Source organism: Semicossyphus pulcher, unplaced genomic scaffold (genome assembly GCF_022749685.1).
Source record: "Semicossyphus pulcher isolate SPU_LCO1_2020_fin unplaced genomic scaffold, fSemPul1.0.p SCAF_3, whole genome shotgun sequence".
Taxonomy (NCBI): Eukaryota; Metazoa; Chordata; class Actinopteri; order Labriformes; family Labridae; genus Semicossyphus; species Semicossyphus pulcher.
In genome coordinates this window covers 1,821,082-1,965,260 of record NW_027211704.1, presented here as the reverse complement: position 1 = coordinate 1,965,260, position 144,179 = coordinate 1,821,082, and the positions used below count along the sequence as shown (strand labels likewise).

The following is a 144,179-nucleotide window of genomic DNA, read 5'->3' as shown; positions in this document are numbered from 1 at the left end:
TGAGAAACACTGAGCGAGCGAACAAGCCGAGCCAGGAATGGTGCAGGCAGACGGCGATACCTGCCAATAAGTGCTAACATATTAAACTTTTCACACTTGATCACAGAAAACAACTGAAGCAATTCTTGGACGGCCTGTTACATTTAACCGCAGCGAAGCAGTATGTCTTATATTTGCACAATAAAACATCCAAAAAGGCTCCAACACCACAAACAAGCAGAGTTTAAGTTCAGTGACTTCATGAACTGCGGTGACATGCAGCAGACAGCTAACAGCACATATCCGTCAGCATGACCATGATGATCAACTTCTCACCTTTATGTCATTTGAACGGCTGAGTTATATCAAATTTAGACCCCCGTACATTTGTTATGTTAAGAGAAGCTATAGAGACAGACCCAGACGTAAACATGTGGCCGATTTAATACTCAGCCTAAAAGGGATTGACCTGCTTTTGTTGTCTCCACTGGCCACTCGAGTCAGTAAAGTTTTTAGCACTTTGCGTTCATTTTTCAGCCCTGGATGTTGCTGCTCGGCGCTATTCCTCCGAGTCTCTTCTCCCATTCTTTGACCTTTGACTGTAATTTAGTCTTTCTGCTTTGTGCTCGTCCTTCGGGACTCTATAAGAGTCTTTTACCATTATTTTACTTTCTCAAAGTATTTAATGGTTCACAACAAACACAGAAAACAGTCACTTCTGCATCTTGTGGGTTCCCACTTCACATCCATTATCCCATTAAGCCGTGGGCCCACAGGTTACGCTGAAAGTGGAGGCTCTAAAAGCCAGAGATGGCATGCACGACAAAACCCAGCACACAGTGGAAAACTTCATCACTCCTCCTCTCTCCCACTCCACCTTCTTTCATCCTCTCTCTCTCTCTCTCTCTCTCTCTCAGCAGCCCAGCCATCTTTGCTGAGAATTATGCCAAAACCACTGAGCCCCAGCCTGTAATTCCATATGATTTCCCAGAATGCATAATCCTCTTCTTCATAGACGACATTCCCAAGCGCCATCCCAAGATTTTCTTTACGGAAATGAGACCATAATCCATCACAGGTCATGAAATCCTCTGATCTCACACTTCATAATCACAAAGGGCTCTCGTTATCGTTGCAAAAAGGTGCCACTACAGCAGCCTATCCCCTGCTAACTTTCCTCCCTGATGCCAAGGCGCCCTTATCTGAGCTCACTCACTCCTCAATGCTGGATGAGCTAAGGGTGCTAACCCTCAGATGCACTGAAAAGTGCAAAGGTCAAAGGATCCCACTGGCCAAGTTCCTCATATCATACTCTGCCAAGAGAGGGACCAACACTCTGAGGAGCAAGATGTAAAGCAGACTGGCACACGGGGGAGTTGGTCTGTAAGAGTCCGTACAAAATGTAGAGGTTTCCTTTTATGTATTATAGAGTGAGAAAGGCTTGAATGGCTTTCTGTGAGATGTGAGAGTAAGTTTAGTGGTTAAAGCTCAAGTGATTTTCATGTTTTGCTCTATCACATAAAATCGTCCTCCCTCAGGAGCTCTGAAGCTTCTACCTGTCCTTTAAAAAGTGGGTTGCAAACAAGTGGCTAAATAAGGATGGAAGTTTAGTGGTGGAGCGAGGTCAGGTGGCTGCGATGGAGCTGTTAGCTTTTTACTTCTGCATTCATAAATCTTGTGTTACGTGTACGTGTTATAAACTCTTGTTTAACAGAGCTTTGTTTCTGCAGTAGTCCAAAATCGAATGGACTAATCCCATCGGCTTTTTGTCAAGGGAACAAGGGTGATCTATCTCCTGTGTTGGCCTACAAAACGTTCGACTCTGCAGCACCTTGTTATCCCAACAAGATAAGGTGACACATTACTTTAAAACAAGGTGTCAAAATCAAAACAGCGACTCTGGCTGTGTTTAAAATGCTTTGATTTGCATACACTCAAAAACAATGGGCTGCTCCCTGCTTCACAGCCGGATGAATACTGTAATTTTGTGTTTCTTTGTTTGCTTTTTGCCAAAGTAAAAGTTCAAAACCTAGGACAAGAGTAAATACAGCAGCAGGACAGTCATGAAAGCCTTTTTCATAATCCTCTCTGCTCACACTGGGGACTCTGTTGGAGCAGTGTCTTGCAACATCTGGCTACAGCTTAACCTTCCCCTTCAGCACCCATGAGCCCAGGGGCACACAAACACACACACACACACACACACACGTGTACACACATGCCTCTAGGGTGTGATGCACTCTGACTACAAAGTGATTTTACACTGTGACTGTGCGCCGTGCCATAAAGTGTGTGTGCCTGTGAGTCTGCTGATGGTACTCGGTCTGTGTAGTGATGCCAGTAGTCACACAACCAGGCCGTCAGAGGCAGTGCTGTGTGCCGCCTGATAGTCCAGCAGCCCCACACCCCACAACCGTGCTCCTGTTCACTCCAGTCCAGGAAGCAGAACATAGCGGCTGCTGCACCGGTGCCCACTGGCAACGACTCCTGAGGGATCACATAGCCAGGAGTTCAAGGGTGAAAAAATGGCTGCTGGCAAAGGTCCACCTAGCAGTTGTCTTAACAGGTAGCCTCAGTATTAATTTCATATTTCCTGTGGCTGCACGGCTTCTTCAGGTTGTCATTGCATATAGACCGGGACAGGAGTTATATATATTTTTACCTGCCTGTTTGTTTGTTGTGTCTCAACATTTTAAGCTTTACCTTTTCATCCAGGTTGTGGCATCACCATCAAATAGGCTTTCCGGCACCTGAGCGTTCTCAGTGACAGCTGTGTGGGAGACGTCTTGCGCTGAAAATGGAAAAGGTCTCTCTCTCATAAAAAAGGCCTTGGGGGAGAGAGAAAATAATCCTCCCATCCCCTCTGTTTATTGACCTTCTATTTATTTTCAGAAGCAGTAAAAATTGTGGACAATAACTAAAAAAAGAAGGGCTGCTTTGGCACAAAATATACCAGAATCCACATTCGTGTTCCACCCCGGCCCTTGATGCTTTCTGTGTAATGTTTTAAATAGCCATAATTCCAGTCCGCAGTCCAGAGCAGCAGGCGAGGGTGAAGAATGATATAATTGGTTGTTTTATTCAGCTCGCCCTCTGCGCCTTCTCACTGCTGGCAACGTCTATTTCATTCAGTGGTGCTTTTAAATAATCAATACACCCCCACGGTCTGGTGCGCTTTATGCACATTGAAGAGTGAATGACACATACGGTTTGTTTTGGGAGTTTTGGCATATAGGGGAACCGAGGAGGATGCATTAGTTTGCCTTGAGATGCGTCAGACGGGAGAGTGACGCGAAGTAAGATAAGATTACGTTTAGAAACTGATGTGCACTAAAGAGCTGAGCGAAAACTCTGCGATGCCTTTAAAAAGCACATTAGGATCATAATCAGAAATGTGGAGCATGGCTCCGGCAGCTCTGCACGGAGGAGAGGTGTGTTATTTTCAGAGTCATTGGGATTCAGAATGCACATTGAAGCTGTAACCAGGTGGGCCTCCGCCTAAGGCTGCTGCTTACATATCTTGTGAAGTAATCATCAGGTCTCAGCAGGATATTTTGCTCCCCTTGACCCCTCGCATGCGCACACAAAGCTGGCAGCTGATTTATGTTGAGTGCGGGAGAAATGGCACAACTGCTTAAGAAAGGCTTCAAGTATTTTTTTGCACTGAGGGCTTCAGTGACTTTACATATTCGGGCTGTAGAATTTAAATTACACCAACGGAGAAAAAACGGAGCTCTGACTCGCTGCGAGTGTGAGATGATAAGGAATACATTTTTGTCACTTTCAAATCTGCCTTATCTCCATCAAAGGCCACAAAACCTTTCTCTCAAACAACTTTTGTAATTTAAGAGGGACTGTGTAAAAAAATGAGTTCTTTTTATCCTTTTCAGTGAGAATACTGTGAATTTATACGTCCTTGATGTAGAGCAAAGATGTCGCGTTTTATGAATTTCTCTAGTTGATCTTGGCACCTTCAACTTTAAAATATCTCAGTTATAAAAAAAGGGAGAAAGCCTGTGTTATATCATTAATGGCGTATTTGCAATTTCCTCTAAAAGTCAGAGCCTGAAGAGTTTTACCCAAGAGGCGATTGTTTCAATACTTCATACTGACTGGTGGGGGTAGAATAATGTGTCCTACACTGAGTAATGTCGAACCAAAACTACGAGCAAACACTTCTGCACCAACTCATTTTTCACTGTGTGGCTGAAAAAGGTTTGCTCTGCTTCTGGACAGCCTGGTGTCGGCTGGAGTGTAATCGTCCCAAAGCGGGCACAGCAGGACAGAACCAACAGAGACAAATGTCTCAGTTTAGTATGATCACTGGCAGATCTGGTGCCTCTTCTATTTGTATGAGCTGTATGGAACCTTGTGTGCCTCCCCCATCCCTCTCTCTCTCTTGCTTCCCCTGCTTTACACTGCATTATTTAGTGTATCAACTGAAGATTTATACGTAGTAAACAGCGGATATTAGCCCTTGGCTTGAGAAGATGACTGATCAATATCTCTCTCTCATTGATGGTGAGTGAAGGAGGGATCTATTATTTAAAATGAGCCAGCAATTTAGTAAAATATGAGGCACACTCAGACACACATCCTTCTTAAAGGGATAGTAAGGATTTGTTTTGGTTGGGTTGTATTGATAATCATATATAGTGAGTTTATTACCTTCAGTCTTTGGCGGGCAGCACGGCCAGTGTTTGGGGAAGCCTGCCGGGGTACCGACGCAGTTCTTGTCTGTCTTGCCAGACAGCCATTTCCTTAAACACAAAAGACAACAAATACAAGAAAATAAAAATGAGTGGTTATGATGAAAAGAGGACACTTTTATGAACCAGAGTATTCAGAGGAATAGCTTTAGCAGATAAAGAAGCTGACAGAGAGAGACGGAAAAACTATTTAATGCTATCTGTCCTGACGGTCAGGTTCAGCAGGGCTGTTCAGCAGGGGTCTATCTGGCAGCTATTTACATAAACTTTATTAGAGTTTCATTGTTGTCTGGGGCCAATATCACGCAGCACAACGCAGCCCATCAAAACACATGCACGCAATGTCTTTGAAATCTTTCGAAAAGTCAAGTTTGATTTCACAACAGCTCCAAACAGCTGATGTAAAATCCAGTGTTTAACCTTGTACACATCTCCATGTGGTGTTCTTCATGTGCTACAGGACATATCAGGGACAACATCAGCATCATCTCCATGGCTGGGCCTGTCTGCTTTAAACTGCAGCGTACCAAGGACAGGCTGAACAACACGTGTTCTGATTGGCAGGTTTGAGACGTCACAAACCTAAGGCGCCAATCCCGTTAATGGACGGGGTGACGCTATGTATATCATTATGTGTAACCTATGGCAACCACTTCGGCGATGCGCGAGCCAGCTGTAACCGTCATCGTAATGTTAGCAAACTCACTGCTGACTGCTAACGTTAACGTTACTGCTGCTGATTACTACATTTCAAGCCTCAGATTCGGGGGTCGGCTGAAAGCCATCTACCGTAGGTTGTAAAGTCATTTCTGCAGTACCTCATACAACCCCATTTTAAAAATCCAAACATTTCCTTTAACAATCTTACTGTCTTCTTTTCAACCTGACTCTACCTCACATAAAGCTTTCAGCTTGGATGACAAACATGATACAAGGTTTCTGTCTGTTTTTCTCCCATTAGCTGCCTTTGTCCGTCTCCGTTTCTCGCCCCCGTGCCTTTCGGCTACGAATCCGCTCATCTGCTGCAGATAAACTTTGTCCCTCAATCAGACTGACCCGTGTAACAACCCTCCAACATACCGAACTTTGTAATTCAATCATACAAAAAAGCAAACCGAGCCTGACAAAATGCCGAACAACAGCCTGCCGACTGGCCCTGGGAGGGTGGATGGATTGGTTGTGGTGGTGGAGAAAGCAGGGCGGGGGGGTATTTTGGGGATTCCCCTGCCTCTGTCAGAGTGCCGCAAAGCCATCCATCAAGTCTATTTTTATGGGACTAAAGAGCTAAACCACAAGCCTGGGGGGAGCATATTAAGGGCCTGACAATGGGAGCCGAGGCGATTGATCTATTTAAAACAGCCGGCGCGGTGGTGTGGTGAAAGATTTGTAGCGTTTTCATTTACTTCTGCGTTTTTCACCTCTTGATTAGATCTGGATGGCCTGTGGGTAAACATTGTCAGTAGATGGTATTTGCTCCCTCGAAGGACCCAAATGTGAGCAAGTACAAGGATGTCTGTGTCTAATGGCTGCCCAAACTCGCAACCTTGTTTGTCTGTCTCTTTCTGCTTTTTCAGCCCTTATTAGGGCAAGGTTTCTCTGCACAGGGATGTGCATGCTGAAACCCAATGGCACCGCATTAATTCACTGGTTACTTTAACTGTTATAACTGTGGTTCTATAAGTAGGGAAACATTTCAGTTTTCATGGTTTTAAATACTGTCTTATTTTATCTTATCTATAATTCCTAAATAATGTATTCATGTTTGTTTACGTCTCTTTTGTTAATGAGCCCCTTGAATAGAGGGTAGTTAGTCTCAAGGGCTTTATCCTTGAAATTGTGCAAATAGAAATGCTAATGTTGATGCCGATACGTTTATGATAACCGGGCATTTTTGCTCTTTTTCCATTTAAATACACAGAACGTCGACACAGCAAGCAGCACAAGGCGACTACACGTAAAAGAAGTCTTGCAAAAGCTTACATGGAATAAAAAATGACACTGGAGCAGAAGGCCAACGCTGTGTCATAAAGAAGGCTATAAAGAGACACCTGTGCTCTCCCTGACACAGAACACAGTCCTGAATAGTCTGCTGAGTACATTCATTCAGTTCAAGAATTCAGAACTTTGTCAATAAAAAGTGTGAGGACTCAGAGGAGGCAGGGCCGACCTCTCAGTGACCTCTCAGCTGAGAGAAAAGAACCAGGTGGGTGTAACGTAAGAAAAAAGAATAATAACGATGACGGTGCACCGGCGATTTCCATGAAAGTCAAAACAAGCCATGTTAATATCTCTAAGCACGAGGGTTGTCATGGCACTGAACTTTTCTAACTGTGGTGAAACACTAACGCCCCCTTGCTGTTTGGCGGTTAACTGCCGCCTCGGCCCGCTGCCGGAGTGTGTTGTGTTTATTTAACTACAGCGTGTCCCTCAGGCAGTAATAAATCATCGATACATTATGATAGATATATTAACCACTAATTTCTTTAATGAAATCTGTGATGACCGGCTAGTTGTTGTTGTAGCAGCTAAACTAGCATGACGCGAGACGGCTCACGGACTTGAAACAGCGGTGCTCTGACAGGTTTCCTTTGCTGATTTTCAAACGAGTGTGTTGTTCATGATGTATCGTTCTGTATGGGAAAGATGAGGTGCTTCCCTGGGATGCATGGATAGTGAGTTCACTGTGCCCCTTTCAGTTTTAATGGGCAAGTACCCAGCAACATCACTGGGTCCATCCCACGGTTAGCGTCACGTAACCGCAGCATTGCGGCCATGCAGTTACAGTGAGAGCCCTTCTAAGCACATCCTTTATCGTGCTGTTTTGGGTTCTTCTACATACAGCACACATTTGGGACATATACATATAAGATAAGATAATCCTTTATTCGTCCCAAAACAGGGACATTTAGTGTTACAGCAGCAAAGTGGAACATTACAATAAAGGGCAGATAAAAATAAGTAAACAAGCATATCCTAAAAAATATGTGCAGAGCTAATAAGATAATAGGGAACAGACAAAACAACAAACTAAGCAAGTGTACAGCGTGAATGATGAACAAATGGACCACCTGATGTAAGAATATAAGAGAAGCATTGCACATGTTGAGAAGTGAGACAGTGATAGCTTCTGGCTAAGTGAAAGACAAAAGACAAAGTCATGGGTCAGGGTCAGTGTATAGTAATTATGCTCTCAGGGTCTGCTTTGTCCTTATTAATTTATTTGTTTATGAATAAAGGACAAATATAGTTTTCCATCTTTAAAAATGGTTTCCTTCTCACATTGAGGATTGTCATCGCTCATGTCATTGAAATGAGTAATGATAACTTCACAGTTGGTCCATAGAACGGCAAATGAAATATGGCCCAGATTTGTAATAAACTGTTGCACTGAAGACGCAGCTTGAATGCAAATGACACACATTATGAAGTAAGAAACAAACATAATGCATATTATTTTCTATAGTGTTTGCCAAGAGGGAAACTTTCCATGCTGCTGTGTGAGAGGAAGAGCGGCATTAAATAAATATCTATAAAAGTTGATGGCAGTCTTTCTCTCTGTTGCTTCTGCTAGATCCAGCATGCTGTTACCAGGAGAATTACACAAGGAGGAACCCTCTGGTACTGTATATCAGTAACAAGGGTATTGGGTAGTTAGGCACCATGGGTAACAGCATGTGATCAGCTACTTCATTGACAAGTCTCCGCTACAAACCTTTAAATACTGAAGGGAGAGGTCAGTCACAACATCGGGCAAGAAACGTTGAATAATCCAGTATTTCTGCTAAGTTACATAAGACACATGAGATGATGAGAGTGGCTGTTGTTACGGAAACAAGGTACATCATTGGATTTTTTTCGGTTCTTCTCACAAAAAGCCCTCCAGGCAGAGCTTCATCCACAGAAAATCCTTTGAGTGAACATCAGAGGGGAGAATTTTCCTCGACAATCAGACACGACCTGCTGCACATGAACAATTTGTTTCTGAATACAAGTTGATTTAATTTTTGTCTTCTTTTTTTTCATCTTCCTCTCTCTCCTCTCTTCCTCTGTGTTTCAGTTTCAGATATGAAAGGATTTCGTGGGTAGAAATTATGCTGCCCAATTCTGTTATGTTCCAGTCGCTGTAACTCAACAGGAAGACAGAATCAGTCATGACCTTGCAGCAGGAGCAGAGGAGCTGTTACAGAGAGGAACTATATCTGTGGGACTCTCCTCCAGAGAACGGCACAGAGCGTGTATTACACTTTCTCTCTGTGTTAGCGAAGAGTCATGAATCCCACACTGCAGTATATCTTTACTCTCAGGGGGGCTCATTTATACACACATTGACACTTTCAGGTGGTCATAAATTAAAGTCGCCATTTTTGTTGTGACAAAATTGTAACCAGACTGAGGTGTAGTGCAAACACAATGTCAATATAGGACAGATTGTTTTCTTCCCTTTATTATGACGACTTTTGCAGGACAGTAAATTAAGCCAAATTAAAATCAAAGTTGCGATACTTGTGAGTTGACTTTTAGTTACACCGTTGGCGTCTTAATAATGAAAGTCTCGTCCTAAATGTGCCATTTTAAACAAAGGTCTGAGTGTAGTTATCTATGTGCATCTGGTGTTAATAAAAAGCTGCAGCTATACTTGAACTTGTGCAAATGTTTCCTCTTCAGAACGCATGAGACTGGCTGCTCTTCCAGATTACGAGCCTGAGAGCGATGTGTGTGTTGTTCTTCTCAAAGTGAAGGCATTGTAAATCCCAGAGCAGGAATCGCAGACACTTACAAACAAAAGCACAAAATAGGAAAGTAAGTAAAAAGTGGATAAATTAAACGACCATATAAAGCATCAAACATTAAATTAAGTATGATGAAAAGCTTAATAAAGATAACAATGATAATAATGACGAAAAGCTTAATAAAGATAAGAGCCACATTAAAACAATCACAAAGTCAGCCTACTATCACCTCAAGAATATATCCAGGATAAATGGACTTATGTCTCAGCAGGATACGGAAAAACTGGTCCATGCATTTATCTTCCTTCGACTCTGTAACAGTGTCTTTACAGGTCTTCTTAAAAAATCAGACAATTGCAGCTGATTCAGAACGCTGCTGCTGGACTCCTCACGAAGGCCAGGAGAGTATCACTCCAGTCCTGAGGTCTTTACACTGGCTCCCTGTCTGTCAGAGAACAGACTTCAAAATACTACGGCTGGTTTACAAAGCGCTGAACGGTCAAGAGCCAAAATACATTTGTGATCGACTGACACAGTACGAACCATCCCGACCCCTCAGGTCATCATGGACAGGTCTGCTTTCTGTCCCCACAGTCAGAACCAAACATGAGGAGCAGCGTTCACTTTTTATGCTCCGTACATCTGGAACAAACAGGTCTGCTGAAGTACACTTCTTTTAAATCAAGCCTGAAGACTCACCTGTTCACAGCTGCTCTTTATTAAACTATTTTAATACTTTTATTTCAATAACTTTTCTAATCATTTATATCTGCACTGTAGCTTTTACTCTTATTGTTTGGCTTCTGTTTTCGCTGTTTTTATTTCATCTTCACTTTGCTTTTTAATGTTTGTTTCATGATGTGTTTCTTTGCTTTTGTTGTTCTGTGTAAACAACTTTGAATTGTCCTGTTGCTGAAATGTGCTGTATAAATAAACTTGCCTGGCCTTGCCTGATTCACTTGGGAGCTACCACAGACTGTACAAAAAAGATGGACGACATGACAGCTCCTTAAAAGTGAAGCCAAACCCTCTCTATCGCCCCCTGCTGCCTGGCTGCAGTATTGCTCATAAAGCCCGCCTCCTCCATGTTAACAGATGGGACATGAGTCAAACTATAAAATCAAAATACACGTCAAAGACATTTTTCTTAAACATGGTTTCTGTCATTAGAGCTTCTCATTATCGTGCTGATTTACGTCCAAGCGTTTTGAGAAGTTCAGTTTTAATTAGTTATTTGATGCTATGAAAAGGGTCATGATTGACAGCTCTGTTGACAAATCCGGCTCCTGCTCTGGATTAGCAGAGAAGAGGAGGAGCTGTGCGAGGAGACGTCGCTCACACCAACACTACAGTCATTGAACTTTCTATCACTGTGAATATCTGCTTCAGACCAACACAAGAAGCTGCTGACTGAGCCCACCTGAGGAATCTGCCATGTGTGTTTTGGGTGGCAGAGGGAGCAGGATGTAAATACAGCGGCTCCAAAAGTAGATCCCGACTGAGCAGACTTTGGCTCCAAATGCTGAAGATGGCAGCACTCGCTGCGTGGGGCATTTTGGCTTCATTTTCGTTCAACGAGGAGGTGGAGAGACGGCGTCCATCTTTATATACAGTCATTGGTGGCTACAGCTGCCAGTGAAATCAACAGTCTATAAAAGTCAGAGAACTGCTTTTGCCTTTGCTTGAAACGAAGGACCAATTGTTCCAAAAACTACTCGGCATCAACTCCCAAATATGTTACTGTCTTGTTGCATCGTGTGTCTTACATAAGAGAAGCTCAACAGGCCTTACAACAGTAACTAAGGGGGGATGGGACTTAGTGACACATCCATTTGAGAGTACTCTGATAGCTGTGTTGCAAAGTTTCAGTCTTGTAACAGAAGCGAGGTCTGGTGGAAGAGCTGTTGCCAAATGGTAATCTAGCTTTCAGATAATATTGGTTTGAGCTGGTGAACAGTTTATATTACAAGCCTGATCTCACCGTCCCAATCTGCACGGATGCCTGAGGCCAACACTTCCCCACTGATGGCACAAACATGCAAATCTGTTTGGAAGAGTGCAGCAGCAAATGATTCCTGGCATGCTCCTGTGGACTCCATGTTCCTCCTCACCAGCAATGTGCCTCAGAGTGATAACTTTCAAATCAAATCAGTTTCTTTTAACATTTGAGCAGCTCTCTGGAAGGAGATACACTCTAAATCTACACTGCTCGGAGTCATCGCTGCTGTGTTGTGTACTTGGTCATCAAAGGTGAAACTGAGAGGCCAAATCCAAACGCAGAGTTCAGACCCATCTTTGCTTCTGGACAAGAGAACAGCTTCAAAGAAGTCCTGAGTGTCACTTCAAAGATCTCTCCGTCTCCTTGAGGTTTCCTCTCTTCCTCTCCTGTCTCGCTGTTCGCCGTTAAAAGTTTGTTTTAATCTGCAGCCCTGTAATCTTCCATCCAGCGCTCCGTCTCCCCTCCTCACCCCTGGCTCGCTCCGGTTAATGAAGGACTTTTTTGTTGTTGACTCGGAAGATGACACAAAATCAAAGATTCATCAAAGCTGTGTTTCTAAAGTTTAAATTTTTGCTCAGAGGAGACGAAACTCAATTTGCTGGAGTTACAGGTGGGACTAATGAGGATGTTCACCACTGCAATGTTAACATATGATTAAATTGTTATATAAAACCATTTCTGGGAGAGAGATGGTATTTAAATAATGAGCAACAAATCTCTCACCATGCCTGAATATCTTCTGTCTTCATCAGATAATTTTTGCTTCCTCGTCTAAAGTCATTTCACATTTTTAAGTCCAACCTTGATGAGTGCAATTAGTAAGACCATTAAGATGTTTTATTTGAAATGAGCTCAGAGAGAACTCGGCTTCATCACATTTCTTATTCATAAAGAAAGTGTTGAAAGACTCAAATATTTGGCCCTGAGCTGACACTGACATTCTCAGACACAAATGTGGCCAGATGCAGGAGAAGAAGACGTGTTACTATGCCACACTTCACCTCACCGCGCCTGTAGTGCTGCTTCTAGCCCATAGCAGCACTGATTTACCAAGCAAGGAGGAACTGTAGTCTGAAAGTTCCTCTTCATTTATTTGAAAGTTAAACACACTGTCGCCTATACAGTGAAATGTCAAATATTTTTAAGTCCCAGTTTATATGAGATTACTATTATAAGAAGAATCAAGCCTTACTTTGTACAGAGTGCAGGAGGATGTTTGGGTTGCTCGGCAACAAAAGTTGTGGATCTAGTTGACTGTGAGGAGCAAAAAACTATCTGCTGTTGATTGTTACTTTTCACTACTACTCGCAGCTTGTTTAACTGTTGTTTAAAAGCAATATGCTACGTTGGAGTCACAGCCGTGATGATACTCGGTACAACATCACTCCTCTTATGTGCTTAATTAGACTAAACTACAAATACTGGGATATTTATGAGACAGGAAACAGGACAACAACCACATCCTCCAACTCTAGAGTACGTTGTTGCTTTGTTGTCTTATCAAGTTATACTTTAACATTAAATGTAAATAGTAAATGGACTGCACTTAGACAGCACTTTTTTAGTCTTCTGAAGATCCAAAGCACTTTTACACTGCATGTCACATTCACCCATTCATACATTGATGGCTGAGGCTAATAAGCAAAGCACCAATCACCAATCAGGATTTGACTTGGAGAGGCGGGCCTATGACTTGGAGAGGCGGCCTTCTGTCAGTTTACAATATAACGGTGAGGTTAATGACAGCTAATGATTCGATGGTTGCCTTAACAACAGTAGAAGAAAAAAAAAGGCGCTGTTTTATTTTCTAAATTGACACAAGTATGGATTCTTCCAGTTGTTAGTGTGCTCTCTTCTCTAAGCCCTTTAGCTATCAGCTTTTACATTTAGTTGGAGGTTCTTTGAAGAATGCGTTACTAACAAAAAATAGGAGTTCTAGATTCAAAAATATGTCTTTTATCAAAAGATGAATTAAAACATTTTGTCCTTTTAAAACCAGGACAGACAAAGTGCTGATATAAAAAATAAACCAATTCAAGTACACAAGTCCAACGTGCCTGCTCTTCAAATGCTCGTGCATTACTGACGTGATCCCGTGATACCCAAGGTCTGCTTTACAAATCGACAGGTGATCCTTCTCTTTGCAGCTTTGAAGGTGAACTGCTGGCAGACTTTATCGGCCATCGGCCGCGGGCATTTTGCAATGTTTAGCAGAGATAGTAAGGATGCGAGACGGCTCACACCTCAGCGAACTCAGCTCCGGAAAACGATGTTATATCCCCACACAGCGTGGACAACACGCGCACTGACGTATCTAACTAATTAGCAACAATTACATTTGTTGGCAACTAATTTTGTCATCGATTTTTGTCGACAATGACGACTAATCATTGCACCAGTCACGAGTAACACTCAGTGAAACTCAACAATCATATCAACTCTAAAAAGTGTTAAAATTTTCAGAGTTAAGTCCTGAAAAAAAAAACGTAGAAGTAATATTCATGTTTGTTTGGATGTACTGTTAAGTGAGTGTGGCACTGAGCAACACTGCAGGTAACACCTGGTATTCAGTCTTTGTGACAGATTTATGACACATGTAACTGAAACGATTTCCCTCACTCACAGTGAGACAACAGCTGGCTCATAGCCTTTTTTCCACTCATAACTGCGGTGCTGCATCTCTGGGGGGACTTTAATTTTCACTCACCGGCATCACAACTGTTCAATGAAAAGCACTCGCTGAAGTGAGTCAGTCATTCCACTCGGTGACAAGCCCGGTAATCTAACTGAGCGTTATGGCTTTGTTAAAGCCAATAAATGTACTTGTGAGATTATGAAGCTGCCACTGTAAAGGCGTAAAAAACGAGCATCTTCTCCCACAGAGGCCGTGTAAACCCTCCACAGCCTGAATTAGCATTGTTTCTATCTTCAGACCAGGAGTTATACTTGAGGAGGTGCCTCTTTTATTGCAGTCCTGTGGCTTTTATGTTACGACAGCGCAGGTCTATCCTGGTCATTGGCAATTGCAGAAATGATTGGAAACTGCTGCCAGATAGGGATCCACCCCGGTCTGCCTCTCACTGTTCCCCAGGCTGTCATTGAGAAGTGTAAAATTCTTCATCATTTACATTTTAACACTTGCTGAAAGACACAGGGCCATTAAAAGGCCCTCAGGAGGAGTTGCCTGTGGTTTATACTTTTATGAATCTTCCAGAAGGGTTTTTACAGGCTCTGGCTGGCTGCATGTGCCTGATAGCCCCCGCGGCTACAGTGCAGCATAAAAAGGAATGGTAATTAACGGAATAAACAACATTTAACTAAGGGATGCACTGATAATAGCATTATCTCCGGGGGAGCAGACGGTATTTCAGGAATTATTATGGAGGGGCAGGCCGGCGAGTTTAGGGTCAGAAACAGTTTTTATGCATTAAATTTATGTTTTCATGTTTGTAGCCACTTTATTTGCCACATGGTCATTTACTGAAAATCACAGCATGGGTTATTCATCATGTCTACAGTATGTTATATTAATGCATTCAAATAGCATCAATTATTCCGTCAATAAAAAGTCTAAGTTATTGATGAATCATTGAATCATTTAGCAAACTAAAACAGAAATCGCTCTGAGTAAACAGACACACACACACATCGTGATTAATTAAAGGTGAGGCGAGTCCTGTGACTCACGCAGAGGTCACGCTACACTTTGTTTTTGACTGTTAATATTCCAGAACTCCGGACACATAGAACAACTATCAAACACATGCTTTGAGCCATATAGTATGGCTAATAAAAAATTGGGCTGCATCCATTTGTGCGACCAATATACCAGTGTAAAATGCAGAGAGAGGTATGTTATTGTGTTCACCCAGACGATGGCGCTATCCGGTTGCTAAGTGGCTACTCCACATCTCCACATTAAACTGTTTCCAGGTCCAAACCGCTACAACGTCTCATATTTACAAAATGCCGCAGTGCTGTTTTACTCCCCGTTTTAAGCGAGGAAAGCTAACTTGAGTGTTGCTAACGCTTCGTCACGGACATGTACCATCATGATCGCCACTGCAGCCGCCACCCTCACAACAAACAACATGACCGTAGGCTGCCAGCTACGGCTACCTACAGCACCAGCTATGATTGCAAACTCGACACGGCGAAAACACGTGGTAGGCTCTAATTATGAGTTTTGAATGTGCTTTAAATTAAATAAATTGAAATAGTGTTGAAATAACTTTAATAATTTATCCCTCTGCGATACCCCAAAAACAGACTGCGACTTATATTCCGGACTTTACGGTAAAACATTTTTTGGCATGAATAAATTAATTAGACATCATATTAAATGTGTTTTTGCATTCCATTAATGTTAAAGAAAATAACTTTAGAATAAGCTACATGATGAAGCCAATATAGGTCAAAACAAAAAATTACAAAACATTTGCACTTTGGTCCAAATTCACGTTTATCAAATTGCTGTTCTGGTCAGTTTGCTGCGGGCCGTAACTGATCAGAAGTGCCCTGCTGCTTGCAAGTCTTATTAACCTCGTCACTTTTTCGACGGCTTCTCAGGGTCGTTTTTTATCTTTGCCAGCTTTGCCTCGTCAGTATAGATCCCCCCCCAAATCCCCGATAACAGTTTCACAGGCTGTGCGGAGTGTCGACCCGCCGTAGCCGTGCAGCGCTGTCATCGTCTGCATCTGGCTGAGTACCGAGATGAAATGATGGGTTGCACTGTGCCGCCCGTGTGCTTCTCCACCCGTCCATCTCTTGATGCTTTAACAGGGGAGGCAGAACCAGGCTGTTGTATAATAAACGTTTATATTAAGTTCTCTTGGCAACACACCTCTTAGGTAACACAATAGCCCATTTAATACGGCATTATTTATTTATTCTGCATATTTTCCCACAGGACATTTTGGCTGTTGATATCTTTATCTGCCGGACAACTGCACGTGATGCCGTCAAACGTGAACGCTGCTCACACGCTGCTGACCTCACACGCTGCTCACCTCACACGCTGCTGACCTCCCACACGGCAGATACACATTACAAGCCGAGCCTAAAGTGCATAACCACTTTCAACACATTCCTGTGAATCCCACATCTCTGATACATCAAGTGTCACGGAGCTCTAAGTGATGTCTTCTGTGTTTGTGAACTCACTGACAGGAAATGTCAACACTTACTCTGCACTCTGACTCCATTTCTCACCTCATTATTCAGTGCTACACTCCGTGCTGAGTCCAAAGTCATTACAGCTCAGATCATGCAGGAGGATGAGGTGCAGACAACCCTCGCAACACAAGCCTGTGCTGTTAGACATCCCTCCACTCCTTCCTTCGAGCCGCACGCTTCTGATCAAGCGGCACCTCTCAAACACGCTTTTCTCTTCCCCGTGTCTTGTTCTGTGAGGATTTTCAAAGAATGGAGCAGTCTTTTACTCTGCATACCTCTAAGGGGGTTTAAAGAGAGAAGTCTGTCTTACAAGTAGCCGGTTGAAAAGTGACACCTGGGAATGGGCTTTTAAAAAAAATTACTCATGAGATGAATATAGAAACCTACAAAGTGCTACGATTCTGCTCGTCCCTTTGGAGGATGGCTGCTATGCTTTGTTCTTCTCAAAGGATAAACTGCTTCACACTGTGTTCTCCTTTCCTGAAACAAGACTGGCTGTTTGTGAGCTCCTTGTTCCCTCATTGTGAGGCAGCGACAAGTAGAGGTAGGATTACAGTGCAGCCTGCGAAAACAGAACATTTCTTAAACTCTGCCAACATCTGTCCTGTGTTCCTAAAGGTCTGGTGTTAATGCTGCGTTTGAGTTATCCTAATTAGAATTGTCCGACTTAAAACATCAGGTAAGGAACAACTGGGAAAATCAGATTTTTCTGAAACCTCCAGTAAAGCTCGGCACCTCATACAGAAGTCTGCAGATGACTCCCATTTTCTTTTCACACATCCCATCTGACATTTGGCAAAAGTTCAGTGATGAGAAAAACTTTACAGGCGGCTTTGAGAATACAAACTTTGTGTCCCCGCACAGCTTGCTTGCTGCTTGCTGCTTTACACACTCAAAAGTTGCAACAAAAAGGGCAATAAGTGTGGATATGATTTGCATACAGAAGCTGTACAGGAAGTTGGAAGCAGACTTGCAGATATAAATCTCTGAAACTTTAAAATGTATTTTATCACCTTAAAAAAGTTAAGTGCTTGTGTAGAACCACTAAATCAGAAAGCTCCATGTGACCATGATGCCTGTTTGTGTCCTAAATGATTTGATGAAGGGATGCACGATGTTGGATTTTTGACGATATTTTCCAACCCTTTTTGCTGATTGCCGATTTTGATACCGATATATTAGGCACGTTTTTTTCCACCTAATTGCAGAGAACATCAAGTCTCCCCTGTAGTGGAGTTGATATCGTGCTTACTCTTATTGTAGTGGCCCACTGACAGATGCAGAAATAACTTTAATACTTTATGTACATGTTTACTGGGCAATATAAGAAAAGTACTTAAACTTAGGTTATGTATAAAACGAGGTGATAATACCGTGCATCCCTACATTGATATGGTATGACGTTTCAAATATGATCCACAGGAGGGTTGCCTCAATGACTTCCTCTAAACGTGGCTGGCAAGAAATCCTCATATCTACATGCTGGTACACAAACATGGTTAACAACGTGACACGGTCGTAGTTTGGTTAGCTTGGTTAGCCTGGTTAGCTCTAAACTAACCAAAAAGACTTGGTTAGGTTAAGAAAAAGTTTGGTTGAAGTTAAAACATGTAATAAATTACATTACCAACCCATTTACTTAAGTATGATGCTGCATGTGTTCGGTATGTTAGTCACTTAAGAATTCAACATGTTTTTCTCCTTCAACCCAAACCCTGGTCTCCTGACAGAACCCCGGACAGACTCTCTCGCTCTATACATGACATGTCATATGACTTCTTCAATTGCTCTAAAGATAATTATCACAGCTATGAGAGGTTAGAGCCTAACTATAAATGCAAGTATAGGTCATAATAAGCTGTTGAACAGACGTTCTGTTCGATCATGTTATTGGTGCAGACAGTCCCTCCATCTCATCAGGTCTGTGTCTGTTGATTCTTTCAGGGCAGAACTAAATAAAACATCCCCCCCTCATGACCCCCACACAACTGTCCTGAACAAGGCATCTGTTTATGCAAACACAATGTCAGTCTGAATGAATGCAGCGAAACAAAGCAGCACTTCAGTCTGATTATCTGGCCAGCCAATGTGCTTTTGAAATGATGCATCGCAAAAGAACGGCCAAACTCTGAAACACCTTGGACTTTTCAGCAGAGCTGACAGTCGCTCAATCATGTGTCCCTAATTTCCCTGGAAGACTTCATCAACAAAGACTTCCTGGAGGCTCCTCAGAAGACTTGTAACTTTTAATTTGCTGGGACACTGGAGAGATACATATGTTGGCACTGCACAGGTGGCACATGGTCCACATTAACCAGATGCTGGGATGCCAGATCCAATCACTTTGACCAGTGGCAGGAATGCTCGCAGAGATCAGGTTGCTCCTGCTATCGCACCACACAGACAGACACTTACACAGTGAGCACATTATATGACTGTAAAGGCATATGTAAGAAGTTGTTTGTTTGACAACTATAGCAAGATGGATGATTAATGAGATCACTTGTTAGAAACTAGCAGCAACCTCAAGGGCTTGAAAATGAAGCCAATGGAGAAGTGCCAGAAACTGCAGTTCCTGAAGTGGCCACTTGAGGCCGGCTCCAAAAGCGAGTTCACTCCCATTTGGCCTGATCTTAAAATGCACAACTTTACAGCAGTAATAAAAACGTGTGCAAACGAGTACTCAGGTAAACAAGTACTCACTAAATTACTCAAAAGAATCTAATCAATAATCGTTTTGTAGTCCTACATTTTTTCTACATTTTATCCCAGTATATTCCCTGTGTCATGTAGGCCTATAATTCTTATTTGTAAAGCTATAATGCTTGTTGCTTTCTGTGTTTTAAAAATAATCCCCATGGCAACGTTGCAAATTCAGTGATGATGTCATAGGAACTGCAAGCCGCCGACAGTCGCTAAAGAATCCAAACACTAAAGCTGCTGGTGAAACCACGGCTGATGGCGGCAAAAGAAGCTTCACATGGCAGTACTGGGAGTCGTCAGCTGCTTGGCCCACACGCTCCAGCTGGCCATCAATGATGGTTTCAAGTCTGTCCCTAACCTAGGGCGCAGCGTGGGAGCGGCTAGTAGCCTTGTGGCACATGTTCACCACAGCGGCCTATCGATGCAGGCTCTCCACCCGAGGCAGGATCAGATGGCCCTCCCAAAGCGCAGCCTTATGCAGTGTTGTAAAACGTGCTGGAAGTCCGTTAATGAAACGTTTGTACACCTTGTTGAACAGAGGTGGGCAATCGCTGCTGTCCTCTCTGACCGCTCTTTCACCAGCCAGAGCAACGCGCCACACTGGAGCTCCGGGATGAATACTGGAGGGACATGCAGGAAATCACCCTCAGTGCTGAAGTCCCTGCAGGTGGCAACAACTGCCATATGTGGCGAGCAGACAGTCTCCCTTTTCATTGCTGATTAAGCCACACACCACCAGGTAGGCAATGGAAAGAAAAACTGTCTCCTCATTGATTCCGTTGTGCAACTTCTGTAGACTGGAATCAAAACAAAACTACAAAGCGATTACCCGAGTAATCGTTTAAGCAATGGGACGAGTAATCGGTTAGGAGGAGGGGGCCGCTTGGAGGTACAGGTTAGTGCTGCTAGCTCTACTCGTGAGTCCTATCTCAAACTAACTCCCTGTGACTCTGACGCTTTAACAAATGCAGTGTGCACACTCTGAAAAACGTTGCCGGAACATAATCAGGGAAAGGATTACAGTTGTCATCACAATGTAATTGAGAAACCAGTTTAGAAATATATAAAGTCTTTCAGACTGGAAAAAGCCAGCAGGGAAAAGCAAACACACAGACACCAACTCCGTCTAATAGAAATTAAAATATCTGCAACAAATTTGCAATGACAAATATATTCAGGAGGAAACTTAATGTCGCCTGGATAAAGTATTTGAACATAAAAAGGCCTCACTAGTAACTCTATGAAGCAGGATTTCAGACAGTAAGTTTGTTGTCAGGTGTTTCTAAGAGAGCCTCTTTCTCGCTTTATGTTCGAGTAAAGACGAGTTCATGAACACGTCTGAATTGTCTTTAACATGTGACATTGTGAGAATCATTTTCCGATGATGGCGAGTGAATAACAACACCAGCCCTGTGAGCTACAGACACTCAGAGTTTAGCCTTCTGCTGAATGTCAAGACTGATTCAAAGCGAGAAAGGAAAGTGGGCTTGGAGGACAGAGAGCTTTTCTTTGTTGCAGAGGAACTTTAATTGCTTGCAGAGTTTCTGCTTTCTTAGTGTTGCTCACAAAGACTTAATATTCTTGGTCCGAGCGGCTTCACGAGCGCAAAAATGATATTAAATGAACCATAAAGTCTAATTCAGTTATAGCACTGTGTTTCTCAGCTGAGCACTTAGGGAAGTCTCTGACAGAGAGCTCTAAATAGTTTACTCCATTATCAGGAAAATGCCAAATGATGAAAATACACTAGGTGTAAAGCAACACTCAGCGTAATGGGTCAGTGCTGATGCTCTAATTGTGGAGGCAATATCTTAAAAGCTGCAGAAGTCTCTTATTAAAAATCAATATATATCACTTCCATCAAATGTCTTGCATAAATTGTGTAGAGCGTTTTGAGTATAGTGGCGGGAGATATTGTGTACATGAAGCTGGTGGGAGTCGCTTCCTCTTTAAGGTTAATTCATATGTTATATTCTGCTTTGTTGTATTTCTGACCTCACTTGCTTATAGGCTTTTTTTTAACTACAACTGTGTTAATCATAAAATACAACACAATTCAGTCACTGACCGACTGACTCACTCACTTATTCGCCCAAGGCTGAAACATACTTGACGATAAATGAAAGAGTCGTTGCTTTGTGAGGCATAGCCGAGGTTTCTTGGTAACTGCAGCCATCAGAGGCTCACATGAAGAGACGAGCAGACCTAAAATAAAGTCATCACAGTCTTTAGCATCAAACTAACAACAGTTTTATCCACTGTCCCCAAATGGATTTGTCTTTATTCTTAGTTAGTCATGTAAACGTCAAAAAAGCGTCTTTTCCCAACAAGAGGGTCAATATAAATGTATTCAATCAACGTGATTTAATGAAGGGGCGATAAAATAGAATAACTCAGGTCTTAATCAGATAGCACAGCATGAGACTGCTCATGCATCTCTCCTTAAAGCTACACATGTATCTGCATTGGCTCACGCACCAACATTTTTCTTTTCAAAGATATTTTGACAGATATTTTAAAAAGAATTTCTGCAGCACGATGTCCAAACCCTGTCCTGTCCATGAAACATCCTCAAGAGTGGGAGTCATGAAAAGAGAAAAAAATAAATCGTCTGACGCCGAAAACCCTGAGAGTCTTTCGTAAAATGCAAGAACATCAATAGGACAGCAACAAAATAAAGGAAGAAAAGGTAGGAACCTCTCTCCCTCTCTCCCTCTCTCCAGTGGACAGAGTTAGCAGAGTAGTATGGATGGCCGTGTCAATACAAGTGGCTCTGTGTTTTATGGCCATAACAGCTCACCATCCATCCTCGGTTTACAGGTTATTGATCACAGCCGACTCAACATCATGTGAATTCTATTTGCGCCCCTGGCCATGATGCGCAGTAAAAACATAACTGCCCATAAAATCTTTCTCTAAAGCTCAGGAGAATCCTGGTTGGCCTTTAAAGATGCATATCCTCCAACCATTAACATTTCTTATCCACCTTTATTCTGCTGTGGAACTTGTTTGTGGTTTTCAGACATAAGTGAACATGGAACAGTTAACAAGCAGTTATTAATGTGTTATACATGTGCGTTGGTGTATTAAGAGGCTTTCTGACGAAAGGGCAATATCATAAAATTCTGAATGGGTGATGAAAAATCCACAAATAGTGTGGTCTTATAGAAATGCATGAAATAATCGACCATGAATTCAAACGTTGGTGGGCCAGAAGGTGTTCAAATTACATTTCAGCACCACGGAAACAACGCAAAGTCAAAACAGACCCTTTTTTTGGTGGACCAATCCTCTGAGAAAAGCTACGTGAAATAAAATATGATGAGGTCATTCAGGGGTGGCAGTCAGAAAAACACGTTAGTCCAAAGTTCGAGTCCCATGTGAGATCACGTCTACGCGTCGCTTTTACTCTGTGTTTTGTCCTTTCGTCCACACAAACACCGTTACATGTCATTGACTATAATTTATATTAAAACTCGGCCAGGGTGAAGCCTTTTAGAAACTCTGTTTCCATGGAGACGTGTCGATGGGGTAAACGGTGTTTTTGGCTGGTGACGTCAGGCTCCATTATCTCCTCACACATGAGGCGACATAAAAACAGTGACGCTTCTCACCTTCTACCAGGACTTTTTACATGTTTACATGTGCACACTTGTCCACTATGTTGAGGATCAAAGGCGTCTGGATGCACTACGCCATTTTTTTTCAGACTTTTGATTGGCCATGATTCTTCTTCTTCTTCTTTGTATGACCGGGTTATATCACCGCCTGTTGGTGTGGCATCTCATGACAGCGCTTATGTTGTGTTTTTGCGTTTTCGTGTGGACAGGTTTTTTTGGAAACGAAGGAGGCAAAAACTCTTTTCAATAATACCTGTGTACATGTAGACATGGCCTGAGAATGGAACGACTGTTAACATTGACTTATTCACTTTTAAGGTGACTGCATGCTGCCCAAACAACGCCCAACTCACCTCATCTTTCTAAAGCAGTTGCTGGTTGCAGTCTTTAAACCAGCTGCCAGCTCCACACTGCCCAGACATTAGCTGACGGGACAGACTTCTGTTACCTGCTTCAAAAAACCCAAACTAAAGTGAGTGATTAACGGACAGATAGTTAACCGACGTTAGAAAAAGAAGGTCGTGCGTACTGATGTTCCGCATGCAAGTATAGGCTAGTTGTCAAGGGAACGCACTCTCAGCATGTTGAGGTTTGTTGGGAAAAGGCACACATTGGTCCGACTTCCCACGACTCCACCAAACCCGACCGCACATTGGTTGGTCGGCGTTTGTCTGGGCCGTGTGCAGCCACCTTTAGTCACACACATAATATTATGTTACTTTTGTGAAGTAGTTTTTTAAACCAAACCACAACATTTAAGGGAAGTCATTACAGTACCTTTACATAACAAAGGAGTTATATGTAACTCTAACCTCACGGATGTAAGTCCTTATTTTATCCCAGAATATCTCTTCTTCTAAAGCTAACTGTGCAATCTTGCTCCTAATTATGTCCAAGTTTTCTTGGTGGCTATAAACCATAATCACATGTTACAATGGCTTTCTTCTTCTCTCATTGCATTGGCACTGTTTCCATGATGCAGACATGTCATTTCAATGCATTACCTGCCACCACCGTATAATTCTCTGTAAGAGGTCATTTCACATGTTTCTGTGAGATCAGATTCTCTCTCTGTCGTCGCTCATAGATGTAGTATTTGTTAAAGCATGTTCTAGTTGTGTCCATAGCGGTATTAAGTCCTCCATTCTGTTGCTGCAGACTAATGTTACTAATGTGTTTCCTCTTGAAGCTAGTGATGTATTATTATTAAACACAGTGAAAGCTACAATATGAGGCTGAAATGTTTCAGAGTAAAACAATCAATTGATTAAAAGAACAAACTAATTTAAAAATCTATTCATGATAATAAAGACAACATGTCAGCTCCTTCTGTACACCACATATTTATCTAATCATATCTGTTATTATGAGAATGTGAAGCATGTTAGCCAAGCAACTTAGACAATTAATCTTCAAGTCAACTCAAGTTAACACAGTCGGATTCACCACTGTGTTATGCTGAACGTGTGCTTTATCAGAGCACACTCGCCTGCTTACAAACAAAGCTCCAATTAATCACATTACCACAACTTAGTGCGACACAGTGAGCGCGGGACCCTGCGGCTCTGAGGCCCAGGTGCAGCTGCCTACTTTGCTGAATTAATCCAACCTGGGTCCCAACTCGAACACCTCTTCTAACGATGCAGGGACTGCCTTTAACTAGTCTTATTTACATCACTTTGTGTCTCCGCTGCCATCGGGCACATCTGTGTAATCGTCTAAACATACTGTGTTCAGTCTTTAATATCGTTCATCTCTTATGTAAAGCACTTTGAATCGGAAAAACCTCCTGTACCGTGCCATCTGTAGGACTTGTAAAGTAAGCAAGGCAACCAGCTGTGCTGCAAATGATCATATTAGATGTTCACAGAACATTCTCACACTGTATAGAGTGTAAAAAATATGCTAGAGGGTATTAAAAGGGGCCATGAGGACTACACAGCCTGTGAGAACAGCTGTATAATGCCTTCTGTGGCTTTCCAGGAGCTTTTGTCAAGACAAAATAGCCCTGATGATGTCATCAGGATTATGTTAGCCCGGGCTTGAGCCGCACAGAGAGACTGCATTACAAACAGGGGGTATTGAGACAGACATGGGTGTTGTTCAGCAGGCGTGGAGGGTCCGCACAAAGTGTTTTTGTTGTTGAAATGAAAGCAGCCGTCGTGTTTTTGGAGCTTAACCCAATTTTGAGACTAAAAGTAAAGAAATCGCAGCTTCTTTTGCATCGCTTTCATTATTTTTCTTTAAGTCCGTCCTTCAGTAAGCCTCTCTGAAATCATGGATGTGTAGAACTAAATAGCTGGAGTACCCATTTATTATTAACACCAATAACACCTGTACTGTGTAAGTGGTGCAGTGCTGTAAATAAAGGCCTTATGAGTACTAATAACAAGGTAAAGAAGCAAAAGCCCTTGCCTCTGCTATGTTGTGAAAAGCTGTAAACTTCATGTTGTGTTCAATAAAATATTTCGCACACATACTTAAGTTTAATTAAATAAAAAAAAAACCAGCATATTGTTTTCTCGCACCAGGAGGAACGCTTCAGACCAAGGTCAGGGTCAGACAACAATGTCTGCATACTCCCTCTCCTACGCTCTGCCTCAACAGACACATAAATCTCTGCATCATTTTTGAAGGTGAGGAAACACTCTCATTCTCTGATTTCCTATTCCTCTCCCTCCTCTCCTCCGTCCCTGTTGCTAACAGAGAACAACATGTTGTTATGAAGATCAGTTGCTGGCACTGTAGCACAGTTGCAGATTCAGCAACAACACACAGCCGTTCACCAATAAATCATAAGACACACACATCACGGCGTCGGCTGGGGCCTTCACCTGATGAAAAATACACCTCTGGATATAAGGATACATTACATATACTGTTCTGTATGTGCATACATGCATAGTATTAACATCTGCCGGCGTGCCATCCTTTACAAACCAAACAACCTGCATTGGAGGCAAACAGATTTCCCTTACATCTGCAGGCATCATCGTAATGCCACGCAATGCCGGGCAGCCAGATGGCAGCGGCACAGAACAGATCAGGTTCTGAACTGCGGCTCCTTCCTGTCTTGCTCTGAATGGCAACATAGAGGCTCATGGGAGATGGCGCAGGCAGCAGGGGCCAGGCGGGCCCCTCTTGAGGTGAGGAGGAGGAGACCACCTGTGTCAGCGGGGTGAACGGAGGCAGAGGGAGAGTGTGTGTGGGTGTGTGCATGTGGGTGGGCGCCTCTGTGTGTGTGTTCATTATGTAAGAGGAGGTGATGAATGAGGAGATCTTACAGTATGCAGGAATACAGCCAACAAAATAGGAAATGACATTTTTCCTCTTATTATGCAGAGGACAGCAACAAAGTAATGGGGGATTTAAATGAATTTTTACACTTTGGATGTGCAGCATGTTTTTGGGCATACTTTATCTCATGAGGTAAACACACAAGGGGCATCTGCTGCATTAGGAAGTTCTGAATAAATTCCTTGAACAGGAAACTATTTGATGTTGAGTCCAAGGGGGCCTCACGGTTCAGAGACCGTGGAGGTTTATAATGTTGTCAGCTGTGCACGAGGAGGTGCACTTCTCTGCATTTTTTGAGCATACGTGGAAGTACAAAATTGTAGATGCCACACGCACACATAGGTACACACACACACTCACACACACGCACGCAGTGAATGCTTCATTAAACTGCATCTATCCTCCCAAATGGGCCTCCCTAAACCCAGAAGGGAGGAATACAGACGGAGATGAAGACCAATGCGTTTCTGTGGCAGTTCAGCTTATCGCAGAGATAAGATGGGGGCCCTTCAGGGAGATGAGAACAGAGAATGAAAGATGGAGGGAGATGGATGGAGAGAAGAGAGGCAGTTCAACAGAAAGTGACAGGACGGATGTAGATGGAGGTAAAGGAGAGGGATAAATACAGACAGTGAAAGGATAAGAGGAAAAGAGGAAGACAGTCAGGGATATAAACAACATCGGGCCTTATTGGCTGCAGGTCAGTCCTATCTGTATCTCTGTTCCTTTATTTGGTGGTTATAAATGGGCAGATTAGGACTGTGCTCCACAAATGTAAATCAGCTGGTGGGGAGATCAAACCGTTTTAGCTGATACTGCCCTTCGGTCTGCATACTTTCTTCCTATCAGAATAGAAATAGTTACAATTCTCCCTCGGTAAACCCCGGGAGAATAAAAAGTAGAGTTCTCCCCGAGCACCAGGAGCTCGTACAGCATCTGCTTAACTCTCTCCCTCTCATCCAGAGCTAAGCTGTGACCTCAGATTTGAAAGAATATAGCTGGAATTCACATACTAAAGGACATTATGCAGTACTTGTCGACACTGAATATCTTATTTTCACTTAAAAACATTTCTTTCCAGCACAGTGCAGATAGAGGGGTTTGGAAGTGAATATCTAGCAGGACGAGGCAGCTGTACGAGGGGCTTTACTTAAAGGCACCTTAAGGAGATTCGTGTGTGACTTTCCATACAAAAAGGCACATTTTATATAATGCTCAAGTGCGTACACATTCATGCATAACCTCTTGAAATAAACAAGTAAGAGGAGAGTTGGTGGGGTGGCCTTGGATGGGATTTAACTCGAATACGTGTATAATATACACCAATCAGCCACAACATTATGACCACCTGCCTGATGTTATGTAGCCCCCCTTCTGCCGCCAAAACAGCCCTGACCCGTCTAGGCATGGACTCCTCTAGAGCTCTGAAGGTGTGCTGAGGTATCTGGCACCGAGAAGTGAGCCGCAGAACCTTTAAGTCCTGTAAGCTGCGAGGTGGGGCCTCCGTTGATCGGACTTGTTTGTCCAGCACATCCCACAGATTCTCGATTGGATTGAGATCTGGGGAATCTGGAGGCCAAGTCAACACCTTGAACTCGTCGTGTTCCTCAAACCATTCCTGAACCATGTCTGCAGCGTGGCAGGGAACATTATCCTGCTGAAAGAGGCTGCTGCCATTAGGGAATACCTTTTGCATGATACCTGGTCTGCAACAATGTGTAGCTAGGTGTTAAAGAAACATCCTCATGAATGGCAGGACCCGAGGTTTCCCAGCAGAACATCACACTGCCGGCGCCGGCTTGCCTTCCTCCCATAGTGCATCCACATTGGATAAATTGTTCACTTGCTGCCTAACGAAACCCAGCCACTGACAGGTGCCATTGTAACGAGATAATCAATGTTATTCACTTCACCTGTCAGTGGTCATAATTTAATGGCTGGTCGGTGTATATCGAATATATTAGGGTTCCTTTATTCAAACATCTGAGACAGACTGTAACAGAAAAAGTCACTTCAATTGTCAAAGAGGCATTCGGGTTAATTATCTGGACAATGTGAATATGTACATCTGTGCTGAAATTCATCCCATAGTTGTACTCTAGACCGAAGTGGCTGACTGACATGTCATCCGCCCCAGCTGTCAGCATTTATAGAAAGAATCGGCTCATTGATACTCTGACTGATGAAGACTGTACAGACTGCTTGCTTTCCCAACAAAGTTGAAATATTTGCAGATCCACTAAACAATAATTTCTTATTCATTAACACAATTTGACGAGTGAACTTTTTTTACATTGAAGGCTGGAATGATGGAATCCTGCAGGATGAGTGTGGATAGATGTTGTTGGGCCGTCCAGCAGCTAACGCTAAGTATATAAAGCATGCTAGTACCACTGGCAGGGCTCGCGGAGTCCTAATGGGAGCCATTCATATTAAAAAATGTTTGTTATGGGGCTTTTATGAATTACAGGATCCATTACATAGCAGATGTTATGTTACGTCTCGTTCACATCTTCATGCTCTGTTGGTTCGACAGAGACCTGACGCCGTTCATTTCAGCACAAGCTATTTTGCTCAACACTAAAGGCTTAATGCCCCAAATGGACAACCGGTCAATGATTTACTGGGGAAACTGTTCATCAACTGATATGGAGGCGACTGATCTTTCTGCAGTGTCTGTGTCCGAGTGTGGAAACAGCTGGAGGTGTGAAAAGGAGGCCTTTAGGAAGACTTTAAAGACTACTGCAAAATATGTGAACGTTTTCCAATCCAGCCTACGTATCTGATGTCAAGAAGAAAAAGCTGTGTTAAAAAACGTGCATTTAGTGTATACTGTATGTAAACTGATGATTCCTATGAACCGCTGGCCTCGGCTGTTTTGTTATTTGAATTTAAACAGCAAGTAAAAGCAGAGTTCGTCTAAAGGTCAGCTCACAAACAAGCGAGAGGAAAACTCTAGTTTTTCAAATTGCGCCAAATAGTCAAACCACTAATGGCACTGAGGGCGTTTCATTATTATTATTATAATTTTTTTATTATTATTATTTAAAAACAGGTTTTTTAAAAAGCACTGTATCGACTTTGAGTGTTTGTGTGTGCTGCAGTGTTTCTGAGTGACTGGGTTCAGATTTACTGTGTAATGCTCCAGAGTGCAACCATCTGAGACCCAACATCCCGAGACACTGCAGCCACAACATTTAAAGGAGAAACACCTTAAAGGGAGCAGACACTCAAGCGGAAAAGATGATGCAAATCACGTTGGTGAGGTCTCCGGGGTTACAGTCTTTGTGAGTATAAAGAGGGCCTGAAAGTCTGAGATACACTGGAGGGTGTCTGACAATAGGGGAAAAAAAGGCAGGCAGAAAACATGACATCGCTGTTGCATCCAATGAGTTATATTTTCACTAAATTACAGGGCGGCTCCGCCAGGCACCGAAGACCTGTGAGGCTGCGCTGCCATCGTAATGAATAAAAGATGTTTGGCTGACGATTAAGTAGCAGTGTCCGCAATTTAATCAGACAGCCGCATTTGTTTTCAGGGTGATTCAGCTAAATACATGCACAGAGTATGATGCAGAAAGATAGTGTTATTATATTAGTGTGTTCAGATATTAGTCAGCCAAAGTCAGTCAAAACATTTCTAAATATTAAGTTTTTTATTTCAGTTTTTCTCATGAGATCTCCTGCACTGTGTCAAAATACAGTTTAGTTTGGTACTCATTCATCTCTACTGACAGATTCTACATAGAAATGTAGAGTCTGTCGGCAGGGACGTGGGTTTTAGGGATGGCGTGTGTTCTGGTTTCCGTTTGTACTACAAAAGCCGTTCAACGTTCAGATTTCCTATCATGATGGATTTCGGCAAAGGTAAGACCCGTCCATTAAAGTCAATCACTGGAAAAACGGTTTGACTGGAAGTTGTTTATCGCTAACTGCTGGCTACACGCTCAGCATGTTCACCGTTGTCCCCAGAGGCTGTATCGTTGTCAGACTATTGCCGATGGGATCAGAGATTGCGTACTCATGAGAAAGCTGTAGTCGACGTGCATTTGTACCAATAATGCTCAAAATTTCAGACTTTTTAAACAATAAAAGAACTCCAAAACAAAAAAACACACATGCAAAGCAGACCAAGTCCTGCTTCCAATTTAATTGGCATTATCTTTTTGTTGTTCTCTGTCTGTGACAAATCAACAGAGCTGGTTTATTGGAGGCGAGTCCTCACTGAAAAGCTGATCCTCATGTTACAGTCATGACATGTTACAAGAGTTTGGATTTATATTTGTTACAGGTAGAAAAGAAAGATGTTGAAAATAAAGAACATCAAATGCTCATTATGCATCTGTTCTGTGCGGCTGTTTAAAAAAATGGTTTAATATTCAGTCTAATTCTATTATGTGTTATGTAGTTTCTCTGTTTTCTTTCCTGGATTGCTGTCACTTCCCTGTGTTCATGTCTTTGTCTACAACCTAATGCTGTCTGGAGGAGCGCAGAGATACATCTGCACTCCATTTTCACTCGCCAAGTACGGCTGTTATCCATTCACAGCTTCAGACAGGTGGTTTCCTATCATACACTATTCATCCAGTTATCTGTTTCCCGTTATCTGTCTGATGGGTCAAAGAAAGAAGAAGAAAAACATCGACCTTGACCTTTCGAGTTCTGCCGGCCGCTTTGATAAATGTGCAACCTTTCGCAATAACCAAGGATAGTTGAGAGACACACGAGAGCGGTCGAAAGAAACTCATTGCTTATTTATTGTATACTGTACACTGTACATTATTCATAGCGTTCACTTATTGCAGGCATTCTCCAGATAGATGAGGCACTTTTGCGTTGCACTGGCTGTAGCTGTGGTACGAGTTCCAACAGGAGCTCGTTGATCACGCGACAGACTGTTTGTTAACCGGTGACAGTGTACGGGCGCCCTGAATGGACTTTCTTTACGTCATCTCCATTATGTTCACTGCAGATGTGTCTTTGTTTGTAAATTAAAGATGTGGTGCAGCTCTAATGACGACTGGAGATACATCAGTCATTATGGCGTCTGCACTGGGAATGTTTTCTGCCTTTGAGCAAAAGCATGATTTATTTAGCCCATTTTAATGCAGTAAATCTCGTTCTATCATAAAAAAGTGACCGCATACTGGTGCAAGGAAAATCCAAGTAGGAAGCAAATATAGCAGCAGCCCTTGTTTACATATATCTACAACACTGACATTTAAAAATAGAGTTTTCAAGCATATACTTTATTAAAAAAATACTAAAATGTTTTCACACACATTCATATTTTACCACCATGTTTTCTGTAAGCTCCACCACATTTATAATATTTAGCTGCATACTGATATTCACATGGATTCTCTGTCTGGTGGGTCTGTGACAGCCACATTAACCCAAGTGTCTGACTGCAGATTCAGTGCATTCTGAGAAAAAATATGCCTCATGAGAACTGTACCTCACACAACCCCTTCAGACTTTTCAATAATAAATTATCCCTCCTTCCTGAACCCCTCCCATGGGTCAAGGACTGATGTATGGGAGCCCAGAGGGGACATATAGGACGCATTAGCTGGGCTCCGGTCTGCATAAATGGAAAGTGAGTGATGGCGAAGAATGTTGACATCCTCTGACAGCTCAGACAGAGACAAAACAAGGCATTGGCATTTTCACCATTCCAGCCAACGCAGACAGAGTCGATTCATTCCGACGCAAAAGCCAGGAATGAACAAAGACTGTAACACTTAGCAGGAGACACATTCCTGCTAAACTTTGGGCAGGCAGTGAAATGTTTTCGTAATCACTCATCAGGACTCCGTGGTATTGAATTCCTGTTACACTGGGCCTGCTTTGCATAGTGAAGGCCAATTAATCCAACTTGGCTGTGTCCCCTCTGAGTGCTAATGCAATTAATGGGATTGTGGCTAAAGCTAGTTGGATGTGGGTGACCATACACTTGCTGGGGGCGAGAATCAGCGACAGAAAAAGCAGTGTTAAAATCACTTTGAAGACCTTCTTAACACAGGAAGGAAGGGAAAGGGGCGTTTATTTTATTATCACAGCAGAGAGCAAACATTTACCCGTCACACCGTGGCTCGCTAAACAAAACCAAAACTTTGCTTTAACTGTGAAAACTGTTGAGCAGCTGTGAAGTTGTTTTATGATTCAGCCCTCTTGTATCCACTCCTCTTTTTAATCAAAAACAAATTAGCTGCCAACTCACTTTTAGACGAGTGTACACAACTGGAAAAAGAACTATGCTTTGCTTGTTTAATGTTATTGTGATGCATGCTTTAATAAAAACAAATGAGCTCATGATTTGTTCCCAGAGCTCATTTTAAGATTTATGTCACAACAAAAACCGTAATTTTACTTTTGCAATGAACCGATAAACTGAAGATGGACTATAGTCTGGTCATGTGTGGTCACTGCAGCTGCAAACACAGTCCTCAGAAAACTTCATCCCACAGAGGCCACTGCCCTCACAACTGCAAAGCGGCTCAAAGTGTTTCACAAATCCAGAGACAAAAGGCGAGCAAGAGTGAGCAATTTAGTGCTAGCTGCTTTGTGAAGGGCCTCGCAGCCCACACAGCACCATTCAGGGGACTAAAACACAGGCCAGGATTACGCTTATCAAGCATCAACTGTTTGGTCACACAGACAAAGGCTTATTGCTGTGGGACAACTTTAATGGCCTGTGGCTGAGTGCAAAGAGCGCCTCTTATAAACAGTGAAAGAGGGGGAGTCAGGGGCGAGAGAGGGAGGGGGGGCCTCGGCAGTACAATCACTAGTTTCGATAATGATGAGAGCAAATGAAGGGACGGGGCGGTTAGGGTTTGCTGGAGTGGTATTATCTCCATGGACCATAATGAAAAGGAAGCAGCACATGAACCACAGAGCGAGGGACTGAACAATGGCAATCCCTCATCATCCAGCGGTCCATGTGAATCTCAGCAGCTAATAATAGCTGGATGTATGAAAAGTCTGCTGCAGGCTTGCTATAGAGATGGAAAGCATGGTGCAATGGAATTCCAATCAGTCAATAACACACTGTCAAGAAATAGCAGAAGGTGCTGTTACAGTTGGCTTGGCGTGAAGGTGTGAACTCACATGACCTTGGAAAACAGGTGTAATCACACTGGGTTGCTGTCACCTGCATGGCCAGATCTGATGGGTAGCTTTTACCACACTGAAGTGCGATGCAAATCACTTCCTCCTTTGGGTAAAAAAATGTTTCACCCTGTTTGACATTTAAGATTTCTTAAAGAATATTTGCATTTCATAGCTTCCCTCTTTTGATCCAAAATTTGTAGTTTTCTGCTCCCTACCTGTAATAGTGCCGTTACACTCCGAGATCTGGAACGTCCACAACATGGCTTAAAAGAAGTCAGATGGGACGAGGTATGAGCTGTCAGACACGCCCTCAACTACCCCTGGTCCGCCAGATGTAATCAAAAGACTAAACAAAGATCAACTGCATAAATATCTCCCAAACACACTTTTACAAAATGACCTCTGATTCAACTTTGACCAACAATACTTTATAAAGCTGTGCAAACAGTCATCCTATGTCACATGGGATCACCACTGGTGTAACTGAAAGTGAACATATCAGGAGAGATGGAGCTTTATGCTTTTAGCTGAGAGTTGGAACATAAGTAAGAACATTATTACAACTCTCATGTCTAAGCCATTTAGCTTTGCCTAGCACAAGACTAGAGCCCTTTTCCCACTGGTCAAAACTCCCGCTAACACCCGCTAACACCCGGCTTTTGTGCTCAGTGGGAAAGGTTACAATCGGCATTCGGACCCTGACTCTGCAGTAGACCTGGGTAATTATCGCCTCGGCTCCGATCGGCAATGATGGGAACACAAAAACTGTGTCGACACGCTAATCTCTTACCCCTTCTGCGACTCCTCGTCATCTCAGCTACAAATTCCGCCCGCCTCTGTCCGAGCAGCGCTCAAACATTGTTCCAAATTTGTCAGCGCCGAGTTTGATAAACAGACTGAACGAGTAATAGATACAATAAAGACCTAACCACCGTGACATCTTCGCTGTTCACTAACCCTGTCACCGGCGTGTTTGTGACATCAGGCGGTGACGCAGCAGAAAAGAGACCGACAGGAGCATACTTCAGTGGCAGTGGGAAAAGAGACAATCGGCATCTATAAGTGGGTCTTCCCGGGTCTGAAAAACCCGCGTCAATGCGCTAATTTCGGTGGGAAAGGGGAATATAAATGGGGAAATTGCCAAGATTAAAACCTCCAAGGCTCACTGATTTTGAGTCTTGTTTAATCCGCCTAAAATATAAAAGTTCGGGCACCAAACTGTAGAGTTATGTGCCAGACTATTTACTGGATGGGACCATTAACATCCTGGAATCTATGCTGGTTGCCAATAAGCCGGTTTCGCCAGCTGCCCACTTTCCTTTAGATATTTGAAAATCGAATTAGCCTGAAACATCTCAGATTAGGTGATTGATCTGAGATCTGGTTTGTTAGCTTGTTTACACCTGGTATGACCCTTTGAACCCTTCTGTGAGTGGCCCAGCAGACTGCATTGTAGAAATGTTCCCGATAGAAGCAATTACCTTGGTGAGCACAGTGTTATCATTACAGATAAAAACCATATCCAAAGCTACAAACATTAGAGCCAAGCTGTACCACGACTATCCTCTAAAGAAGCGAAGGTGTCATATTCTGTTATCTGACATTTTGTGGCTTAGCTACCTTATCTGAAATCCCTTCCTCTTCTTGGCTCTTACTTTCAGAGAGAGAGGGGAAACCATATTTCTCGTAACACCGATTCTCTTCTATCCCGTTCCAAATTACACCACTTAATCTGCTCTTTTCTGCCTACAGTACTTTAGCTCATTTCATGTAATACCTTTATCCCGACGTCAACATTACACAGAGCTCACCTACGTATTCCCAGAACCACTGATACACTCTCGCAAATCCATCAGATAACATTTCTTCCCTGCAAATCCATTGAAGAACTATGTAAATCCTTTTTTCTTTCTTGTTATTCTTATTTCTATAATCCTCAGATATCAATCTGGGTTTCCCTTCCTGTGTCTTCTCCGGTGCGACTGTCTTCCTCTCCTTTTCCAAGAGTCTCCCTCGGCTCCTCATCAGGTCCTCCTCGTTCTGAAACGCCGGCCCTCAGACCTGCATCTATGCAAGGACAATATAGAAAACAAGTGTTTGGCACCACTTACTGAAGTATGTTTCCCCACCACTTCTCCTTCCTCTCTCCCTTTAATGCTGCTCGTCTAATTAAAAAGGCATACAAAACATTACATTATGACTCTGGGACTTGAAGCTCAACTCCTCGCAGATAGTAAAAAGGTCAATGATATGATGCAAAGTGCTGAGAAAAATTAAACCCGCCATTAGCTGCTTCGCGCCATCTGCGTTATTGCAGGGTGCACACACGGGGTAATGTTGTAAATTTCAGCCTGATTCTGCGAAGGAGGGAATGCATTGCCGAGTTCGCTCCACTCATACTGAAGCATAATTATTGTCAAGGAGGTGTGTCGCAGTTAATCTAATTTGATGACTAGATGACAGACTAACTTGCTACATGGGGACTTTGTGTAATCACAAGATAGCTGTTGGCACAATAAGATGCGTGTGTGTGTGTGTCTGTTCTGCACGTCCAGCTTTTGAAATGACACGCAATGGGCCACAGCCATCTCTCCACCGTCTCAAATCCAGGCCATTACTCTGCCTATTGATATTCCATAAGAGTTCACATTCCAAGGCTTCCCCTCTCTTGCATCCCAGTTCTTTGCACTGATGTGACAATCTTCACTTGCAAAATAAGAAAAAAACACAACACAGCGCGACACAGTACAGCGCAATACAACCCAACAGTTCCACAAAGAAGCAGTCAGAGGGAAGGAGGTCGTTCAGCCGCTCTCCATTTGCGTTTGTTCCCGACGCGACAGACTTTCCTGTGGTGTCTGTGGCGGCTGAATACTAAAAAGAGAGCGAGGCTGTGATGTGGAGGAGGCACACGGGTCTCAATCACGTCCCCAGAGACACTAGGTGCCTCAACGAACGAGGGAAGAAACGGAGACTTAGACTTTATTCATTGATACCGCCCACCGAGGTAAAGAGTTTCAAATGGGTGGAATTACAGGATCAATAGTGTGATTAGCAGAGGCCTTGTAGCTATAGCGTGTTGTGGGCAATCCATCGCATCAAGCTAAACCCAGGGGACAGGGGGGGGCTGTTACTCCTTCCAAGCATGGACGCCAAAGGAGAAGAAAGGGGCTGAACCAAGTGTAACCAAGACCAGAGCTAGTGAGCCTCTAGAATAGATAACAGCTGAATGTTTGACAATGTTACGCCAATGTTTCTCTGCAAACGCTCCAAAATACAGTATTGATCGGTGCAGTAATAAATCAGGATACATTTTTCTTTCTATTACAGGTAAACGGCTCTGGTGCTGCACCGACGTGCATTTCTGTTGCAGTCAAATGAAGAATACCAGCACTGTACTGTTAACAGAGACAGACGGGCAAACACAGAAAGCAGACTGAAGGCACTGTTCCAATGTTGAATGTGCATTTGTTCTCTGAGGGATCTGTCACTTTTGTTCTACTTTTCTGTCTCAGAACGGAAAATGCAAGAGTTAGTTTCCAAATAAAATGAAACGCACTGTGATTCACCTCTCATATTATATTAGGTGGGGGACATCAAGAGCTTGTAAAGCATCACTGTTGATCCGTGCATCATTTATGTACCACGACTGCACAGTCATACAACCAAACACTGATAGCATTCGTCAGACTTCTGAAAATTGTCCATTAGTGCATATCATGTCAAGCATGTCACAAAACATGACTAAAACTTGAAACGCAACATGTTTCAAGTTGCAGGACAACCTGAGGCTGTTAGAAAACTTACTGTGCTATATCCATCTGTGTACATTTATACTTGCTGGAGATTGTTCTCCTCACCACTGAGAAATGGAGCTGGTTGTGTTGCATCTGTGCTCACTGACAATGGCAGGAAAGTTCTTTAAAATGGAGCAAGCAGAATCGAAACATTCACTCTAACAGAAGCTGATCAGCAGCGTACACGCAGTAGAACCAGCGCTTTGAACAGCAGCATGCATTAGCTTCAGTTCACGTCTCCTTGAAACGGATACATGTCTCTTCCTGTGCCTCGGCGTGCTGAATATGCAACCAAAGAAACATCCACCATGAACATCAGCTTACTCAGCTGTCGGAGATTAAACAGCTCACCTGCAAATATCCTAATGGTCAGTTTAGATACTTGAGTGTTTCAAAGGCAGCCAAGACAGTATCAGAACTAATTGTCAGCTGGTTGAACACCTTCAGAAGCAGAGGCGTACGTCAGCGTTGGGTGTTATCGAGCTCAAAGTTTTAGTATGGGGAACTTTGGGCTGGATGATAAACAAAACTTCTGACTCTAGAGACAGCTGCTCATTGCCTAAACTTAAGACGGCCTACGAGCCTGAAGAGAAAATGTTCAACACTTTTATGTAGAAGTTAGTTGAAGCAAAAATTATCCTCAGTGTTTGCAACGCCAGCCAAGAATGATGGGTTCTAGGCGTGCCAGCAGTGCCTACATGTACCAGCATGCATTTCAATCAAACAACCACAGCCTGCGCCTCACTCTGAGACAGCCAAACCTCTTAAAAAATGTATCCTTGTCCACAAAATTTCAGCACTCTTGTTTTTGGAAGCCATTCTCAGTGTCCATAACAGATTTTAACTTGCCTGCTTGCAATACAAGGGAAGGTGAAGACTACAAATCCAAGCTGGAATAACCTGTAGTTCTTTGAGGCAACCAACTACCTCAAATGAGAGTGCTGGTGCCAGAGCAGCATCAGCAACGACTGCAGGCATGTTTCACACTAGAAACACAACTCAGGTAGATAAAGGTGGATAAATCTAATGAAGTATTTATTGCAACCTAAACCACACTGTTTCTATAAACCACGATGAGGATATTTGGCCTTCATACCAAACCTTAAGCTTAGCATTATCAAACATATTCAGACACTATTTTTCCAATCACAGCGTCAGATCAGAAAAAGCTTCAGTGTGACTTCAGACACGGACAAAAAGCATCTTTCATGTTAAATTCGGAGGACGTGTCGCAGACTCCATTTGCGGTGGTTCATAACAGCTATTATCACTTTTGGTTTCCATTATGGTCGGACGACACAATGTACAAACTTTTCTGGCAATAAGCAGCCCTTAATCTTAAACTCCACTGCCCACATGGCAGTGTCTGCCAATGGCTTGCATGCTACAGTTCCTGGCACAAGTTTGTTTACTTTGTCTCTCCGTCTTCCACCACAAAACCCAGTGCTGTTGCTTTGGGCATGTGGGCACCAGTTCTGCTCTAAATCTACCACTGCAGGAGAAGAACCTGTGCAAAATGCAACTGTATTGATTCTTAGCAGCGTGGCTTTTTGGTCAATTCAGACGTGCTGTGTGCAATAACCATTAACTTTACCTCCCACAACAATGTCCAGTAGGCAGATTCACAGGTTGGATGGACAAGCATGCGTTCATCAGTTACGAAGGATGGAACACGGCCTTTTTTCCACCACGTATAATTGATGCCATTATGTGCATTCTCTAAGCTATTTTGTCACATATGCACTTGTGCCCTGTATGTTCCCACTGTTTATACTGTAATTGCTGTAATTACCTGCAAGTAGAACATTGTACACATCCCACTTCCTCAATACACACAGTGCTGTTTACCTGAAGATAAACTGTACATTTGGTTGTATGTGGTTTGTCTTTCCATTGCAACAACATATTTGAGGAGAATTCAAATCTTCATCAATGTTTATTAAAATGAAACATCGGTTTAATTAGTGTTTCATGCTCACCTTAACAGAACAGCACCAGCCTAAATGAGCCATGGCTCACGGTCCTCTAACATTCATCAAACACCGAAAAAGAAAACATTTGGCACATCTTTTATTTGAGCTAAGCACAAAACGAATTTGGCCCTGTAACCTCCAGTAATGGACTGCAAAGCGAGTGGTCCAGCTGGTTTTTGTTTTTTGGCTCTCAAACCGGGCTGAAATGTGGCTGCCAAACAGAAACCCCTAACAAACGGCTCTCTAAAACACAAGTTCATGACATTACATATAAAAATCTCCCTTAGGGTCCAAACACAGAGTGGTTTTCCCTCTCAGCAAATGTGGGCCATTGTGATCCAGCACATATTTAGGGAGGTGGAGCGAGGATGCTGACCTCCACTTAAACAGTACACCAGAAGGCACTCTGTCCCCAGCCCTCTCTGCGTGACTCTACAGTATCACCAGTTTACCTCAGTCCAGTCTTTATGCATTTAGAGCTGCTGGCTCTGACGCACTGGCTGAATTTCATTACGATGTGCTATTACACGAGCAAGCTGCTGGGCTGGCCTCGGGATGAGAAGGCCAATCAATACAGCCAGTATCTGCCCCCTCTAATCTCTGTCGCCTGTGTCAGCCCTCCTATCTGTAATAGATCTTAAGGATTAGAGGGAGGGGGGCTGCTTAAGACACTTCTTTTCACTGAGAACTGGCCAGCCAGTAGGACCCATGGGGGCCAGGCTCAGTCATGCTGATCCGGCAAGAGTCGCATGGGGAGTGCCAGCAGGATGGTGAGAGCGAAACACTCACGAAAAAGAGAGGAGAAGCAGTGGCATGGCTAAAAAAACAAAGATAGAGGTGAAAGGGGGAAATAGAAATATGAGTTTGTCACAGGGGAGCGAGGTGAAGAAGGCAACAGAGCAGATATGACATTGAGAGATTGATGGAGGCAAAGATGAGAGAATAGGACATTGGAGTGGGAAAGATGGTGTGTAAACAGAGAGAGCAAGAGGAAGTAGGTAAAGGAGCAACGGATGAAAAAAAAAAAGACGGAGTGAGAAAGAGAGAGAGATGAGCAGAGAGGAGGATAAGCAGCAGGCCAGGAGAAGCGAGAGCCCATGTAATTTCTCTAATCCTCCTGGCATTTATACTTTCTCCAGACAGATAATGAAAATGAAAAATAAAATGGAAAACTTCCCCTCTCGGACTGGGCACAGGACTTTTTTTTAATCTGTTGCACTGCTCAACTTTCCTCTTTTTAATGCCTCGGTGGGTGTGTGCTGACTCAGTACAATTGTCTGTGTGTTATTACTTCACGCCGCGGTAGATGTGACTCACCGGGGCCTCGTTTCTTCAACAGCTACAGACCTGGGAGGTGGTCCGTCAGAGGCTTAGACAAAGAGATGGATAGACAGGTACATAGGCAGGTAGATAGACAGGTAGATAGACAGGAAGATAGACAGGAAGATAGACAGGTACATAGGCAGGTAGATAGACAGGTAGTTAGACAGGTAGATAGACAGGTAGATAGACAGGTAGATAGGCAGGTAGATAGACACGTAGATAGACAGGTAGATAGGCAGGTAGATAGACAGGTAGATAGGCAGGTAGATAGACAGGTAGATAGACAGGTAGATAGACAGGCAGTTAGACAGGTAGATAGGCAGGTAGATAGACAGGTAGATAGACAGGTAGATAGACAGGTAGATAGGCAGGTAGATAGACAGGTAGATAGACAGGTAAATAGACAGGTAGATAGGCAAGTAGATAGGCAAGTAGATAGACAGGTAAATAGGCAGGTAGATAGGCAGGTAGATAGACAGGTAGATAGGCAGGTAGATAGATAAACAGAGAGATAAAGATTGCCAACTTTACGCTCAGGGTGGGAAGCTCAATCGTGTTCTAAAGTCGTCCTGCTGTGTTACAGGTTGCAAGTCGGTTAAAGTTATAATCTCGAAGATCTCAGTTTCGTTCTCTTTGGCGCCACCTGTGGTGATAAACGGTAATTGCGGGAGCACACTTCCCAGATATCCAAACAGTGCTGCATGTGTGACGTCCACGGTTGGCTCCCGTTAGAGATTCTAACTTTATTCCCGATGTTGGACGACTTGCAGCCTGGATCACAGCAGTACAATGTTTTCCTTTTGATAACAGCGTGTTAGTTTCTCACCCTGAGCGAGACATCCGAGGAAAATGGCTGCCTTGTGAACATAGTGAATAAATTCAAAGGTAACGAACGTGACATTTTCTGTTCTTTTAACCCTGAAACAAATTATTTAGATTTGTTGCAGCGTGTGCACAGATCCTTTCTTTTGCTCGCTCACACAAACGTGACCACATAAACACACACGTGGGCACGCAGACAGGAGATTGAACTGAAGTAATTGTAAGCAAGCTGGAGGGCAAGAGCCATGTCCAATTGTTTATAATGTGCATAGCCTGAGAAAGCAGCTTCGATACACTTGTAAATCAGGACAGACAGGGGTGAGCCAATTAGAAAGACGTCACTGTTCAAACCTACAATACATGTTAGTGTTGTTTGTGGTTGTCAGGATGACGAGGCTGCATTGCAGAAACCAGAAGCCCAGTTATTCTCATGTCATGAATAATACTCATAGTGATTATTTTTGCATAGAAGGTAACTTTGCCTTTTACAGAGAGCTTTGTTCACAATTTGTCAAGATGATTACAGAAGAGAACACAGTGAGGAGTTTTACATTGGACATTTTGGGAGGATTTTAATGCAGTTGTGTTCTGTACCAAAGGACAGAAAGGGCTCCTCCCTCTTGAGTGAAAAATGAAGATGAAAGAAAATTGCAGTGCTGTCTAGGTGGTACACAAAGTACTTCACTCTCATCTGCAGCTCCTTCTGGACTCAAACAAACCCAATCCTCTCCTCTAAGCACATCACAATTAACCTGAAGTACAACCAGGTCAGAACAAAGTCATTTTACTCATTTTCAGTCATTCCTACAACTCTGATGATGCCACTGCCCTTAATTCTTCCTGAAAAACCCACTCTGTGATTGGTTCAGCAAAATGCTAGATTAATGTGTGTATACAGCCCGAGGCAAGCGAATGTAATTGCAAAAAAGAAATGTACGAAAGGAAAATGTGTTAATCATCACTGCAGCCTGGTATTATGTCCCTTTCAAGGATGTGCGTGTGATCAAGAGGAAAAAGGTGGAAGACTGGGATTCTGATTATCAATGGTTTGTTGAATCCTTCAGCTGTGTTTGTTATGAAGAGTAGTACTTGGTGCTCCACAGCTGCGGGGTTACACATTCCTTTAGCCTGTGTTTCTGATGCAACATTATCTAAATGAACTACGTGTGACCCCATAAATACATTTAATAGAAATATGCTGTTAACAATCATTTCTTAATTGCAGCTTAAAACTTCCAAAATCCTTTGACAGTTTCCAGGTAAACAAAGATGGCTGCAGTTGCGTGCAATGTTTTGCAAAACAACAAAATAAAAAATGGCTGACCAACACTCGTACTGTTTAAATTAATGACACAAGCTTGGCTTACTAGAGGAAAGGTCCCATTTCTGCTGTTGGCAGCCATGTTTCTGTCCTGGGTTATTTCTCTGTTCTTTCTCTTCTCAGTTTGCTCCTGCAGGTTTCTAATCAACATATAGCCAAATAAATAAATATCAACCATATGTTGCATTATTAAGACTATGACAGTAAATCCCTCACACTTCAGGGTCATTTGGGCAGATAATCTGTACAAACCAGCTTCAGGAAACATCCTGGCAACTGTTGGGAGGGGCGATTCTGACCCTCTCTTCCCAGTTAATGTGTGAGGCCAGCATCATTTACTCTGGAGCCCCTTTTTTTGTCAAAAAACCTGCTAACATCCGGCTTTCATGCTCAGTGGGAAAGGTTACAATTGGCATTCAGACCCGGGTCAAATGACTCTGCAGTAGACCCGGGTAATTATCGCCTCGGCTCAGATCAGCAATGAAAGGAAACACAAAACCCGGGTCGACACGCTAAACTCCGCCCCCTTTCCAGCATGATGCTATCAATCAAATTCAATCAATCAAATGTTATTTGTATAGCGCCAAATCATAACCAGAGTTATCTTGAGACACTTAACAAAAAGAGCAGGTCCAGACCATACTCTTTGTTCTGTTATTTAAAGAGAGACCCAACATGAATCACCATGAGTAGCACTTAGCAACATGCTATGCTCCATCGCTAACTTCTGCGACTCCTTGTCATCTCAGCTACAAATTCCGCCCAATTCTCCATCCAAGCAGCGCTCGAACATCGTTCCAAATTGGTCGGAAAACAATAAAGATGTAACATCTTCACTGCTTACTGATCCTGTCTCCAGCGCGTTTGTGACGTCAGACGGTGACGCAGCAGAAAAGAGACCCTAAGCAGGATACTCCACTGGCAATGGGAAAAAAGACAATCGGCATCTACTTGCAAGTCTTCCCGGGTCTGAAAAACCAAGTCAAGTCAAGTCAACGCGCTAATTTTGGTGGGAAAGGGGTATAGGTTATTTCAAACACAAAATGATGCAATAGAGAGCTGTGGTTAGGCTACAGTACTATTATTTGCTATAAGTTTTGGGAGCCCTGTCATTTTTCATAACCACAACGAGAATGTGGCTAAAAATACGGCCCTGGTCCTTTTTGTCTGGACAGAAGGTATAATTAGGGACCCTGTTAATTGTCAGACAAATGTATTTGTGATTGTCTGAGTTTCAGCTTTTGTTGAAAACAAACACAAGTTTACTCAAAAAAGCTCCAAAGTCAACAGTTTTATCTAGAGAAAATGTTAGGAACAGACATTAACAGGAAGATCAACTTGCTCTCTTCCTGTTTTCCACATAATACATAACAGCAGGCCGCGTACAAACCGCAACTCAGTGTACGTGACACGACTTCTCAAACAAGACTCCAAAGACGAGTCAGATATGTTCTCACACACTCACAACTGACGCAAACAGCATATTAACTAGGCTATATGTGCTACATCCAACTGCATATGAACAGGAAACCTGTATCTCATCAAGACAGGAGGTACAGGTGCGGGCAATTAGACCCAAAAGCACTATATACACGGCTCTATAGCTCCGTTAACACCGTCACTAACATGAACTTACCTGCAGCACCTGCTGAGAGGTCCATGTCACTGGCTTTCTCGTTCTCCGCCGGGTTCAGCTCCTGCTGTCGCTCACCTGTCCATTGGAACTTTTCCTTCCTCCTCTCCATTTGGAACCGACAGAATATTAAAGTCCATGTTGTCCCTGCTGTAGCTAGCAGGATTTTGCGTGGTATAAGTGTGCTAATAAAGTTAATTTTTAATACTAAATGTGTAATATTAAAACATTTTGCATCGTCAGCAGATGTTTTTCCCTCTCTGACTTTTACCGCTCCACATTTTCGCTCTTTCAGTACTTTATTGTCCATTCATTAGTATTTCCAGTCAACTCCGTTCTTTCTGTCTTGATTGAGTTCATTTCTTCTTCTTTGGGTTTGGCAGAGACGCTACAATGGCGTATTGCTGCCATCTACTGATTATGAAGGATCCCATTTTACATCAATTTATATGTTTTTACAGTCCAGTGCTGTGCAGATAATCCATCAGCTTCATCATTTTAGTCCATGTATCCGAGAGTAGCGTGCGTCGATAAGTTCCCTTTTGGCCTCTGATGTGACATGGACAGATCCACTTCAAGGGGTAGGGAGGGGGGTGTCGGTCTGTACCACTGCATCTACCAACAGTTTAGGTAGCCTGTTGGGACCGCGTGAGCCCCTAATCAGATTAACTGTTTCATTAACAGTCGCCCTGACCTTTAGGTCATTTTTTAAGCTCCAACTAACAGTTTCAAAATGAAACATAACAGAGGAAAAACATCTGTTGAGAATAAAGTGTAACATTAGCAAAGTAAACCAACTCTCCTCCAACTAACTAGCTAGCTGACTTAACAAACTTAACATTTAAGACAACTTTGAATGTAGTAAGGGACAGATTGCCAACAGAACTTTTGTCATGAAAATTTAGTTCCGTAAACAAAATATGATGTCCAGTTGTAGTTGTAATGTTTAAGAACTTATATTTCATCTTGCCACTGCAAAACTGTTTTCATCAGCACTGGGGCTATCAAACTTGGTCAGAACAAAGAGCGATGGTCCAATTTAAATGAAACAAAAAATTCTAAGAAAAACATCAATCTCTCCAGCAGAAAGTCGTTTTGAATTGTGTGAAAAGTTTGGAAACTAAATGGGAACCAGGGGTAGTTTCGCTCCTCTTCAGAAAACTTAGGCTCCCTTAAAAAACAGATATTTTTAAATCATAAGGGGTGCTTGAAATATTTGTTTTTTTAGTGCCATACGTTTCTGTTTTTCTTTAATTCCATCATAATGCCTGAAGCTACTGATAAATGATTCATGCAGAAGCATGAGTCATCACTAATTCACTGTAATAAAGATACCAGTATGCATGCCATTCATGACAACATCATTGAAGCCTGGTGGCAAAATATCAGAAACTTTACTCACTTAAACTCGAAAAACGTTGATATTCCCGAAACATCTGTGAGCAGGACCATCACCTACAAGTAACTTTCGTTGTAGTCAACATGCAGAGCCGCTTCACTTGGCTGGATTACATCACACTGTGATGTTTAGGATATTCATGTGGGGGTTTTGATGTTGTCATTAAAAATATATATCAGCTGACATAGATAAAGTAGGATTTTACATGTTTGTGCTATAAATGTTTCTCTGCAATAAGAGTCACTGTCAGCCCTTTCTTTGAAGCATGGGTAAGTCTTCTCCCAAAAAAGCGTGCTCCCCTGAAAGCCATGGTACAGTCCGCAGTCTAATGAGTGCCGAGTGTCACCTAAGCATTTTAAGATGGTGCTGCAGTGGTGATCAGGTGAGGGCCCGGTCTCTGTCAGCATGGGCGCCGTTCTGTCACCAAAAGCTCTGACTGAGGGCTTTTCAATGGCCTTTCTCCTGGATCCCGTTTTGCTGTCGCGGCACAATGAAACTATCTGTGCCTTTACAGCTGTCCAAATTCATTCTCACAGCTCACTCTGTGCTCAAAGCGCAGAACATTTCCACTCAGTTTATCCAGGAAACAGAGAGAAAGAGGCCCCAGCAAAAAATCTTCAAATAAAGGTCTAGGACTCCAGAACCACGGACTTATAATAATTCACTGCTGGAGGCCTCTAAATATTAGCCACACCATTCTGCCACTTGAAGGTATGAAAGTAAAAGGAGTGCTTGAACTAATTTTTGGCCCCATTCTGTGTAAATGTATTCAAACTGAAACAACCCTTTATTATTTCACGACTCTTTGACCCCACTTAATGTCTTCCCTATTATTGGCTTGCAGAATACATTTTATTTCACCTTGCATACCTTCCAACTTCTGAGGGTAATCGGAGCTGCTGGCATGTGACTCATAGAATGTCCTGTATTTGTTTTAAATAGCAAAATGTTAAGTGCAGAAAAATCCCACGTAGTCTACTTCTTTATGAAAGTCAAACATGATTTTAGAGAAAGAGAAAATGCAGGAGAGTGCGACGCCAATTTATGAAGCCAAGGATAAGTGTACAATTAGCTGATCGCACAAATGTATGAAGTTATTGTGCGTTTAAAAAAACACAAGTGACTTTTAGGTGTTTTTTTTACGTCTTTGCATAATAGTACTCCAAAGTTAAGAGTATGTTTTCTCATAGCCCAGCGCCTGGCATGACGCCTCATTAACATGGCTTCCCACGCAGTCAGCAGTAAACAAATATTACAAGATTGTATGCTTTTAAAACCCCTGTCGTTGGTTGATGATATTCGGCATGGCATGTTTAAAAATCTTCAGCACAGCGGTACATTAACCTAAACAGCACACGTAAGGATGTCAGCTGCTTATAAGTAACAAAAGAGACATTTAACTGCAGGCGTTCACTGTTTTGTTCCCACCTCAGTAACTTGCACAGAGGGTGGGAATGATGCCTTTGCCACATTGAATTATAAACAAGCATAGCATTAACATTTGTCACACAATTTTACCCATAATATCTTTAAATAAGGAAATATAAGCTATAACTTTTCTTAAGCCTCGCATTGTCATGAATAAGCAAAGAAATGAGGATAATACCCCCAAAAAAGCATCAAATTGTGAATAACACAATGGTGTGTCCTCCCTGCTGGGACAGGAGCAGCCAGGCAGGTTAAGGTTTACAGAGTACCGACAGTAGTGATCATGTCTGGATGTCGTGTCTCTCTAAGAGGGTTTACCTCACATGAACTCCACTGAAGAGTGCAGCAGTCTAATGTAAAAACACAGCCAGGTTTTTGTTTAAGCATGTTTCTGTAGGACTTTATATGTGAAAACACGCCATCATGATTCTTTTAATTGTGATCATTAAGATGTTACATCCACATGAAGAACAGCTAATGTTAGCATTTTATGCTTCACCAAGCAGCAACCTCCCAGGCTGATAAATCAAAACTGCAGTTCCTTGAGTGGCCACTTGAGACTTGCTCCAAAAGTGAGTCAATCCTTGTTTGGCCTCATACTGAAATGAGCAACTTTACAGTCGAATAAAACGTGCTTATAGACTTATATATTATAGACGTTTTTGGGAACTACAGCCAGTTTCTCCAATCATAACAACTTTATATAACTCACCCGTTTAAATTACATTGAATCTTAAACTGATCAGCTCAAAGTTCTCAGTTTCATTGTATTTGGCGGCACCTTGTGGCGTGAAAGGCAATTGCAGGCGCATACATCCAAGATAACCAGACGTCCACGGTCGGCTCCGGCTGTAACTCTTGATTTTCCTGGCTGACGGTCGCTTTCCTTTTCAGACTGTTTGCTTCATCTGAGCGTCGAGTTTGTTTCTTCTTCTTTGGATGTTCACTTCTTGTTGAAGTTGTATCTGTAGTCATCCATCTTTTCTTTGTTTGTTCAGCCATAGTAGATTACTGTTTACTCGCAACACTTGCAGAGAGCGGAAAAGCAGCCGCTTAGCTCCGCCTACCCTCTCTGGCAGACCAACCACTGCTGGCTGATGGAAACGCGTCACTAACAGGGCGCTGCTTGGGATTTTTTCCTTGAATGTCGTCACAGACTCTCAGTCTGTAATACTGCAAATGCAAAGTTTCTGATCTTCACCTTCCGGTAACGTTTGTTGTGCTGGTGCCTTTTGGTGATTTTTTTCAAGTACTGGACAAATAATATGGCTTCCAAAATGGAAGAAAGAAAGGAGTGCTTCCTGGACTAAAAAAAAGTGTCGGCTTTTGGTGTTCTTTGGATACATGCAGTCATAAATCACAGTAAAAACAAGGCCCTCTCTTTTCAACAATGAAAATGCCACAGCATGGTCATACAGAGCTCACAAACAAACTCCTGAGCATCGCGGCATCAAGCCTCTGCCAGGACGTCCAAAAAGAAAAACACTATATAAAATAATACAACCTGCTGTGCTGTTTATTGTACGCTTGTATGCACTCACCTGGCTTGCTAACTAGCTTAGTGTAGCCAAAGATATAAACTTTATAGCTTTGATAACTTGGCCTTAAAATTTGCCAATGCCTCGCTCCTCTCCAGCGCCACCCTCTCGTCCAAATATAGTCACGTCTGGGTCCAGAGAGCCAACACTGTGGCAACCAAAACAAGAACTTGAGGGACTTAGCAAAACAATAGGTGATGTCGCTGTGGATACATCCTGGTTTCATGAAAATTGCATCAGAAAGGGATGGTGGCTCAAATTAGCAGTCCCACTCCTTGCTCACGTTTGGGCAAAGACAGGAAATGTTTAAGTTAGAGTTGACCATCGAGCAGGATAAAACACGCCAGCACCAGAGACTGCTTCATGTGTTTGTGTGTTTGCCAGGATGAAAAAGGTCAGCAGAGGGCGTTCTGAGCTTTGCTACGTCAGTGTATATCACTCTCATGGCATTACAGCAGGGTGGCTCGCCAGCAGTAATACTGTAGTTCTGAGCAGGAGTGGATCAATGGGCTTGGTGGTGCACAAATCATGGGGCCACACAGGCTTACAAAAAGCTTACAGCAGCCAGGACAGAGTGTGTGCTGGTCTGAGCTCACACAAATATCAACAACATTCAACTTCTCTGGCAGAAGCTGTGCTGGGCCGGCACCAGGGGGGCGTGCATCTTTGTTTTCCCCAGATGGAGCAGAAACACACTTTGTTTTAGGGCTGTCGTGGCCTGTTGGGGCTCGGCAGGATGGTGAGATGCCCTAATACATATTGATAATCATACACTGATGGTAATAGTAATAAACCACCTTTGTCACAGCACTCAGGCATGGGAGAGTAGAATGGATTAGCCCGGGTATTATTTCCCTTTCTTGGCCATATTTCACTGCTGCTCTGTGAAACTGCAAGCCAAACTCATTGCACATTCTGCAAGGCACATATGGTGTTGTATTAAAAATTTGGAGGTAAATCCAGAGTTATGAAGCGGGAGGAGCAGCACTTCGAGGCCCAATGCAGCAAAACAACTTAATGTCAGTCACTAATCGTGTTGCAGGTGTTCAGAAGAGCAGAGCTCAATTAAAACCAAATTGGCTTTCACACAGTTATTCAAATTAGTTTAGATTCACACACTTACAAACTAAATATGCTTACCTGGGCAGAAAGGCTTTCTTCCCTTCAACTCCCTCTCCCTGCTCCCATTACAAGACCCTGTCGAGATGGGAGGAGCTGGAATAAAAAATGAATTTACATTTAAATCAGGCTGGAAGCCGAACAAAAATGTGATCAGGGTCGGTGCTGCTCCCTCGGCCTTAATCAAAGTTTTGATGCGATGACATGTTCCCTGGGAGAGGTTGCCCGACCAGCTCCTCAAGAGAGGGCCAAGGTAATAAGTTATTAATGTACTGCCCACGCTGCAATTAAGCACCAATTAAAACAACAGGTTGTCTGTCTGACATGTAACCAGACTCTAAAGCTTCTAAAGCTCTTTCTGGATGCTAGTTCACTCGTGAAGATCGTTATCTAGTTACACTGCAGAAGACTGAAAGGTAGCCATGTTTAGGATTATAAAATTACTCATAAAGTGGTATATTTACATTTTGGGGGGGCATTTGCCTTTATTGATAGGGCAGTGTATAGCATCAGAAATATGGGAAGTGAGTGGGAATGACATGCAGCAAAGGGCCACGACTCAGAGGCCACTGGGTCAAAGACTGATGAGCTAAACATTTTTCTTTCAATATAACAGTTTTTGGTAAGAACTAACATTTATTCTGAATCCATTAATTGAATTATTAATCCATTGCTTCTCTTTGATCTAGGATTCATACAAGTATTACTACTTTGCTCTTATGATCATATCTTTATCCACTCTGAGTGTATCTCATAATCATGTTGGAAAACTGCTTCACAGGGATTAATAAAGCTGTTAAATGACCATCTGGGAGCGTAAATGGTTTCTGATTCATCAGTCATTTTGTAATTTACATGTTTCTATTCTTGAACGGAAGTATGAAAGATTGAAACTTAAAGTGGTAATCTATAAGATCTCAGTTTCGTTCTCTTTGGCGCCACCTGTGGTGATAAATGGTAACTGCAGGAGCACACTTCCCAGATATCCAGACAGTGCTGCATGTGTGACGTCCACGGTCGGCTCCGGTTGTAACTCTTGATTTTCCTGGCTGACGGTCGCTTTCCTTTTCAGACTGTTTGCTTCATCTGAGCGTCGAGTTTGTTTCTTCTTCTTTGGATTTTCACTTCTTGTTGAAGTTGTATCTGTAGTCATCCATCTTTTCTTTGTTTGTTCAGCCATAGTAGATTACTGTTTACTCGCAACACTTGCAGAGAGCGGAAAAGCAGCCGCTTAGCTCCGCCTACCCTCTCTGGCAGACCAACCACTGCTGGCTGATGGAAAACGCGTCACTAACTGGGCGCCGCCACAGACACCCAGCCCATAATAATACTATATACTGTAAATGCAAAGGCTTTCATCAGCGGACCATCGGCTCAGTCGCCATTGTGTTACCTCATTCAGCGATAGATAGAGACTTAACAGACATTTATTTACATGAAAATCTCCGAGATCATCACTTTAACTCTTCATTTCTTGTTCGATTAGATTTTCCTAGATAGACAATCATCAGTGGGATCATGTGGATGACTCTGCAAAATGCTGAGTGAGTCTGCAGCTCAAACCAAGCAGCTGCTGTGTAAATCTTAATTGCAAAAAGCATAAATTCCTCTCAAATGTAAGAGAAATGAAGCCTGCTGCAGTGGAGGCGTTGTATTAATCACATCACTCAATAAAAAAGTTACATCTAGATTTGCTGCAACAGATGGAGTGCTGGTGTTAGACAGTTATTGTCACAGTATCTTTTTATAGATTCAGATATAAGCCATCGAAGTAAAACAAATGTTTCTGCCAGAAAAAAGTGAACATTTTTCCCTTGTCAGAATGTTCTTCCTCGATCATCACATCCAAACTAAAGCTGAGGATGACAAAGTATGAAGTTTGACAATGTAGAGCTGAGTGTGAAACCTGGATCAGCTGAAATATATCAGCCGCACTTTCATTCTTGTAGTTTTTTGACCTCGATTCACATCCTCTCCCTTTTGCTATGTTCCCTTTCCTCTCTTTTTCTCTTGATTTTCCTCTTCCTGTCTGCCTGCCTGTATATCTCTCTCACTATCACATTCACTGTTCCAGCGGAGATGAGGTTCAATCCAACTACTGCATTCACTTCATATCAAATCTGGCCCATTCTCCCTCCATATCATCTCTCTGTGTCTCTGTATTCTTCCCTGTATCAGCAGAGTCTCTGGCGGACTGAAAGCAGATCAGTCAATCAGCCCAGTACATCCTCTCCCCCATCCAGTCGGACTGTTTGTTATCTGTCCCTCTCTTGTTCTGTCTATATGAATGTGTGTGTGCATTCCTGTCTGTAGCCCGCATCTGTGTGTGTGTGTGTGTGTGTGTGTGTCTATTCTCTGTATCTCCGGTCCAGTAGATGGGGATCAGTCAAATCCAGTGGGAAGTGACCAGCATGTTAAAGGAGCCCAAAGTGTCTGTGGGAAATCGGGGCGCCAGGGATGGATGGTCAGTTGAGGATAAGTGAGCCTGCCACTGTGGACTGGAGGGAGAAAAGGCCCAGTGATCCGCTCAGTCAGAAACTCACACCTGAGGTCGCCGACAAATTTGAAGGAAAATTAGGACCAGTGGGGCAGGCGAGGATAAAGATGTAAGATGTAATGTGACATCTAATGAAAGTGGTTCTTTGGGAACAATTGTGAGGAGAGAGGACGGAGTCAGGAAAGACTTCATTATGATAATTACAACAGATTAGAGCAGAAGATTCTATAATAGAGATTTATTATGCAATTATTACTTTATAAACATCTGTCACATCAACTATGATTAATACAAGTCATAATTACTTATTACTTTATTACTACGGCCTATTAATAAACATTAGTACCATGTGCAAAATTACTTTAACCTTCACAGTCTCATGCAATATAACTTTTTTTTACTCGGCTGTGTTAAATACTTGATTCTGATTGGTTAATTACGGCATTCCGAGGTCTGTTATTTCTCTATAGCAGACTGTTGCTAGGGATGCAGCTCTAATCACACAATCCAGAGGCCTAACTGTAATCATATCAATCCGCCGGGAGAAGCCAGTAAATGTAACGTCAGTTTGTTTACGGTGGGACAAAAAGAAAACAGCAGAGAAAAGGAATAAATGTTAAAAGACGCAAAAAACTGTCACTACGACAGAGAGATCTACAAAAGTGAAGACGGCACCTGAAGTGAACATTAAGCTGAACACACAACGGGATACGGCGCTGTTTAAAGAAGGTGAACGGAAAATTAAATGTCCTCACGATTCCTGCGGTCCCGTTCACTGTGTCCATCAGAGGAAATGTTTCCATTTAATGTGAGTAAAAAGCTAGGTTAGCTTGTTTTAATGGAAATGATATTAGCTCGGTTAGCTCATAATAGGAAGGCTACAGATTTACTCGTTGCTCAATTTTTAAAAAGAAAACAGCTTGAATGTGTTGCTGACAAAATGCAAGGAAAAATCCTACTTATTATAACTTTAAACACCCACTGAGCAAACAATAAATCCACTGTAATGTTTTAAATCGATGAAATTATGAGGCTACATGCAGAAATCTGAGTGATGAGATCAAATCTTAAACCCGCCTGGACGGAGCCTGCAGGTGGATGCTGGGGCGGCGCAGTACAGGTGCAGGGCAGAGGTGGCAATGGCAGAGCAGAGGGAGAGACTGGCACCCTTGCAGCTTACATAGCTGTGTTTTGTTCGACTTGGTTGTTGATTTATAGTTAATCAGGAAGGACTTGGTCAGGCTGGTCGATTCAGAAATATCTATGAAATAATCAGTTCCTTATGTGTCCTTCATATAGTCTGTGAAGTGGTGCCAACCTTTACCTTTCACTGCATTCATTCAGCCCAGTGTATGTAACAACTTGTCTGGAGTACAAGCATGCAAACAACCTTTCATTTATTACTCAGACACAGCTCATTCCACACGAGGAGGCTTGAAGGTAACACCTGATACTGAAAGCTAACCTTTGGTTTGGATGTTTTTGCTTTAACAGCAAGGTTGTCCTGTTTTCCATCTATGACACTCCTTCACACGCAGCTTCAGTGTCGTAGACAGTCCTGTGATGCGTAGGAACCTTTGACCTCAACCGGCATTACTGATTCAAATCCTTCAAGGGGACATTAACGAGCCGTTTTCTGATCATACAAATGCAGCAAAATACCAACAGTTCATGGAGAAAGATCGACCTTGTTGCACGTTCTCGTACTGAGCTGTTTTTCTCTGGCTACATTTGTAACTGCAAAGAGGTGAAAATGATATCATCCAACCCCCTAACAAATTACGACATCTAAATGTTCAGTCAGATTTAGACTCTAGTGGCTCAAGCTCTGGCTGCATGGTATGAACCCTACAAACATAATATGATGATGATGAAACAAGGACAACTTTTTATCTTTAACTTTATTCAACTATATAACTGGTTTCCAAGTACTTTTCCCTCACGCTCAGTATTATAACATTCATTCATCATTAAAGACTCCAGGCCACCAAACTCCGACCTTTACACCAGCAGCCTCGCAGGTTCTTTGTTAACCTAAACTTGAAATAACCACTTTACACACAACGTACTTTTTCCAGTAGATGTTCAGCATGAAGTTCCCACTCTGACATAATGTGGCCTTTGCTTTGCCATGAACTGAATCTTCCAACCTTCAGTAAGTTTCAAAGAGCTTATATCGGCACATTGTTACAAAATGTCAGTTAAGTTTCTTCTCTTTCTGTCTGCCTCCACCAAATGGGAGTTTTTAAAGGCAACACAGTTCCCATAAATCCCTCCATCCATCCATCCATCCATCCATCCATCCATCCCTCCATCCATACAGGGGGGTCACAGGGGGCTGGAGCCTATCCCAGCTGTCATTGGGTGAGAGGCGGGGGTACACCTTTTCACGCTCACATTCACGCCTATGGAGGTATTTTAGAACCGACCATGAACCTAACGAGCATGTCTTTGGACTGTGGGAGAAGGCCGGAGTGCTCAGTGGGAACCCACGCACGCACGGGGAGAACATGCAAACATGTAGGGTGAAGGGGCTAAAATTCTCAGAGTCTCAGAGGTCCACTTACTAAATTTCCACATGCATCGAGAAAGAGGTGGATGCTGATGATGATGATACCTTAAAGTAATAATCTCAAAGATTTTCATGTAAATAAATGTCTGTAAGTCTCTCTCTCTCTCTGAATGAGGTAACTCAATGGTGATTGAGCCTGTGGCCCACTGATGAAAGCCTTTGCATCTGCAGTATATAGTATTATTATGGGCTGGGTGTCTGTGGCGGCGCCCAGTTAGTGACGCGTTTCCCATCAGCCAGCAGTGGTTGGTCTGCCAGAGAGGGTAGGCGGAGCTAAGCGGCTGCTTTTCCGCTCTCTGCAAGTGTTGTGAGTAAACAGTAATCTACTATGGCTGAACAAACAAAGAAAAGATGGATGACTACAGATACAACTTCAACAAGAAGTGAAAATCCAAAGAAGAAGAAACAAACTCGACGCTCAGATGAAGCAAACAGTCTGAAGAGGAAAGTGACCTAACATTTATTTTCCCTTAAATTGGCTTGTTTGAAACACGCTGTTCAGTTTTTCAGCCTGTCCTCCCACAGTTATCGGGCTACCTATGATTAAAAGATGACTGTTGAGGTGACGTGAAACTGATGTGTGACTTCCACCTTTCACAACATAACTGCTCTGACTAAGAAAAGTATACAGACCAGAAACCAGAATATACAGGCGAATCACATTTTCTGCATTAACTTAAAAGGGCAAAGGTCACACTGTGAACATCTTTATTTGTGAATCTACTCTGAAAAAAGTTGCAGATGTCACCTTTTAAATCAAACTGTCTTTTTAAGATGTTTTACTTCCTACATTCGCTGCAGTTATTTCTCTTCACAGATCACTGCATGGTGTGTCAGCTCCCCCTTGTTTCAGCGATGCATCTCCCACCCACGCGGTCTTATCAGTTCAGCTAGAGACAGTAATCAAACCATATACTGTGGTGTGTTTGCGTTTTTTAGGGTGGTCAACTTGGTAGTTTTTATTGCAGGGCCAGAGTAGTTGCAACTACACCAATAACATTTTAAGGAATTGTGATAGATGAGACGGACCACGCTGTAGGATCTTACCACTTTTCTGCCTCCTCTCGTCCAGCTGCTTGAATCCTATAAATGCTGAAAGAGTGACACCCCTTTAAAGTTTGCTCAGTTTGAACACTTGTCCTTACAGCTCATGTTTGTTGTTCTCTCCCCTTCCCCCCGTCCCCTCCTTGCAGACAGCACAGTTTGCATTGGAGCCGTTTCTGTGACAGCGACACATTTATCATGTAATAAAATGATGCAAGCTGTTACAAAGTGCCGAAAATGAAACTCAGCGATGGTCCGTCCGGTACGGTCGTGAAGAAGAATTAGAGCTGTTTCAGGTTCTTTAGCTGCACTGCCAATGATGTCCTGTTGTGCACAAGAGTGATCAACTCGTTTCTGGTGTGTAAAAGAGAGAAAAAGTGATGAAAGAATTTATATATTTTTGTATAATGTTGAGGATTTTTCATGCGTAAGGTGCTTCTTATTTCTACAGAACAGCAGCTCGTACTGTGTTTATGTGCACGTGTCTGCACCAGCTTTTCTACTGTATGTCTGCACCTCGTGTAGCAGCACAACTTGTTTGCAGGTTATACATTTAATGCTTTCAGCCTTATGACGGGCCATATACATAATAAAAGCTACATATATAAGACACAGACTGCTCAAGGTCAAGAGATTAAAAACATGCAGCTTCAGTTATTGGTGTTGAAACGACAGAAACATGGGTGCTGTCATGGACTTAAATTTTCAAAGCCACATTGGAACAAAGTCGGCCTACTATCACCTCAAGAATATATCAAGGTATAAAGGACCTATGTCTCAGCAGGATCTGGAAGAACTGGTCCATGCATTTATCTTCAGTGGACTCGAGTACTGTAACAGTGTCTTTATAGGTCAATCAGACAACTGCAGCTGATTCAGAACGCTGCTGCTGGACTCCTCACGAAGGCCAGGAGAGTATCACTCCAGTCCTGAGGTCTTTACACTGGCTCCCTGTCTGTCAGAGAACAGACTTCAAAATACTACGGCTGGTTTACAAAGCGCTGAACGGTCAAGAGCCAAAATACATTTGTGATCGACTGACACAGTACGAACCATCCCGACCCCTCAGGTCATCAGGGACAGGTGTGCGTTCTGTCCCCAGAGTCAGAACCAAACATGAGGAGCAGCGTTCAGTTTGTATGCTCCGTACAGGTCTGCTGAAACACTTCTTTTCTCTCCCTTGTTTAAAGCTGCCTGTGATTAAATTATTTTAATAACTATTTTAATTATTTATATCTGCTCTGTAACTTTTTCTCTTATATTTTATAACTGTCTTTGTATATTTTAGCGGTTTATATTTTATCTTCACTTTGCTTTTTAATGTGCTTCTTTGCTTTTGTTGTCTTATGTGAAGCACTTTGAATCGTCTTGTTGCTGAAATGTGCTGTATAAATAAACTTGCTTTGCTCTACCCAATGGTTTTTCTTACATTAACAGAGTACAAATAAGACAAAGAGTTAAATCAGAAATGTTTATTTGAACAAGTTGCAAACATGAGAACCATCAAGTCATTCCTCTGTATCTTCTTCTACGGTGTTTTACTGCCACCTGTTGTCCAGGCTAAGGATGACCGTTACTGACACAAGAAGTCTTGAACATTTGAAAGGGTTGACAAACTATCGACTAACATAAAAACAACACACATTCTGTGATTTGTTAAAGCTCCTGGGTACATGAACTCTGCAGTGAAGCATTTCTTAAAAGGAAAGTACTACTTACTTTGTCCTAGGTAGCAAATGTTAAATGTTGCACAAACTAAAAGTTAATACAGTAAAAAAATCTGTCGTATCTCTTTGATACTCTTACTTTCAAAGTGTCACAGATATATGCTATAACTGCTACAGCCTGTGTTCTCAATAAAGGGCTTCATACAAGAAGATTTTGGTGAAAAGCAGATGACGTGAAATGTTTTGCTGCATTATGTCTGCAGCTATTTTAGTAGAGATGCCTACTGGTCCACAACATGAATTAAAGTTGGCATTAGAGTAAAACAATAACCTGCTGCCAGTCACAAACTGTAAAATCAACAGTTACATCAGTAAAGTTGTGAGAGAATTCTCTCAGACGCCTTTTAGACGTTAAATTCACCAAAGTTGAGAAGGTTGTTGGTTTCAGACCAAGCGGGGTGCTGCGCCCCGTCCATCTCAGAAGCGACTTGGTTGCCACTTTCCAATCTGTGACTGCTCCCACCGATGACCGCATCACAATCGGGGCAGCGTCTGCTCTCCATGGCTCCTCCACACTCGGTTATAACATAGACATGGCCATTAGGACATTTGTACCAGTGTCCTTGCCGCATGTTCATAGCCGAGACGATCATCTTTCTCTCCTCCTCGCTGATCATCAAGCCTGTGGGCGGAACCTTTTTGTCGAGTTCCTTCAACACTTCTCGCACTGTGTGTTCGTCTCGCTCAGTGAATTGGCCAGACTTTTCCAGAAGTTCTCTTACTGCTTTGACCTCTGATTTGATTTTGTTACTTTGTCCTAATGTTTCTGCCATATCGCAACGGGCTTCTAGCTCAGTCAGGAGGGTGAGTTTCTGTAGCTCTCTCTGCAAATCGAAGACCTGCTGCTCTGTGAATTTTTGGTGTCTGATGTTGAGCCAGCGCACAAACTCCTCAACATGCCTTTCTAATGGCCAGCTTCGACCGAAGAGCAGCTTTTCAATTTGGAACTTCCTTAGCTTTGCAATTCTCAGAAGGAAGTCCATCTTGCTCTCCAGGACCCACAAATCATTTGCTGTGAGATCATTTCTTCCAAGGTGATCAATGATATGCTTATATGCCGTTTCCGGAAACACATCATAGGCAGGAAGGTTGTCCTTCCACTGCTTTCGAAGAGCCTTCTTGTGCTTTTTCAGATTCAACTGATCTCCATTTATCTTAACCTTCACCATCTCTATCTCCGCCAGCCTTCTGTTGATGTGAGATCCATAGCGTAGATTCTTGCGGATTGGTGTTCGACACTTCGGACATTCCTTGAGTTTTATAGCCACCTCATTTCCCTCATCTGCCTGCTGGTTGTCATCCATCCCCATGTATATATCCATGGCTGAGTATTCAATGATGTGTCCACAGTCTTCTAGCTGAATGAAGCTAGCCTCAGGGTCTTCCTCATTGCCGAAGAAAATCTCTGTGACCTCTTCTTGATTGCAGACGCGACATTTGCTTGGACATTTGTCTCCACACAGGCCGATGCAAGGATGGCCGCATTCCAGCGTTTGGTCGCAGGGTTCAGTGCATGGCGAACGATCACACGGCTCATGGCAAAGCTTAGAGCAGCTTTGGTGAGGGCACTGCCAAGCGCAGGGCTCATTGCACGGAGCACAGGGCTCACCACATCGCTTCTTACACTTGCTGTGAATGCAGCAGTTCTCACATGGTCTCCGACAGGGGGGGCAATCACGAGTGCAGGGCTCCCTGCACTTATGAGAGCAGATCAGGACACGTTCACACTGGTGAAAACATGGGCCATGGAACCTTCCCTGATAACACTTGCCACATTTGCCACGACAGGCATGGCCACATTTTAGCAGAAGCTCACAGGGGGCCGTGCATTCAGGCCTCTCCAGCTGTGTTTTGTAAAAGCAAGCATCTTGTGTGCTGTGGCCACAGCTTAGTTCTAAGGTGACATGCACCTTGCACATACTGGTGCACGGAAGCCCACACCATGAATCACATGGATGGCCACAGGCAAGCAGCTTCTGGCAAGGCTCCTTGCATACAAATGTCCCCGGGTCCTGGTGACAAGGAACCATCTGTGTGTGTTGACACTTAGGTATGATTTTCTCAACCTTCACTGGACATTTCTCTGGGCATGTTTTGTGGCACACAAGTGGGCATCTGTGTTCCAGTTCACATAAGATCTTCTGGCACTTTTTGACACACTTGAACTTTTTGTGCTCAGGGTCGTAGGGGTGGCACACTCTGGTGCAAACATGGCCACAATTCAAACGGAACTCACAAGGCTGGGTGCAGCCCCCCTCGGGAGCTTGTTTGAAATCTTCAGCACAAGAAGCTTTCACCTGTCGATCCGGATGATTCTGACAGCACAGGGTCAGAGCGTTCCCAATTTGGTCGTTCTCCCTCAAGGTGTGGATGATGTTGCTCCACAGTTTGACTTGTCCCAGCATTGCACTGTTGCAAATACAGTAGAGACCTTTCTTTGCACGAGACAAGGCCACACAGACCCGATTAGGAATGTTCAAAAAGCCAACTTTACCCTGCAGGTTGCTGCGGACCAAAGACAACAAGACGATGTCATTCTCTTCTCCCTGGTACTTGTCCACTACATGCACTTTGACCCCTGTGAACTCGCTCGCAGGCATGAGTTCGCGCAGACACAGAAGCTGCCCAGTGTAGGTTGTGAGGATGGTAATTTGCTGTGGTTTGTACTCCTGAAGGAGAAAATAGCGGCAAAGAGCGACAACAAACATTGCCTCGTGTCTGTTCTTATGGCTTTTTCCATCTTTGATGTTTTCTTCCAGATGGTTGTGCTCCACAAAGAATAAGTTGGTGTTAACGCCCTGGAAGACAGTAAGTAACTGATTATGTTTTATCAAATGCTGACATTTATCATAATCTTTTGAGATCAGTATTCTTAATCTTTCCTACCTCGTCTATTTGGACTCAAAATACCTCTAAGAATAATGCAGATACTGTTTGTCCATGCAGGATAGCAAACAGATAATCACAGCTACTACAAATACAAAACGTACCTTGACGTCATCATATTTTAACACAGAGGGATGGTTTTCCAGCTCTGAGTAGATGTGAGGGGTCAGAAGACGGGCGATGTCTGGCCTCATACGATGCTGAAGAAAAAGAACAACACAAGCACAAGTTAACATTGGCAGTCACATATAAATACAGAGGCATGCGAGCACTTAAAATTAAACCATCGACCATAGAAACACAAACCTGGTAGTTGAGTCTGACAAAAGGAAGTCCCATCTTCACCAGCCTCTCAAACATGGACATCTCCAGGTTGAAGTTCTTGGCTAGGTCGTAGACTGTGGCACTGGGGCGCAGCTACAGGAAAAAATCACACGTTCATCATGTTCTCTGAAAACTGTACTTGTACTTGTACTCGTACTTTACAAAAAAAAATCTGCTTGTATTAACAATGTAGCATTTTTATGCACAACAAATTATATTCATATACTTGAACCTTGATGATGCAACTTGCTTATTTAGAGCTTTTGGCTTTACCATCCAACGGTGATACGGTTGATTTATATTACAATCTTTAAGTGCGGCCAATTAAAGGGCCCAACATCCTTAGAAGGTGTGTAAAGAGCAAAGGGATGAATTTTGCTCTCACATTCCTATCGTGATCAGACTATTTACAGCTATGTAAATGCTGGTGAACACTAATTACAGTTTCTAAACACAGGTAGAAGCAACCATCAATACAGGAGTAAGCCTAGACGGGATGCACAATATTCTGCTATGGTTTCTCATTAAGGATGACTGGATGGGAATATAGAATGTATGCAAATGCACTCTAACTTTCTTTTGCTGTCCTGTTAAGTTTTTCGCTGTTTTGCCTGTACGTCTGTGTCTGTGTCTGTGTGTGTGTCTGTGTCTGTGTGTGTGGGTAATGTCTGCAAGTGCTTGCGAACCTGCTTTAGCTAGAGGACAGAGTGTGATTGTGCATGTATGTGGGAGGGGTGTGGGGGAGGCAAGACAAATTCTAGTATAAATGTGAAGCATTGTGTTCCGCTCGATTCAACACCAAACCTGTGATTAATGAACGGCACAACAATGCCAAAGCTTATTTTACCGTGGAAGTGTGATCCATCCACCTCCATTACATGCACACATTCCAGTTTGGGTTCCACAACAACAACAACACAGCTTGTGTCATGGTTTACAGCCATTTGTTAGTATTCTGACCTGAACCGTGTGTGTGCCATCAGAATACCTCGTCTTGTTTGTTCTCTTGTTTTTACCGACACCTGTACTAGTTTGATTATTCACTACTTTGATTCATTTATTTTGCACTTGTAGTCGTCACGTTTGCCACATTAAAATGCACCAACTTGCAGAGAAGGGAGCCTCGGGCACAGCGGCAAATTACTTTTTTATTAATCTGATGTACCTGGTGTATGAAAATGATCATTGATTCCCAAGCCCAGGCTACATTAAATGCAATTTTCAAGTCAAACTCTATTTGAAATTCCATTCTTATACTTGCTAAACTTTCTGTACGACTGTAACTGAGTCGGGCTTGTTTGTGTCGTCAAATGCATGCATAAATTCATGCGTAAACAGTGCAACAAGCAAATATTAGGAAAGGCGCGAGCAGAAGTTATACAGCAAGAGGAGACCGGGACAGAATATTGAGATGTGTGATAAAACTGTGTGTTGTGATCACACTCTGCAGATTGCTAGACAGGCTGCCTGGCCATATGTCCTTGGCAGGCCCTGTCAGGTTGTTGCAATAGTCCACCGATGTCCAGCATATCACTCCTCACTCTTCTCTTCTCTCTGTCTTGTAACGCCTTACATAAGAAGGATGTTTTTAGCACTTTTCCTCAAGGCTGCAGACAATACATTATTTGTATTTATGAGCTCAAGGGCGGCTTCCCTCAGCGTTAGCAGATATACTGATAAATACAGCAGATATTTGGTGTGGAAGACGCACTTTTAATACCTTTTATTATATCTAAAAAGTGGGCTGTGTCCTTTATACTGGTGCAACCAATATACCAGTGTAAAATCCAGAGAGAGGTATGTTATTGTGTTACGGTATTTCACCCAGACGATGGGTGTTATAAAGTGATGACGTCACATCTCAAATTAAACTGTTTCCGGGTCCAAGCCGCTACAACGTCTCCCATTTACAAAATGCTGCAGTGCCGTTTTCCTCGCTGTTTTAAGCGAGGAAAGCTAACTTGATTGTTGCTAACGCTTCGTCACGGACATGCACAGTCATGATCGCCACTGCAGCCGCCCCCCTCACAACAAACAACGTTACCGTAGGCTGCCAGCTACGGCTACCTACAGCACCGGGAGATAGCAGGACTGCAAACTCGACATGGAGAAAACACGTGGTGAGCTGTAATTTGTGTGTTTTGAATGAAATAAATTGAAATAATGTTGAAATAACTTGTATACACGTTTTTATTAATGAATAGCTATAGAAAACCTTTCTATAAAACTGCGTCTTATATTCCACTGTGACTTATATTCCAGATTTTACGGTAATCGACTTTCAGTTTGCGTTTCAGAGCCCAGCACTTTGTTGTGTATCAATGTCTTTATCTCCATCTTATGGCCTCACGCACTGTTATTGTTGCATTCCCAAGCTAGCTAGCTAGTTAGCTAGCATCTAGGCTAAAAAGGCTTGCTGGTCTTTTGCCTGCCTGTAATGAGATAACTTCTATCAGTACATATTCTGTTCCTGTTTAGGTGAATATTTTTATATTATTGTATTTGTTATATCAAAAGGCAGCTCTGGAATGTTGCCATGCCCGAGCGTGCTACATACATACATACATACATACGAGCTGCCTGCAATGAGCCCACTGTACGACTGACCAGGTCACATTCTGTTCTGGTGTAGATACTGAGCAGCAGCGCTCATCTTTTCTCACACAACCCGATGTGTTGCCTAAACAGGTTAAAGGGCAGCACTAAGAGTTGAGGAATTATTCGTCTGTGTGAACCCTTACCTGCTGGTGGTCTCCGATGAGGATGAGGTGTTGGCACGCTTCGCTCAGCGTGGTGATCGTGTGGGCCTCCAGAACCTCTGCAGCCTCTTCTACAATGACCACCCGTGGACCCACATCCTGCAGAAGTTTACGGAACTTGGCTGCCCCCGTTGTTGTCATGCCAATAACCTGATGGGCAGAAGGTGTGTTTACTTACACGTCTCATGCTATTGTTATGATTTTAATGATTAGTTACACAATAAACAGTTGCTGCCCTTAAAAGGCAATATTGCTCACATAAATATCAGCCTATTAAATGATGTGATGACTTCTGGGGCTTGAACCAATAGACTAAAGTGCTGTGTCATGTCTCTACAGTTTGCTCCCAAGTAGATCCTTTAAGTGTCTTAAATTCCACAAAAGTCCCTCTTAAAAGTTTGACATTTCTACAAATTATCCTTCTTGCTCACACCATGATAAAAAGATGAATACTCTCATGTCCTATACAAGCTCCTGCCAGCAGCTAGTTAGCCTAGCTTAGCTTACAGACATGGAACATGGGGAAACAGTTAGTCTTGCACTTTTCACGGGTAAACAATCTGTCTACCAGCACCTCTATAGTGCACTTATTAACATAGTAAATGTTCTTTGTTTAACACTTAACTTTGTTTGGTTGGGCACTGTAACTTCCCGGTATGTCAGAGCATTAGAGCCAAGCAGTGGAAACAATATTTGAATTTATTTTTATTTATTTTTTATAATAATAGCAAAATGTCAAGAACAAAGTCAAACTCTCAGAAGCAAAAATACATTCATGGGATTAAGATTTATTCTTTAGAAAATTCTTCTAAAAGTTAATAAAGTCAAAATGTTAAAAACAAACAACTTCCTCCTCTTATTATTTTTGCCCTTGTAGCCGAGTAAAAAATGACTTTATTTTCAACATTATTCTCTGAAATGCAAACTAAGACGAGGCTTCTTACTGATATTTCTTTTATGTCCTTTTGCCTGGCCCTAACACTCCTCCGCGCTTTGCCTTGTGTAAGCGTTCACAGGGATTCACAGACTGTTTTTGCTACTTCCTACTAAGTTTGAATGTTATATAACCTCTCTATAACCATGTCCAGATCTCTAAATGTATTAAGTGTTTTCAGTGCTGTGCATCAATGTCCACAACACATCCTGCAATGCACACAATCATGTCCAGAGAGTGGAATTAAAGATTATACTGTACCGTGGCTCTCTTGAGCACACAAAGGCTCTCATGACGTTTTACTTCGGCCAGTCTGTCCACTGTGTTCTGATAGGCCTGCTCAGATCCTAGGATTTGTTGGGAGAGTTTCAACCTGTAGCGTGCCACCCACAGCCTGTAAACACATAAAAACACAATTTACTCAATTGCATGGAAACCTATAATAAAAACAGAAGTTTATTTAGAGCCCAGGTTAAAAAAAATAGTTCTTGGTAATGCTGTAAACGTATTGAAATAATTACAGCAAAAGATAGAAGATCTGTCTTGGAAGAAAATTGCCCCATTGGTGAGTTGAAATGATCATACAGACGATGTAAACAGGAGTCCTTAGAGTAACCGAAGTTACATCTTGGCTCTCTGAGGTGAGGAGACCCTCTGGGAAACATTTTCCTGGTGATTAGTCGACTTAATTATACACACTGGGAATACAGCACTTCTACCAGACTGAGGCTGCTTGGGGGATGAACAAAAGCGAGGGAGGAGAAGAAAGAAAATGTGATGGAAGACTGACATGTAAGATAGGTTCTCGGAGAGATGAAGGAAAGTAAGAGAGAAATGAGAAGAAAGAAAACGTGTACCAGAGATGCAGACCTACCGATAGAGTCTCCATCTGTCTGGCATGTTAAGGGTCCAAATGTCGGCGACAGCATTTTCCTCTCTTTCGGTCATGGTGGAGGTCTCCGCCAGCTGTCTCTTGATGTAGTTCTTCATCCTCCTCTTTTGTTCCCGTTGCATCTGGACGGATCAGAACTTCGGTCTTAATCAGCGGTTTAAAATTTGGGCTAATCAGGAAACATGTTCTGTTGTTCTTCTTAAATGGATTGGTACACCTTTTTAGTTTATCATTAACACACATTAAAGGGTCACTAGTCTATCTATTGTTTTAGCATCGACATTGTGATGTGCACATGTGCAGTGGTCACATTGTACGATGAAAAAAAACACAACTTTCTGGCTGCTTGAAACAAAAGAAAAACTCTCCAGCTTCTTATTTTCCAAACCAATCTACAAGAAAGTCAGGAAGCGGCACCTCCTCCAGCTGCAGATGAATGCTTTGGCCACATAAAGGGAGCTTAAATAACAGAGGCACCTGTCAAATCAAAGGTGCATTCATTTAAAAATATATTTCTGTTCTCCATTAGGCAGGGAGCTTAACAGGCTCCTTGCAGTTGCACTATTAGTGCCATGAACTGACGTTTTTATAATCTCTATTTACTACACTTATTTCTATTTTCTACATTTATATGTAGAGTCTGTAGGCAGGGACGTAGATTTTAGGGACGGCAAGTCTTCTGGTTTTCGTTTGTTCTACGCTTGTAGTCCGAGTAATATTGACCAATCACGTAACAGCAGGCTGCGGCGTATGCAGGAAAAACAGTCGTGTGGAGCGCAAAAGCAGACTGAACATAATGCACCGTAATAACATCCCGGCTCCATCAGCGTCATCTGATGATGATTTACCTTCTTGTTAGTCTCCATAAACAGACACATGCATGCTAACAGCTAACAGCTAACAATCTGCTCTAGATCTAAAATTCAACTTGAGATCGATTCCCTTGACGCTGTGTCATGAAAGCCGACCTCTGTTCAACAAACGAGCATTTTAAAAGTGGTTTTCTTCTCCTCTCGAGGACAGACCTGACAGAGGTTCATTTTTACTTTTTACTAATCTGCATCATGATGTTGAAATTTCGGCAAAGGTAAAACCAGTTAATTAAAGTAAATCACAAGAAAAACTCTTTTTCTGTAACAATGCAGTACGCGGAAAAGGAAGTCTGGATTGGAAGTCGTTTATCGCTAACCGCTGGCTACACGGCCGACATGTTCAGAGGCTGTATCGTCTCAGACTATAGCTGATGGGATCTCAGAGTGATGTTTTTATGAACAGGGCGGGGCACAAGCATGCAGGCCTGAAAGCAGGAGATTTGTGACACACATCTGCCGGTTGCTTCAGGCTATTCCACTATTGGACAGTTGGTGGCAGTAGCGTGCCAAGAAATTAAGCCAACAAAGGCGAGTAAGATGAAGACTGTGAAAAAGGGGAAGTAAATCATGCTAATCAAGTTACTAATTCTTCCAAAAATCTGATTTCCAAATGTTTTCTGTGGAAGGAATTTTGCTAAGAAGAAGATGTAAACAAAACACTCTGCAGGGTTTCTTTAACTTCAGTGCAACACAAGATATGATTCTTTTGGGCAGCTTTTAAAGTTATTATGTATCTGCTCCTCTCACCAGTTCTATCATTGCTTTAAATGCAAGTTTCTCTTTTGGAATATTGATGCAAAAAATGCAAAAACTCATCACAAAGTCTGAACTTTACCTCCCATTCTCCATCGCTCTGCTCGGGCTGTATTTCTGCCTTATTCAGGTTCATAGCGAGCATCATTTCTTCCGCTACTCTGACAGCCTCCTGCAGGTCTTCCTCCTTTCTGCCTTCTCTGCGATCTCTGGGGCCGATGTAGTCTTCAATAATCCGCTCAGCCATGATCATATCTGCTTCCTCTGTGATATCAATGAGGTCCTCTTCCAGAACTGCTTCTTCTGCTGGTTCTGGATCTAACACATTAAAGTAAGATTCAGTATTAAAATGTGTTTTATTAACCAGTGTAATACATGAGTTTTAGTTTTGACTGACAGCTGTTGTACCGAGTCGAATTGAACAAAAGGCAGACGTAAAGTTCAGAAAGTGAGCCAATAATACTAAACCAATACCAATACTCCTCCCAGCATACTTTATATCCTGAATATTCCATAAATGGTAGAAATTAATGGTTTCTATAATCTGGTGGTTTCATAATAAAAATGGTTTCATTTCTGTAGCTCTAAAGTGTTCATTTATTCTGGCTGGGAGGCTGCTGAAGTGGAGTTGCAGGGGTGACCCAGCCGGTGACTGCAGCTGACTGAGTGGGAAAATATAATGACAGATTTCAGTTTCATTTTAAAAACAACTCTCAATTTAATGAGGATATTTTTCCTGTGGGAAAGTGGATTTATATTGATATCCAACTAATAGAATTCCAGTAGGCCGGAGATATTCTTGCTTTTTAACCGTTCACGTACACATCCGGCTGCTTCATCAACGTAATTGTTCACATACTTGGCTATGCACATGGATACCTCTAGGGGGCACACCAGAGAGCTCAGGCCGTATGCAACTACGGTATGTGCGGCATGTAAACAACAGACACGGTGAAACTCGAGGAGCTTACTGGGATGTAAATTCTGAGATCACGACAGAAAAAGTGACAGCTTTTGTGTGCTCGGTGGACAGAGCGTCGCCACCGTACCTACTCAGTGCCTCCAACATGTTCCTCCGTGCGCGGACGTAACGCTCCCGGACTTGTTTCCATTTACTTTTGCAGGTTTCCACGTCGACATCTAAAACAGAACTTATCTGTCTGCAGCTGTTTGACAGGCATGTGTGTCTCTGTGCAGTGGCAACGACACATCGCACAGATGTGGATAATTGTGGACTTATTCTATCAGCTTGTCTTCAGAACTTTCTGCCACTGTTGTCCCTGCTGCTGTGTTGACCCTGTCACATCCCCTCTGCCTCTACAGTTCATGTGCATACTGCATCTCGCGGAGCGATAATTCTTGAGGACTGCACAGCTGATGCTCCAACAGACGCAGGGAAGCCATCATGCACAAGCGGACGTGAAGTTAAAAGCACATATATCTCCAGCCTACAGAGAAAACAGGCCACTAAAAGCAGGTTTATTCGAAAAAGCAATTAGGATGGACGATTAGAGAGACTGCTGCTGCTACTTTACTGGGGTTATATTTTCCAAGGAATCCAAAGTTTTGGTATTTGATATTTGTGTGTTTTTATGACTAAAATTCTTAAGAACTTTTAACCCCTTTATTAGAAAAAATGTAATAACATTGGAAATCTTTTTTTATTGGACCTCATAGATATTTATTCATTTTAAAAATCTCAAAGTACCTTTGCTCATTTGTACAAGCATCCTCTTTTTCCTTATTTAGAAACCTTTTCTTAGCAAGGACAACATTCATCAACATCAAGGTGACAGAACTAGATGTGCTGTTATTACTGTAACACTATAACACGTAAAAAAAAATTACAATTCAAATGTGTCTGAATTCATAATTTTCAGTCATGTTTACACAAACTAATGTAGTTCTAATTGTGAGCGGTGTAGGTAAAAAGAAGCCAAGTGAGAGGTCCTTTTACACGGTGTCTGTGCAGCACCTCTGTCAGTGGAAGCCTCACCTTCATATACAGTTGCATCCTCTGTCTCCCTCTGCAGGAAGGTGAAGGAACCCAAACCCAACCACTCCATCATCGGACCAGAATTCTTCCTAGCCCACATCTCAAACTCCTCACCGTCACCGTAAGTCTGCAAATCATGACATAAACACAAACTTCAGAGTCTTTTATTCTGTCTATCGCAGTTTACACATAAAGATGTAATTTTGGTATTGAATGTGACTCACAGGTTGTTGGATCAGTCTGGTCCAGTGTCTCAATAGAATGGACGTCCGTAAGACACCTTCACGCAAGACGCCTTTCTGACAACAGTCCATCTCCAGGGTCTGAGCCTGGATCTTCTTCTCCTGCTCCTCCAGCTGGTCGTAAATCTGATAAACGGGTCACAAATAAAGCCACAAGGTCGAGAAATCACAAAAGAATGTGACAACAGGAATGATAAACAGCTTTAAAACAGGTACATTTGTAAGAGTTATACAGCAGGACCTCACCTCATGTTGGGCGAAACGCAGGTGATACGGCCTGCTTCTGTTGTTCTGTGAGTGGGTCAGCTCTTTTAGATTGAAACGCTTCAGGATCTCGCTGCTGCTGCGGCCTCCGACTCTGACGATGCCATCCCTCAGAAATGTATGAATACCTTAAATGCAGAGACAAAATGTTCAGCATGTAAACAAATACAGCTCTCTGGAAATGTGTGTTTGAATTAAATAGATATATAAAATGACGTGATGTGTTTAAATCGAATAGAACAGATGTGCTTACCCTCCAGGAACTGATCCAGGGCATGGTTAGTGTAACACACTACCAGCATCGGAGACTCGTCTCCTCTGTCCCTCCACAGATCCTTATTAGTCAACAGGGCCTGAGCTATTTTCAGACCAACGTAGGTTTTACCTGAGAAAAGTGGAAGAAGAGAGAATGAGAAGTTTATGTAAAAACCTAATTACTCACAAAAAAAACTCTGAAGTCTCCAAAGTTATAATTCCTACAATTGCTTCTCAATGTCTCACCAGTGCCAGGAGGTCCCTGTATGATCGCCAGCTCCTTGGTGAGGGCCAGCTGGAAGGCTTTCATCTGAGACTCATCCAGCCCCAGCTCCTCCATTTTCGGCCAGGCCTCTGGCTTCCGGCTGTGAAAGGGCCGAATACTGCGCTTGTGGTCAACGTGAGCGACGGCTGCCAGGTCATACACGTCTCGTATCTGCAGGTAAGCTGGGGTTTCCACATCCGAGCTGCACTCCACGATGTACCTGGAGGCATTGTGGACAGGATTACATCCGTTAGTGTCTTCGGGAGGATGTAGAGATCTGTTCATTAATAGATTGTTCTTGGTATGTTCAAAAGAAAGTTTTCTAAGCTTTCTTGGGTCATAATAAAGAAAAGACAGTGAAATATAGATGAACATGTAACAGCTCAATTTTCTTCATCGTTAAAGGGAGAGTATGTAACATTTGCTGAACAACAGCCACTGTGTCCAAAAGTGGAACTAACAGGTCAAAAATAAAACAACACAGATTGTTAAAGGAGCAGTTCGCCCCTGGAAAAAAGCCGCTGAATGTGGTACAAACAGCTAGTAGTTTCACCCATCCTACATTCCTACATCACCCAGCATGCATTGCACCCCTCCGTCTGAAAGGAACGGCCCAGCGAGAGACGCTGGAGGAAAATACTACCGTTTCCGTTACCGCAGGCAACGACTCAGAGTGGAACAGAATCAGAAACACGACGAGAATACACCGGTGGAGGCGGCCGTCCTAGATTGAGGAAGTGTAGTTAAGCGAGCTCCCTGGCCTCCACCAGATGACGCGTTTTACGTAGTCTGATGGAGGTTTTCCATTTTTTCCAACCATAACGGCATAGCTCCCCATGATGGCATGACAGGACTGAGGTTGAAAATCGGCAAACCCCCCTCTTTAAGCTTTGTCCTTTTGGCTTCCACCATCTTTGTTTCTTTGAACGAGAAGTGACCATATTTGGATGGCAGGGTGGAAATGCTTTCATAAGGCATTCCCTGTTTCTTGGGCAAAAGAGCAAGACTGTTATTTCACACAGCTGAAGTGAAGCATGAATTCAGTTGTGATAAAACAAATGAAAACAGTGGGGGGGCAGAAGAACTGCTCTCATCTGAACTCTGGGATGTTTGAGGATTTACCAGGAAAAGGTGGAAGTGGGTGTCAGAGGAAAAAGCCCACCAGTTATCCCGCAACACCAACCCAAATTCACATCCAGCATAATGAAAAACACAAAAACTATAAATAGAGAGAAAATCTGGGGGCGCTCGTTAGCTCAGTCGGTAGAGCAGGCGCCCCATATACAGAGGCTACAGTCCTCGTCGCACTGATCGCAGGTTCGACTCCCGGTCTGCCGATCATTTGTGCATGTCATCCCCCACTCTCTACTCCCAACATTTCCTGTCTATCTTCAGCTGTCCTGTAAATAAAGCCAAAAGGCCAAAAAAATAATAAAGAAAATCTGTGTTGGACTATTAAGAACTCCCGTGGTGCAGTTCTGAAGGAAAACGGTTGTTTGAGGGAGTCACAAGAGAAAGGTCTGAAGACAGATGGCCAACAAAGTCCATCCATCATCTATACCGCTTATCCTGTTCAGGGTCGCAGGGGGGCTGGAGCCTATCCCAGCTGTCATTGGGTGGGAGGTTATACCATCACAGGGCTGACACACAGAGACAGACAACCTTTTATTCTCACACTCACATTTTACGGGGAATTTTAGAGTCACCAGTGAACCTAACGAGCATGTCTTTGGACTGTGGGAGGAAGCCAGAGCACCCGGAGGGAACCCACGCATGCACAGGGAGAACATGTAAACTCCACACAGAAAGGGCCACTACGTCCAAACCGGGATTCGAACCAGGAACCTAGTAGCTGTGAGGCGACAGCACGTGTGTTTTAATACATTACTGACTGGTATCTATGAAGGGCAACTTTTTGGGAGTACCGTGGTGATAAAATTAACTCATGCCAATTAAAAGTGTGATTGCTGAACTTTCTTTGTACAACCCCCCCCCCCTCCCCCCGCCCTTTGAGATATCCAACTGTGAACTCCTTTTTGAAAGTGCACTGGGATTGTATAAAAACTTTGACCTTGACTCCTCCGAGCACAGACACACTCCTACCTCTGAAAGGGCAGGTTGTCCTCCACCTGCTCCTGTAGGCCTTCAAGAACATAGCGATAGGCCTCAAAGTAGGCCGTGGTCTCAACCATGAGGAATGACTGACCTTTCTGCAACACAAAATACGTTTCATTCTTTACATCTGCTTCATAACAAACCATAAAGTTGATTCATTAAGGAATGTTTTGGAGGGTCTAGATAATAAAAAATCACAAGCAGCGCCCAGTTAGTGACGCGTTTTCTATCTACTATGGCTGAACAAACAAAGAAAAGATGGATGACTACAGATACAACTTCAACAAGAAGTGAAAATCAACAACCTTTAGACACTTTTTACACCCTACCGGAATTGTGGCCAACTTATATCTGCTGTTTTCAGTAAAGGAAATCTGGAGCAGTCCCTTCCGCAGATCCTTTGGATCCCGGTCTGACACCGTAGCATACAAGAAGGTGTCAAAATTATCACACGACAGGCAGACCAGGGAACCGAAGATCAGCCTCTTGGTGTTCTCCCAGCGCACAAACTGTAAAAAAGGAAACGTTTTGTTTATCAAAGTGACAGTGTATCTCTTAAAGAATGGGCCTGATCTTTCTCTCCATGCGGGGGCTAACCTTAAGTGGCTTCACATCAAACCTGACGACATGAGAGAGCCCAGTGTTCGTGCACTTTGGATTCACCAGTTGTGTATCAAAATACACTCTGATGTCATCAAACTGCTTCTTCTTCAGTGTTTCTTCACTCCTCCCCATGTTCCTTTGGTTCCAGAGCAGCTGCTGGATCCCCTCACGGAGCGGCCGCACAAAGTCCTCTCTCAACAACCGGAAGTGAGTGTCCAGGTACAGGTGGGTGTTTGTGTAGCGCTGGGAGGTGAGGTTGGGTCTGAGGAAGGGCCGTTCGTCCTTATGGAGCTCCTCAAGAGTTGGGTAGATGGGTATGGTCCTGAAGTCTTCCAAGTCCTCTTCACCTGTGTTACAAAAAAAGAAGGACTTTGAGTTCCTTATTTAAACCTGTGAAACATCTTTCTGAAGTCTTGAGTAAAAATATTACCTGGGTTCATCGCTCCATTGGTTAGGAGGCCGTAAGTATCCCTGTCTGAGCGCAGCGTTCCCTCCCTGGATCTCTCCTGGAGGTGCTGGATCAGGCCATTAAGACCCTCTATGCTCTCCTCCACCTGAGGCTGGATGTCCACTCCTGATGCTTTCAGGCTGGTGATGGAGGCTTGGATTTGTGTCACCAACAAACTCACTGTGAGGACCGAGCTGGCAGGGAAGATGCTAAGAATCTAACAGACATATATAAGGGGAGGTTAAGAGAAACAAACACAACATGGCAAAATTAAACTTTAATCAGGCTTGACAAAAGCTTTAAAATCTTCTCAATAAGCCTCTTGGCCTATTGGTTGAGTTAAAGACACAGAAACACAATATTTTTAAGTTATTTCACATTAGAGAGTTTTGTTTTGGATTTGCTATTTTAAACTGATCATCTCAAAGATCTCAGTTTCATTCTATTTGGCGCCACCCTGTGGCGATAAAAGGCAATCGCAGGAGCATATGTCAACATAACCAGACGTCCACGGTCGACTCCGGTTGTAACTCAGACTTTCCTGGCTGACGGTCGCTTTCCTTTTCAGACTGTTTGCTTCATCTGAGCGTCGAGTTTGTTTCTTCTTCTTTGGATGTTAACTTATGTTTGAAGTTGTATCTGTAGTCATCCATCTTTTAGCTCCGCCTACCCTCTCTGGCAGACCAACCACTGCTGGCTGATGGAAAACGTGTCATTAACTGGGCGCCGCTTGTGATTTTTTTTCCGTGAATGTCCCCACAGACACCCAGCCCATAATAATACTATATACTGCAAATGCAAAGGCTTTCATCAGTGGGCCATAGGCTCAGTCACTATTGTGTTACCTCATTTGGCGATAGATAGAGACTTAACAGACATTTAATCACATTAAAATCTTCATATTTTATTAAAAAAGCACCAGCTACTTGCTAACAAGACTCAGCTGTGCATAATGACTTTGACTTCTCCTCAAAGACAGCTCCTCTGGGTCTAAACGAATGCGTATTTTTGTTTTATCACATTGTTTTGGTTTTCCTGTACTCACCTCAGACAGAATGGCCAGGATGTTTTCTAGTTGCAGAGGGTATCGTGCCCTGCGGACGGGGTTGAACTCTGACCCCATGCCCACCAGATAGTGGGGCAGGACGGTGCGGAAGAAGTTTGAATCTTTTATGATTCCGGCCAGGTGCTGCAGGGTGCCTCTGTTTGTCCGTGATTTGAAGGCTTTACTCATAACCAGGCTGAGGAGTTCGACCAGGTCCTGTCTCATTACCGTCTCGCTCAGGACCTCATGTAGGGCCGGTTTGGACGACAGGGTGAAGGCCACCACAGACGGCTCTTTTCCTGAGAGTTCTTCCAGTGTTTTAAAGCCCAGGCCGTGGCCCCGCGGTGCCCCGTCTCTGCCCATAGATGTTGCTCTCCCTTCATTTCTCTCTTGTCTGCCTCCCCCACCACCTCTTCCTCCCCCTCTTCCTCCCCCTCTTCCTCCCCTTCTATCCACACTCTGTCCTCCGCCCCACCGTGCACCCGTTTCTACCGACCCTCTCCTCCCCCCTTCTTTTCCAAGTGCACCTTGCTCTCCCTTTTTCCATACTCCACCACCGCCCCTCCCTCTTCCTCCTCTTCCTCCTCCTCCTCCTCCTCTGCCCCTCCCTCGCACCCCACCTGTCTCCTTTCTGCCTTCGCTTCCTGCACCTCCTTTTCCCCTGCCTCTTCCATGCATCCCTTCACCTACTCCTTCATTCTTCTCCTCACTTTGGCTTTGACAGGGCCCAACACTTTGTGCTCGTTTTTTGCTCCTTGCACCTCTATGTTTTCCACCTGTGCCTCCTGCAGCATTTTGGCCAGTATCAGTACCTGGGGAAAGAAAAATGACATTCATACCCTCAAAATGAACACAGTGTGTGTTATATTTGGACTCTCGCACTGTATAATTACCATTATTTGGTTCTCTTCCCCCCATCAGTGTGTCCATGAGCTTGCATGTGGTGGCTGTTCAAATTGCAGTCAGTAATGCTGATGATTTCTAAAAGAAAAAAAATGGTAAAGTAAAACCAACAGATTTGAGCAACACGAGACTTCAAACAATGCTTCATGTATATGTATGAGCTCATAAAAACAGCCAGCAGGTAGCACTGAATATTTTTTCTCTCTTTAGAAGTGTTTATTTATTCTTTTACAAAGGAGTGCTGGGATCAGATGATCACACTGTTTCTGAGGAAATGGAAACAACCATTCAGTCTGCTTTCTCAATAAAAAAAAAAGTGTTATTTTGAGTAGAGGCGTGTGCATACTACATTTTAACAAGTGAGAGATTTATTTCAAATGCATCTTTTATGCCAATGTTTTTCCGGAGTGTTGTTTCCTTTAATAGAATTGACTTGACACAAATGTGGACTGCGCCCTCTACTGGGTGCACTTGGTTTGAAGAGTTGGCTAAGTTTCTTTTCACAGGAAAGAGGATAAGAATCTCCTAAAGCTTTGAAGGTAGGTCTATGCAACAACCTAGTACATTTGCAAATACTTTTATTTGCTTAAATTCTAAAGATAATCAAAACAGGATTACGGATCATTTGATCAGTGAATGCACCCGTTTCATTTCTGAATGCTGTTCATTTATTGTTTGATGTAATTTCGGCTTGTTTTAGTCTGTTTGTTCTTTATATCTCAATGGGATTATTACTGGTAAAATAAAGGTTACATAAAAAAAATTAAAAATGAAAGACAATTATTTCTTGCCTATATACTCCTTAAAGTGACGAGACGTTATGGCTAATCAGTTTAAATTAGCAATTTAGCTGAGTCGAACCTTTCATCTTCTCCCCAAACTTAGCATAAATAAAGAAACAGAATGAAAACTTACCAATATTAAAATCCACTTGACATTAAGAAAGAACCGAGCCTGTTTGCATCCGTCCTACTCGGCCGGTAGTTCCTGTGTCAGTTCCCCTGCTGCTGCTGCTGCTGCTGCTGCTCACACACCCTCTGCTCTGTGCGTGCAGGAAGCTGCTATTTAAATGCTCTGTCACTCTCGTTTTCGTTTCATAAGAACGAACGCCACAAACACCACACCTAGTAAACAGTGAAACACAACTTGGCGTATGACTAAGAGGCACATGTGTAGCAAAACAATTATAATGAGTAATTTATGAAACCGTTCAGTATCTATCGAAGCCCTCAGGTCGTGTGTGGCTGGCTACTGAGCAACAACAAATATAGTCCAACAGTATTAGAGTGAATGACACCAGACATTGCATATACAATGGCGTCCAAAAGCGTGAGACCATATGAAAAACTTGAAAAGAACCCATTCCCTTTAATTTCACATAGACTACATCTGAAAAATAGTATGGGAATTGATTTATTACATTGACCTACTTAATTGCCTTGTGCAAAAGGTGATGCTTCCTTGAGTTTTGTCTTTTCCATTGAAGCATATGTTCAGAAGACACACAGGTGGGTTTGAGCTCAATTCAATTATTGCTATTTGATTGACACAGCCAGTAAGATTTTTTTTTTTCAAAACTTTATTTACAAATTGAAAGTACAGTACATTTCAACAATAGAGACTAGGTTGTCAGCTCGACGTATAACATATATATGCAAATTAATTAAAATACATTAAAGTAAACAAAATAAGGCAGAATAAGTTAAATCAAATAAATGATAAATCCAATCCATCACAAAAAGCTTTGGTTTTCAGGGCTTTAGGATTTGTGCAATATGTTAGTGTTTCCAGGTAGGATTTAACATAGGATGTATCAACTATTACGTTAGGTTTTTGTTTTAAAGATGGAATTTTGCTAATAAAATCAGCAGATTAATGACATATTTGTTCCTGGGAGGCATCTCATCATCAAATTCACACAGCCTTTAAGATAGACCATAGACTGTATAGACACGCCTCTCTTCGTCACCTCACGTCATCTTTGTGCCACGTCATCGCGCAGTCTAAGCAGGGAGGCTAGCTAAAGCTGTTGTCTCCTATTGGTCGCTTCCGTCAGTGTAAACATGTAGACGTTTTCTCGGTGTGACCGTTTTTGCATTAAGCGGTGTCTCCTAATTGTGAACCAGTTTGTCAGTACTCCGAAAAATGATGGATGGGTTGCTAAAAGTAGCGGTTTTCGAACCAGGGCAGAGTGGTGTTAGCCTGATAACTAGCTAACAGTGAATAGCTAATATCGGGCCGTGTTTGTATGAGGCTGGCCTTGCTAATTACACAGCTAGCTTCCAGTTGGAAAGCCACGAAAAGCGGGCACAACCGAGGTTAGCCCAACAAAGAAGAATGGCAAGTAATGTAATCTAAAAGGATACACCAAGAAGTGGAGACAATATGAAGAACTCTAGAAGTGCTGGTGCCTCGTCACCTGTGAATGGAAAACAAGGTAACAGCATATATGGCAGGTCGCTAAGGACTAGCTCTCGTGATTTTGGCAATTCAGCAGCGAAAATGCAATCAAATTCATTTTAATGCTAAATGCATGACCGCTGTTGCTGGAGTTGCTAACCATGCCCCCTATAATCTCAGTAAATGTGCTAACTGACGTTAGCTGTATCTAAAAGTAAGGCAATCGATGACTTTTAACTCACAAGATCAACACAGGCTAACTGGCTACTTTATCATTGTGTTTTATATGTATTAGACTGGGACACTAGACGGAAGAGGAAAATTGCGGATATCACACAGGCCCTCAGTGTGAGTCCAGTTGATGTGGCAGCTTTGAGGAGGATGGCTATTAGTGAAGGAGGACTGCTGACTGATGAGATTCGCTGTCAAGTCTGGCCTCGGCTTCTTAACGTCCCCCTCAGCGTCCTGGATCAAGAGCCAGGTATCGTGTTCGCTACATGTGCACAAACAGAGCAATGAAGACTACACGTTCTCTGTGCATGTCAAATATTAACACACGGGGTCTTAGCAGGTGCAAGTTCTCCCACTCCCACTCACATTATTTGACTATTGTATGATAATACTGTTGGTGTCGTGTCTTGTCCAGAGAAGGTAGAGCGTGAGAATAACAAGGACTACAACCAGGTGTTGCTGGATGTCCAGCGCTCACTGCGAAGGTTCCCACCTGGTGAGTAAAACCCCTATTTCTTGAAGTGTTAAATGAAACTGAGCTGTGTGTATATTCCTGTAGAAGCACAAATGCACCCCCCTATAACAAACACACACAAACTGAGCTGCCACTGTCCTGTGCACCAAACCTTGATATTTTTCCTTAAGAATGAATGTTATTCAAATATACTGTGGTGGAACTCATAAATTGTAAACCAATGAGTTTTCTTCACTATCTGCATCAGAAAGGCGGGGGAAAAACTGTTTTCTCAGGGGGTTTTCGTTTGTGTTGTTGCATTGAGTTCTACAGCAACGACAAATGCACCTATTTTGACGCTTACTTTGTGTAAATAGTCTTGTAGGTCTTGTATAAAGCTTTGCCACTACTTGCTGTTAGTATTTGTTTTGCTGGTCTCCAACTTGGCTCACATTAAAACACCCAGAAGGGCGCAAAGCCGCCCCAGTGTGTGTTTTTACAAGAAAAACATGTGTGAGGTGTAAACAAACAAGTGCATGCTTAAAACACACACACACACACACACACATTGCACCTCTGTTACATCTCTGTTACTACCTCCGATGTCAGCTCAGAGGTGGAACGACTTCGCTCCACTGAAGTTTATTCCAACAAGCACTGTTTTTAACTGTGGTTTATGCTGCGCCAATATAAATCAGCAAAAGACAAATTATGACTGAAAAATGAAGCATTTTCATTTTATGTTAATGGGGTCATTGATTAGGTACCCTACCCACTGCCTTTATAAACTAACAACTACTGTATTTTCAATTTGTGTGGACTTGTACAGGTATGCCAGATGAGCAGAGGGAGGGTCTCCAGGAAGAGCTCATTGACATCATCCTCCTGGTTCTGAAACGTAATCCTCAGCTGCACTACTACCAAGGATACCATGACATTGTTGTCACCTTCCTTTTGGTCCTGGGAGAGCGCCTTGCAACTGCTCTTGTGGAGAAGCTCTCTACACATCATCTCAGGTACTTCTACGGCAGCTTTCTTTATGTTGCTACTTATTTTTCTTTCTCTCTTTTGTGTTCACAATGTGAAATACAACACATCCTTTCCCTCTCATATTCAACTCCTTCAAAAGCAGTGTGCTAATCACCATCTGTTCCATTCTCCTCTTGTCAGGGACTTCATGGATCCTACCATGGACAACACAAAACACATTCTCAACTATTTGATGCCCATCATTGAGAGGGTCAACCCTGATGTGCATGACTTCATGCAACAGTAAGACTCTCTTCTTTTTATATATATAGTTTGAGCATTATTTGCAAGATAATTGAAAGGCTCATACCCAGTACAATATATGGTCATGAAATATAATACCATTTACACATTGTTTCCATAAGTGTCTGCTGTCCTAAAGAAATACATTTTGATTCTTAAGTGTATTTAGTCTTAAAGGGCCAGTTTGCTGATTTTCAACCTCAGTCCTATCATGCTATCACGAGGAGCTAATGCCATTATAGCAGGAAAAAAATGCAGTTTCGCTCTGTGCCTTTTGGAGCAACTGGTTCTCCAATGGGCCCCAGAAAACCTCCACCAGACTTTGTAAAACGCATCAGGGAGCTCGCTAAGCTACACCTCCTCAATCTAGGACACCCGCCTCGATGTCATGTCTTGTTCACAATCATCAGGTTTGAAATGTAGACTGCAGACCTGAAGATTTTTAAGACGATCCACCGGTATATTCTCGTCGTAGTCGGGTTTCTTGGCTGACAGAAACAACTGAATTTTCTGCAAAGAGCCCCCCAGCAAGGATTCTGATATCATGTGCATTATTAAAATAACACTTCCATAATAAAGTATATGCTTATAAGATTTTTTCAACAGTTTTAAAAGACTACGGTAATCATTTAAGTCAAGGAGAAGGATTACCAGGATTACAACATACCGATCCTATTATGAGGTTCCTCTGTAAAGACTTTACAACACAGGTCAGGAAGTTAGTCACTTTAAAAGCTGTCCACACCTTTCAGGGCCATAACTTTAATAATATATCATCCTAAGTGCTTTACACTGTCCCCTAGGTGAAGGACACATTATAGTTTTGTTGCTGATTTAAGTTGACCTCTGTCATGTATTGATTGATTCTTAGGGCTGAGGTGGGTACAGTCTTCGCTCTCAGTTGGCTGATCACCTGGTTTGGACACGTCCTGTCAGATTTCCGCCATGTTGTCCGGTTGTATGACTTCTTTCTGGCCTGCCATCCATTGATGCCAATCTATTTCGCTGCTGTGGTGAGTTTCTTATAATCAGCACTTCTATTTTGCTATTCGAGGGAAACTAAATTCTTTCCTCTACTGTAATGGCTAATTGATTGGTCCATCCCTGCAAAGTCAAGTCACTGCTGCTGTTTTAGACCATAAAAACAAATCAAGTTTGCCTAACCTGATCCTCTTAGTAATGTCATTCTTAGTCCTTGCACTTTTGATGGGTAATAAACTGCTTACTGCTCTGTTGCAGATTGTACTGTACAGAGAAGAGGAGGTGTTGGATTGCGAATGTGATATGGCCATGGTTCATCACCTGCTGTCTCAGATTCCTCAGGATCTTCCTTATGAGACCCTCATCAGCAGAGCAGGAGACCTCTTTGTCCAGTTCCCTCCGTCTGAACTGGCAAAAGAGGCCGCCTCACATGACAGGTAGTTAACTCCATAGGATTACTATAATGGCAATTTTGCATTTCCAATTTCCAGTTTTTTTTTTATTATACTGATGGAAGTGATTTTCCAGATGTTAATTACAGTTTAGCTTGTAGTGTTTTGCGATAGTCGTACAAGGCATGACCAGGTCTGCTCCACCTCCAACTGTGTCTGCCTCTTTCAGTCCACTCTGCCCCTACATATACAACCCTGTGCATGTAATGAGGGCAACCAAATGTCCAAATTTATACTGCAAACGATATTTATAAACAAGTAAGAAGAGCCCGACCGATACTGGATTTTCAAGTAACATTTCTTGACTCCAGCTTTTGCATGAAGAGCGATGGGTCTGACCCATGTGTTGAAAAATAAATACAGTGCCCTCTGTTTGTTGATAGACCACATGACACTGCCTTACACTATATTTTGAAAAAATGTACGTATTAATATCATATTCGCCGATAGTGATATATCTGCGAAATGCTAATATTGGCCGATAAATTCGGCTGACCGATATATCGGTCGGGCTCTACAAATAAGTATAACATACCAACAATATACATAACCGGCTTGTAGACTTACATCCCCTCAACTTTACAGAAATGACCTGCCTTAGATGTGATCATCTTTTCTCACTCTGACTATTCTTACAGCTTAATTCATGTGTCACTTACATCTTAAGTAATGATGCTATACAGTTTTATATTTCTTCTCAACAACTCGAGTTATTTCCTATTCTTTCATTAACATTCTGTCTGTCTTGTCTTTCTGTGTATCTGTCTCTTTTCCTCCTAAGCATGGCCTCCTCCACCTTTAAGGACTTTGACCTTGCCTCCACCCAACAGCGACCGGACTCTGTCCTCCGTCGTCGTCGTCGACAGAAACAGGAAGCGCTGGAGAGCTCAGCAGCGGGCTCGGCAGGGGTAGTGGCCCAGCCCTCAGCAGCGCGGCGGTTTGTCCGACTGGCTGTCATGGGCCTGACGGTAGCTTTGGGGGCAGCAGCTCTGGCTGTGGTCAACACTGCCCTGGAGTGGGCCCCAAAGCTGGACTTGTTTCCTTGAACTTCTCCCCTTTGCTCTATCCATCTGTCCTTGACTGAACCTAGCTGGTGGGTCTGTTTCCAAGAACCCTTTAATGGATTAAACCACAAACCTTGCAGTCGATAACACTGTCTGGAGTGTTCTCTCTGAACTGAACCAGTTAACGCTCCGCTCTCATCCTCGAGGATGTGACCAAACATCCTCTGAGGGTCCTTTTTATGACTCCTGAAGAACATGCACCAATGTAAAAGCAACAAAAAGCGAGTATTCTCAAATGAAGGATCCATCTTGTTGTAGTTAAGACACTGTATTTCTAAGAACTATTACTGAAGGTGTCATGATTAAAGTATTTATATTTGGTTCTAGGATAATCGGAGAATGAGTTATGCTCACAAAGATTTATGCTGAAGGATTGGTGGAAACATCACACTTGAATCTGCTGCCAATTAGGAGAGCTAGAGTGAATGTATGAGCGTGTGTGTGTGTGTGTGTGTGTGTGTGTGTGTGTGTGTGTGTGTGTGTGTGTGTGTGTGTGTGTGTGTGTGTGTGATTGTGTTTGGTCGTTATCATTTTAAAAACCTGGACTGAGACCAAATAGAGGATTAGTTAGAGTCCTCTCTTTGTATAATTTACTATTTCTAAATAATAATCCGTAATATGGTTGTGAAACACAGACACTTTTTAAGGTCACCGTTTTATTAGGTTTTTAGGATTTAGTTTGAAGTTCTAATCTCAAAGATCTCTGTTTCTTTTGTTCTTTGGCGGCACCTGTGCCGATAAACGGTAATTGCGGGAGCACACTTCCCAGTTATGCAGACGGACCGTAAAAGCAGCCGCTTAGCTCCGCCTACCCTCTCTGGCAGACCAACCACTGCTGGGTGATGGAAAACGTGTCACTAACTGGGCGCTGCCTCTGATTTTTTTCAGTGAAAGTTGCACCAGGCACCCAGTCTGTAATACTGAATATGCCAAGGCTTTCATCAGTGGGCCATAAGCTCAGTCACCATTGTGTTACCTCATTCGGCTCTCTCTCTGGGGCCGAGTATATTTAAACATGTTGACACCCTTGATTACATATTTATTCTGGCTCGGTATTAGGAGCAGCAAAACTTGTCTGTCAGTCAAGTTTTTATCCCAATGTTAGTGGTGTTACCAGAGTAAATATATTGTCGCCTCCTTCAGACTAGTTTTGTGTCTCTTCTAGCCTTATATTTGAAGATTAGACCCCTGAATGGTGTCCTGCTTCCACAGTGCTGGAAGTAAAAACAATCGAAATAGTTTTACTTTAGCTCTCCAGTTGCTTAATCTTAAAAATGTGTCTGTGTTTTACTGCCCTGAATGACTAGTGTAGGTTTTCTGTGTGACTTTTTCTGGAGTAGATGATTAAATCTCTCTTCACAGTTCAGCAACACTAACTCACTCAATGCCTGCTTACAGAAAATATCAGAGCTGGGACGAATCGCTAGTAATGGAGTGGATATCGTAGTCGTCGTGTTAGCACAGTGGGGGACCCAGTTTGCACTGACTGAATCTAGTTTTGCTAAATAACTTTAATTTATTTTGGTAGGCGCTTTGCTCACTCGTACAGGAAGGGTGCCCTTTTTCAGAAAAAGCACCGGAGCCTTCAGAGTAATGTTTTTGTTTTAAACAGGAACTTAATTTATACACACGTCATTTGGTTAGCTTGATTGCTTTGAGTAGCATTTTCAGAAGCAGTCCAGCTCATTCCAGTGTTCCAGTCATTTTCATTCAATCACAGATTTAAAGTAATGGGTTGGTTTGAGCTGTATCGCACACACTTAAATAGCAGACCAGGAAATACATGGCTTTTAGTTTGTCAGAGCACTTCATTTTAAGATATTGAATTTAGGTGGCCTGTAATATTTTCCGATGTAATTTGTTCAACATAAATCTTCAGAAGTGTTTGGTCCTCGGTCACCTGCATTGCTGAGCACAACAGTCAACTGAAAACTTCTCACTTCAGCTGAGGTCAAGAGTTGTTTCTGCGATAATACGAACACAAAACTCGATCACCCCATTCCTATTATACTTGATTGGTTTTATTGCCTTCTTTAGTGAACCACTGATTGATCTACAAACTCTATCAAACTGAAGGTGACCTGTATCATGCCCTCGCTCTGAGGTGCCTGAGAGTCTAGTTGTTCAGCAGTATTGTAATACACCATGTGTCTGCACTCAGTGGTTTTCATTTTATTTTCGTTGCACTAAAAGATTTATCTGCCTTTTATGTTTATTTTGTTATAACGATTCTGTCTTACTAATGTAAAGTTGTACAAGAAAATGCTAATAAACTAGAGTCAACATGTGTGTTACTTCTTACAGAGTTACACATCAATGTCTAAGAGAGAAGTTGCAGGGGTTCTTTTCTATCTGCTACAACTGTAAATACATTACCAGAGCTGCCAAGCGTCACGCTTTGAGTGTGACAGTCACGCAATTTGACCCATTCTCACACCACACGCCACACTTGACATTTCTCACGCTTATATTTCCCCATTCAATACTCTATATTTATTTTTTTCATGATAATAAACTTTGGTCCTCGCGGCATGCCGTAGTTCGAGTAACTCTGATTGACTGACCGAGATAACCAATCCCAGACCAATCCACCAGTCCTTTGTGCCTAAATCTAACCAACCACGGAAGGCACCACGCAATATAAACCAATCAGAAGCAACGTAAGGCGGGTCTTGGCGTCTCTAACGATCTTTCACACACAACAGCGCCGACATTTAAAACCCACTCGACGTTCTCCTGCTTGCTAGAAGACGGACGGTAGGTAACTACCCAATTTTGATCACACAAAATTATTGAAAATGGGTTCACTTTTTAAATATTTTTACTAGTTTGATGTCGACGTAGGACAAATGTTGCTCTTAGTTTTTATCTGTATTATTATTAGACCCCCCTAAAGGAACCCACAGAGTCCCTGGAATCCACTTTGGCTGTGTCCGAAATCACCCCCTACTCAAACAAAACCAAAACCCGAAACAGTTTGGCTCTTGAGGGAACTCTATCGTCCATCATGACTGTGAAGATGGCGAGCCTTGAGCCACAGTGTTTCAAGTGGGAGCCCCCTGCCTCTGTCATCAAGGCATCAAAATCTGCCACAACCGCCTACAACATGAGACATGTCCCCAGCTAAATGATGGAGAGTTGGTTGAAATGAAATATTGCAAATAAATGTATTTTGTCAAAATTCTTGTCACAATTTTCATTTCTAATTTCTGGTTAATTAAGACTAGCATTAGGAGGCCACAGTGCAGGGAGAGCAGCTGGCATGGAGGTGAGGACATCAGTCTTAAGGTATATATCGACGTTAAAACAGGCCAAATTTTTTTCAAACACATCATGACACTAAAGTCTCACTCTTGTGATTTTCTGAAACTTGGCAGCCCTGCATTACGATGAGAAGGTTTGTAAGAACCCAATCTCTGATCCCATCGGCCATAGTCTGACGACGATAAAGCCTCTGGGGACAAAGGTGAACATGCCGGATATGTAGCCAGCGGTTAGCGATAAACGACTTCGAGTCCAGACTTCTCTTGTGACTGACTTTCATTAACAGGTCTTACCGACATTTAAACATCATGATGCAGATTAGTAAAACTAAAAATGAAGCTTTGTCAGGTCTGTCGTTAAGAGGAGAAGAAAATTACTTTTAAAATGCTCGTTTGTTGAACGGAGGTCGGAGCCATCGTTTCTGATGCATTCAAGGAAGTCGGGAAATCTGAGTGCTGTATGGCTTACTTGACCTACAGCGTCAAGGGAATTTATCTCAAGTTGAATTTTAGATCTTGAACGGATTGTTCGCTGTTAGCATGCGGATGTCTGTTTATAGAGATTAATAAGAAGGTAAATCATCAGATCACGCTGATGGGATGTCATTACGGTGCACTACGTTCTGCCTGCTTTTGCTCTCCCCGCGGACTGTTTTTCCTGCATACGCCGCCGCCTGCTGATATCTGATTGGTCAATATTACTCGGACTACAAGCGTACTACAAACTGAAACCAGAACATGCCATCCCTAAAATCCACGCCCCTGCCCTGTAAAGAGAGATTAGTAAGAACCAAAAACTGAGATACAAAAGAACAAAACTCAACACTTTATCTAGAACAAAATATTTATTCTTCAGATTTAAGAAAACACAAATACAGAGTTTAACTTTAGAGTGCAAAAACATGACATTTTTTCCAGCTTTTTAAACCCTTCATGTTACACTCATCCTTACGGGTTACGACTTTCCAGATTGGTCCGTAATTAAAAACAAAAAGGAGTCTGCAAATCTTACTATATTACTCTTAATGTTTCACATGAAACGTACATCTGATGCACACCTGTTCTGCGGGAACATTATCTGTGACTCCTGCGGGACAGGAAGATCCGGAGGCATGGAAACGGCTCCTCTCGCTGTCTCTCCCGTCTGATAAGAAGTGCTAATCTGTAAACCTTTCCTGCTATGCAGAGAAAAATGGCCTTGGTTCTCACAATGGTAACTTGTTGCTTTATGATCATAAATTCAATGCTCTCTTTGATTAGAGTTTAGTCAGGACATGCTTCAGAGCTGAGGAAGATCACTGTGAATTCATAACACAAGTAGTTAATCAGTTTAAAGCCATTTTACAAGTAAAAACTTAATTTGACATTTCCTCAAAAACATTTTTGGCTTTTGCTAAACTGGCCTGATTAAGGATATTTTAGTAAACTTACTTATTTATTTGATAATGTATCACTATGTCCAAACTTGGGCTTTAGGGTGGACAGTGGGATTGGGCCTAAGCACTCCAGGAGGGTTTGAGAACTGCTTATAAATGAGGAATGGGACACACTCATGGCATCACAAGTTGCCTGGAACCCTGATGCACCATTAGATCTAATAAGAACGTTCCCGGTTAGGTGTGTGAGTGTGGAGATGGGGATTGGGCCTTAGAGTAGCCTAAACGTCTTTGTGGGACCAGTTGCTCTTTGAGCTCAATGTTTCCATATTTCATTGCTATAATAATGCCTGCCATGCCAGACTCTTCCAGTTAATTGGCATTAACGCTGTCACTTAAAAAAAAAAAAGAGTGCAACCCAAAACTTTATAGATTCCAGACATACACAACAAATACTCTATATGCCATTGTACATCATTTATGTCGTTCTTGAGGAATAAATACTGAAGATCACAGAGTCCTGAATACATGAAGAATATACAGCATCATTAACTGTCCTCTGTGGCATTGATCAGCCTGATACTTCAAAGTCTTAACGTGCGTCAGAGCAGCTTGTTTCGCTACATGAACACATTCATTCAATGTAAACATCCTTCACCGCAGTCTGATAGGTCGACTGAAAGAAAATATACCGTTATTATAACAAACCGTAGTCATTTATCAAGCAAGAATCATACACTGTTTACAAGTTCAAATAATGTTCTGGCCACTTTAATTAGGAAGACATCACTTTGGGCTCCAGTAATTGTAACACTTATTTTCTGTAGTTCTGGTGTTTTGTAGACTAACTGATTAGTTAGATGACATTTCACATCCTCAGCTGTGGGGATGTGGAAGATAAAGCTGCAGTTTGTAGCTTATGTAGAGCATTTATGGCTTTAAAGAAGGCTGTGCCTCGGAGACAAATCATGTAGGCAGACTGACAACAAGGCTAAAAAACCTTTAGAAAGACGGAATTAAGCTAGCAAACTTAGCCTTAGCTGAGGTGTGCACTTCTTCAGACAGTGCATGCACGCTTGCAGCTGCGTGTGTGTTCATTAGTGTACTTCCCTCAGTGGCAATTTTGGCAGTTGGGATGGCAAGGCTGATTATTGACTCTGCATCCACATCCCCCAGAAGTGTCTCCATTTCCCTGCAATGTACAACAACAGAGAAAAAAGTCACACAAACAGCTCAAACACATGAACTCCCTAAAAACACTGTTAAAAAAAAAAAGTGATTGTTTTTACATTTGGACCCCAGCGAGCTTGTTTAGTGACCCAGCAGATTTCTGTCTTGCACATCAAACAGCAGATCCAATCACAGCCATCTTTTTTCTGGACGATGACATCACAGCGCGGACATTTCATGGCCTCCCCGTTCTCCAGCATGCTCTGTATCAAAACACAGTGAGATCAAGTCGAGTGTAAAGTAGCCATAGGAAGAAATGCATGAAAGTACAAATACCTGTACAATCATTAGGGAATAAACACCTCAAGTAGAAATAATGCACCTCACAGCAACATTAAACATTAAACATGACAACAGCCAAATATGTTGAGACATCATATGACAACCTGCCCGTCTGTTTTATTTAAAGCTCCTGTGAGGAGTTTTTATCTGGTTATGAAACAGACTGAAATTAACTCTACATGAGCTACAAAAGCAAACCAGACCGTCAGAGACAACATTGATTATTTCTATATAGTTATTTCTGTCGTGGCAACTGAAAGTTAGTCTTTGTCTAGGATTGGTGAGAGAGGATAACAAAATATCACCCAGCGCAATGTTTCAGTTTCTAAGTCGACTTTTATTGCTTGAAAGCAAGAGCCATTCTGAGTAACAGTTTCTTCCCCTTCTTATAGCGTTGTGGACTTTAGGCTTTGACGAAACAACAGGATACACATTATTACACTCAGGATGTCATTTGAGTTAATTAAATAATCAATACTAACTTACTATATCACACATTGTTCTTCTTTTATCATCCTGAGAATGTCACGTGCCTATCATCCCTAATCTTCTTTTACACTCATCTCTTTGATACAGCAGAGAATGTAACGTAAACACATACACTCATTGGAAGGGGTGTTACACTCCCATCCAGACTAAACTTCCTCACATTGAGTGGTCTTATTTATCATTAACTTGCAACATGAACAAAGTAATACAATGGTGAACACATGACACACATTTCTTCAATGGTTAGGAATCAATTCTCAGCAAAGGCATGATCATATTGACAAACACATGATCAAAGATGAGAAGTCATGTTGATCACAGGAACTTCCCTCACATGTCTAATGCCTGAAACCACTGGCGGGGGGGTAGTGGCCAGACAAAGCAATTAACTACACGCTGCCTTTGTTTACATTTTCCAGGGCAGAATATTAAAGCGAGTGATTCGTGTGACTGTTAGAGGAAGCAGGATGAGACTTTTTCACGTTGGTAAAGTTTGTTTCGTTTTAAAAACTGTAAACATATTTTAAAATAATTATTTTTCTGAGCCTCTCCTTCCTCCAGAAACCAACAAGCTGGTTTTCACCATTCAAAGGTCAGACCTTTGCCACGATCGGCTGACTGTATCTGGAGTGACCGCATAGCCCCTCCCCCAAGTGTGCGATCCCACGTGGGGAAGCGGCCGCACTCCAAAGTTTTAGAAAACATGGCTGCTCTAGGATATTCGGGCTTACATGTACGAGCCAGAATCGGCAGGAGGTATCAGAATGGTAAGTAGAAATCTTGACAACGACTTGACTATAAGCTCGTGCGAGAAGGCAGCCTGAGGTGAATGATGATTGGTCGATTTCAGCGAAAGCAAGGTTCTATGTAGAAACCTGCAGCTGTTCTGAACGGCCCGTTTCAGAGGCGACCTTTTTAAACATGTAATTCTGGAAAAACACGCAGTTTTAATTTTTTCCCTGTGAACAATAAACACCCAAACCGATGAAGCCCATGAAAATATGAGAATATCCATTTAAAAGATACTGCCCCTTTAAGCACGTACAGGACAAAATCAGCAAAGAGACAAGAGGTACGGCCCCACAGGGGGCGCTGGTTTTGTGTTCCCATCAATGGCGATCGGAGCCGAGGCGATAATTACCCGGGTCTACTGCAGAGACATTTGACCCGGGTCTGGATGCTGACTGTAAACTTTCCCACTAAGCAAAAAAGACGCGTGTTGCCGTTTTTTTTGACCAGTGGGAAAGCGGCTCTTCAGAACTTCCCATGCTTGTGTCGGGGTGCAGTGCTGTGTGTAAAACTGTTCTGCTGAGGTTGTTTATGGTGTAAGTTGATTTGCAGGCATCACTGAGCACACAGCTGTTTATTGTCACCATCAAAGCAGCTGTAACGGCAGCTCCTGTGCAGAGTCATCACTCACAGCGTGTGAGGTATCTTGACTTACCTCCAGCATCCTCTTCGTCTGCTGAGCCGCCTCGTCGTTCTGTGCTCGGATACGCAGGTCATCCTGGTAGTCCTTACAATTCATGCCCTCATGGATGGCCTGCAAAATCACACCACTCCCTTTTATTAGCTTCTCCTGCTGTTACACACAGTGATCGTGGTTAGTTATTTTGTTGGTTAAAAGAGTAATAGCTTGAAAAGTACCCTGCAGAGAATGCAGTTGGTTTCACTGCAGAGTTCACAGAGGAACTCGTTGACTTCGTCCTCGTAGATGCACCAGCCTCGACAGTTGGGAGTCTGACAGTGGAAGCTGTGCTCGGAGCGGCTTTCTGCGATGCTCAGACGCAGCTCCAGAAAGCGCTGGTGTTCCTCTTCTGTGAGCAGCTGCATTCAGAAACACACAAAGAGAGATAGAGAGAGAGTTACAGTCTACATACTGTAGGGTTGTCTTTATGTTTGTAAGGGTTAGGGGTCAGGGCTAGTAACGCCAATAAGTGTGCCGTCTGCTGGAAACAGTAGACAACTTTGCAACTGATGTGTACACTTATTTCTTAATTGTGCATAAATCCTGTTTTATATAGGATGTAGAATCAAATGAGAATGGATTGGTTTACCCAGATGTTGAGGACATGTACATATTCAAGCCTGCTCATACAGCCTATCTATACCTTCTATAGGAAACCGAAGTTGGAAAATGAAGAGATCACATCGTTTAACATGGATTCCTTGGTTGTGACCGTGTATTTACATAGCTCTCTACACTTCACAGATGCGCAGCAGCGAGGAAAAATAGACTTGACGTGTAAAACGAACAGAGCAGCAGAAAATTACTCGCATATTACGCCCGGCTCCCGCACAGCGTACGCGGCTGGTGGAGATTGCAGCATTGAATAACATTAGAGCGATTCTGTCCCCGCACACGCGTGTCAGAAAGATGCTTAAAATGTGTCTGTCTGGTTTCCCGTAACATATAAAGTGTCAGATTTGCCTGAAAAAACAGGCCTTCCTTAACTCTGATGTGATTTATCACAAGCTCTTACATTTTACAGACAAGTTTAAGTAGAAGAAGAAAACATTTTTTTTATGAATATAATCTGACACACATACATAGGGACATGTGCATTAGGCGTACATTACTAAATGCTAATTTACTAATATTAATTGTGAGAATTTTCTGTGATCATTGTCCACTAAAAACAACTGAAATGAAACTCTGGTAAAAGTAACATCTAACTTATTGTATTATTATGAACTGTTGTGTGTTGTCATGTACATGCTGTCCAGTCTTATACTCACTGCTTGGATCTCTCGGTCCAGCAGCTTGCTCTCACAGTTGTCAGGACACGACACCTCAGCATCGTGACTGTTCACTATCGTCCCTTTTAGACACTCCCTGAACAAGGAGACACGTATTCACACACAAACACATACAGGTGGGATAATGAAAACAGACACCACTTTTGATCACAACATATTACAAAGCGACCATCTGATTATGTGTCCGACCTGCAGAAGGTGTGCAGACACTCTCTGAGCACGATGCCCTCCTCTGGCTCCAGGGTGGAGAAGCAGATGGGACACTCTGCCTCTGCGGTGTTGGGGATGAGGTTCATGTCTTCAGTTGCCAAAAGGTGCAGGTAGTTCATCTCTCGTTCATCCTTCTGAGCCTTCAGCACCAGGGAACGAGGCAATGATGAGACACAGATTAATTACAGTGCCTCATTATGAACATGATTATCAAGCGTTTCCAGGAAATGGAAAGTGAAGCAGAAAAGGCTCTTAGCTTTAAAAGTTTCCATGAGTACCATCACGGCTGTTACACACTCTACTGTGGTGGTATTGTTTTTACCCACCCTTACTTTAATCTACTGTGAAGTGTCAGGTCTTTACTTTCCAAAACAAGTACATGCATCAGGGTTATAGCGGTGAATGTAAGGCAGAGCTGTTGTACTGTATTGGAATACACTGTGTAAGTGTGTGTATCAGGTTTAAGAACCTCTGCTACCTGTTCGTACTGCAGCATGGCCAGCTGTTCCTGCTGAATCCGCAGAACCTCCTGCTGGTCCGGCTGGTAGATGTTGGGCACCTCGTAACCGTCCGGCCGTTCCCCCCCGCACATCTCACAGCCTGGACGCGTTGGTTTGTTCACGTACGTGCACATCGCGCAGGCCCAGCCCAGCTGCACACAAACACAGACATACAGAATGTTTGTACAGCTCGTGGTCACATGATAAGTGGACACTGATGCAGACTTTGTTTTCTGACCTGAGGTTTGGGAAGCACAGGAGGCTTCTTAGCAGTCGGGGGTTTTGGAGGAAGAGGAGGAGCGTATTCAGCATCTAGAAGAGGGGCCGTCTTCTCTGCACCAGCTCCGCCTCTGGCTAATAGTTGCATCGAATGCATCGACTCCACGATGCCTGGGAATAGATTAGCAAACAATAAATCAAAATTACTTGGAAAACTGATGTTTGTGGTTTATGATTGGACAGTTTTCTGGCTTTTTAGCTTTTTATTTAATCAGACTTTGCCTAAAATTTGAACAAAAACTCTAAAGGATTAAACTTGCTTGTTATTGAATAGTAGGAGAAATAAGGAGTTCAATAAATGCATTCCTCAGTTTGCAATTTCAGTTATGCGATGATATTCAATTGACATGTTTTGACAAAAATAACAGAACAGACTGATAAAAAATACCACACTTACTCTACAGCCTCCATCTGTGAGCGAGTGAGTGTGTGTGTGTATTACTGACCGTCAAAGCGCTGCTGCTCCTGGTCCAGCCTTTGTTGATGCCGTGTGAGATGAGCAGCATGGGCAGAGCGGATGAACAGGAACACCCTGTCTCCGTTCTGACGGACACCGTGGTTGTACAGCGTCTCCCGGTCTTGAGCCAAACGCTTCCCGATCACCCAACGCTGCAGCATGGGGGCGAACCCAAAGTCGTGGCTGATCTGGGAACATGAAATGTGGGAAAGACGGATCATTCAAAAACCCATTCATTTTAATAATATATAGATGCATGCTAAAAATACCAAACTTTAAACACTGTAAATAGGGCCCACTGACCTACTGTCACATACTGTAGCGCACTTGTAGGAGCCAATTAAGCATGTGTTTATTCTTGTCTCATGTTTGTAAATAGTTTTGTGTATATGGACTGATTTAATTTGACCACCAGGGTGTGTATTGTGTTGGGGTAATCTGTCACATGATAGGTCAGGTGTTTAAAGGTCACAGGTGAATAGGAAGTTAGTTAGGCGTAGGTGGAGGGAACAAACGGTTCTTACCCTAAGACTTAATTTACCACGTACACGTACCGCAGGATCACAGCAACAGCAAAAGTATTGGATTTATCATCACTGATGTCATCAAACGGTAATCTTTCTGTCTACTTCATCGTCTTTGTAATAAACAATCACCCAATGTAATTTTTTCATTCTGGACATTTCTCACTAGATACAAACTTGTCACTCACCTTTGCAAGTGACTGGATAGCCACGATAAAATATCAAAACATCAATGATTGATTGATAACAACACAAAGACAAGAGCAAAGAAAGAAGTCACACATTATGGCTGTTCGGGTAAAATACGTCTGTTAGACCCTCTTCTGTAAGTGTTAGCTGTTACATCAGTACCTTCTCTTTCAGCTGTGCAATAGTCATGTCAAGAGAAACCTCCACGGTCACTGGGATGTAGTTATCTGACTGAGCATCCTCCACTCCAACCACCAACCTGTGGAGGAGAAAACAGTAGAACTTAAACATACATCCGACCTGCGCTTATTTCAGTTAGCAACCACACACAGTGCATGTACTGTGGGTAGAGACACATACCTGACATACATGCATGCAGGCACTTTTGTTGTTGCCATACTTCATTCTGATCCATTGCATCATCACAATACAAACCATTCCTCAATCTAAAAATAAACATGGCCATTAAAACAAGAAAATCACCTCCCTAAGGGTTTCTGTTTGGGGCCAAAACAAGGAAGTCACACACACAAACACATCCCCACACACGCAGACGGTCCCCACCTAATGGAGTCCTGAGGGTAGGCCTGATTGTTGATGCTGACAGACACCGGGACAGAGAGCTCAGACAGTCTCTGGCACAGTTTGACTGCTTCCTGTCCGTCCCCGCTGCTCAGGGCTTCACCCAGAGAGAGGGCCAGGTCCTCCGCTGCACGGGGAGCAAGAGAAGAAGAGTTCATGTCTTCACGTGACTTCTCAACACAGGCTACTGTACTTTAGTCAGGGCTCCGCTCGTGTGTTATGTAATTGTCTCCCTGTCTGTTGCGGTCTCTGATCGAAACAAGCACTAACTGTCAAAATCCTAAGACAGAGTTCAAAAGGTAACAGTCACCTACACTTTAAGGTGTATGAGTATCATATGTCATGATTAGAGTTAGTTCTCTAATAACAAAATCGAAACTAAGTTGACCTGCTCACCCTCTTTCAGGTTGCCTCGCGGTGTAACTTCAGAAGCCATAAATCCACCTAAAACGACAGGTAGCACAAAATATATCAAACAAACAACGCAGATATATAAAAACATTGCTCTTAATAAGAAAAGTTGACAAGTTACCTTCTCAGGTCGTGTTGCAGCAGTCCTGTCTGCATCCAACACACGCTTCCTCTAGTCGACTTAAACGTAAAAATGCAGTTTAGGAGTCTGATGACTAGAAGAAATTTAGCCTACTAAAGACTAAACTACTTGTTTTCTTCTTCTGTTGCAGCGTCCAGCTGTGACTTCTTGTTCCTCAGCCGCTGTCAGGTTCAATGGAAAGCGAAACTGACTCAAGAATCTGATGAGGAAGAGAAACTTTAAAAGGCTCGCACACAGGTTTTTGGCCCCGCCCCCTTTCTTATTACTGAAAGGTTTATAATTGTTTATTTTAAATACACTTATAAAAGCAACACAAAAAATTACATTTAAGAAGTTTAACTGTACACATTATAGTTTTGTTTCCCCAGTTTGAAATGTCTACCTCCCCTTGTGACTCTCCTACACTGTTCGACCAGCAGCTCCTCAGTCTAAAGACACAATTGTAGTCACACCAACGACATTAATAAGCAGAATACAACTGCAGCCTGTGTAAAGGAATATAAACACAATGGAAAAAGATATGTATTATTTAATAAGGTCAGAACAAAGACTCTCAACATCCAGCAGATGGCAGTGTCGGTCAATAGTTGGTCTGGTTGTATTTTACAGCTCAAAGTTGGAGTGGACGTGAACGCATCAGCGACACTCCAGTTTACAGTGTTAATATTTACTTTCAACGTAAGAGCGACTGTATAGTTGAGCCATCATTGATTTGACCCGTGAACCATAATATACGCACTACATTAGCAAATATATTGCATATGTAATCGTGTAAATAACTCAAGCATCGTCAGGAATCACTAAGTATGCAGAGTTAGATATATTTCTGATCCTGAAGTTTGTAGGAGCATTTAGCCTAAATGTAGGTCTATGTTCCGTCCAGGGATTGACGTACATCAACACAACGTTACCAGAGGCTAGAGATGCTATCTGGTCTTGATGCAGTCAACAGTTTGGTCCAGATGCACGGCTGAGATTAAAGAGCCAATCACAGCGGCTCCTGCAGGAGGGGCGGGCAGCTCTCCTCAGCAGCTCATCACAAAGTTACAGAGCATCTCCGAGTCTCCGCCTGCCTGCTCGACTTCACCTTCTCTCTGTGTCTCACCTGCAGCCAGACTTTTACTTCAACCGCTCCCCACAGTCCACAGTTTTATCCGCCCTGATCGAGGTGTGTCTGGACGCGTTCGAAGATGCTGGCCTGTACGGAGATGATCACTATGTGCCTGCAGTCCGCCAAGCAGAAGCATCTCCGGGCTCAGCAGCAACAGCAGCCGCTGCACAGCGCCGGACAGGGACTGACTATCTTTCATGATGTGAGTGTATCGACTCCTTAACTCGTAAAAGACTGCGGAAAATGTTTTTCATCATTCAGATGATAATAAATATCAGCTTTTCATTCTTAAATTCTTATATTAGTGTCCAGTGTCTTGTCATTTCAAAGATTAAAGTCGAAATAGGCAACATTTAAACTGTTTAAAAGCATAAAAGATGGAGAAATATTGGACTTAATTACAGTGTAGTACAATTTACAGTTTAATTTTCACTATTTTTATTAATAGTAAATTCTATAAACATGGAAGTGTAAATGTTTTATCAAATATGATCCTCTTGTTTACCCCCGTCACACACCCAAAGCTTACACAATACTTGTGTGTGTGTGTGTGTGTGTGTGTGTGTGTCTGTGTGTGGGTGTGTGTGTGTGTGTGTGTGTGTGTGTGTGTGTGTGTGTGTGTGCCAGAGGAAAGTAGGAAGAGCTGCAGATGCTGCCTCTGCATGATAAATTAAGCCCTCACAGTCGGATGGGTTTAGGGGCTGCTGGGGGTTCTCCTCTTTTTGTTGCACACACACACACACACACACACACACACACACACACACACACACACACACACACACACACACACCTCTGGTCTCTTTGTTAGCTTTATTTAACATGGCATGCTAATGCTACACACAAAACGATCGTGCAAAAACACAAAACTTATTGCAGTTGAAGTGATTTCGGGGTGGTGTCATGTTCTTATGACTTTGATTTTGGACTTTAGGCTGCTCTACACATCTAACACACATACATAACACAATCACACAGACACACCAACCCCTGCTGCAGCTTTAACCAATAACAGGGCTGCTGCAGCTCTGCACTGGAGACTATCCATCATCACAATAATTACCCATCCATCACATACTGTCTTGTCGTGTGTAAGCAGGCCCATCATGTGTACAAGAACTGGGCTCTTACTAACTGATGTCCCTGCGAGTCTGTGTCTAACGCAGCACTCTGACAGCCTTTGTCTAAATAAGGACACATTACTCATACTTTGCAGAGTTGTCACTGTATCTGTGTCCCTGAACAGCGTACAGCAGCACAAAAGTGCCTCCACATTCAGCCTTCAACCTTGAATTGTTTCTATTGACGGCGCACAAACACGCTACATTCTGCTCTATGGTGGTAACACACCTGTGTTTGGATCGCCTAAAACAGCCTGCATAGGTGATAATAGAGTCAATAGCAAATACTGTGCAGTCAGACAAGGACATGCTGTGTTGGTTTTGATTGTCATGCTTGTCTGCTCACCGAATTCTATTTTCACTTCCTGCCTGTGGCCTCACAATCGGGACATCTGCGAGATTGCTGGCTTTAGATTTTTCATTAGAGCTGCTGTTGTGGTTTTCCAATAGTCCCAACATTGAAATGTAGCCTAATAAAGTCAGCTGGTCAGCTAGTAAGCCTGAAAACAGGTGGAAATATTGCCTTAGAAGTAGAGCGGATCGATGCTGATTGATTGAGGTAATGCCGGTGGATTAAACTTTATTATTGCAGTGGTTCACATTGATTTTCTATAGACAGCTGGAGATATGGAGAAAAACAGATTTTGTAAGAAGATGGGGGTATTAAAGTGATAAGCTTAAAGATTTCCATTTAAAAAATATTTTTAATTTAACCTTCATTTAACCAGGAGAAATCCCATTAAGAACCTCTTTTTCAAGTGAGTCCTGGCAAAGATAGGCAGCAGCAAATACAACACACTGTTACAAATAATAATAAATAAATGTCTGTTAAGTCTCTATCTATCGCAGAATGAGGTAACACAATGGTGACTGAGCCTATGACCCACTGATGAAAGCCTTTGCATTTGCAGTATTAAAGCTCCTGTGAGGCAGTTTGTGTTGATTTTGGCGCCCCCTGTGGACAAAGCCGTACCTCTTCTCTCTGCTGATTTTGTCCTGTTAATGCTTCAGTGGTGGTTTTTATCTTTAACAGTCACATGTATCAGTCACTTTGAATATTTGCCCTGGAAAATGTAAACAAAGGCAGCGTGCAGTACCTCGCTTCGTCTGACACCATGATGCACAGTTGTACTAACAGATGCTCCTTCAAATATCAATATATCAAACGTAGGTCTGTTATATGTTCTAACAATAATGATCCAATAATGTAGAAGGTGCAGAGATTCACAGTATTCAACCCACATTCCTGGAGTTGGACACATAGCCCCATCCTGTCCGAAGGCCACGGGGAAATAATGATGCTAGTTTTATCATCTCTGTGTTGATTGCAGCTTTTTTAAGGTCTTTTTTTGTGTATCCGGTTGTTCTGCATTTCTAAAGCTTGCTTGATCACCAGCACGCTTTGATTTTTCAGTCTGTCCTCCCTCTCTTTCTTTTCTACGTTTAGAAACAAACAGAAAAAAAAGCATGAAATATACTGTACATGTAAGAAAAATGTCAAGGAAAAATGGCGATAAGAAAATATGGCAAGTACAATATACCTAACAATAGTTCATCCTCCATGAACAGTGAATCCAGCGCCCCGTACAGAGTGCTGTGTGTCAGCAGAGCCCGAGAGGACCCACTGTCTCAACACCTGCCACTATGACATGAGCACAGCAGCGCTCTGGGAAGCAGGTTTGACCTTTTCTACGCTCGCTGTAAATGATACATTATCGTCTCCTGACACTGTAGAGCCCGAAGACTCAGACAAACAACAAACATGTTTAAGACTTCTTAGTCTGTTCTCGTTGAAGCGTGCATCACGGGTAAAAAAAACAACTAAAAAAACATGCTGCTCGGATCGGTTCCAGTGCCAGAGGGCGAAAAGAAAAGACTGACTGAGAAGGGAAAAGACTGAACAGAACACAGAAAGCTAAAGCAAGAATGGTTTACACATTACAGGCTAAATTTAGCAGCTTTAAAAGCAGATTTTCCCTGATTTCCACCAGGTAACACAGGCAGCGGTTTGCAGCTTTGAGTCTAGACAGATGCATCAGAAATAGAGCGCCGAGTGTGTCGTGAAGTGGTTTGATCTCGTTATTAGTCAGGACCGAAGCTGTGGAGAGACAGACAATGACAGGCAGAGAGCCAAAGTGCAGCGCCCGAGCATGTTGACCTATGGAGAAAGAAAGCGAGGGGGCGGATTCTGTTGTTATTAATAACCTGTAGGTCACAACCTGGGATGAGCATGTCAGTCCTGAACGCTGCCTGACAATGGAAGCAACAATCCAGGAGAAGGAATCGATAGAGCAGAACAGAAATCATTTCTAAAGTACGACTGCATAGCTCCTCTTCAAAATGTAAGATAATGTTGGTTATAATAACTGTGCTGCTTATGGAAATACATTCTTGAAGTGTTGTGCCAACATACACTCACCGGCCACTTTAGTAGGTACACTTTGCTAGTACTGGGTTGGATCTGCAGAACTGCCTTAATTTTTTGTGGCATAGATTCAACAAGGTGCTGGAAACATTCCTCAGAGACTTCCATATCCATATTGACGTGAGAGCATCACACAGTTGTCGCAGATTTGTCGGCTGCACATCCACGATGCCACTTTCCCGATCCACCACATCCCAGAGGTGCTTGAAAATCCCAGTAGAGCAGCAGTTTCTGAAATGCTCAGACCAGCCTGCCTGGCACCATCGTCCATGCCACGTTCAAAGTCTCTTACATCACCTTTCATTCCCCCTTCTGGTGCTCGGTTTGCACTTCAGCAGATCATCTTGACCATGTCTACATGCCTAAATGCACTGAGTTGCTGCCATGTGATTGGCTGATCAGATATTTTCAGTTTCTCTTATTTTCATAGTTTAGTTCAACGTTTCTGTCACCAGCTTCGTTGTTGCTACATGGAGACTCCACAGTTGAGGTTATTTATAATGATGCACTCGTCCTCCCCCGCTGTTTAGTCCAATTATCAACACCACTTACTGGACTTGAAAATAAAGGTAATTGTCAATCAAAGTGACAGTTGTAAACATCCATTTGATTTCCAAGAGCTACTTCAACCTGTTTCAATTTGTTCCAGCGTATGTCTGTTGTGCACACATGCAAACAAACAATCAGTGGATGATTGATAAGAGGCGTTCAGGGGACACTAACGTTTGTTTTCAGCTCAGATAAGTGGTTAAGTGATTATGTTTACACTGGGGACTTATTTAATGCCCAGTGCAGTCCGTGTCCTTAGATTGTGCTTTTTTCCTGTACTGTCTTTTTAAATCAAGTCAGTGTCCTAAATGGAAATCGTTGTTTGTTGAGCGAGAGGCAGCCTCTGTTTTCAGGTGGCTGACTAACACCCCTCACATGGTCAGCTATATAAGCCATACTGTATGGCCTTGTGTCCTGTGCTTTCCCAGTGTTAGTGACTCATTTGTGCTTTCTGCCTTGAAGCAAAGCTGAATCATACATTTGGCAATGGTTGTGAATTTTTGAACCTTTGTTAAAAATAGACCCAACAGAACAAAAGTATTTAGGACAGATACTACAATAATACCTGGCAGCTCCGGACCACACAGACTATCAGGGGAACAATGATCACACTGACTCTTTCTCATCGGCTATGAAGATCTGATCATTGACAGAATGTTTGGGCTGGCATGGCTCTGATGTAGATGTTTGTAGTTTTTACACTCTGCAGAACTGCACATAACTTTTCCTTTAAGTAGCTGAACAGTCATCTGCACCATGCAAAAGCAGCTTGTGAAAGCTCCTTCACTGTTTCAATTGCAATTATATCTGTTGGTTGAGAAGCTGTCGCAGTTCACAAAAAGGGAGCGGGTGAAAACAATAAGGGCAGGGCACTTAATCAAACAAGTGGGAAAACACACAAAGGCAGGAAGTAGAACATCACAGCTGTGTCCCAACCCAGCGGCCGCAGCCTTCGAAGGCCTTATTTGAAGGCCGATTGCGTCACAGAAGCGCATCGAAGGCTGTCCCAATTCAAAGGCTCCTTCAGATGTCGCAGGCAAATGTGTCCTCCATTTCCCGAGCTGCGAAGGATCCATTGGGTGCATTGCACGCCAATTTAAAACGAAATGGCTGACTTTTAAACGGCCGAGGAATACACTCTAAAATGTAATGGTTTCTGGTTTCAACTCAACAAATAACAACAAATCAAATAACTAGCGTTACACATGTTTAAGAAAACGAAAGGGCCCTTAAAACAAATTATCTTCAAAATAATAGGTTAATTTACGCGACGTTAGTTATGCTAGCTAATTAGCCCGCTAGCTTCATGTTGCTAGGTGACAGGAGTGGAGTTTGGTGACGCAAAGGTAGACCAGACTGTCTCATTTCAGTTCGGCTTTAACGTCTACGCAGGCTGTGAGTGGAGCGTCCTCCGTGGACCGCCTCCTTCGAAGGCTGCAGCCCGTGGATTGGGACACAGCTAAGGTGACAAAGTAAAACAGGAAATGATCTAACCAATGAAACAGAAATTAATAACATGACTAAGACTAAATCATTACAAGAAGATAGAATAAATTACATACAAAAATCCTCATCATAGTTGCTTTTATTACACATACAACTGACTCCAGTGGCGCAGACTCCACTTCTGGTTATTAACCTCCTCATAGTGCATCAAAACCACCACTGGGAGAAGAGAAGACCTTCTATGACTGTTCAGAGTCGTCTGTATGCACATGTAAACAACCAAGGCAGTGAGAAACCAAATAAAATAAAATAAGAATAATAAAATAACCCAGTGATGTAATTACTAACAGTTCATGAATCAGTGTAACACGTTGGTGTGTTCAAAGGTTGCAGTGCAGTCAGGGCGGCAGGCCAGCAAACAGCAGCTGGCAGCAGAAGCAGCTTAGGTTGGCCTTTTTTACGAGAGATGCTCGTCATAGCGAGAAATGCACAGGTCAGGTGTAATTAATAACAACGATGGCTCTGTTTAATTTAAGTGAACCAGTAAATGCTGCAGCATGCATGGTGCTGTGGCTCTGCTACTGGAGCAGCTGACTGTGACTCAGCCCTCCTTAGTTTAATAATTGCACCTGTGTGTTTGTTCCAATGATATGTTAAAATATCTGCAACGCTCACTTCAGTCACATATATGTCACGTTTAATCCCTGTTGTTTAGTTTTCTATTATTTGTTTATTTTTGTGTTTTCACTTCCTGTTTTATTTTGTCAATCATCCTTCCTTTTTTTGTATGATGTCATACTTCCTGCCTTTGCGATTGCGATAGTTTTCACCTGTGTTTGATTGGTCTCACCTGTGCCTGTTTACACACAGTGTGTATGTAGTCTTTGTCTTCCCCGTTTCTTTACCAGTTTGTTCCTTGTCAACTTTTGTGAAACCTTTCCTCAGACTCCCTGCTCCTAGTGTAAATTTTGTTTTCGCCTCTTCGTGTGGTTTTTCTGGGGGGGGGCTTATATGTCTTTATCTATATTGAAGAGAGAAGATAGTGTTGGAAACCAGGGAAGAGAGAATGGGAGATTACACACAGTAAAGGGCCGAGGGTGGGAGTCAAACCTGGGGCTGCCACATCGAGGACTGTAGCCTGTATTATCAGAATCTCAAGAACGATCCTCTCACCTACCTTCCTACGGTGTCAGCCCTGTCCGTGCAGCTCAGAGGATGAGATCAGCGGTGCTGCGTGCATACACTGATTTCGGAGAACACAAGATAAAAAGCGGTCCACTGGTTTGGTACAGTTAGCTTTCACGCCGGATGCGTACCGTACCCGAGTACACATGAACCGTAATCGAGGCCACCTTTTCAAGTGGACCTGACTACGGATCAATGATCCATGCCTGAGTACCGTAAAGTGTTCACACCAATCAAACAAACTGGACTTTGGGGTCAAGTGTACTCAGCCTGGGTCCCTAATGTGAAAGCCTCCTTAGTCTGCATTTGAGTCCTCTCCCTTTTCGTTTCAGCCGACACGTGACATAAATCTGGGGTGGTGGGTTTTTGGCCTTCAATATTTCAATCAGATTCAACATTGTACATTCTAAGTGTTTCAAAATCTGTTGTCAATTTTTGTCCATAAATTACATCTGTGTTGCACTTTGTCCAATTTGGACCACTTTGTTCTGCATGTTTGTAGAGAAGGTGCTTTATAAATAGTTTAGTAGAGTTGGTATAGGTCGTTTAAACTCTGGATTTTTGTCCTCGGGTAAACCAGCTGGCCAAAGTTTCCGTCCTGAATCTTCTCTATGGATACCACTGATGAGCCTCAGCTTGTTGCCATGGCTCTTTGGACATGATGGTTATACAGGATTAGTTGTCACCTTGACAATAACTTCTCTCATATCAAAATATCCAGTAGAGGCAACACGTTTACACTAAATCAAACTATTAACTATAAAACATTACATACTAGTACATTTATTAGAATATGATTGGAAATAGCAGTTTTTACAGGTTGAGTCACCTGCATGATAATGACTATTTAGCCTCTTTGTGACTCTGCAGCTTTGCGCCTCTTTACTTCAGAGGTGATAATAATTAAACCTATTACAGAGCTGACGCATGCTGCCGAACAGCTTTCAACCTAACATGAGTCAGAGTGTGGCAGCCTCTGTGAAGGTCCGTGTTCATGCAGCAGACTGACATCAAATATCCTCTTGTGTTTTTGACAGATTGCCATCATTTTTAATCATCTGCACCTTCTTATTGCAAACGTCCCTCAGGTGATGCTTAGCTTCAGGTAATAACCATCTCCTATCCTCTTTCCTTTTTTTCCAGATTTTCCGCCGAGCAGACAAAAACGGTGAGTAAATGGTACAGAACGTGATGAATGATGTGACACAATGCATGCTTGCTGTTTCCCCACATTCTCCTTCTTCTTGTTATTATGCCTCAGACAATCAGGGCAGGGAATAATTTGCATGAATGCCTCGTGAAACGAAGCTCCTTCCCTTTTCATGCTTCAACAAGTTCCTCCGCCCAATTAAAACGATGCTGAGATCCAGGATTATAGACACGACTGGGAGAACATGTCGCACAAAATAAATCACCTCTGTCGGTGTCGACACAGATGACTTGGTGCTATTTACAAACTGATGTGAGTCATGTAAATGCAGGCTGAGCCATCTTTTGAGCAGAGAATTGCAAATAATATGAATAATTTTTATTTTATCAAATGGAAACGAGGTAACCTCGTGATTTTTCATGTTTGAGAGTACTCCTACTTGTATAGAGACGATGTGTAGATACAAATGCACTCATAACTGCTTTTATGAACAGGCTTGTATTTCAGTAATGTCATGTTCATGTGTGACCACTTACACTGTTTATATCTTTTTAAAGAAGCTACATCCTTTACCTTTGTGGTTATTGGCTCTCCCACACAAAGGTTAACAATCGTGAGAGATAATCTTTGGTTGCAAACCTGGTTATCCATCATGCTTAAAGTCACATCCACTTCTGTACTAAGACTGTACATAAGAAGCAAAGCACCAACATCACCGATTGCCTTGTGGACTATCCTTTAAAGGGCCAGTTCGCCAACTTTCAACCTCAGTCCTATCATGCTGTTATGAGGAGCTAATGCCATTATGGTAAAAAAAAATGCAGTTTTGCTCTGTGCCTTTGGAGGACGCTATCCGCTTCTCCAACGGGCAATACGCTTCATCTGGCAGAGGCCAGGGAGCTCGCTAAACTACACTTCCTCAATCTAGGACGCCGCCTCCGATGTCATGTCTCTTTCACAATCGTCAGGTTTGAAATGTAGGCTGCAGACCTGAAGATTTTTTAGATGATCCACTGGTACATTCTCGTCGAGAATTTGTACAACTTTATTGCTTCTCTCGATTGATTTTGGCAACCCCTGTGGACAAAGTGGTACCTCTTATCTCTTTGCTGATCTTGTCCTGTACGTGTATAAGAAGTGTCCCCCCCAGGCAGCGGTTACAGGCATTAAAAATAACTATATAGAAATAATCAGTCTTGTCTCTGATGGTCTTGTTTGCTTTTGTAGCTCATACAGAGTCATCAGAATTAATTTCAGTCTGTTTCATAACCAGCTAAAAACTCCTCACAGGAGCTTTAAAGGCCTAAAATTGGGAATTTTAGACTGTCACCATATGTGTATTTAGGAGTCAGTAATGACCATATAAGGACGAAAGGGTCGAGCTTTAGAGTGGTGATGATTTAGCGAATGGCAAGTTATATGCAGTCGCTAGATGAGTTAGCATCATGCATCCAAAACTCACATTTACTGGGATATTAATTAATTGGGACGGTCATTTCGCCTGCATGATATGCACAGACGTGTGGTAGCTATGGTACAAGCATGTGTGGGCATTAAAATGTTTATTTCAAAAGCAAACTGGACTTTGTTAAAGTTCTTGAAGACGCTTCGCCTCTCATCCCAAAGGCTTCTTCAGTTCTGAAGCCTCTGAGTTACCATGACCTGGATGACTGAGAAGCCTTCACAGACATGCTGTATGTGGGCACTAATTATGTTGGTGGAGACCAATGTACTCCGAGTCATTTCATGTTACGTACTGATTGGTTGGTTTGTTGACAACTTCATCACAAACCCCAAAGTATCAAAGCTCTAACTTGGGCAGAAACACAGACTGTGATCAAGGAGACGACTTGGCCTCCAGGTCTAAAAATAGTGAAACATGCTTGAAACAAAATGTCCTTAACAAGAAAACAACAGCGGCTCCTTAGTGTCTTTTGATACAGCATTTTAGAGGTTGCACTAAAGCAGTCCCAGCTTTTCTCCTCCACTGTGCTCTAAATGGGACCAAAATTTACAAAATGAGCATCATGCTTTAATGAAGAAGACTTGGAACTAGCACTTGAGACCACATGCCACCACATCAAGTGAGAAGAAGAGAAATATTTTTATGGACTTCGATATGATTGGACAAACAGTGGAGGCGCCCCCCACAGGCCATTAGAAAGAATGCAAGTTTAAGGCACTTCCACATTAGCTTTACGTCCCAGACTTGAGGCTGTGTCCACTTCAGAGTCGAGCTGAAACGGCATTTCCAGAGTATCTAGCTTCCGTATCGTGACGTATTTCCGAGTGACACAGGACGTGCAGGCGGGACATATCATGAGAGGGATTTGATTCGATCGCTGAGAAGTGGGCGTAGACAGACGTTCTCGACAGCGCAGTAGCTAGCTAACTGACCGAGCGTTCTTGGTGCTCTGCGGCTAAATGTTGCAGATTGATTGGTTGAAATTGGTTGGTTCTAGCCAACGTAAGCACATGGGATATTTATTTTTTACAGAAAGAAAAAATGATCGAATTTTGATATAAGAACACGAAGAAATTGATTTTCTGTATTTTTTTTGGCCTATATTGTCAAATAGATGCACAATATTACCGGGGATGTGAGCTAAAAGGATTAAAATTACATTTTTCATTTCACCTCGACTTAAAGGTTTAACATGTAATGACTCTTTGAAATGACTGTTATTGCCCAAAAGGCCTGGAGGGTACTGCAGGTTCCTAAGTTGTGGCGATCAAATCATAGAAGCATTACAAGGAATCAAAATGGGTTTGTCGAAGTAACAGTTTGCCTCGATGCTCCCTGGACACACTCGCACTGTTATATATCCTCCCTCTGTGCTGTAAAATTCATTCTGGGAGCTGCGCTGGGCTTAAATTACTTTTACACACTTTTTCTGGAGCTTTCACTTCTGGTTTATTTGAGTGATTGTCTTGACTTTACACCCAGATTCAAACAAGTCCCAGGAAATGTGCCTGAACAGGTTCCACGCAGGAGCCGGAGACGGAGGTTATGCAGTATTTGTAGTGCGGAAATGCAGAGTCACATCTCTTGTGTATGTGGTTGTATTGCATCATGGACTAATACAGTTACAGATACAGAAAGTAAAAGAAACATCAATACCTGGAATGTGTTATTGTTTAGGATCGTCTTTTCTGTCTTGGCGCAAATTGATCCCGCCTGATTCATCGTATGCATTGCTTTTAGTAAAGTTACAGCAAAGACTCAAAGTTGTATCCAGCGCACACTGAGCCAAAGCTTTGAGAGTGAAGAGTATGTGACACAAACTGGCTTACAGAAGCATTTATTAAGCATGCAGAGGTGTTTCCTGTACAGGTGCTGTAATGGTGATTTAAGAACAAGAGACAGGACGGATCATCTCTGGAAAGAGAGAAAGCCAATGGGCCGGCTTTTACAACCTTTTGGCATTTCTGCTCTGAACAGTTCTGGACATTCCCTGGGAAGAACCGTCCACTGGGAAAACTAAACACCTTAAACATCTTTATTTCCTTTTTTCATTTTCACAACCAATAGGAACGCTAACGTGTCACAAGGCGGCCTACAGTAACACCACAGACAACAACGTTTTTTTAAGGCTTCGGTTATGAGCTTCTACACTGTTTTTTAAAGATGCCGTTTGCCATTGCTGTTGAAGATTGCTGCATTGGATCACATTTCACAATCAATATACACCAACCTCAGGACCACCTTCAGGGAAAGGCCCTTTAAACATGTTTTTGATCATCAATGCTACCTTTACAAACTGTTACTCAGGTCTTTGAAGATGGTGCTAAATAGTGTGGCTGACCAATCAATTGCGTCCAGCCAAATCAATGTACATCAGTCAAATTAATTTATGCCTCCTCCATACTAAGTAAAGAAGACCCTCTAAGCAGAGCTCCTCTTGCTACATGAACCAAAGAAAACGGGGATGGTCTCTGAAAAAGTTCCTTTAGCACCAGCTGAGTAACTGACCCTCTACACGCAGCCAATAAGCCCTACCTCCACAAGGAACTGCCAGCTGACCAGATGGAGAAGAAACTGGTGCAATCAAGACAAATAGAAAGAACTGTTGGAACAGATTTATTGGCTTCTAACAGAGAGCAAACACAAACCGCTCTTAATGGAGTTAGAGGGCGAATTAAAGTGTTTAATGGTGCACATCCATGTTTGACTGGGCCACTGACTTCTTCAATTATATTTTTGATTGAATAATACAAAATTACTGTAACACATTAAACCCCCTTTTATAATATTGTACCAAATCTAAAGGAAAAACAAAATCATGGGGGGAAGGCAGAGCTATAAATAGACCTATTCCCTCATTTTCTCACATATTGCCCTCACAGTAATGTGCAATATCTGCACACACATTACATATCTCTGAGCGTATATTGCTTTACCAGCCGTTAGATTTAAATAATCTGTTATAATAACTGTCCTCCTTACCATCGCTGGCTTTGTGGTTAAGCATGCCATGCCCCGGAGGATATTATGCCTTTCTAACAACAGATGAAATAAGGTGCCGAAGCAAATCAAAACGGAGTGGGCAACAGCAGGAAGTTGTCACATATACAGCAGCTGCAATCACCCTGCCTCCGAACAGCAATTACTCCTGAACAGCTCTTAACCTTCACCATGAAGAGCCTTGGACGTGATGAATTGTTCTGTGGCTTCCAGCCAAATAAATTCACTGTGAGATTTTTATGGTAATGAGCACAGCTGAGATGACTGTCATCACTGAACCAGTTATGGAGAAAGGATGGTTTGGGGAGGGAAAGAGGTGATAATATAAAAGAGAAGCACAAAGGAAACAAACTGCATTACTCTCACTGTTTATCTCTCAGTAATAAACACCACTGGGATTATTCTGCGTATAAACAAGAGGACTGCAGCAGGAAAATGTGTTAAATAATGATCCAGGACTTTATTTAAAAATGTCCTGCACAATATCCGAAACATCAGTTCCCTTTATTGAGTCTGGACGAAATGAGATAAGAGCAAGGATGACAAAACAAAACCAACTCGATGTCTACTCACTGATGTCTTCCCTGCGTGACCTGCCACATGACTGTTATCTCTATGAGGCATATTATGTCTGTCTGTCTGTCGTAAAGGATAGATAATTGAATGACCTACTGGGCAGGGAGCTTTGGCCCAAATCCTCTGCATGAATCTTAACATTTCTTGTTGGGAAGTCAGTCTAATGACTTCCCAACAAGAAGGCGGTTGGGATGAGAGTCAGCACCTCCAAGTCTGAGGCCATGAATCTCTGCCGGAAAATGGTGGATTGCTCCCTTGGGTTGGGAAGAGAGGTACTGCCCCGAGCGAAGGAGTTCAAGTATCTTGGGATCTTGTTCACGAGAGGGTAATATGGATCTTGAGATTGACAGATGGGTTGGTGCAGCATCAGCAGTATTGCGGGCATTGTACCGGAATGTGTGGCCAAGAAGGAGCTGACCCGTAAGGCGAAGCTCTCAATTTACCAGTTGATCTATGTTCCAACCCTCACCTATGGTCACCTATGGCTCTGGTTGGTGATCGAAAGAATGAAAATGCTGAAATGAGTTGCCTGGGCTCAGTCTCAGAGATGGGGTAAGGAGCTCAGACATCTGGAGGGAGGATTTTGGAGAAGTGCCGTTACTCCTTTGGATCCAAAGAAGCCAGTTGAGGTGGTTGGGGCATCTGATTAGGATGGCTCCTGGGCGCTTCCCTCACTGGGAGGAGACCCCGGGGTAGACCCAGAGCCCGCTGGAGGGATTATATATCCCACCTGTCCTGGGAACGCCTCTGGATCCCCCAGGAGGAGCTGAAAAATGTTGGTAGGTAGCAGAAACAATGAGCAGCGAAACTGCTCCCTGAATATAGTATAGAACAGACAAAGGCTAAAAGAAGAGTGAATATTGGACATCAGGTGGACAGAAACACTGCTCCAAATGATGCTGATGTTGCTCTGTGCCTACGAGATGTGTGCGGTGCTCACTCGACTGCGTTCTAATTCAATGTCCTCGAAGTTTTGTATTAAACAATACACTTTTAATGGTGAAGGCTAAAATACGTGTGTGAAATCCTGAGGATAATAAGCCAACTTACCAAACTCCAAATGTGCCACAGCCTAATTGGAAATATGGTCACAGATCAGCAACCATGTTTCAAACATCATAAAGCAGCTTAATGTTAAGGTTTAAATCTGTCTTCTTTTTGTAGAATCACACACAAAACTAAACTTCCAATTTAGCTTAAAAATGTTTGGTTTCTATCCAGATTTCCCAGAGATATGGAACCAGTGTGACAGCTTGTAATGAACTGCACTTCCTCCTCCCTGACATCTGCTCCAATGAGGTGGAGAGAACCCAGTGAGCTTCAGACAATTAGTGAGACGGAGAATCATAAAGTAATAGGATATGCGATCCAGAAGCAGCATACAGGCTTAAAGCAAGATATGGAAGCTAAAACGCAGCTTATATATCACAGATTTCCTCACAGATGGTCTGGTGGAACACTTCCTAAGTGGAGCATGGATGCTAAGAATACCAGAATGTGAAATGGTTTTGTTATACAGTGCAGTGGTACATATAGTTTACCATAAAGAAACAAGACTCTCTCAGTGATACTGGATGCTTTTGAAGTGATGCATTCGAGGGAATTTATAAACCACTTAGGAGGCTGCAATGGGACTAACCTTTGGAGAGATAAGAGAGCGGCCTACTTTGTGCCCTACTTTACAGGACTCTCTCACTTCCTCATCTGCTTCTTGTTTACTCTGAACACTTTGTTTAGACCATCTGACTCTTTTTAATAACAATAAAGGAGAAGAAAAGGCCTCATTCGAGCCTCACAGAAACCTTTATCACCATGGAACTTCTGAGTGATGTTTCCATCTCACTATTGAAGAGCAATTTATGCACATTGCTTTTGATGATATAGCTTCTTGCTTTCACTGTAATAATGGAATTTTCTTGTGCAGCAATGTGCTGTATGTACGACAGCGTATTAGAGCAAAAAAAAATTTACGAGAGGTCGTAAAACAACACAAATAAAAACTAAAAGAATATAAAGTATTAATATTACAAGAATAAAATCATTATATTACCAGAAACAAGTCAGAATCATACTAGAATAAAGTCAGAATATTTCGAGAATAAAGTTGGAATAATAAGCGAATAAAGTCGGAACATTACGAGAGTATTTTATGAGAATAAATCACATATAGGCTAACAATAGCCTAAAACTAACTTTATTCTCGTCATATTACGACTGTTCTAGTTACCTCAATTTTTTTTCTTTAACGTGGCCCTAACTCTCCCGTCCTTTGTGTGTATGTATGTATTTTTTTTAACTGAAAAGAGGATGTCACAAAGTTAGATGGTGACCTTTCCCTCAGGTGTTATGAGAATATTATCAGTCACATCTGCGTCAAACACATGGTGGTTTATTGTGTTCAGGTGAAACAGCTGTGCAGACTAATTGCTTGAATGAAAAATAATGTAGCTGGGTCTTGTTATGAGACCCTGTCACTAAGGTGTGATGTTTGACTTCTATGTTTTATTTCTCTTTTTTCCGTGGAGATAGAAATATGTAGACTTACAAAATATTGTTCAAATATACAGTTTCCTTGTTGGCTTGCCACCATTATCTCCCACTCATATGGGTGGAAATGTTTTAATTTGAAAAACGCTGTCACATAAAATGATGAATTACCATAAAACAGAAAGATTGGAGTCTAATTACAAGACGTACAAATGACTTTTGCTCTGCAACTGTTCCTGTTTCCATTTGCAGATGCAGAGAAGATTTATTAGCAGACTAATATGAAAAAACTGATTGTTTTGTTTCCAGGAATAGCTTTATATTACCTGGTCACATGACAGGAGCGATGCATCACACATTGTGTTCATAACGTTTTTAGACTCCATGATGTACTTAGAGAGACCATGTGTGTTTCCTGTATGTCAGTAGGCCATGCATGAATAATGTATTCACTTAAAGGCATCAGCTGGCGTGCAGGTTGGGAATCTCTTTAGTGAACGGAAACTGCAGCAGCTCCAATTCCACTGTAATGGTTATAAAGAGCCAGTTCAGGTCAATGATGATTCAATGGAACTGGAGAGAATGGCTGGAAGACTTGAAGCAATTTAGAACGTTCAGTATGATTCAGTATGATTATGATCATTGTTTGGTTAAGATAAAGTGCACACGCATATTTCCAAGTTAGGAGATAAAGAGATTAAAGAGAAAATAACCATATATTTAGAATATGCACTACCTTGTCACCTCCTTGGGCTCCTGACCCCAAAAGTGACCCTAAAGGTGAACTCTACAACAAATCAGTGCAGAACATCACAGCCAAGACAAGCAGAGCGATGAATAATACAGCTGTGTAGCACATCATAAATGATAAACATCACTGCAGAAGGACGCTTGACTGAGCAAGGATGCCATGTTTGGGAGGGTGACATCCTCACGTTCGTCCTTAAAGTCGCGATGTGAGAACAGTTAGGATGCATCAGGTGAAATGTAGGTGAGGCCAACAGGTCTGACTCTTAAGATAACACATAATCCCTTCACCTGACTTTTCCCATGATGCTTTTTGTGCTATCTTTTAATGCCATCTGTCTCCATCGTCCCTGCAGGAGCTGCTGAGGTTTAAATAAATGTCCTGTTTGGCATTCAGTGTATGCCAAACAAATATACAGTCAATGTTTACTGCTTTCGCCATGTTGACTTACCCTTACGTTTAATATTGTAGTTTAAATCTGCCTTTGCGTGTTTTTGTGCATTGCAGCACAATCGGGTGATGTCCGGTGACATTTATGTGTGGAAAGAAATCTGATAGGAATGCTGCATCTGCTAATGTGGCTTTGGCTTTAATCTTTAAACACATATCTGCCTTTGCAGGACTTTAAACAAGTGATAGTAATTTCCTGCTTTGCTAAAAGGTGACCTTATACTTCTAAGGTCCCCTCTCAGAGACCTTAAGTCAACCCAAGCCAGCCATCCAGTTTTAATCTGTCTGTTCTGCAAAGGCCATTAAGCTGACTCTAGGCCTTGCTCCCATTTAAATACATGCACTAACAGGTTGTTTAGAGTGTAGGCACTTACCAGTAACGGTTCATAATTGAAAGTAAAGTGGAAGTAAGTGGAAATTCAGTAATTGGCCTTAGCCTTTCACTGGAAAGTCAATTTTATTGGACAACAAACAAACATCTCTGTATCTTTCTGTCTTTATCATGAAACTGTAATATCAGAGGTGAAACATAAAGAGGGTCAGGCGCGTGTGTGAGTGTGTGTGTGCGTGTGTGTGTGTGTGTGTGTGTGTGTTTTCTATGCGTTCACCTTCTTTCACGACGGAGACGTTTGACCCAGAACTGTCACAGTGAATAGAGGAGTCTGCCAGTCCTTCATTAGTCCATCAAACAGATTATCAAAAGTGTCACTTCTGAGCAGAGCGGCTGTCTGTGGAGTTTGGCACCACAGATATAGAACGCCTTCCAGAATTAGCCCTGTAAGAGGAGACAAAGGCGTGTCCAGAGTCTATCAGTAAAACTAACAACAGAGGGCATCGAAATCTAAGTCACTTCATCAACTAAAGTATCGAGTAGGCAACATGTCATTTATGTAATGACATGTTGCTATGTTTGATCATCCATTAGCCCATACCCGTCAGACAACAGCTAATATTATTTAGCTTCTAAGCTAATGCTACTATGAGGTAGGAAGTGACTGAATGCTAACATTACCATTTGATAGTGCTAACCATACAAAGAACGGTGTAAATTCCTAGCTAAAGGTAATGCAAGCTAAGACATGGTTGTATGCTAACATTAGCTGTTGTCTGATGGTCGCGAATGGGTTAATAAATATGATGTCAGCTTAAAATGGCGCCATGTAAATATGATGACTCACTGCTGTAAGCTCTTGTCCTCTTATTGGTTTAAATGCATAACAAGCTGCCCGTGCCTGTGAGGCCTGGAGAACACACGCGAGTCTCCGACCATGTTGCTGTGCTTGTAACGTTTAGTTTTTGCTACCATGTTTGATTTGTCGTAAAGTCTTTAAGTAAATGGTTGAAACGAAGAGATTCATTAAAGCACAGATTCTGTATTTAAAGTTTCAGGGGAGAAAAAATTGCCTTCACCTTCGTAATTTACATAATGTTCTTCTTTATTGCCCCGGGGCAGTTCAGTCTTTGCTCCAACGTCGACAGATCTTTCTAAAATTTGGAAGGAAAAAACGTCCTTTGATCTCTCTGAAATATCAGTCACTGCTTCTGAAGCGTCCAAGCTGATCCAAAGGAATTCATATGAAAGTTTCAAACTTATGCATACTTTTTTTTTAAATTCCAGGCACTGGATTGATCACCAGTCAATCACAAAATTACAACAGTCATATTTACATCTACGGGGCATTTTAGAGTCACCAGTTAACCTAATGTCTTTGGACTGTGGGAGGAATGCCCAGAAGGAACCCGCACATGCACGGGGACAACGTGCTAACTCCATACAGAAAGGGCCCATGTGTACCAGGAACCCTTCAGCTGTGAGGCGAAAGCGCTAACCCCTGCACCGCTGTGCAAGACTTCCTTCTTTAAATCACGAAAAATGAAGTCCTGTTAACTTAGAATTCGCTCCTTAAGGAAAGAAGACGCATATAGAGACGGGTCGGAAAAGAAAAAGACTGATCTGAAAAGGAGAGAAATCAGGCCAAAGAGGGGAGAGCACAGCCTCGTCTCAGGCAGCACATTACACATTCTGGTCAGAGGTGATGATGATGATAATGATGATGATGATGATGTCAGAGAGGCTCCAGCTGAACAGATGGTCTTCAGGTTTGCCCTTGAGTTCTTTCATGTTTGCTGAGTCGAGCGACTGGAACTCGCTGGCATATTAAACTGCTCATGTTTGACCTTGTCTTTGTGTAAACTGGGCGGTCAACGGGGTTATAAAGCGAACAGTCACTCAGAGGGTTTAAACTGAGCGCAAACAGTTGTTTTTGGTGCAGAAAAGACACGGACGGATGCTTTTTGTTTGCCCGACGCTCATCCTAATTTGTCTGTTTGCCATCTTGGCTGGTTTTAGCACTCTGGTCCATCTTTCTGTCACATCCACTGACTGAGTGCCCGACTCGCATCGATATAGTTGTGGGTCTGTTGGGGCTCAGAAATGTCCTCCGCAGACACCAATCTCTCTGATAGTTTGGAGCCTTTTATGAGGATTAAAACATCTCGCAGTTTCTCTCTGGCGTCCTAACTGCTGACTGATCTATGCGATCCGTGCCAGGAGACAGATTGATGGTAGGCTCTCTCAGAGGAGCACTCCTTCGCAGATGACAGCAGAGCTATTTATCTTGTGGGTTATTGATTTCTGTGCGATTGTCTGTCGCAACAAGCTGTGCTCACAGTTAACTAGACTAAAGAGAAACTTCCCATCTGCTGACAATATGTCGCTTCTTTATTTAAAAGTTATAGTTGGTGGAATATTTCTGTATAGTTTTCGTGGCCAAACAAGTTTATTGATAGAACTTTCAGAGTTTGTCACTGGCTTCTACAAACGACATGAAGTTGAGATGACTTGAGTGCATGTCGACCAATTATTTTTTGAACTAAAGAAAGGAAACATGATTATGTTATCCAGCCTGTCAAATGTTTACATTGTCTGCTAGTCCATGTTGTGTATCCTAGGTTCAATTCTGTGTTGGCTTGTTGGTTGGAGGAAACAACAAGCAGTTTGTAGGTGTAAAATTGGTGTCCCTTCCTGCCCTTCACGAGTCATCATGAACGGCTGTAGCAGGGAGCGCAGTGGCAAAGACCCCCTGAACAAAACAGCATGAATGACAATAATTAATTTCGGACACAGCGTGAGAGGAGGAGCTGGGGTGGAGGCGGGTTGCAAATCGGCCAGCAGAGGAAGCTGGGCGAGAGCTGTTTAAATAAAGCGCTCTGAATGTAATGTTCCAATAGAAGGCAAAGGGGAGGTCAACTGAGCCATCAGCTGATTGAGGATTGGCTTGGCTCGCCTTTGACAGCTTATGTAGAGCTTGACCTTTATTGAATCAGGGTATCCCTCGTAAAAAACATCAATACTACAGGAGTAAGCGCGAGTGTGCCTGAAGAAAGCCCAGTGGCTTCCCTCCTTCGACTATAAATGATACATTGAAAATTAGCTGGCCTCCACTCACTCTCACGTGTGTGGGGCGGCTGTGGCTCAGTGGTGGAGTTGTTGTCTCTCAATCGGAAGGTTGGGGGCTTCGATCCCTGACTGCTACAGTCACATGTCGAAGTGTCCTTGGGCAAGACACTGAACCCCAAATGGCTCCCGGTAGGCATAGCCATCAGATATGAATGCATAGATCATTAACTTTCAGATGTACGTCGCTTTGGACAAAAGCATCTGCTAAATGAAATTGTAACATGTAAGACCATGCACCCTCATGGTATGCCTCTATAGCTAAAAATGCCCACGTTGTTGTTTTGCATCACAACTTTCTGCACGCTGGTGCCCCATGGCATACAGCGGGTGCCACTTTTCTTTTTTTTTCCTGCCCCTCAAAAAGCGAGTACGCCACTGGTCCCAGAGTACTAAAACCGGGGGCCTATTGAATCAGAATCGAGGTTAACCACCAAGTAGGTTTACACATACAAGGAATTTGTTTTGGTGGTTTGGTGCAGAACAATTAACACAGAACTAAAATAAAAATGAGTAAAAGACTTAAATAGAATAAGATGATAAAAAAAGGCAATAAAAATATAAAAACCGATGCGTATAATACAAAATATGTACAACAGATTAAAACTGTACAGATGTGCAGGATATTAACGAGTGCAAAGAGGTTACAGTATAAAATTAAAAACAGTGCAGTGTACAGACAATATAAAAGTGTAGTGTGCGTTAATGTAACGCATCAAGTCTGAATTAGAGTCTTAACATTCGTGAGATGTTGAGTGACTGAGGCGCTGGATGACAGTCCGTGTCAAGTCGGGGTCGGGGCCTTGTTGACGAGGCTGGCAGCAGAGGGGAAGAAACTGTTCCCGTGTCGGGAGGTTTCGGTCCTGATGGAGCGCAGCCTCTTGCCGGAGGATGAGACGTGTCGGCTTCAATCGTACCTGATATTGGTTATGTTCCGTAAGATGTACAGATTATTTTCTGGACGTCTTATATTTTTTCGGTTTAGGCTTAATAACGCGCTGAAATTATTATATTCCTGCAAAGATATATCGGTTCTAACATCAACATGCACTTTGTCTTAACGTTTGGAGAGTTTGGAAGGTTTTACAGCTCCATTAAAATAGTTCAGGAGTTTAGGGATGTGTATACATACTGCAATTAAACCTATATATAGAGCAATGCTATCATGGAGCCATTTACACGTGGAATATCATATTTGCAGTCGGATGTTATGCTTATCGTATTATTATATTAAATATATTAATATTATTATATATGTAGTTCTGGGAAAGTCGACAGTGCAAGCTTCTATTTACTCAAACATACACACACACACCTGCTGTATATATTATTGTGAGTGTTGCGTTATGGTTGAAAATATGTACAAATATAATTACATGTGTTTGAGGGTTCAGCAAGTGAGATCCATTACATCATCAGTGAGGACCAGGAGAGCGAGGCACACAGCTGCTCTTCTGTCTCGAGTATATCGTGCGGTTTTCTTTCGCAGTATTCGTCTCCGGTCCCTGACCCCCCATTTATCAGTCCCTCTGCAAATGAAATATGTAACAGTGTGGAGAGGTCATCTTGATATGATACAGAAAGAAAGGCCAAGAAAGCCTAAATATCTTCAAGGTTGTCATAAAGTCCTTAAAACTATCCTCATTGGATTTTTTTGTGTGTTATTTCTTGTTTTTGAATCCTGGGATGATTTATAGGATGTTAAACTTTCTCTAATATTTAATTAAGCCATAGTTATATCTGTAATAATGTAGCCCTGTACATCCTCTGTGTTTCAGATGATGGCAAGCTTTCCTTCGATGAGTTCAATGCTTACTTTGCTGACGGGATCCTGACCACCGAGGAGCTGCAGGAGCTTTTCTTCTCCATAGACGGCCGACAAAACAAGTGAGTTGTTTATCTGAAATGGACTCTGATTTTTATTCATCACGTTGAGAAACTTAACGACTAAAGTGCTGTATTAAATTGCCTCACAGCAGCGTTCAGATGGAGCCTTTTAGAGTCAGAAGAAAGCAGAAAAGAGACCGAACAGCGAGGGATTTGTCATTTAAAGGCACAGTTAATGTGTTCCTCTTAAGTAATCAGTTAAAGGCTAAATGAGTCACAGCTGGAAGAGGGGTTTCAACCAAATTCAGGCACCATGCTTTTCTTTTGGACGTAAAATACTGTGGGCTACACCAGCCACTTCAGATGCTGCTCCACCGAAATTGCAATCAAAGAAATCAGCCTGCGGGGAGCTGCTGGAATCGCTGGTCTGCAGAGGATGTAGGACGCTGCAGCCGCAGACGAAAAGTCTCCTCTGTTTTCATCCTTGTTCACAAAGCTAGTCATTTTGGCACATTAGGGATATTCATGAGACTCTGTGCAACCTTTTCCCCCCACCTACACTACTTTACGTTTTTCTGCCCAATATGCATCGCCTTAGATAACATAATTAATTCACTGTGATTGTTGTGCCTCTGTGTTAGTCTCACAAGGTGCGCTCACAAGCATAAACAAACCCACGCGCACACAAATGAGATGCACTGAAGTTGTTAAATTGACTGTAAAATGTTTTTCCTTTTTTGCATCCGACCAATTAGAGAGAGCACAGCGTTTGGCTGCAGCAACAGGTCTGTGGCTGTTATCTGTTGTGCAGCCAGTTCTTCTTGTTTTTGGACACGATGTTGCACAGTGACCGTCTCTCATGTGACAAACCAGCCCTCAGACAGCTTTCACTGCGCTCCAAGCTTTCAGGACGTTGGCGCAAACTGAGCTCTGATGTCGAATTAAAGGCTGTTCTTGTTTTGAATGATAACACTGTTGATTATATTATATTGGTTCTGAAACAAATAAAACCTGCACAGGCTTTTATTGTGAAGGTTAAATGTACATATCACAGAGAACGCATCTTCTCACTCTGAAAAGATAACATGAAATCTCTTTCATAATGGCGGTAGGAGTGTTGTCACTATGAAAATGTAAATGTACAGCAGCGAGCAGATTAAGAAAAGCTTCGTTCTGCCTGAAACACTGTGTGAGCTTTCTAATGATAAAACCCATCAAGCAGCTTCAGTCACGGTCTGCAGCTCACAGTGAAAAGGACCTAAAACAGGCCATTAAAGCAACAGGGGAACTTTCCACAGACTCATGTTTCTGCCTTTATCAAACTGTGATGCTGAAAACTATTTCACCTCCAGTGTCTCATCGCTGCCACGACTTTTAAACAAGAACTATTGATTTCAATGTTTTTATAACAGCGTAGGAAGAATAAGGGACGATAATAACCCCCTAAAATTCAATGTTTGCACTTGTAGAAAGCTACGCTGTATTCTTCATGTACAATGACAAAGTGCAGAACAAGAGTTTCGATTTTTAAGTTTTGTTGAAGCAAAAGAAAATCTGAATTAACTTTAGTAACACTTTCCCATTCATCTCCTCTGATGTTCTGTCCTGCAGCAATCTGGACACCGACAAGCTATCAGGTTGGTGGAGAAGAGCTTGTTCTGATATAATGTGACATAGTTACACATTCGTTTCTGTACTGGTGTTTTTATCTGTTATTTTTATTATTTACACATCGACAGTGAAAGTGACTTCAAAAAGCCTTTAAAGCGATAGTGAAACATTTTGTAAAATGCGCTTATTTTCTTTCTTACCAGAGTCAGATGAGAAGAACAAGTCCACTCTCCTATCAGTCAGTTAAATATGAAGCTACAGCCAGGAGAAGGTTAGCTTAGCTTAGCTTAAACTGCAGAAAAGTGTAAAATGTTACATTTTCAGCTTTATGTTTGGGCTAAGCAAGAAAAGTTTAAACATGGTGTTGTATGAGCATGTCAAAAGGCAACATTTTTGTAGCTGAATGTAATTACGAAGGCAGGGTGAACGCCAACAATCAAGAGAGGCGGGAGACCCACAAATATGTGTGTGAATATCTGGGTGACATGGTTCATTGTTTTAAATCTAAAAGAAGACACTAAGCGGCGAATTATGGAACAAGTTTCGGATGCGCGTTCTGGCCGAAGCAACAAAATCAACCGATGAAGCCCAGTTAGTGACGTGTTTCCCATCAGCCAGCAGTGGTTGGTCTGCCAGAGAGGGTAGGCGGAGCGTAGGCAATAATCTACTATGGCTGAACAAACAAAGAAAAGATGGATGACTACAGATACGACTTCAACAAGAAGTGAAAATCCAAAGAAGAAGAAACAAACTCGACGCTCAGATGAAGCAAACAGTCTGAAAAGGAAAGCGACCGTCAGCCAGGAAAATCAAGAGTTACAGCCGGAGCCGACCGTGGACGTCACACATGCACTTAACTTAAACACGCTTCAACACCCCGACACAGCGTTACACTGACACGGTCAAAAACTGTTTGCATCCATTCGCCCACCTGACTGCAATTACCTGGAGCTTTGGCTTTAAGCACAATTAACCAAGGCTCCACCCAGTGTACGGTGCCCAAATGACAGTCTAATACAAAACAAGTGTGACATGGCGAGATAAAATAAACACTAAGTCAAAATCACATTTTGGCTCCAACAGGAACCATTCATCTTGTTGTCCACATAACAAATGAAATAGAGCAGTCAAAGCAGACTCCGTTCATATCTGTGAGCAGCTGCTAATCGCTCCATGATGGGGGTGCTAACGTCACACTGTTTAAGTATTCCTTAATGCGATGTTGGAAAAGTATTGAACCAACAGAAGTTCTGTTAGAGAATGCTGCTGCTTCTTGGAGTGCCAGCTGACGGACTTTGTGACCTTTGGAGAGGCAGTTTCCCTATTCCAGTCTTCTTGCTAAGCTAAGCTAACCAGCTGCTCCTGGTCGCTTGCATGAACAGTATTGACATGAAATCTGACCACACCCCAGGAAGGCGAGAAAATCTAAATCTCGTTAGATTTATTATCGGTGAAATATCATTGTCGTACACTGCAACTAACCCTAACCTCATCAGCATCCAGCTACAAAACCAAAACCTGGCACGGATCTATCGACCTATTTATCATCTTCCTGTATCTTATCAAGTCCATGCGTGCGTCAAATGACCTGAATAAAGAGAAGAAATAGGGCAGGGGTCTGTAAATACCAGTATGCCCAGAATAATATTTCTGCATTATTTATTAGACAGGAACGTGGCACCTTTTCCATCTGACGTCAAGTTTTCCATGACAGACCGCTCAGATCTAGGCTCAGGGGGATAACTTAATTGAATGCAAGTAAGAGGAGAATAAAAGGTGTTGCAAATTGATTAACATGGAACTCTGTGTCATATGGAGGTCCCTCTCTGGTGATAGATTCTTAATTATAACTGAAAACGTATTAAGATGCAGGTGTCACTCTGCTTTTCTGATTTGGTTTTACAAATGCGCTGAACAACTTTCTGCACACGTCAGTCGACTTTGATTTACTTTATCTTTTTCGTACTTCCGTGAACTCCATCATGTGTAGGAGTGTCTTTATCATTTGGCTATATCTAGCATCAAATTAACCTTCACTGCTCCTGTCACCGACTGTTCTCAGGTGTGAATGAGCTGCTGTTAAAGCAATTAAAATGATGATTAAAACAGCACAGTATCAATTTTCATGACGGGTAATGACGTTATTGGCACTGAGGCGGTCGAACATTTAATGTGTCCAGCTCAACTTGTGCATGAAGATAAAGATGGATGTTTCTCACTCACTTGTCATGCTGTTCAGAATCTGTCAAAGCCAGTTTGCCTTGACGCAGTCATACTACATTTGTCATCGTTCTAACATTGCGATGACACTCACAGTTTGTTTCATATTGTCTTTCAGATTATTTTTCCCAGCACCTGGGGGAGTATGTCAACGTCCTTTCAGCTCTGGAGAGCCTGAACATCGCCATTTTAAAGGCAATGGACAAAACTAAAGAGGTGAGTTGAGTTTCACAAGAATTAAATCAAACTTCTTAAATACAAAACTTTAAACTGACTTAAGACGAGTAAGTATTCAAACATGCACACACACATAATAACACACAACGTTTTGCTTTGTGCTGCAAACACACTTAGTTAGCTGAGAGGAAATGCTAGCATGCGAAGATCCAATCCAGAGCCAATGCTGCACCAACAGCCTTTCAAAACAGATGAGTTTATAAATGGGATTAAAAAACACTTCAGCAACACACTATTACATCGTATTTTGGTTGATTTTACAGAAATAGTTTTTCATTGTTGTAAATTTGCTCATTAACTAACTGAGAGTTACACGAGAAGATTGATAGGCTACAACCCTCATGTCTGTACAGTAACGCTACAGCAAGGAGATGGTTAGCTTAGCCAACATTAGCGCAAAACTAGTAACAGGGGAGGATGCTAGCTGCTAGCTCCCCTCTGTTTGCAATCTTTGTGCTAATATTAGCTAACAGATTGTTAGGCAGCAAAGCACAAGACGACAGGAGTTTTGTTTGTTTTTAAGAAGTTATTTTACCAAAAAAAGAAAATTAAAACATAACATAACTCTACTGAAGCTGATGATAACTAAAGTGTGAACATAACAAACAGATGATAACTAAAGAGTGAACATAACAAACAGATGATAACTAAAGAGTGAACATAACAAACAGATGATAACTAAAGAGTGAACATAACAAACAGATGATAACTAAAGAGTGACCATAACAAACAGATGATAACTAAAGTGTGAACATAACAAACAGATGATAACTAAAGAGTGAACATAACAAACAGATGATAACTAAAGTGTGAACATAACAAACAGATGATAACTAAAGTGTGAACATAACAAACAGATGATAACTAAAGAGTGAACATAACAAACAGATGATAACTAAAGTGTGAACATAACAAACAGATGATAACTAAAGAGTGAACATAACAAACAGATGATAACTAAAGAGTGAACATAACAAACAGATGATAACTAAAGTGTGAACATAACAAACAGATGATAACTAAAGTGTGAACATAACAAACAGATGATAACTAAAGTGTGAACATAACAAACAGATGATAACTAAAGAGTGAACATAACAAACAGATGATAACTAAAGTGTGAACATAACAAACAGATGATAACTAAAGTGTGAACATAACAAACAGATGATAACTAAAGTGTGAACATAACAAACAGATGATAACTAAAGTGTGAACATAACAAACAGATGATAACTAAAGAGTGAACATAACAAACAGATGATAACTAAAGTGTGAACATAACAAACAGACCTAACATAATGAGACAAAAGGGGGACACAGGGTTTGGCCAAACTAAATCAAACGCAAGGGGCAAACAAAATGGACTCTGAGCGAATCCCCCCCCCATGAAATCAGAGCAGCTGGTATCTTCCAACGAGCAGACTCTGGCATAAGAGTGTTCACAGCCCTTGGCCACGCCTTTTTCTCAAACCAGGAAGTGCCATCCCCCAACAGTCAGGTAACTCAATGACAAAGAAATAATGATAACATAACAGAAACGTGTCTGATATTATAAATAAGTTGAAGGTTTTCAAGCAAAACTAATGAGGCGAGAGTGTCGGTGATGTTACCCTTGTGTGGCTGTCGCCATCACACAGGGTGTTGGCTTCATATAAACTGTACAGTTCTGACAATATACAAAGAGTACAGTCTCGACCTGCTCTATATGTAAAGTGTCATGAGATAACTCTTGCTGTGATTTGGTGCTAAGGTATTTGACAGCTAAGGTACCAGCGGACCCCAGAGGTTCATACTTTGTTTTACAGTTTTTCACAGTCTAATGACGTCCTTAGGGGCCTAATTTAGGACCCGTGGCAAATGCATCGCACCATTAAGAGGGTAGCTCTGATCCGCCAGTCGGTTTGAAGGAGAAGCACATTCTTGTCTGCTGCAAAATGTGTTACTTTTCTAAGATAAATATCTTTCTTCAATGACATTGATAACAAATATATGTTTTGAGAAATACGTTTTCATTTTGCTATTAAGGTCTTTTCTTATCTTATTCTTGGGAGACCCCCCCCCCCTCTAGGTAAAATCCAGAGTTTAACCTTGTAAACATCTCCATGTGGTGTTCTTCATGTGCTGCAGGACACATCAGGGACAGCATCAGCAGGCATCTGAAGGAGGGAGAAGGAGGGAGAAGGAGGAGAGGCCTCGGGAGGATTTTTACAAGGACATTAAACTAAAAAAATATCAGACACAATTTATTATTTCGAGCAGAGCTTTTTAAATGTCTTAAAACATGCAGCTGCTCTCTGGGTAATGCAGTAGAGACGTGTTGACTCATGTATCATGTAGCTGCTGCACAAAACCATTTAGTCGATGCTCCAAATGTTCCAGTGTGTGAAACAAAAACCCCAAAGATAAATGAGCGAGCGTTTTGCACAGCCTTACATTTTCCCACTCAGTCAATACATGAATGAATTGCAGCTGAGAAGATATTTAAGAAGCACCTCAGGACTTTTTGAGTTAACAACGTGGAATGAGGGATTTGAGTCAAAATGGAAAAGAAAGTACAGCAGGCCTTGTTAAATGAGGAGAGGAGATGTGTGCTGAATAATTAGCATGCTGACTTAATTGGAGCACCTTGCTCCCGTGTGCTGGCTCTTCTTTAAAGCTGTCGAGTCGGGGGAAATCCATAGAGAGTTGTGCAATCGCTAGTTAGCAGCTGTGGTCTGTCAGAATGCTCCGGACTGCTAATCCCATGATGCGTTTTCAGGAGGAGCTCGTTGTCATTTTAAGTTTTGACAAAGGACTACTGTGCTGTTACTTCATTAGCACACGGCGTGAATAAGACTCCTCTGAGAATGCATAATCACGTTTGTGTTTGGGGACTCGAGCAACAATTATTTCTCCGATTAAGTTTTCCCACCTTGGAATTTTGATATGCCGTGCTGAATAATGCATGCATTCCCAGAATTAATTGGCCTATTTAATTGCAGCTGTCACACATTTCTCAAGCGCCTGTCGTTGTTTTCTCTTTCCATCTCTGTCGTCTGTCTCGCCTCTGTGCTCTAACCTCTCTTTCCGCGTGTCACTCTGTCTGTCAGGAGTACCAGGGGTCCAGCGTGTTGGGCCAGTTTGTCACCAGGTTCATGCTAAGAGAGACGTCCAGTCAGCTGCTGTCCTTACAGAGGTCACTGCAGTGTGCCATGGAGGCTGTGGAGGAGCAGAGCAGCCCTGCCCCGTGAGTACTGCAATATGACACAGACTGTGCTGTGTGCTCGGGCGGATTTTAAGAAATGACTGTATATAAAGATGGACGACACGTCTCCCCTTGTTCTGGTCGGACAGTAATGAAGCCATAATCCCCCCTGACCGGGCGCTGCAATCTCAGGCACAGCAGAGATCGGCTGGTGAAGCTGCGGTATTGCTGTACCGCCTCTTCTGCCCAAACACGCATTTAACTTCCCTCATGTTGTCGCATTCAACAGCACAACCGCTCCTTGTGTAGGTCTGAAGCAGATATTCGCAGTTATGGAAAGGTCACTGACTGTGGTGATTGTTTAAGTTAAGTGTCCTCTCGCAGTTCCTCCTCTACTCGAACCCCAGGAACAGATCGGCTGCAGGAGTCGTATTTGTCAACAGAGCTGTCGATAACGGCGTTAGAGCATGGCGTCGAGAGTGAGCCGCCTGCTACACCAGCTGAGCTAAACAAGCGGCCCTTATACATCACATGTTAAAGAAATTCAATACACTGCATGCTCAGAGAAACAATTCATCAAGTTTGAGTGGAAATCTAGCTCACAACAAGTCGATATCGTGACGGATGACTTGCGAGCACATTCAAGTGCCTGTTAACATTTTAATATAACACATTTCATGGCTACCAGCTTGCGAGCGTTGCACTGCGTGTGTCAGGAATCAGCAGCGCTCTCCTCTCTCTCCCCTCTGGGTGCCACACTGGTATTATTGAAAATAATGGAGCGGCTCTAGCCAAGGTGAATTATTGAGAGGGGACTGGGGGAGGAAGGGGGGGGGGGGGGGGGGGGGGGGGGGGGGGGCGAGAGAGGGAGAAAAGATGATAAGTGTGGCATTGAAATACGGAACAAGTGAGTCACGGAGAAAGAGAACGCAAAGAAGGATGATTACGAAAAGTGAATAAACGGTGCAGAAAGTCTGAGATAAATGGATAAAGCAGCGAGGGGGCGTTCAAAGGCCCTGATGAGGAGCTTTTTGGACACAAATAACTCTTTTAAGATTGTTCAAATAGGTATAGATTTTGGGAAGAAAGAGGGAGTGTGTGAGAGATGTGGGAGGGGCAGAATGGGAGGCATATTGAGCTTGCAGCAAACAGCTTATTTCCTCCCCCCCCTGCTCTCCTGCAGTGGATTTGTGGCTGTTGCAGTGGCCTTTGGGCTTCAGGCTGTTCTCAGCATGAGAGGCTCCTAGCAATGCGCTCCCTCTGCGCTGTCAGCGTGACACTGCGCACACACACACGTACACACTCCAAGGTACAACAAAAGGAGGGAGAAACACTTACAAGAACAAACACATGTGCACAGGCAAATAGACACGGAGACAGAGAGGGACACACACGAGCGCGCGCACACACACAGGTTGTGGGTTTGTGTCGCACTCTCTGTAACCACACAAAGTCCTTGACACTCTGCATTTACAGACAGCAAACACTTTTCAATCTATGACAGAGCTGTGTGTGTGTGTGTGCGTGTGTGTGTGAGTATCTGAGTGTGTAAGATCCCTCCTCTTTAACACCCAGCCTGTGGGTTAATAAGCACTGTGTGTATCCGGCCCTTGACTAAGTGTTTTCACCTCTATCGTGGACACTTTCTGCGTATCTCTTGTCCCCCCGTCTCTCTCTGTCTCTCTCTCTCTGTCAGACGTTACTGTTACCTCATCTCATTTCTGATTTAAATCAATTATTAATGCATCCTTATTTACCTCCCTCCTTGCTTCTCTCTCTCTCATGCACTCCTTCCCCGTCTTCCCTCTCTCCTCCTTAGATGTAATCAATCCCCTCTTCTTCATCCCCCCTGTGTACCTACCTCTGTCTGCAATATCTTCAATTTCAGTTTTTGTTTTCACACACACACACACTCCTCTGACAGCTGCTGTCTCTCTCTCTCTGATGTTTGTTTCCCTGGGTCTTCCCCTGCTGTCATGGCAGCAGAGAGGTAAAGGCACCAGAGCTGACAGCGGCAGAGAGGAATGGCAGGCGGTGTGGTCGCAGGGTCCATAACAACCTGTGCATGTCGCCATCGGATCCCTGCTCTGGCATCCTGACCACAGGTAAGAAGATTGTAATATTAAATCAAAATTATTCAAGGAGTACACACGTGTTTTTAAAACATGTATCTTAAAACAATCCCACAAACACTTAATTTATCATCTTACATTTTCAACTTTAATTTAAGAGCGCCTGCAGTGCAGCATTATCATGAGTGTTCAAAGGTAGGGTTGGTGGTATTCTTCAGCGGTGTTACTGACAAAGGGAAACCACCCGTGCAACAATCCATCTCAGACTCTCTGTTTTAACTCTGTTCGAGGAACACAAAGCCCATCGGCTCCGACTCAACGTGAAACATTTAAAAACAGCTCAGGAACACTTACATTCTTTAAACTGGCGTAATGATTTACTATAACATCTGGGAGCTGTAGTTTTTAACAAACAAGAGTAAGTTGGTGTTTGCCGCACACTCTCTTCTCTAGCAGCAGGATGGTTTGTGTGCGACTGACTCAAAATACAATACAGTGCCCATTATTCATCGTAAAGCAGAAACATTTCACCCGGTGCAACAGAGCTGCAGCAGAAATATGTTTTCTTTGTCTAATGATCACTGTTGTGTAACACCGGCACACTGTCTGCCGGCAAGCGGCTGTCAATCAAACAGACACCAGCAGGCCACTCGAGGTGCTGAGGCTTTTGAAAGTAAAAACAATCATTGGAATTATGTTTGTCTACAAAAGGAACGACTAAATCTCATTTCAGTTGGACTTTATTACTTTATTGACGACAACGTAGCGCTGTGGTACAAAGGAATAAGCTGCATCTTCAGGTAGACAAAACTTTTCAGTGTTTGTTGGCAGTTCAGCCTGCTCTCACACTTTTAATCCACAGTATGTGCAGTATGCCAAAGTTCAACGAAGGTCAACTGACTCTGTCCTCTTACGTCCAAACATCATAAAATGCATTGGTGCTAAATGACCTGTAGTGATGCACAAAGCGAGGTATGGTGTTTGGATGCATCTGCTCTCCACAGAAGTTTATCATAAGAATTGTTATCACCATCACACAACAAGTGGAGGTCAAAGGTCATGTTATTTTGCAGTTTTGTGAGACTGGGTTGGACATTGAGAAATATACTTAACGTCACTAGAATGATCCTTTTATTGAATCTTTTTTTAGCAGGAAAACATCACACACTTTTTGTTTGGTTCCATTTAAAGTGATAACCTCACAGATCCCAGTCTCGTTCTCTTTGGCGCCACCTAATGGAGATAAACGGTAATTACAGGAGCACACTTCCCAGATATCCAGACAGTGCTGCATGTGTGACGTCCACGGTCGGCTCCGGTTGTAACTCTTGATTTTCCTGGCTGACGGTCGCTTTCCTTTTCAGACTGTTTGCTTCATCTGAGCGTCGAGTTTGTTTCTTCTTCTTTGGATTTTCACTTCTTGTTGAAGTTGTATCTGTAGTCATCCATCTTTTCTTTGTTTGTTCAGCCATAGTAGATTACTGTTTACTCGCAACACTTGCAGAGAGTGGAAAAGCAGCCGCTTAGCTCCGCCTACCCTCTCTGGCAGACCAACCACTGCTGGCTGATGGGAAATGCGTCACTAACTGGGCGCCGCCACAGACACCCAGCCCATAATAATACTATATACTGCAAATGCAAAGGCTTTCATCAGTGGACCATAGGCTCAGTCACCATTGTGTTACCTCATTCAGAGATGGACAGAGACTTAACAGACAGTTATTGAAATGAAAATCTTCAGGGGTAATCACTTTAATGTGCTTGGTCTGTTCATGCAGTATTGTGCCAGAAACGTTCTTTTTGCCACATTTCCACCCGACTATATATCAACATTTCAAGCGTTAAATAAGTTGAGATTCCAATCAAAACATATCAATAATGGGATTTTCTCAGCCATTGGGGGAATCGTGTTCAGCCGTGTATATGAATGATTCCCATCACTGTCATTACTCTTATCGTGCATAATCACAGCTGTCTATAATCCTCCTCTGAGGGCGTTTTCACCGACAGAGATCTCCGGGACTTTTTCTAGAGATAATTACTTTATGTCGAGCCTCACTGAATTTTCTCATCACTTTTACTGATAGACTGTACATCAGATATTCAGCCTGTAATGACAAAGAATTGACCGAGGCTCTCGATACATTTTAGAATAAGTCACTCAGTCGTATCAGGAGCTGGGTTTCATTAAACAGTTGATGTCATAAAGGTGGATAAGTCAATATTTTCCCCTAAATCCTTCAAACGATTATTTAAATTTGGAATAGATTTACGTGAGATAATTTCCACATTGGGCATAAAACCAGCTGATAGAAACTCTGTTTGGACATGACTGAACGTGTCCTCCTGAAGATGAAACTCAGACAGGAAACTCTGCTCCTCTGTCATTCTGACTGTGTCCATGATTGCGTTGTCTCCAGGTGTGAACATGGAAGATGGAGAGAACTGGTGCTCTCAAATCAGCAGGCTGCAGCAGCTGCTGGATAAACTGGAGTGTCAGGTACGAACTTGTTCCTGCTGTGTTTTCTGAAGTGGATTCCAATACATTCATAAAAAAGTAATGTGGAAGGCTCAGCAAATATGAGCACAGGTCTTTAATGTTTGGACCCTCTGGCGGTGGTGATCACCCATGGATGAAATGAATGCATAACTTTCCCATGAATACAAATATAGCATGTTGCATTTATCAACTTTATATTATAGATTGTATAAAGAGCCAAAGAAATGGATGTAGCCCCCGAGCTAAGAAGTGAAACCAGAGGTGAAGTGCTTTAAACCTGCATTCTTCCTAAAGGCCAGCAGGGGGCGACGCCACTTATTTCAAGAAGTCCAAATGTCGTCCTGCACATTAGCTGACTGTTTTTTAAAGTATTTATTTTATTTCTTATACGATAAGGACCTTAATCACCAGTTTTGAGTGTTTTTAATCCCACCATGATGTTCTGTTTGTAAGTTATGGTCCCGGTAACTGTAAATCGATGATAAAGTAGGGCATGCTTTAGGGCTTAGCTCACCTGTGATTGATATGTCACTACCATGGCAACCTGTCAGTTTCAATCTAATAACTTTGACTTATTTACAGTGCGTTTTCAGTTCATGAAAGTTAATTTTAAATGTTAGGCTGCCAAAATGCCTTGTGCAATTCAAGGGGTGGTCGTGCAGCTCTTCCCTCTAGCGTAGCATGTAGCCCACCTCTCACCCTGCCACGTTTCCGCCCTGGGCGCGCTGCCGTCGGCTACCACTCAGCCGAAGCCAGTGCTGCGTCTTGCCGGCTGGGAATTGGCAGGGTCCAGGCACAGGAGAAAGTCCAAGTCCAACAGGCTGTAGTCGCATGTAAAACTGTGTGTAAGATACATATTAACCCTAATATAGATACTAAATAGCGTTGGTGTCGGGAGTACGCAGCAGTGGGCGCCATCTTACATGCAGCATTCACTAAAAGACGCTGTAGAGATTTAGCTGTTCATTTTTTTCATAGTACATTTGGTTAACAGTTAACATCAATTACAGCTGCACCTTGCTTATCTGCTTACCAAGCTAGCTAGCTAGTGCAAATGTTAGCTGTTAGAGTAGCATTAGCTAACCCCTCGTTCCTCTTCCAGATACGATCACATCTGGTTGTAAGAAAAACGTTGGCAACAGCTTGAGCCTTAAAAACTAAAGTCCACAAACAAACGGGTGACATCACTCTGTTCACTTGTAGATACAGTCCATGCGTTAAATAAATACCATGCACGTTATAGAATCAGCTTAATAGGACGGAACAGAATAAGTAAATAACAACTGTGTGTGGGCTTTTTGTGGTGCTATCAAAGGCCTGCCACCCAAATAAAAAATACATTTTCAGTATTAGTGAAGAATTATGTAGAGAATATAAAATAAACTGCCTGATTCTTGAAGCTTGAAGCTTCTCCAACATGTTTCTGTTTAGGAACACAGAATATGAGAAACTGCTAACCTGCCTGCGAGGCCACATTTATACAATTGCGAGATTACTTGCATCTTGCGTCACTAGGCTGCGTTTGTGTTGTTTTTATCATCATGCCTGGAGCAAAGCGTCAGCTTAATGCTTGAATAGTTTCAAGTCGTTTTTTATTGGTAAAAAAAGAACAAAGGACGCACTCACAGCAGGTAAAAATCCATGTTTTTGTACGAGGAGTCGTGCAAATCTGTGTATCTGTGAAACACAAAGCACACTCACCTCTCTCATCTCTCGGTCTGAACTCTACGACCCGTTCTCACCACCACGTTTTAAATTCTCTTTCACGCTCTCCTGCCTCATCTTCTACCCAATCTCATTCTCTCTCTCCGTCTGTTCTTTTTCTTTATTAACTCCCGTTATTCCCATCTTTTGATGTTCATTTCTCGCCCCTCTCGAAGCATTTTTCTCTCTCTGGTCCTCAGTTTTGTCAACCCAGAGGGGCTCTGACTGCAATATCCAGGTAATTCATAACCGGCAGGATGCTCTGAGTGCAATATCCCTCTCCTCACCTCAGCATCCCCACATCCCACACGCCTGCTGTCCGTCTCACCCCGGATCTGCTCTCTGTAATGTAACGGAATGAGCTTTCCTCCTCAAAGGTTATGTTCCCTGTTTACACTCACACACCAAACTATAACCTTTAAGGTAGAAAGCTCATTCAGTATTTTAACTGTATTATTCATATCATATCTTTATAGACTACATGGCGTATATACCCTGTGGTTATGGGTTGCAACAGATAAATGGCCTGTGAATAAAATCTGGCCACTTGTGCCGTACGATTGAGATGGCGTGCGTCACTGTGATACTATACTATTACATTTTGAATTATAGGAAATGCAAGGGCATTATTGAATGAGTGGAAGTAACCTTTAAAGCCCTGTAGGGAATTTGTGTTGCAGAGAAATGACATTCATAACAGCATCAGACATCATACGGACAGCGCTAAAGGAAAACTACATGACAGTCACAGCTGTGGTTCACATACTTAGCCCACTCGCTGTCACGTTTGGATTTAAGAAAAAAAGGACAAAAGATGAGGCAAAAAACAAAGGCTTCCTGTAATAACGCCAAAGGAAATCAATATCCAAAAGAAAAAGGACAAGGTTAAACTAAAAGTCTAGAACAAGTGAAAAACACAGGAGCCACAAAGTAAGTCCACACTGGGAACAAGGATTATTTAGTTTGACAAAAGGTTTCTCACAAGGTTTCCGAGGGGTCGACAAAGATTGATGTAAGGTTTCACAAAGGTAGACGAAGGGGCTTCACGAAGATTGACTAAGACGAATTGGCCCAGAGACTAGAAGACGGAGACTAATGGCGTAATCAGGCACAGGTGAGACTAACAAGACAGTTGAAAACAAAGTGTCTCAATTCAGAGGCTGCATCCTTCAAAGGACACAGTCTATAAAAGGATGATACATTCGAAGCCTGTGAGACTGCTGAGGCCGGACTGAAATGAGTCTGGTCTACAGAGCAGTCCATGTTTGAGTCACCAGCTGTTCCCGCCCATATGTCGCCTAGCAACAGATAGCTAGCTGGCTAACTAGCTAATGTAACTAACGTAACGTAACCTATTCTTTTAAAGAACATTTGACGTTTCAAGGCCACTTTTGTACTTTTAACATTCGTATCGCTATTTGATTGACTTGAAACCAAAGACGTTCCTCGGCCGCTGAGTCTGCCGTATCGTTTGAATTGCTGATGAATCTCAGGATACGTCGAGCCACAAAGGATGCACTTGATGGATCCTCCGTAGCATGGGAAAAGGAGGACGTGTTTGTCGGCGGCATCTGAAGGAGCCTTCAAAATGGGACAGCCTTCGACGCGCTGCTCTGACGCAGTCGGCCTTGAACTGCATCCTTTGAAGGATGCAGGCCCTGAAATGGGACACTGCTAATCACAAAGGCAGGAAGTGAGCAACACAAATTACAAAATAAAACAGGAAATGATGTCTGAGCCGCGAAATACAAAACTTTAAATCAACAAGAATAAATCAGGACACTTGCTTTGCCAATGGTATATTTTTATGTGAGGTGTGTGCAAATGGGCTCATGCCATAAATGCTTTTAACTGTTATCCTTATGTGTTGGAAGGATCCGTCCCTCCTTCTCATATTTATTGCCTTCTCGTTTCAGAGTCCCAAGCTGGAGCCCCTGAAAGAGGACTCACTGGCCAGCACGTACAAGTCTGTAAGTCAACACTGATCACAGACGAGTAAAGACGCACTGATATTCTGTTTTGTGGTTAGTAGCTTTTCTTGAGCACGTTTTATCATCAAAGTCATTGCTCTTCATGACTATCGCTCTGAACAGTTAGTGATTGAAGTGGTGCATGGACTGTACCAAAGGCTGCCACACAAAGGGGGCCTTGCTTAGTCACACAAGCACAAGACACAGGAACACATGTCCATTTTTTTGTATGTAATCCAAACGTACACTTTACAGACAACCTTTCACAGCAATCAAACACCGAGGTCGAACTGTAAGGTTGCATCGTCAAGTTGAAATTGGACACCTCTGTTTGAGACTTCCGACACTGTTTTTAACTCGAGAGTACTTTGACTGAAGTTGAATACTCACTTAAGAAGGACTCACTGTCGTGGAAAACTGCTGCAGTGTTTTTACATTTTGTTCCTTTCCTCGAACTTTTAATTATTTTATGATTTTACTCCAGTAAGACCTCTAATTCCCCTCCTCTACCTCTCCATGATTATGTACACCCCCAGGTGTTACAATATGTTCCAGAAAGCCGACATGATAGTATTTTAGCTGTTTTTTCAGCTTCACCCTGCAATCATTCTCTCCAATTGCATCTTACTCATTCAGTTTGTTCACTGTCCTCATTTTCAAATGTCAAGCAGCACCTATCTTTGCTTCCTAAGCCAAATAACCACCTGCACGAGCAAATCTAATCTTATTGTATTACACGTGTATGCTCGATGTAGCTGCTTCAGAATGTTCAGAAAGCTCACCTTGAAACAAGAGAGTTTCTTTGATGGTGAAATAGGGACAAAAAATGGCTGATTCATGATTTGCTTGAGAGATGAGAAAGCACCCACAGACAAGCGAGGTTGTAACTACAGTATGGTGACAGTTATATGATTTTAACGATGATAGAGAGGTGAATGTTTGGTCGTCCATGTTTCCCTAATGTTTGAACAGGGATGGGTCACAGTCGTGGGGTTTGCTGCAGTTGGTGGTGCCTTCACCATGACCAAATATTTATATGTAGATCTGATCAGGGCGCGACTGTCATCAAACGTGTGGAATTTAGAGCAGGTTGATCTTGAAGTTGAAGTAACTCTCTTACACCAAACATCAAACTTTAGCATCGCACCACGGCCACGCCCTTTGACTTATTCTCACACTGTGAACACATTTTTAATCTTTAAGGTCGCCTTAATAAAACCACCAAGTTAGAGGAGGATCAGAGGAGAGGCCTGGGAGGAGTTCATTCAAGTATTAATAAATTGCAACAACTAGGACAGACGGTAAAATCAAAATGACTCACTTCCTGTTGTGTTACCTTAAACGGTGCCTTGACAGTTTACATACAGTATGTGTAACAACTTTTGCACATGTAGGTAAACTGCACTCCAGGGGCCATTTTGCCATCCCCATGCCAAACACCCATACAACATATACATTTCCATCTCGTGTAAAGCATGCGCAAATTTGAATGACTTTTGGGGCGTTAAGGCGACCAAATGTGCAATTCATTTGGCGCTCAGGCCCTGATACAAGCACACAGACCATCCCCGAGACAAAGACTCTCCAAAGGATCAGTCTTAGAGCCTTCTGAGATTTAAATATGTCATAACTAAGCCTACATGACACATACAGCCAAAGATGTGTGCCTTGGTAGGGCTGCAGATTTCCGTCTGTGGAAACCGTGCTTACAAAGAAGCCACAAGATAAGTTTCCTTTTGTTGTGGTCGCAGGGTGACTCACTCTTGCATTGAGTTGTTGAGAAAGTGAGGAGGTCAGCAGGTTGTTGGGGTGTGTTGGGAAACCGCTTGGCAGGCAGAGGACCGTAGTTCAAACTCAGATTTCCCTGAGGAGGATCCTGAAGCGCTGCCAGTTCCTCGAGCACATTGATTCGTAGAGGGGAGAAAAAGAAAGTGTATTATTCTAGTGTCTTTTCTTTTCCTCTGTCAGGTTTATGGTTTGCAGAGGATTGAGAGGTTCGAGTTTTCTGACGGATATTCATGATTCATTTAGTCGATGAGTGGCAGAAAGTGTGTGCGGTTGCTTTTTCACCACTGAACTTTCAGGAACAAAAGACCAGCTGTTGTCAGTATTGTGTGAGCAAGTGATTAACTACTATAAAAGACACTGAGGTTATTATAGTGCAGGTACACTATCAGGCTATCAGCATTGTGTTCTACAATCAGAGCTCATGATTCACACAGTTTAAAGTCTCTTTCACTTAGATTACTTTGTCTATCTTACTTTGTGCAGTGTTTCCACTCAGTCAGATACATTGACTAATGTAATGATTATGTGACTGCATGTCAAACTGAGGGACACATCATCTCTATTTACAGATTCTACACAGAAATGTGGATTTTAGGGACGGCAAGTGTTCTGGTTTCAGTTTGTAGTCCAAGTAATCTTAACAAATCACGTATCAGCAGGCTGCGGCGCATGCAGGAAAAACGTAACTGGCACAATGACATCCGGGCTCCCATCAGCGTGATCTGACAATGATTTAGCTTCTTATTAATCTCTATAATCAGACGTCTGCAGCAAGATCAGCTAACAGTCTGTTCTAGATTAAAAAAAATCAACTTGGGACAAATCCCCTTGTTGCTGTGTCACGAAAGCCATTCAGCGTTTCAATTTCCCAGCTTCCTCAAATGCATCACAAATGATGGCTCCGACCTCCGTTCAACAAACGAGCATTTTAAAGTAGTTTTCTTCTCCTCTCGAAGACAGACCTGACAAAGGTTTATTTTTACTCTTTACTAATCTGCATCATGATGTTGACATGTCAGTAAGACTCGTTAATTAAAATCACTCACAAGAAAAAACAGGTTCTTTTTCTGTGACAACAACAAGTCTGGACTGGAAGTCGTTTATCGCTAACCGCTGGCTACACGCCCGGCATGTTCACCGTTGTGCCCAGAGGCTGTGTCGGCGTCAGACTATAGCCGATGGGATCAGAGATAATTTGCACATTGATATATTTTCATATCTAACGTTGTTGTTTTCAATGAAATATAAATACATTTAAGAAACTGTGCTCTCATGCTCGTTTAATTGTCTTTATGAAACTTTCCTGCCAATTAAGCCTCTGAATTAAATTAAATTAGAGTGCAACACCAATGTTTATGTATCTGCTGTAGTCTGTAGATATGTCGGTAGATATCTATTCTGAGCAGCAGCAGTATAATTCCCCCATGGAGTCCAGACACTGGTGGTGGTGACTGATGGCTTTGCAAAGACCAAATGGATGATGAATTTATGGCTGATGATTCTGGGAAGACAGGGCGGCGATGGAGAGAAGGACGGGCGCACGCATCGTCAGCATAAAGGAACTAAAGGCTGAGAAGGAATCGTATTTAAAAAGAGAGGAGAGAAATGATAGGCTAACAATGAGGGTGAGACACCGTGCTATTGGATAGATGAGACCATGAGCTGATTTCCAAGTGACAGCAGGAAGTGGGAGTGAGCATGCGTGAGAGGGATGAATGAGAAACAGTGAGATATAATCTTCCTGACTGAACTTGAGCTCGAGCTTCATTTTTATATATGTACCTCCAGGAAGGTAAAAACATCTTGGCAATATCTACACACGTGTCTGGATCACACACAAAGACACACACACACACACACACACCTGTTTTTCTCCTGGGCCGCCAGCTGCTTAACGGGTCACCTCATCTCTGTCCTCTGTCTGTCTCCTGTCTCGCTGCCAACAGAACATCCTGCTGGTTCAGAGGCAGATGTCTGTGACTGATGACGATCTGGACAACTTCCGGAAAGTCCTGAAAGGCTACATCGACGCCACCTCGGCCCACTCTGACAACCTGCAGTGAGTAAAGCAACGCGTCTTTTTAAACAGTGCGTCAGGTTGTGCTGCTGAGGTCACTTTGAGAAGAGTGACGTAGTCAATTAGTCAATTAGATTGTCAGCTAAGAGTCAACAGGTGGCTAAACTGAGGGGACAGGACGGACTGCTGATTACACTTTCTGTTAGCATTTCATCAACCTTATTCTTTGACATGTTTTTTAATGAAGCCCCAAACTGTGAGAAGCCTCATTAAAAAGAACCAATGTAATAACATTTAAATCATTCTGACAGAGTGACTTACTCATTCTTTGGGCTAATGTTGCCAGAAGTTTAGCTCCCCGCCCGGTTCTTCCTGACCTCTCTCGGTAGATTCAAACTTTTCTTGTAATTTATCCTCAAAGAGCGTAAACTCTCCTTCACTCTGTATCCTCCTCTCGCCCCGCTCTACTTTTCATCTCCATCCTGCTGTCAGCGTGTCCGTTCAGAAGCTCCCGGGGAAGTCGTGTTACATAATGTATGAGTTCTGGCAGGACCGCATCTCCTGGATGAGGTCAGTATGGTGTCTTGTGTGTGTGTGTGTGCGTGTGTGTGTGTGTGTGTTTCTTTGAGTGTGTGTGTGTGTGTGTGTGTGTGTGTGTGTGTGTGTGTCAGATATTGGCAGACGGTTTGGCACCGTTAACTTTTTGATGAAAATGTTCCCCACCAGTGAAGATGAGCAGATGGCCCACCTCTCAGTTTGCATACACACACACACACACACACAAACACACACACATTCAGATGTAGCTCAAATGGCTTAAATTGGTATCTATGTCAAACACACATCAATGAATATTTTGATCCGTCACTCAGAACATTTTGTTCAGGCCTGTTTAATGAAAATATCCTCTTAAAAAATCTGTTTAATATGAAATAAAAATAAGTCAAATTAATTCTTGTCACACTATTAAAGCAGCTTCCTGTCAGGGAAAATCTTCATGCATATTTTAATCTATTATTAAAATGAAATTTAATCACAACAGGAAGTTTAGCACTCATTGTTCTTACACAGACACAAGTGTTTACAAGAAACCAGACACAGAATTAAACATGATTTATACAGTTTATCTTGAAATAAAGGGAAATGTTTTAAATAAAGCAGAGGATGAACATATATATATTAAAAGCTGACCACCAAAAAAAGTGATTTTATTGTTAACAAAAGATTACTTTATTGTTCATATTTAGTTTTGTCTTATTGCTATCTTTGTGTTTACTAATCATATTATAATTATAACCCTTTTTGACCCCTTTTTACCCTGTAAGATAAATTACTGCAATCACAGCGATATTATTATTATTTTTTTTTAAAGATTATGTTTTTGGGCTTTTTGCCTTTAATCGATCGGACAGCTGAAGATATTCAGGAAACGCCTGGAGGTAAGAGCGAGGACTGTAGCCTCTGTATATGGAGCCCGCTCTACCAACTGAGCTAAACCAGCGATATTAGAAACGCATAATAAAACTACCTGAATACTTCCATCCATCATCTACACCGCTTGTCCTGTTCAGGGGCACAGGGGGCTGGAGCCTATCCCAGCTGTCACTGGGCGAGAGGCGGAGGAGGAGGAGTCGATCACTGGGCAGACACATTTGACAAACATTCATGATCACACTCACACCTTACAGGCGGTTTCAGAGTCACTAATGAACCCAACGAGCATGTCTTTGGACTGTGGGAGGAAGCCGGAGTACCAGGAGGGAACCCACGCATGCACGAGGAGAACATGCAGACTCCACACAGAAAGGCCCACTACGTCTGAACCAGGATTTGAACCAGGAACCTTCTAGCTGTTGGGCGACAGCGCTAACATCTGCACCACCGTGCAGCCTACCTAAATACTTATTTAAGTGAATGCATATTACATAATGACTATAACCCCACAATGACTGAGCTGAAGTTGTCCTCTTTGCACACTAAACTCACTGCACTAATATAAACACCTCACCACTTCAACATAAACAGTACTGGATGATAAATTTACCTACACTTGAAGCTAAACTCTGATTCCTCTCAGCTGTCTCTTATTTATTTTCATTATACGTTCTCCTTTGTCGTCTGTCTCTGCAGCTACCTGCAGTCTAACAGCAGTAAAGACTTCCAGCGCTGCGTCATTGACATGTTGGAGGATGCAGAAATAGTCTCTACTATGTTGCTCCCAGGTTAGTACGTGTGTTAGTGAGTTGTTTTCCACGCCTACACGTAGTTTTAGTGAACAATGTGATGGAGAACAAGTGCTGCTGTATTTACACTTTTATTATCGTTCTATTTCAAGTGTTTGTCGGATGCTGTCTTTTCCTTCAGCTCCGTCTTTCTGTTTAAATATGTAAATGTCTGTCTGGAAAAACATCCTGGTATTTGTTCGCAGCAGCCAGGAGCACAGACAGCTTTGGCACATTAGACAAACATTTCTTGGCAGCCGAGATGATGCTAAAAATTCTTACTTTCCTGTCTCCCTGTGGCTCGTTGTCTCTGTGATCTGTCGTTTCTGTGCTGTGTCAGAGTCATTTGTGATCACACTGAGCTGGGTCACTCACACAGAGCATTCGAACCCCCCCTCCCCGTCACAAGCAAGTCCTCGTCTTTAGAAACATAGAGTTTAAAATGGTTTGTCCCAAGTATTCATGTCAGGGATCTACTTACATTCATTACACATTGCATGCTTTAAAATCCAATACTGACTTTACCTGCGTGTCCAGACACCACTAGTAAGCTGCCAATCATCCAGTGTAGCCTGGAGGTAGCACTCAATAATTCAACGTAATTAAAGGTGTTGTGGTAACGGGAAATTGTGCTTTAAAAAAACACTTTCCTGCTGTTGTTCATGTGTTATTCAAAATCCCTCCAGTGCTTTGAAACCATTATCTACAATAGGTTTTAATGTAATCGAGCGACGCCTGTGAGCTACTTCAGGCAGGAAACTCGAGCTGCACTTCCTCCCAGTTTGGCGGCCTATTCAAGCTGCGAGGTTTCCGGTCTCTCCCTCTGTTCTGTCAGTAGCCCCCTTTACACTGCCAGTTCAAGGCGGGATTATTACGCCTCTGTTACGTCTTGTCTTCTATGTAAAACTCACGGAGGCAGAATGGTGGGGCGAGCAGGTACCGCCTCTGAGTCAGCATCGGAGGTGGTAACACAGAGCCGGCGTGGCATGAGGACGGAGCTTTGTTACGGCGCTGAGGCGGAACTGCAGTGTAATAATAATAATAACTTTATTCATAAGGCACCTTTAAAAACAACAGTTTACAAAATGCTTTGACAGCAAAGCAAGCGAAGTGAAGCAGAAAACAAGCAGATCATAAAACCAGCAATTCACCAAACAAGCAAAGCACAAAGCCCAAAAGGCAACAGGAGAACCCGCACAAGGGGACTCAGCAGGAAGACGCAGAAAGAGTAGATAAAATAAAATAACTTAAAGAGATTAAAACCAGTAAAGGCAATAAAAACAATAGAAGAGCTTAAAGCAATAGGGGCAATAAAAGAGTGTAAAAAAGGGCAGTTGCCACCAGTTCTGCGCTCATACTTTCAGCCCCACCACCACCCCAGCATCCACCTGCAGGCTCCGTCTAGGGGGGTTTAAGATATTATCTCATCACTCCTCAAATTTCTGCATGTAGAATAAATCTGCAGCAGTGATGAGGTCGGAGCCTTGACGCCAAAAACAAGCTGCGTTCTGCTGCTGCAAGAAACATTTCAAACTATCGCAACCGTGAGTTGTTTAAATACTCGATGACTTTTGTAACCGACCTTTGTCGCTTTAAATCTGCATGGTCAACACTTCTCTCTAAGTAGTCTATAACATGGATTTGTGACCAGCATATACATCATTATTGGCCTTTAGCTACGCCTCTGTCGATCCTGCTGGCCAAGTGAATAACAAGATCAGTTGATGATGCAGTTCCTGCTCTGTGAGTCACACTTAGTCGTTAATTGCGTTGGTGAAATAGGCAGAAATTTGTTTACAACCTTAATCCTTCCATCTGTGGACATTATGGGCGCATTCAGAAGTGCTGAAAATGCCTCTGCTTATCGAGGCTGAAGGTGGTAAATGCTTTTTCTTCTTCTACAAACATTGGATGTTTCTGAATAAAAAATGTGAGCATATTTTCTCCAGAATCACCCGGCTGTGTTGTGCCGGCATGTTTGGCTCGCGCGGCACAGATCACGTTTGTGTTACAAAAGGTGTAAAAACACTAAATCTTTAATATTTTCTGTCTTCATCAGAAGATCAGCACGCAGTAATCCTTTCACCTGGCAGTGTGACTCCCATCTGACGCACGTATCTTATTTTCATCGTCACGTCATCGCCTCCTCAGCAGGGTTGATTAACACATGGCAGAGTAGCATGAATCACTGCAGCCCGGGCTACAATCATGACTCTTCTCTGGCTCATGTTGACATTTGTCGAGTTTGTTGCAGCCCTCTTAATATGCTTCAGACAGGATTGGCATTGCAGCCTGATTAATTACTATTTCTGCCGTTTTGCATCTGTTGCAGTCGGTGATTGAGCTGTGTGGGCTGCACGCTTGATGCTAGGTTACTGTGCATGGTTGTTTATTACACACATGTGACTGGCATGTAAACAAAGGAATTAGATATAGAACAATAAAAGTAGAAAGATGGATGTGAGGGGAAAAAAGCATTCCAACACTGCAGGATGATCCACTCGTCATCAACCGACTGAAGCGTCTCAGGGGTTTGATAACGACCGAAACAACAGGTGTGTTCGAGTACGGAGAAACCTAAAACATGCAGGAAGGAAGCTCTCCAGGAGCAGAGTTGGAGACCCCTGCCTTAAGGAAAATTTGTAGGAGGGGTCTCTGATTTTTATGCAGCTTTTAATGAATATAACACATTTCTAATAGGAGAGACAAACGTCTGCCACCACTCGTGAGTTTCCTGGCATTGAGGCATGTGTGAGCTCCTGTCTCAGTGTATCACTCTCAGTAAAATAGCTGTTAAGCTGCTTCCATTGCTGCATTGAGGCATCCCCTGTCTCTCTCACAGAGGGACATCATTAGTGTGTTACTGTGCTCTGAGTCTCAGATGAGTTTTGCTGCCATGGAGGCCACAATGCACTGATTGGGAGGGAGAGGACTTTATGAGGTGCAGATCAGAAGCTGGGGAAGGAGAGGACTGGCTGATAGAAAGATAAATAAAACATCCTGCTCCTATAGCTGCAGCTATAAGTGTCTGTGCTGCTGACGGTCACTGATCTTTGCACGGCAGCAGCCAGGTGTTTGAAGAATGTGGATATTCTATATTCATTTTTATTAAGTACAAGAATGTGCTTGCAGCTTGTGAGCGAGAGCTCTGAGACTGGAAAGGACACAAGGTTAAAGATACTTTTAATCATGTGGAGGATTTGAAAACAGTAGAAGAATGTGCACACGACCTCTGACCTTATGTCCTGTTTCTACACGGCTGATTTTCCTGCAGTCAGATTGCTTTAATTGCTGCGTCCCCGAAGGAAATAAACCATTAACACGTTGGTTATTTTGCTGATGGAAATGTTAAGCTGATAAATTTAGAAAATTGGACCCTGATCAATTTTAAATTAGATTAATGGCTTTTAAATGCACCCTGACGCTTCTCGTAGGAGTCATAAATCGCTGGGTTCTGCACTGGATTAATGTGTGCTGACCTAACTCTCTCTCTCTCTCTCTCTCTCTCTCTGTGTGTGTGTGTGTGTGTGTGTGTGTGTGTGTGTGTGTGTGTGTGTGTGTGTGTGTGTGTGTGTTTCCTCAGCGTCCTGGTGGATTATGACTAACAACTGAACCCAGGGTGTCACATCCACTGCCTACACTGTCACACGGACAAAGACACTCTGGCGCATCAACCCTCCCACCCACACGCACACAGATAATACATATACAAACACACACACACACACACACACACACACACACACATGTGGGAATTCAAAAGGCATCCATGTGTTTGAAAGCAACAGGAGACCGAGACAATGGCGTCATCCAGCTTCCTCCAGCCGCATCTTTTAATGTTCCTCTGACTGCGACTGCTCATTATTGTGCCGCTTGAATCAAAAGGGATAGTTGCACCCTATAGCTGATCTATAGACTTGAAAGTGACGGATTCTCTGCGAGGCTGTTTTATTGAAGGTTTTTTTTTTTAATAACCCTGCCTCTCACTTGTGCTATGGCCTCCTCTCTCATGCAGTGTTTGTCTGATAATTACGCCAGCAGAGAACCACCAAAAAAAGAGCAGATCCAGTTGGACTGGAAATAATCATGGCAGTGTTTTGTGCTTCTGATGAGTTGTTTACTGCTGAATACGATTTGGGGAAAGCAGAGAGGAAATGAAGGGCGAGCGCGGTCGAAACATGCATGCTGATGACCGTGAGCTTCAGCCACCTGTCCTGCCCGTCCTGGCTCTATATGCTGTATTATAAATCCTGTAGCACTGTTTTTCTTTCCCTTAGCTGTCCCGCTGTCACGTGCACAGAATGCCAAAAAGAGGTATGATCTAAAACGCTACACCTGCCCGACATTTCTCTCGTGTTAGATTTACCAGTGGTCAGTTATTTGTATTAGTTGCATCTCCTTAATCTTCAGTCTGAGAGACTCAAATGTAAAAGTCTTGCAAACATGTGTATCTATAAGGGAAATAACAGTTTGTGGGGGGATTTTATGGTATCACTAAGTTCACTAAGTTATAAAGAGAAGCTATATTTAATGTATCATGTATTACAACTGTAAATACGGAGGATGTATTCATATTTCTGTTGTGTTTTGGTTCAGTATTGTACGCCACCGACTGTAAACTAACTGAGAAGCAACTTTAATAAACCATTAAAGCTAATAATTGTTTGTTTTGACGAGTGAAAACGCCTCTGAGTAATTTTGTTGGACTCCGACTCAACCAGTTTTAAAAGCTTCTGAACATCCAGGGAGCGAGGCTGGAGGTATATTTGCCTTTTAACCTTGCGTTCACGCACATGATCGTCTCTGCACTACGTGTGTTACTGGAGGATACCTCTAGAGGGCACACCAGAGAGCTCAGGCCACATGCAACTACCATATGTGAGAGATGTAAACAACAGACATGGCGACACCATAGACTGTATAAAAAGATGGCCGACATGACAGCTCCCTAAAAGAGAAGCCAAACCCTCTCTATCGCCCCCTGCTGACTGGCTGCAGTATAGCTCATAAAGCCCGCCTCCTCCATGTTAAC

General features: G+C 42.6%; 4 protein-coding genes across 6 annotated transcripts; 2 read left to right on the top strand and 2 right to left on the bottom strand.

Annotated features, from left to right (window-relative positions):
- Positions 1–57,260: 57,260 nt before the first annotated feature.
- znfx1 (zinc finger, NFX1-type containing 1) lies at positions 57,261–74,568 on the bottom strand. Its single transcript, XM_069677861.1, has 17 exons — positions 74,172–74,568; positions 73,109–73,343; positions 72,673–73,025; positions 72,405–72,584; positions 72,064–72,170; positions 69,942–70,180; positions 69,694–69,825; positions 69,423–69,568; positions 69,159–69,302; positions 68,935–69,061; positions 67,021–67,256; positions 65,296–65,435; positions 64,683–64,815; positions 63,470–63,637; positions 60,711–60,821; positions 60,509–60,604; positions 57,261–60,316 (listed from the first exon to the last, which is right to left on the bottom strand). The coding sequence occupies exons 1-17, from the start codon at positions 74,532–74,534 to the stop codon at positions 57,863–57,865; spliced, it is 5,364 nt and encodes a 1,787-aa protein (XP_069533962.1). The 5' UTR covers positions 74,535–74,568; the 3' UTR covers positions 57,261–57,862.
- Positions 74,569–77,108: 2,540 nt separating this feature from the next.
- Positions 77,109–84,222, top strand: tbc1d20 (TBC1 domain family, member 20). 2 transcript variants are annotated; one of them, XM_069677863.1, is made up of 8 exons: positions 77,109–77,511; positions 77,770–77,955; positions 78,121–78,201; positions 78,989–79,175; positions 79,330–79,431; positions 80,303–80,444; positions 80,671–80,849; positions 81,646–84,222. In XM_069677863.1, the coding sequence occupies exons 1-8, from the start codon at positions 77,460–77,462 to the stop codon at positions 81,908–81,910; spliced, it is 1,194 nt and encodes a 397-aa protein (XP_069533964.1). In that variant the 5' UTR covers positions 77,109–77,459; the 3' UTR covers positions 81,911–84,222. The 2 variants fall into 2 exon arrangements, with proteins under 2 accessions (XP_069533964.1, XP_069533965.1); XM_069677864.1 differs by lacking the exon at positions 77,109–77,511 and having other exon boundaries at positions 77,811–77,955; positions 78,126–78,201.
- Positions 84,223–86,029: 1,807 nt separating this feature from the next.
- On the bottom strand, positions 86,030–94,778 carry rbck1 (RanBP-type and C3HC4-type zinc finger containing 1). Its single transcript, XM_069678046.1, has 13 exons — positions 94,602–94,778; positions 94,466–94,513; positions 94,052–94,196; positions 93,650–93,746; positions 92,764–92,962; positions 92,277–92,428; positions 92,017–92,190; positions 91,518–91,678; positions 91,308–91,404; positions 90,216–90,395; positions 90,013–90,111; positions 87,857–88,000; positions 86,030–87,759 (listed from the first exon to the last, which is right to left on the bottom strand). Exons 2-13 carry the CDS (start codon positions 94,503–94,505, stop codon positions 87,679–87,681), a joined length of 1,569 nt encoding a protein of 522 aa, XP_069534147.1. The 5' UTR covers positions 94,506–94,513; positions 94,602–94,778; the 3' UTR covers positions 86,030–87,678.
- An 898-nt stretch (positions 94,779–95,676) lies between these two features.
- Positions 95,677–143,820, top strand: necab3 (N-terminal EF-hand calcium binding protein 3). Of its 2 annotated transcripts, none has more exons than XM_069678265.1 (13): positions 95,677–95,935; positions 103,603–103,627; positions 117,571–117,679; positions 119,231–119,256; positions 121,569–121,666; positions 124,780–124,916; positions 126,861–126,979; positions 129,367–129,446; positions 133,067–133,120; positions 136,855–136,967; positions 137,418–137,495; positions 139,056–139,147; positions 142,731–143,820. In XM_069678265.1, the coding sequence occupies exons 1-13, from the start codon at positions 95,813–95,815 to the stop codon at positions 142,757–142,759; spliced, it is 1,083 nt and encodes a 360-aa protein (XP_069534366.1). In that variant the 5' UTR covers positions 95,677–95,812; the 3' UTR covers positions 142,760–143,820. The 2 variants fall into 2 exon arrangements, with proteins under 2 accessions (XP_069534366.1, XP_069534364.1); XM_069678263.1 differs by having other exon boundaries at positions 126,858–126,979.
- The last annotated feature ends 359 nt before the right edge of the window (positions 143,821–144,179 follow it).

Excerpts from the sequence above, each read along its gene's own strand:
- znfx1 (XM_069677861.1), bottom strand. The coding sequence starts at position 74,534 with ATGGGCAGAGACGGGGCACCGCGGGGCCACGGCCTGGGCTTTAAAACA. Across the intron at positions 69,062-69,158 it reads CCAGACTGATCCAACAACCT|ACTTACGGTGACGGTGAGGA; the intron begins GTGAGTCACATT and ends CATGATTTGCAG. Across the intron at positions 60,317-60,508 it reads TAAAATATGATGACGTCAAG|GGCGTTAACACCAACTTATT; the intron begins GTACGTTTTGTA and ends ACTGTCTTCCAG.
- tbc1d20 (XM_069677863.1), top strand. The coding sequence starts at position 77,460 with ATGAAGAACTCTAGAAGTGCTGGTGCCTCGTCACCTGTGAATGGAAAA. Across the intron at positions 77,512-77,769 it reads ACCTGTGAATGGAAAACAAG|ACTGGGACACTAGACGGAAG; the intron begins GTAACAGCATAT and ends TATATGTATTAG. Across the intron at positions 80,850-81,645 it reads GAGGCCGCCTCACATGACAG|CATGGCCTCCTCCACCTTTA; the intron begins GTAGTTAACTCC and ends TTTCCTCCTAAG.
- rbck1 (XM_069678046.1), bottom strand. The coding sequence starts at position 94,505 with ATGGCTTCTGAAGTTACACCGCGAGGCAACCTGAAAGAGG. Across the intron at positions 91,405-91,517 it reads TGTCTGCACACCTTCTGCAG|GGAGTGTCTAAAAGGGACGA; the intron begins GTCGGACACATA and ends CTCCTTGTTCAG. Across the intron at positions 87,760-87,856 it reads AAGCTCGCTGGGGTCCAAAT|GGAAATGGAGACACTTCTGG; the intron begins GTAAAAACAATC and ends TGTACATTGCAG.
- necab3 (XM_069678263.1), top strand. The coding sequence starts at position 95,813 with ATGCTGGCCTGTACGGAGATGATCACTATGTGCCTGCAGTCCGCCAAG. Across the intron at positions 119,257-121,568 it reads GGACACCGACAAGCTATCAG|ATTATTTTTCCCAGCACCTG; the intron begins GTTGGTGGAGAA and ends ATTGTCTTTCAG. Across the intron at positions 139,148-142,730 it reads CTCTACTATGTTGCTCCCAG|CGTCCTGGTGGATTATGACT; the intron begins GTTAGTACGTGT and ends GTGTTTCCTCAG.